The 143,105-nt window shown below is 40.2% G+C and overlaps 11 protein-coding genes and 1 long non-coding RNA gene across 25 annotated transcripts in view; 8 read left to right on the forward strand and 4 right to left on the reverse strand.

Moving 5' to 3' along the window:
* Positions 1 to 206: 206 nt before the first annotated feature.
* On the reverse strand, positions 207 to 2,478 carry LOC120562840 (fibroblast growth factor-binding protein 1-like). Of its 3 annotated transcripts, none has more exons than XM_039806767.1 (2): positions 2,308 to 2,478; positions 207 to 1,742 (listed from the first exon to the last, which is right to left on the reverse strand). In XM_039806767.1, the coding sequence occupies exon 2, from the start codon at positions 1,715 to 1,717 to the stop codon at positions 1,025 to 1,027; it is 693 nt and encodes a 230-aa protein (XP_039662701.1). In that variant the 5' UTR covers positions 1,718 to 1,742; positions 2,308 to 2,478; the 3' UTR covers positions 207 to 1,024. The 3 variants fall into 3 exon arrangements, with proteins under 3 accessions (XP_039662701.1, XP_039662694.1, XP_039662709.1); XM_039806760.1 differs by lacking the exon at positions 2,308 to 2,478 and adding an exon at positions 2,070 to 2,128; XM_039806775.1 differs by lacking the exon at positions 2,308 to 2,478 and adding an exon at positions 1,994 to 2,004.
* A 3,700-nt stretch (positions 2,479 to 6,178) lies between these two features.
* Positions 6,179 to 7,746, reverse strand: fgfbp2b (fibroblast growth factor binding protein 2b). The gene is made up of 2 exons (XM_039804722.1): positions 6,828 to 7,746; positions 6,179 to 6,541 (listed from the first exon to the last, which is right to left on the reverse strand). Exon 1 carries the CDS (start codon positions 7,687 to 7,689, stop codon positions 6,847 to 6,849), a length of 843 nt encoding a protein of 280 aa, XP_039660656.1. The 5' UTR covers positions 7,690 to 7,746; the 3' UTR covers positions 6,179 to 6,541; positions 6,828 to 6,846.
* A 4,068-nt stretch (positions 7,747 to 11,814) lies between these two features.
* Positions 11,815 to 42,197, reverse strand: prom1b (prominin 1 b). Of its 8 annotated transcripts, XM_039807423.1 has the most exons (30): positions 41,564 to 42,197; positions 30,485 to 30,546; positions 30,203 to 30,229; positions 29,915 to 30,120; positions 27,131 to 27,251; positions 26,975 to 27,038; positions 25,855 to 25,944; positions 25,416 to 25,439; positions 24,914 to 25,131; positions 24,713 to 24,787; positions 24,492 to 24,555; positions 24,197 to 24,205; positions 23,882 to 24,041; positions 23,102 to 23,254; positions 22,050 to 22,173; positions 21,777 to 21,880; positions 21,429 to 21,513; positions 21,002 to 21,148; positions 20,242 to 20,313; positions 19,718 to 19,810; positions 19,319 to 19,336; positions 19,103 to 19,156; positions 18,930 to 19,010; positions 18,437 to 18,505; positions 17,672 to 17,761; positions 16,288 to 16,403; positions 15,688 to 15,753; positions 15,326 to 15,417; positions 13,744 to 13,778; positions 11,815 to 13,658 (listed from the first exon to the last, which is right to left on the reverse strand). In XM_039807423.1, exons 1-28 carry the CDS (start codon positions 41,832 to 41,834, stop codon positions 15,348 to 15,350), a joined length of 2,733 nt encoding a protein of 910 aa, XP_039663357.1. In that variant the 5' UTR covers positions 41,835 to 42,197; the 3' UTR covers positions 11,815 to 13,658; positions 13,744 to 13,778; positions 15,326 to 15,347. The 8 variants fall into 8 exon arrangements, with proteins under 8 accessions (XP_039663357.1, XP_039663367.1, XP_039663384.1 ...); XM_039807433.1 differs by lacking the exon at positions 19,319 to 19,336; XM_039807450.1 differs by lacking the exon at positions 15,688 to 15,753 and having other exon boundaries at positions 41,564 to 42,196.
* Positions 42,198 to 44,865: 2,668 nt separating this feature from the next.
* On the reverse strand, positions 44,866 to 56,670 carry tapt1b (transmembrane anterior posterior transformation 1b). The gene is made up of 14 exons (XM_039807496.1): positions 56,387 to 56,670; positions 54,897 to 55,027; positions 54,682 to 54,800; positions 53,273 to 53,435; positions 53,030 to 53,165; positions 52,356 to 52,453; positions 52,207 to 52,276; positions 51,957 to 52,037; positions 51,667 to 51,776; positions 50,024 to 50,083; positions 48,748 to 48,816; positions 48,574 to 48,650; positions 48,162 to 48,334; positions 44,866 to 47,330 (listed from the first exon to the last, which is right to left on the reverse strand). The coding sequence occupies exons 1-14, from the start codon at positions 56,562 to 56,564 to the stop codon at positions 47,077 to 47,079; spliced, it is 1,719 nt and encodes a 572-aa protein (XP_039663430.1). The 5' UTR covers positions 56,565 to 56,670; the 3' UTR covers positions 44,866 to 47,076.
* An 833-nt stretch (positions 56,671 to 57,503) lies between these two features.
* clrn2 (clarin 2) lies at positions 57,504 to 60,403 on the forward strand. The gene is made up of 3 exons (XM_039807516.1): positions 57,504 to 57,989; positions 59,127 to 59,306; positions 59,622 to 60,403. Exons 1-3 carry the CDS (start codon positions 57,737 to 57,739, stop codon positions 59,888 to 59,890), a joined length of 702 nt encoding a protein of 233 aa, XP_039663450.1. The 5' UTR covers positions 57,504 to 57,736; the 3' UTR covers positions 59,891 to 60,403.
* Positions 60,404 to 60,784: 381 nt separating this feature from the next.
* Positions 60,785 to 68,891, forward strand: lap3 (leucine aminopeptidase 3). The gene is made up of 13 exons (XM_039807504.1): positions 60,785 to 60,992; positions 62,413 to 62,519; positions 63,137 to 63,191; positions 63,276 to 63,381; positions 63,569 to 63,728; positions 63,879 to 64,043; positions 64,796 to 64,954; positions 65,058 to 65,182; positions 65,318 to 65,406; positions 65,482 to 65,584; positions 67,628 to 67,707; positions 67,797 to 67,909; positions 68,330 to 68,891. Exons 1-13 carry the CDS (start codon positions 60,894 to 60,896, stop codon positions 68,514 to 68,516), a joined length of 1,548 nt encoding a protein of 515 aa, XP_039663438.1. The 5' UTR covers positions 60,785 to 60,893; the 3' UTR covers positions 68,517 to 68,891.
* A 588-nt stretch (positions 68,892 to 69,479) lies between these two features.
* On the forward strand, positions 69,480 to 72,593 carry med28 (mediator complex subunit 28). The gene is made up of 4 exons (XM_039807526.1): positions 69,480 to 69,683; positions 71,346 to 71,412; positions 71,517 to 71,629; positions 71,961 to 72,593. Exons 1-4 carry the CDS (start codon positions 69,525 to 69,527, stop codon positions 72,162 to 72,164), a joined length of 543 nt encoding a protein of 180 aa, XP_039663460.1. The 5' UTR covers positions 69,480 to 69,524; the 3' UTR covers positions 72,165 to 72,593.
* A 1,589-nt stretch (positions 72,594 to 74,182) lies between these two features.
* klhl2 (kelch-like family member 2) lies at positions 74,183 to 87,474 on the forward strand. The gene is made up of 15 exons (XM_039807539.1): positions 74,183 to 74,705; positions 76,334 to 76,453; positions 76,584 to 76,690; positions 76,820 to 76,941; positions 78,347 to 78,509; positions 78,703 to 78,812; positions 78,915 to 79,031; positions 81,282 to 81,431; positions 81,541 to 81,658; positions 83,251 to 83,448; positions 83,659 to 83,760; positions 84,425 to 84,553; positions 85,978 to 86,118; positions 86,208 to 86,351; positions 86,910 to 87,474. Exons 1-15 carry the CDS (start codon positions 74,638 to 74,640, stop codon positions 86,936 to 86,938), a joined length of 1,818 nt encoding a protein of 605 aa, XP_039663473.1. The 5' UTR covers positions 74,183 to 74,637; the 3' UTR covers positions 86,939 to 87,474.
* A 2,650-nt stretch (positions 87,475 to 90,124) lies between these two features.
* msmo1 (methylsterol monooxygenase 1) lies at positions 90,125 to 96,711 on the forward strand. Its single transcript, XM_039817033.1, has 6 exons — positions 90,125 to 90,205; positions 91,803 to 92,096; positions 92,295 to 92,443; positions 94,071 to 94,197; positions 94,390 to 94,544; positions 95,971 to 96,711. The coding sequence occupies exons 2-6, from the start codon at positions 91,842 to 91,844 to the stop codon at positions 96,158 to 96,160; spliced, it is 876 nt and encodes a 291-aa protein (XP_039672967.1). The 5' UTR covers positions 90,125 to 90,205; positions 91,803 to 91,841; the 3' UTR covers positions 96,161 to 96,711.
* Positions 96,712 to 99,057: 2,346 nt separating this feature from the next.
* Positions 99,058 to 118,445, forward strand: cpe (carboxypeptidase E). The gene is made up of 9 exons (XM_039809775.1): positions 99,058 to 99,465; positions 110,805 to 111,001; positions 111,107 to 111,274; positions 111,991 to 112,108; positions 113,369 to 113,551; positions 114,402 to 114,541; positions 115,308 to 115,407; positions 115,928 to 116,046; positions 117,161 to 118,445. Exons 1-9 carry the CDS (start codon positions 99,225 to 99,227, stop codon positions 117,257 to 117,259), a joined length of 1,365 nt encoding a protein of 454 aa, XP_039665709.1. The 5' UTR covers positions 99,058 to 99,224; the 3' UTR covers positions 117,260 to 118,445.
* A 955-nt stretch (positions 118,446 to 119,400) lies between these two features.
* On the forward strand, positions 119,401 to 131,223 carry LOC120571389. Its single transcript, XR_005641225.1, has 3 exons — positions 119,401 to 119,510; positions 125,029 to 125,067; positions 131,132 to 131,223. It is a non-coding gene; the product is annotated as an uncharacterized LOC120571389 (long non-coding RNA).
* The window catches only part of tll1 (tolloid-like 1), a 52,647-nt gene continuing 40,759 nt past the window's right edge, over positions 131,218 to 143,105 (forward strand). The window contains exons 1-2 of one of the 5 annotated variants that reach the window (XM_039820240.1): positions 131,218 to 131,440; positions 133,042 to 133,525. In XM_039820240.1, coding sequence (XP_039676174.1) covers positions 133,345 to 133,525 — 181 coding nt within the window. In that variant the 5' untranslated portion in view covers positions 131,218 to 131,440; positions 133,042 to 133,344. Of the gene's footprint in view, positions 131,441 to 131,843; positions 131,938 to 132,859; positions 133,526 to 143,105 lie in introns of those variants that run through there. The other 4 variants (XM_039819917.1, XM_039820171.1, XM_039820094.1 and 1 more) reach the window with 4 other exon arrangements.

Genomic DNA, 143,105 nt, shown 5'->3' on the forward strand with positions numbered 1-143,105 from the left:
ATGTTTAAAACAAGTTGATTTGTAGTGGATGGAAATGTTTTAAGACAATAAGATATTCATGACTGAATAAGAGAAGAAAAACTGATAAAATGGGTATTTTAAAGCTTATTTTCACTATCCACATGTTCAAACAGTGTTCATACATCCCTCTGTTTCTCCCAAATACAAGTTATGTTTCATATTCTTCAAGGCAACAGGACACATTGTATAAATAGAAAATATTTATTTGTGGTGCATAAATACAGTGGGGTTTAAAGCATTCAGGTCAAATAGAACAATACCACACTGTACAAATACTCTATTACAAATAATAATAATAAAACAATTCTCAAAATCCAAGATTCAACTCTTTGAAAGCACTTCAAGGCAACATTAATTTGTGGTTGGTTTCCATGTTTGTATCTGTGTTTAGTGGTCATAAATGTAAATTTGAAAGGTGCTTGGAGTGATGATGTGGGTTTATTAAAAAGTCGAAAAGCCAGGAAAAAATATCCAAAAGATTTCAAGTGTCAAAGTAAAAGTATTCACTATACAGGATGGTCACTTTTGGAAGGTTATGTTACTCTATGTCAACTTTTTGGATTATTATTACACATTGATGTGTGAGCAGCTTTTTGATGGTGTAAGTTGATCAAGGTGGAGACAACAGTGGATTGTCTACAATAAATCATATTTTATCAGCTTATCACATGTTTTGGATCAACATTTAAATCTGAAAAGTAAGTACAACTGTCAGATAAATGTAGAAATACCTAAGTTAAGTAGGCCTGCAAGTGCTTCAATGTTGTACTTAAGACAGGTAGTTACTTTCCACCACTGGTGATACATGACTTGATATTTATAATATCCACTTCTGCGTGAGTAGCCATATAGCTACTGGTGTTTGTGGTAGCCTATAGTTGAAAATACCACAGCTCACTTCTGTAAAATGCACACTGTGGAGAGAAAATCTGACTGTTACTGATTAAAAATGAAAGATTTTAAATCCTGTATCCAGTCTGATCGTGTCCACATAGTTCTGAAGCTAACAGTCGTCACTTTGCAACATGGTTAGAAAGAAATTGCACACACTGGCCCACGAGCCGCTGCAATTCTCCTCAGCCGTTTTCCGGTGGTTCGCGCGCCCTGAGCAGGCTGTCGGTCCGGACGGAGCCGCAGCGGTGGAGATGGAGCGAGATGGCGGCGGCTGGGGAGTCTCCGGTTCTCCGGACTGAGCGGAGGCTACGGAGGACCTGTCCAGCTTGAAGTGCGCATCCCGGGGCGCGCTCTTACACATGCCAGCCCTCACCAGCGCCCGGTCGTCCTTGCACACTTTGCCTTGCAGTCTTTTGAACGCGCGGGCCACCTGTTTCCAGAAGCCCTTGGGGTCGGTCTGGTATTCCGGGCAGCTCTGAGGTTTGGCGTTGTATTTACACTGCAGATCGCTGGCTTCGCCTTTGATGCGCGCCTTCCGGTCCTCGCATTTTACCGACAGCCGAACCGTGTCCCCGACGTCTTTTGCCTCCCACATGCACTGCATCTGGTCCTTGATGGAGAACTTGCCCCGGCCGCGTGTTGCAGGCTTGTTCCCGCCGCCCCTCTGCGCTCTGCCGGGGGGGGCTGGGGTCACGCTCTTGTCCGCTCCTCGGTTCTTATTGCGCGCACCGGAGGACAGAGAGACCTGCTGTCCAAGGAAGGCCAACAGCAACCAGGGAGCGAAAGTCTTCAGCAGCAACATATCTTCTTTTAGCAGACAATGATATCTGAAAGGACAAAATAGGTCAGAACCTCTGTGATGGAAATAATCAGGTCATCGCGTAATTAAAAAAACGAGTTAGGCTATAGGCTGAGAAAACATTCATTCGTATTTCGTACGTATTTTTTTCCAAAGACGTAAACCAACACTTATATTGTGAATTAACAGTAAACAAAGATGTTTTTACGCCAATATATGAACTCAATTACGCATATAAAAAGGTGCAACTAGACTGGCCTGCAGTAAATTCAAAGACACCTGTGGGACGTAACGAGGCCGCAGGCTACTACAGTCTACTATACATACAGACGGTACATACAAGAAAGTCACATACATCGACTATAAGCTACCGAGAATAACGAGTGCTGCTGTGCGTAAAGCTGTTTCATGTGGCTCTCTGTGGCCTCGCACATGGCTTTCATACACAGATGCTGCGGCACGCCCACCACTCCCGCCCAACAAACACACACACACACACACACACACACACACACACACACACACACACACACACACACACACACACACACACACACACACACACACACACACACGTTTGCGCGCGTACGCACCTCCATTGAGAAAAATCATCTTGGCAGTCGTTTCTGTGGGAAGAGGCTGAATGTGTTTTGTTCTGACCTGACGTGTCCTAACTGAACTCCCGCCTTTAACAGAGAGATTAGCTGAAGATCAAAGAGATTAGAATGAAAACCCACACTGATGTTGGATCTGCGTGTCTGCACAGAGTGGATTTGCCTGGTGACCACATCATAACTCCACTTTACACACGCACATTCTTGGAGGCTCGTCTCCGACTTTCCACCAATCCGCTGCTGCACTCAACCATGAGGAGATCCTCTCTTTTTGACGTAACACGTGGTTTGACTTGTGTCAGCAAAGCAATGGACAAAAAGACCTGTGATAACAATACAACCTGCTAATGTAAGATACAGTGTCAAGTGATAAAGTGTCAAACTCATAATGCACACTGTTATATGCGTTTCCTTTTTATGTGCATTTACTGTGTCATACCTACACGGAAAACATACTGTGCTAGAGGGAGAATTGTTTAGATTTTTGTAATTTATACAAATAGTTTTTTCATGAATTCTTCCAGCTAAAGTCAAACAGAAAACAAAGTGAAGAGGTGTAGGCCTAAATACTTTGTAAGTCCAAGTGTATGTTTATTGTATTTCACTTTATTTCTTTGTTTGATTTGTTTTTATTTACTTTATTTACTTCCAACTTTATTTACTTCCAAGTTTGTGACGTAATTTAAGTTACATACATAAATGTTAACGTAAGATAAGTAGGCTATACGGAAACATTCAATGTTGACTTTTGGTTTCACACACATTATTAGAACTGGAGAGAATCAAACACTGAAAGTAAAGGTAAAATAGATCAAATAATATGGTTAAATTCAAGGCCTTACAGTCTAGAATATGGTTACTGTTTGAGGCACATCTTAATGCTGACATTGACCCCATTGTCGATTCTAACTTCCTTTGTTCTGTCTTAAACACTGCTATCTATCAAACAGTAACACATTTACCAGATGTCAACTCCCTCTCTCCCAATAAACTCTCAGTTGATTCCTCCGTCCTCCTTTGATATCTAAACAAAGCTAAACAAAGCAACACAAGCCACAATATGTAGATATTAGATATTAGTCTTAAAGGTGCTGTAGGTAGGATTGCGAAGATTCAGGACTTAGCCACATTTTTTTAACATCAACAACTTCTCAGTCCCTCCCTCTTTTCTGCTAAAACCCAAAACGGTCTCCTAAGCCCCTCACCCCACAAGGGAGAATGAATGTGTGTGCATGAGCAGTGACTGACACGCAGATAGACACCCCTGGCCATGATTGGTGCATCTGAACAGGGAGCGATGGATTTTTGCAAATCGCACTACAGGCTGTAGGTGGAGCTGGATTTTTTTTTTTTTATTACCGGCTTCATGCAGTTCTACTGGAACATAGGGTCAGTTTCTATGGGGTTCCATTTGTGCCAAAATTAAGTCGACATGCTACCTGTCTATGCAATATGACAGAAAGTTAGTTTTATAAGTCTTACCTACTGCACCTTTAAGATTGTTCGTAGTTGTTCAACATGGAATAGAAGGAACTGTACACTAACTTATACATCCATAACTTAGCATTTTATTTATACTTTTGATCATTTTTTGATGCTGTGAAGTTGACCTACATATCCGATTACAGCACACCACTGTTTCCACAGGTATAAGTTAATGAGTCAGACCCACCCTGTCATCATGTTTCATTCCTGTAATGACGCAGCTGCTGCAGGTGGGAACCAAACATCATGGTAACAAGGAAGGAGCCATGTAAAGGTTCATATGGGCACAAGTCCAATAATGTCACAAGTTACAGTAGTTTGTTTATCACAGAGTCACTGTGTCAGAAGCAGTAGTGGTAGTAGTAGATTTACTGTAAGTAAACAGTGGCAGGATTTAGTTTGTGTGTGTGTGTGTGTGTGTGTGTGTGTGTGTGTGTGTGTGTGTGTGTGTGTGTGTGTGTGTGTGTGTGTGTGTGTGTGTGTAGGCTACATGTAGCTCTCCCTATTACGACACCCGAGCTACTCCGACTGGTGTCCTCTCTGCACTCATCAGCACCATCTTGTGGTTGTTCGAGTTCCAGCAGCCTCCTCACCATGACTGAATAACAGTACATTTACTCAAGTATCTGTAATACAATGAGGTACTTGTACTTTACTTGAGTTATTTTTTTTACCTCCACTACTTTCCAGAAGAAAAAAAATGTAGGCTACTTTTTACATTTATCTGGCAGCTTTAGTTAATACGGTAGGCTAGCTACTTTTCAGATTAGGATTTTACACTAAGAAACATGATACATTTTTAATTTATTTTTTTAATATACGACACATTTGCTAAAGATTAAACCAGTGATTCCTAACGTTTTTGGCTTGTGGCCCCTTACAAAAAAAGCAGTGTCTGGGTGTTGTCCTTTGTCATGTTTCAGAGGTCAATGAGTTGTTAGCATTTCCCCTCAAAACTTCTCAGATGGTTTCATTTAAACTGTTCAAGGACTATATACATAATCTAATATTGCACAAATAAGCAAATATTGGAGAAAAGTCCCAAAAACATGAAAAGGAGGTTTGTTTTTTTCTTCTTTTCCTGCTCCAATAATCCTCTCATTTATCTTTGGAAGGGGCTCGATCCTTAGGTTTGTACCCACTGAAGTACATTACCTAACGATACATAAAGTAGTTCAAACTGGCTTCACCTCAATTAGCAAAAACAGTAAAATGCAGCCTCTACAATGATAGGCTACATCAGGATTATCAATAATGTCTACTTTTCTGCAGAACAAGTACTTTTACTTTAGGTATGTTTTACTGCTAATACTCCAGTAGCCTACTTTTATTCGACCATGAATCGTCCTCCCGGGTCAAAACTGAAAATCACTTTTTCTAAAGTTTTTGTCTCTTTTTGGCTTTGACGTTTAACGCTTCTTTTCACTACCATGTATAAACATTTCTATTACCAACTAATTACTAGATTTACACTTATTTTTGGAATTCATGGTCAATAAACCTCACTTATAGAGAATGATACCTTATTCTTGAGTTAAAAAGCCGAAATAATGACATTTTTAGACTAATATTAAAGGAAGGATAATCACAGAATGGCATGTGTCAACGTTCAGTCGAGTTACTGTTTTGAAAAAATTTCAATTTCTTTTCAAATGCTAAAACACTGAACAAAACACACAAAATTCAATGAAAGTAGAGATTTTTGTTGTACTTGCAAAGCGCGTTGTATGGACTCATCCGTGTTTTTTTGGGTAATCCAAATTAGGTAGTTAAAAAAGAACCCCGTATTTCTGATATAGACATTTAGACAACGGGACAACACAAGGGTTAACAGGAGATTGAATGCAGGACTTTTACTTGTAATAAAGTATTTTTACAATGTTGTATTTTTGTCATTTAAGTTAAGGATCTGAGTACGCTGTCCACCACTAAAATGTGTGAGTTTGAACAACAACACACTCTTAAGGGGTTGAATTACTGAAGAAGGAGCAACACTTCACTGTGATGAGTGAGTGTGATTTGCAGCCCCCATCTTCATCCACTATGTGTGTGTTTGTGTTAACAGCGCCGGTGCTGCAGCCCCATGCACGTGTTTCCTCTCACACAGACGTCCTCTGTTCCTGCACACAGTACCTCTTAAGACTTAATTCATCAGCTCATACAAAGAAGTGTTTAGCTCTGCTCAGACGCCCTCTGTGTTATCTTTACTGCAGTCTGTTGTCTGTCCCTTAACAACTCCCTTCGCCAGGCTGCAGACATGTTGTTACAGCCGGCGATGAAGAGAAACAAGGACTCCTTTGAATGAATGAATGAATGAGTGCGAAAACTTGTAGCAGAAAACAAAAAACTGAGCGACACAGAAGAATAGAGGTCTCCACTCTGACTTTATTCTCTTTACCTTCACATGTTGTTGGAACATTTATGTGACATGAGGAGGGAATTTTACATCATTTACAAACAGAATCACATGCCTGCCATATTTTACCTTTTGCCTTGCTGTGTGTTTTACAGAGAAAAAAAAAAATTCATGTCCATTACATGACTGCACAAGCAGTCATCCCCTAACCATACACAGGTGTAGGTCGAGTGTTTTTGGCTCAGCCCGTAAGATGCTGCAAGCGCTGGTAGTCAGACCTCACAAGGTGGCGAAATCACTTCAGAGGATCCCACACAGATCCTGGAGAGGTCGAAGATAGTCGAGAAGAGTTCTGACGCTTATGTTTCCAACCTGAAACAACAGAAAAATTTGGATTTGTGATTCATTTGAGATATATTCTCTTGAGATAAAGTGCTCCATAAACTATGCTGAGTGTATAAAGCGAGACTACTGAGTGTACGACTGACATTTTCCAAATCACTACTGATTTGCAGTGGTTCCCAGTTTAATTCATCCACACCAAAACAACCACAAAGCTTTGTCTTTCTCACACTTTTAATTCTAACTTCTCCAGCCTACCTCTTACTAAACTTTATCTTAACTTTGCTTTCCTTCATCTTTATTTCTTTTAACTCACCTGTGTCTGCAGTATCGCCTCAGTTTTGGAACCAGCTGATGAAGTAGGAGCAGACGCCGTGGAAGCTCTTCCAGCAGTACTCAGAGGCGATGCGGGAGGCTTTGGAGTCAGTCAGCTCTGTGGGACGAATAGTGGTCTTCCCAGGCTTGGGGGTGGCTTTCTTGATCTGGGGGCCCTTGCCTGGCTGGGGCTTGACTGGCTGCTGCTGGGGCTTGACAGGTTTAGGAGTGGTGACAGGCTTGTTCTGGGCCGGCACCACTGGTTTGCGCGGCTCCTGGACAGGCTTGGAGGGCTTAGGGGTGGTGGTCTTGGGCCAGGAGGCCAGGAAGGTCATCTGGGCCTCATCGGGGTATTTCTTGCACATCGTTGGGCGGTAGACTTTGGGTCCCTGGCAGGCGTGGCTCAGCTTCCTCATGTCCCACATCATCTGGGTGAAGTAGTGGCGAGGGTTGAGGTTGTAGGCGCGGCACAGGTTGGGTTTGCCCTGGAAGTCACAGTAGTAGGAGCGTCCTTGGGTCTGGCCCTGGCTGGGTCCTTTGCAGGAGACACGCAGGCGAGTATAGTCCCCGGCTCCAGACACTACCATGGTACAGGAGTCTTTGGTCTTGGTGCTGAATTTGATGGCCTCATCCCAGACGCTGCGTTGCTGCTGCTGCTGCTGCTGCTGCTGCTGCTGCCTGTTGACGCTGCTGCTATTGTTGCTCTGAGCGTTTGACACACAAACAGCTGCTGCCAGAAACAGCAGCGCCACTCTCATCCTGGCTCTCATGACGGCGTTAGGTGTGCTAGTGGATGAAGGTATGGGATGAAGTGTACGTATGTTTCCCCACAGAAGATCAAGGCGTGCAAGGGTGGAACGCATCGGAGTGAGACTTTATAAGGCTGAAGCTCACAAAGAAGGTATTATTCAGGTGAGCTGAAGGACTCAAACTCCTCCTCCAGCACTGACCCCCTGTATTCCTCTCTTACACACACACACACACACACACACACACACACACACACACACACACACACACACACACACACACACACACACACACACACACACACACACACACGCCACATGAAGCTTGTGCTGTATGTTCAAAACTGAAAAAAGTGATGGATGAGATGGATGAGGAGGGGGAGAACCTAAACCCAGGGAGGAGGAAGAGGGGTGAGGGGAAGCAGGTCAACAGGTCTATGGGAGCAGAGAGGGGGAAGGAGAGAAAGACGGCTGAAGGACAGTACACACATGGAGCCAAATGTTGTGAAAAAGAGTGGCGAGTGCTTATATAAAGAAACATAAGCGGTTCTTTGACTATTGATGATTGGGAGAGGGGGAGGAGAGGACTGAGGGTCCGGTGCCAAATCGCAGCCTGAAGTTATTTGCTGAGGGTTTAAAGTTGATGTGTGACGCTGTAATAATAAAAACCTCATCATGTTCATCTTAAGATGCAGTTTCCCTTTTTGTAGAGACTTTGTTGCTGCACTGCAAACCGAGGTACACACACAGTTAGATGATGAGATCTTTATCTTAAATTTTTACACACCGATGCTGCGCAGCCAAACAGTGCTTTATTTCACCTTCTGTTTCACGCTTTCAAAGGTGCCATAACTACATTTACTCAAGTACTGCACTAGAGTTCAATTTTGAAGTACTTCCACTTTACTTGGAGTTTCGCCATTTTCTGCTAATTTATACTTATACGCCACTCGATTTCAGAGGAAAATATTTTTTACTCCACTACTTTTATCAGACAGCTTTAGTTACTAGTTACTTTTCAGATTAACATTAAAAACATGATACACTTAATAAAATGAAATATCACATATCAGATGTATGAGTTGTTTGGTTCCACCACAGAGAGATTTCAGTAATCTCTTCAGTCTAAAAAGGTCTTCAGCATTTACTCATTTGAGCTAGATTAAGACCCCTTGTGTTTTTTGTCGAGCCCTGACATTTAGCTAGCAATCATCAGGGCTTATGGGAAATGGTGTTTGTTAAAGTCTGCTAAAAACATACTGTAAATATCGAACAAATAACAAAAAGCTACTATCCTTATTCAAACATACTGTTGAGAAAGGCTCAGTTCCAAGCGTGTATTTTTAGTTACAGTGTATCCACAGCTTACAACTGGAACATATTGAAAAGTTCTCTTACAGTAAGAAGCTCTTCCAGATTCCCCTACCATCAGTTTCAGAAGAGCTCCAACCCTTAATGATGAACGAGTGAGGATTCATCTTCCCCCTGTACAATGTAAACATGGTGGGTAACCACCAGAGGAAGCCACAAGTGGACATTGCAATCATTGTGGTAATATGACTAATACCAACTATTTTACTGATATGACATCAGGTCGTAAGTATAATATGAAGTCAATTATAAATTGCAATACCTCATCTGTGGTTTACAGACTTGAGTGTCCATGTGGGCCAAACATAAACATGCTTAAAAATACCCATATTATGCTTATTTTCAGGTTCTTAATTGTATTTTGAGGTTGTACCAGAATAGGTTTATATGGTTTAATTTTCAAAAAAACACCATATTTTTGTTGTGCTGCAGCTCCTCTTTTCACCCTGTGTGTTCAGGTCTCTGTTTTAGCTACAGAGTGAGACATCTTACTTCTGTATCATCTTTGTTGGCACTCGTACATACGCAGTAGCTAGGTAAGGATCATAATCAGCTGTTTCCATAGACAGTAAAAGAAAGGCTGTTTCTCCAACTTCGGACAGTACAAGGCAGGATTAGCCAGGAGACTTCTAAACGATGGCGCACTTCCAACTTTGCGTGGAATAACTGCAGAACAGGGAATTGTAAGTAGTTCTTTTGTAGATTATGGTGAACTTGTGTGTGTTGTAGCAGTGTTTTGCCATTGAGGATGAGGTAGCATGCTAGCGGTTCGCCACCTCGTCTCGGCTACTGACGTAGAAAGCCCTGCAGATTTTGAACAGCTCACCCGGAGACTGAAGGCGGAAGACAATCAGAAATCCGTATCTCACTCAAAACAGCATGGATGTTTGTTTTTTTCCAAGTTTGTATGCGTGTGGAAGCACCAGAGACACAAAATAACACCCCAAATCCCAGAAAAAGTGTTTTTTTCATAACATGGGCACTTTAAGAACTAGCAACCCCCAATACCCCATGGCTCTACATTACAAAGAGGCTGACCGAGGTAGTTGCAATTCATTAAAGATATCAGACATAGGCCATATAGATATGACTCAAAAAGGGGTGGAGACAGATTAATAAAGCTCTTGGTTTGGATTTCTACATTGAAAGCTATGCAATACCCTGGTTTGAATGACGAACTTGACTTCTGTAACAGTCTCTTGTTGTTTTTTAGGCATCGGGGCCCTTTCAAAAACACCATGCACCGTTTGGCCTGTGTGTCCTTTAAACTTAAATATTAAAATGCATGATGTTTTGTATATATTTTTCTACTTGTTTGTTGCTACTTTGCCCTTACATTTTGTTAGACTTTTGATGTGTGGTTTCCTCTGCTGAACATGGTCTGTTATGTATTGTAGTGTTCTACACACTTAAAGATTATGGGGTTTAAAGATGTTCTGTATTTATTTTTCTACTTGTTTATTGCTATTTTGCCCTTTGGTCTGTCATGTGACTTTACCTGTTTACACTAATCATGTGACTACTTGCCAACAACTAAGAGACAGCCCAAAGGCGACCATTTTGTACTTCCCCTGATGAAGGCCTTATTTGCTGAAACGTGGCATGTTTTTATAACTTAATAACCAAGAGATATTAAAGTCTTTTTAATCATTACCCTCTTAAGTGCCTCAGATTCCTTCAACCTTTCTAAACCAGGATTTCCCTACACCAAAGAGCACAAGAGGGACACCTTCTTTACATCCGAGCAGCACTCCATGCAGACTGTGTTGGGACTGGCTATATAATGACCTTGCAAAACCTAGACCTACATAGTCTTGTTTAAAGGTTCTTAAAGCTAAAGAAAGAGTTTGATGAGAAGATTGATTCCATGCACATATATGAGGAAACAAAAAACTGTACTGTACTGTAAAACTGTAATCCTAGTGGGAAATTGCTTTGTTACAAATCACAAAATGAAATGAAATAAAGAAGAAACAAAATACAATGAAAAGCCAAATATTATACACTGAAATCTCAGAATATAGAGGGAGCTCCATAGTGAATATATACTAGATGAATGCTGTTTAATGGCAGAGCCAAGTATCAATCCATCGACCAAACAGGTATTAAGTCCAAAGCCAGGCATGACTGCACTCTCCAGTGAGTTTCAACTTATGAAACTAAATAGAAGAACAGGCACTGCCTTTGACGAGGCCTATTCCATGTGTACCAGCTGGCTTGGACATACAGTGGAGCGGAAGCAGAGAGCGTATGTATAGTCTGCTGCTGCTGTGTACAAAGTCACACACGTGCGTGTACAAATGCACACATGCCCTCAGTACATTCAGGAAGTTCTGTTTTTATAGCCATCAATCTGGTGGGGAAGAAAAAAACAGTTCCTCTGTAAGAGACACCGGGAATGCAAAGTAAACAAGTGAAGTATGTGTGTGCACGAACCAGATGTTTCCCTAAATTCAATTAGTGCAGTCCTCTTCTGATAGGATGCAACTGTGTCACGCCACCTCAGTCCCCAGAAACAGACCCGAACCTTCTCAGCTGCCTTGTGCATGTGTGTTCAGCTCTGCATGTGTGTACATGAATGTTCTCTGCGTTCCCCAGTGTTCTGTGTGCTTTGGCAGACAGGCTGTGGCTTTTTAGGGGCGTAGATGTCTAACCCATCTGTACATTTGCTCTACTTATATCATCAAGTGTTTTTCTTTTTCATTGCTAGCTTTGGCTCAGAGGTTACGTATCGTATAAAAGCACACCTAAAAGATAATTTATGACCTTCAAAAGAACAATACTAACAGTTTCTTCAGTAGGTGATATAACAGCAGATACTGTATATCTACTTAATATTTCATGTGTTTATGAAAGAAAAACAGAAGACACTTGACTGAAGTTTTTAATTCACAGATTTGCACCCCTCCCCACAAACTGTGTGTGTGTGTGTGTGTGTGTGTGTGTGTGTGTGTGTGTGTGTATTAGCTTTTTGCCTCTTGTAGTAATGGACCATGATAAACTTTGGATTGATCTCTTGATGTCTCAAGGATTTCATTATTTTAGACAGGCAGGAGCCAAACAGAACTGGTAGTTTCCACCTTCAGTGTATAAAGGAATTGTTCAACATTTTGGGGAATACATTTTTTTTTTCTTCGCTTTCTTGCTGAGAGTTAGCTGAGAAGAACAATTACACTCTCATGTCTGTATGCTAACCATGACAGCTACAGTTAATTATTATGAATTCCACTGCTTTTCTTGGCAAGCCACGCCCATCTTAGCAGCGACATGGTTAGGCAGATGGTTGAGGTTAGGCATTCATTTTGAGTGGTTAGGGTCAGGATAGCTCATAGGTCAGGGAATATGACCTGAAAAAAATGGGGTTTCTGGAAACGGGAAAACAGTTCAATTCAATTTTATTGATGGTGTCAAATTCAAAGTTATCTCAGGACACTTTACAGATAGAGTAGGTCTAGACTTTACTCTATAATTTACAGAGACCCAACCATTTCCCCAAGTGCATGAATTTAGTGTGACAGCGGCAACAGGAACCTCAAACAGCACCTGGCTCTAGGTGGACGGCCATTTGCCTCGCCAGTTAGCCTGGCTCTGACCAAAGGAAACAAAATACCAGCACCTCTGAAGCTCAATAATTAACATGTTTTATCTTGTTTGTTTAATCTGTACAAAAAAACAAAGTGTAAAAAAGACTAAGTAATCCGGCCAAGAAATAGTCCGGTGCATAACCCCCCCGTAAATTATTATTTTCTCTATGGATGGCAATAATGAATTCTCTGAAATTTTGTACAGACATGTATGGTCTTGACAACTATTGGATTGTAATGAAATTGACTACAGATATTTACTGTGTCCAGAGGGTGAATTGTAATAATGTTGGAGATCCCTGACATTTCATCCAGTGACATCATCAGGTCAAAACTTTGTCCAATACTTTGGTTTATGACCAAATACTTTGTTTATTGCTAATTAGCAAATGTTAGCATGTATAAGATGATGAACCTGGTAAACATTATTCCTACTAAACATCAACATGTGAGCATTGTCTTTGTAAGCTTGTTAGCATGCTGACGTTAGCATTTAGCTCAAAGCACAACTGCTAGCATGGCTGTAGACTTGCGACACTTCGTTACTGTCTTGCATGCAAAACTAAGCCAACAGGCTGGTATTTAACAAAAAGACACAAGAGTGGTATCTTCTCCTCTAACTCTCAACAAGATGCAAACCTGTTGAGCCAAAATGATGCAAGCTACATTACAAATATTGACAGATAAAATAAAGAAAATAGCTACTTCTATTAAAACCTACTTAAGTGTTATAAAACAAACATTAACAAAAATATATAAAACTTTCAAAAGTTTTGAAAGCGTAAAAAATGTACACTTGTGTCACCATGGTAAAACTGATAACGTAAGTACAAACAAATTTATTTTCTACAGGTTAAACTAGTTATGCAGGAACATTGCTTGGATACATTAGTTGATCATGTACAGTGACCGTAACACTAGAAGGACTGTTGTGGTACTGCTCTGACTAGTACGCATGTGCATGAGAGATAAATTACAGTTGGCTGGCATCTGAGGTCCTTGTCAAATGGCTTGAAGGGGTTCTGGGGAGTGAGACGCCCTCCCCACACAGTCCCTGATGGTTGTTGTTCTTCCCTTTGGTCCATTGATTACATGATCTGAATGGGAAAGCTGGAAAGTCCAGTGATCCTAGAAAAGAGGGAGGCCATGTCAGAAATAACCTGGCGTTGTGTTTTCTTTTTTATTATGCCTGAGTAGACAGATGAGCACTTACCACGAGGAAAATATCAGTTCCAGCCCTCTTGTCCGCTGTGGAAAAAAAGAAAATCAAATTATTTTCAGAAAAGTCCAAATGAAAACACAGTAGTAGGAAACTATTTTTTATCCTGACTTAAAAACTGTCACTGCCTTTACTGTGATAATACTGTAGAAGAATATAGCAACAAATACAAATTCCAGATGTAAAAATATATATGTCATGTTTCTGTTGCTTATTGGTTAAGTGTATGATGCATTTTTGGTTACAAAAGATAACACCGTATCATGCAATATTATACCATGTCATACACCTCCAAACCAAATCATACCATTCAAGTTCCCATAGTGTTTAAATTGTGACAAGGCAAATATAAACTATAGGAATAGAAATTGACTTTGGTGTGAAAATCTTCAGATCTACAAGGTCAATGGAGAAAAAATAAATTTCTAAATCAAAAAAGGCACAAGATGGTATCATCTATACAGTAATTGTCTTTGCAAAACTTTATAGTCGGAGAATCCATCAAGAAGTAATGTTAAAGGATAACTGATGTGATCAGTTGCAAAAATGTGTATCAGCCCTTACTTGACTCCATCTAATGACACCTCATCTTAAAGTGCTCACATTATTGCTCATTTTCAGGTTCATAATTTGTATTTAGAGGTTGTACCAGAATAGGTTTACATGGTTTAATTGTTAAAAAGCATCATATTTTTGTTGTACTGCACACTGCTGCAGCTCCTCTTTTCACCCTGTGTGTTGAGCTCTCGGTTTTAGCTACAGAGTGAGGCATCTCACTTCTGTTCTATCTTTGTTGGGAGTCGCACATGCGCAGTAGCTAGGTAAGCACAGCCAATCAGAAGCAGAGTATGAGGGCGTGTCACGCTAGCAGCTAGGAGAGCATTATAAGCATTATGTGTGTTACAAAGTGACGCACGTTCGTCACTTAAGTAAAGGCTGGACTACAACAGAGCTGTTTGGAGCAGTTTGTGAACAGTGTTTTCTGTTGGAGATGGTAAGTCCCTTTGGGGTGGACTTTGGGCTTTTTCACTTTGTAAACCTATAACATGCACAAAAAAAGATATATAACACTATAAAGGAAAGGGAAAAAGCCACACAGTATATATAATACATAATACATAATATGAGCACTTTAAAAAAAATTTAATAAAGGACTAGGTATGTATTCATGATATCTTTGTGTGCATGTTTTTTACAGCCCACATAACAGTATGTCAAGCACACAAGTTAACACTGTGTTACCACAAAATGCAAAACCCCAAAAATCTGTCATATCTACACACAATTTGGATACAGGACACATGCCAGCGTCAGGTGTAAAAGGGATCTTCAGCTTGAACCAACTCCATCAGGGGAAAACTTTCCTTGTTGAGTCCTGATGTTTGAATGGACATCGTCGGTTAAAAGAGACAACGAGGATGGATGGAAGGATGAAGAAGACAAGAAAAACAGAAAGTCTCCGAGGTGAAATCAGACTGATGGAGATTAAATGGCTGTTGGTTCTCAGATGGTTGTAGATGTTGGTTATCGTTGTTAGATGAGGGTTAGCGGAAAAGTTGTAACTGACTATCAGTACCTCATCGACGAGTTGCTTTGGCTCACCAGTCGGAGTAGCTCGGGGGAGCAGAGGCCCGAGGGAACCGGGTCAGAGTGTCGGAATAGGGAGAGCTGCCCCACACACACACACACACACACACACACACACACACACACACACACACACACACACACACACACACACACACACACACACACACACACAGACACACACACACACACACACACACACACACACACACACACACACACGGGGAATTCTTTATAAACCTAACATCCATGGAGAAATGTAGCAAATGTTGCGCTGTCTGCAGACTCTGAAAAACATCCCTCCACCAATTAACACCGTGGCATGCATGCAAGCAGAAACACTGCTCGTACCTGACCACAGCGAGGTCTCCGTGGATATCACACATGTGTTCACCATGATTACCTGTATTACCCACACTGCAACACAAGAGCGAGGGCGGACAGGTGAGAAAGAGAATGGGAAGACTCCGCTGAAAGCAACACGGACGGCGTGATCTTCAGAGTCAAAGTCGAAAGAGAGGAGGAAGACGCAGGAGAAGATGAGGAAATGAGGATCCATACAAAAAGAGGAAGACCATGCTCGTGATTTCTGATGAACAAAAAAAAAGTAAGAAAGATGTGGAGAGATCCAAAGTCGAAGAATCCCATACCAAACAGGGAGTGTGCACGTGGAAGAGGACAGAAAGGATGCATGAATAGCGGGCAAACATCAAAGTGCAACGAGCCACGGGTAAGAGGAGCTGGAGAGAGAGCGGATATAACAGGAGGAGAAAGTATGAGGAGAATCAAAGGCCATGAAAAGGAATAATGACAGAGAGAAGGAAAGAAGATGATTAATTAATTTTGTTTTGATCGACAGAAAAGATTCAGAAAAACTACGAGCAAAACTAACAACATTTCTGTCTGTGGCTATACAGTATGTAAACAATGTGTATGTGTGTTTGGACTCACTCTTCAAAGACGTCCTCTGTGTCCATCCTTCGGTAATACTTGGCCAGTTTGACGGAGAAGATGATACTGGGGATCAGAAGGATACAGCAGCCGCCCAGACCAAACCAGAATGTGTTCTGAAAAACACAGGTTTACATGTAGTCTTTCAGTTAACCTTTGATCCATTCCTGTAACACTCAATTAAATACTAATACCTCTAAAAATAGATTTTTAATGCTAAAATAAGTAGTCCATTGACTGAGTAGTCGGTGAAGTAATTCATTTAAAAATGCTGCTCTGCGCTGCTCAAATACAGTGATAGAAAGAGTTTTCTGATCCTATAATAACAGGGTATTGTACTTGATGTATCAGAAGTAAGTACTCATGCAGCAGAATGGATCCTTCTAGAGTAATATATTAGTATATATTATAGGGTTATTTGTAATGATACATTTTACTCAGCCTTTTAATGTTATAGCTACACGAGGTTCATAAATCGTTGGGTAGTTTGATCTATCACTGCACAATCATTTATGAACCACATTTTGTATGTCAAATCTGTAAAGGAATTAGTAGTAACTACAGTTTACACATTCAGTAAGAAAGTACCATATTTGCCTCAGAAATGTAGTGAAGTATAAAAAAGTACAAAATGGTAAAGGTTCTATTTTTCTCCATTTTATATGACAGTCATTTAAATATCTTTTGGTTTTGGACTGTTTGGATGTCTCCATTTTTCTAAAGACTTAGAAGAGTAACAATATAATGGACAGATTCATTGATAATTATATCTGCAGCTGCAGCCCTGCAGATTTCACATGATGGCACATGGATGCACAAGAAATGTACACATTACGACCTTTTTATATACAGTCTATGATTATGAGGCACAAATAGGACAGAACATATAAATATAAACATGTGTGAATGCACACGCATGCAGCACACACAGCACAGTGGCTGCAGGCATTGCTGGAGCACTGATATATTAAAAAAAGTCACTGTTTATACTGACCACAGGCTGTGGCTTGTTTGTGCTTTCATGAAACTCTCACAAACTCACACACGATATATGGCTGAAATGTAAATATAACATTTTACAACCCCTTGGGGTCGGAGTGAAAACAGTGAAGAATCTATGTGTATTTAACTCCCCACCCCCCTCAAAAAAACCGGGGGGGGGGTTGTGTGTGGGTGTTGTTTTTTTTCTCCCCCCCCCCCCCTCTTCCCACCAAAAACCCCCAAACCCAGCTGTTTATATTTCTAGTTGAAATCCAAATACACATGGGGGAACATGTATTGTACATACAGCTGTGAAATGAATCAGTGTACCTTTGCAGCCTGCCACACACACACACAAACAATAACACACAATAACACACACACACACACACGCACGCCTTACCACTGAATCAACTATGAAGCTGCACGCTACTATCTCCATACTGTCCACAATGTTACTGATGGGTTTACACTGGGCCACCTCTGCAGTCAACTGTAAGGGAAAAATACACAAAAAAAACCAAAGAAAAGATTAGAGTGTATGTATGATTGATGTCAGAAATTAAAACAATAACTTGATGAGTATGGTGTAGCAGTGGAAAGATGATTTCTCCTCAAACTTCTTATTAGACTTCAAATTTAAATCAAAGTGGCTTTTTGAACTGTTGAAATAATCTGGTACCAATCGAGACTTTTAAAAACGTCTGTAATGCACTGAAACCTGAACATCCTGTTGACTCTAAAGAGGGTTTTACTGTTCATTGTTGAAGTCTAAATCCAACACTACATGAAAATGTTTCCTTTTTCAGTTGAGTGTTTTGCCCCTTACAATTACACTCTTCTCTTCTGCTGACACACATTTTCTGAAAATCAGCTTAAGAAAATACTAATTTCAGCGCATTTCCATCCACAACTGTTAATGCAAATATTAGGAGTTGGATCATCAAGATAAGCAAGAGGTGGAGAACGAGCAATGAGATTATGTCATCAAAAGAGAACCAGTCGAACCCCAAATAGTGGGGATAAAACTGTAGAAAACATCATGTAAATCATGTAATTGAAAATGTGCATAAAAACAGGTGGATGGAAAAGGCATCCAATGTCTGTACTGTAAATCATAATCTTTTAAAAAGGAGACATCATGACTAAAAAGTGGTAGTATACTCACCGAGTTTTTAACCCATTCTGTGTACTGTTTGAAGTAACCCTCCAAGCTCTGTGTGTAGCCCTTCGTTTCCTAGACACCAACAGAGAGGAAAACACGTCAACAAGTGTGTGACTGCAGTCGGTTGGGGGTTGAGGGTGTGGATTCCTAAGTAAGGATTTGTAAGGTAAAGTAAAATACTGACTCATTTAATACAGTCCAGCAAGAGTACCTTAAAGTTGCTATTGTAGTGCTATTAATCAAGCTTGGATTGTAATAAAATAAGTTGCTGTTGTTAAGTGTGTTTATTTCAAATATCTGGTTTAAATCACAGAGAATGGAGCTGAGGAATTGATCAAAATTTGTTTTTAGATGAATACGCCATCTAATATTATCTGATTGACCAGTCTGAAGCAACAAATGGTGCAAGAAATAAAAGGAAGATGATGTATCCACATTTGCACATATCCCTCATATAATACTGTTTGTTGTAATTTTGTATTTCTTTTTATTATACCCGTTTCACCACATGGGAGGCGTTATGAGTGATGAGGTACTCTGCTGCATCGATGGCACTCAGGATATTCGTGACCTTGACCTAAGAGAGAGAGAGAGAAGAGAGAGAGATTAATTTGAATAACAGAATGACAGCATAACAGTACTACTGTAGCGTTTTGTCTGTTTCCTCACCGGCAGGTCGTTTGACATTCTCTGCAGTTGTTTGATACTCTGGCTCAGTGTACTCTGTGTGAGGAGACAAAAACCCCAATTGGTACCGAACAAAGCATGACTGTGTGTCTGAATTATTCATAAAACAAATATCACGTCACATTAACATTAAGAACACTGCTACCACAAACATGACAAAGACCACTGTTATATTGCAACGTATCAACAGTGGCTTACCCGCGCTCTGACATATTTCTGTGACCATTTAACGGACAGAAAAAAAGAGAGAAAACAAGTAAAGTTGAGGAGAGCAGCTAATTAAGACAAATGTTGACTAATATGTTTTTGGGATCTGATTATTTAAGTTCTTTAAATGGGATTTTTATGGTATATATTTTGATATCTTTTTATGTAGTTTGCCAGAAATGAGAAATAGGAGGCATTGTTTTTGTCACATATCTGCAATTTTAAAAGCCATAATACAAAATGCTCCAAGAAGCTGCACAAGATTGTTACTGCTACTAAGAAGCTGAGTCACTTAATAAACTGTATGTTCATTTACTTTGTCAGTAGAAGAAAGGTGTTTTTTGGACATATATACGAGGATCTGTGTGCATAAATGGGAGAGATGATTACCATTGCTTGCAGCATGGGAACCACCTGATCTCTGTGAATCTGCCTGATACTGCTGGCGTGTCCTTTCAGTGCGTTCTCCAGAGCACCACGTGGCTATAAAAACACACACACACACACGTTTGTTGCAGTTAAATCTTTAGGATATATAGGTACTAAATATTAACTCAATGATTTATAATTTGTTTCTTCCTTCCTTAGAACTACATGCACACACTAATCCTTCTGTGGTACTTTATGTCCCATGTGCCTTTAAATGGCACACTTCCTGTACTATGTACTATGCATGTACCATTCATGTGAGTGTATATGTGTGCTCAGGGTGAATGGGCTGCTTGTTCACACAAACTGAGCACAAAGCGAAATCATTTTCTGGAGAAGCTAGTCCAACTGTATATTTGGTATGTTTGTTTAAGAATATTTTTTATCTCATTCCTACAGTCTACAACATGTTAATTTTGCATTTGAATGATGAAAGCAATTAAGCTGTTGCTGTAATTTGTTGGTACGATGATGATGAGACTCACCAGTTGGTCGGCCTGAGCCTCCAGGTCAGTGGAGAAGGACAGGAGATCCACAAGAGTGACTCCCTTGTTTACCTAAAGCAACAAAACAAAGACATTCACTCATAGAGCAGAGGTCATATAGTTTTTAAGATTCCCTCAATTTGCACAGCTTTCAGTTTTCAGTTTAAGGTTTATTTAGGTGTCAGTCTGGATTTGGTGGAAATGCAAAGTTTCCCCAAAATGAATGAACTTTTTTTCATTATTATTAACAAAAATGAGAGCTGAAAACATTTAGTTTGTATGTATCCTTTTTACAAGTGAATATGATGAGAAGATAATATTTTTGTCTAAAATATTATTTCAAATTTAAATTTCATATTGCAACAGTTATACTTATGTTTAGTTTATTATAATAACCTTGACACATATGAACGACAATCACATACAAAGAGAACCACACTATGACTGTTTATCACCGGTGTGGAAAGCATATTATTAACCTGAAGGTCTAGCCAAATAAAGTCTCAAACCATAAATAAATGCTTTACCTTGTGTGGACCTGCTTTTAGTTCCCATATGGGAGAAAAAAAAGGTATTGCGCGCACACACACACACACACACACACACACACACACACACACACACACACACACACACACACACACACACACACACACACACACACACACACACACACACACACACACACACACACACACACACACACACACACACACACACACACACACACACACACACACACACACACACACACACACACCTCAGCCAGGTAGGCTTCATAGTCGATCTCTCCGACTCCAGAGTTGGCGAAGTTCATGAGGTTGTCTCTGCCGGCCTGCTCCAGCAGCATGATGTCCTGCAGGTCCACCTGCACACTCTCAAACACTTTGGCCAGATCCTTGTTGTACTGTTGTAAAACACACACATATAAACTATATAAGTTACCATTCATCTTGCCCCACCAAGATTTTTCTTTTAAAGATTATTTTTTGGGGCATTTTCGGCCTTTATTTTAACAGGACAGCTGAAGACATGAAAGGAGAGAGAGAGGGAGGAATGACATGCAGCAAAGTGCTGCAAGTCGGAGTTAAACCCGGGCCCACTGCGTCGAGGAGTAAACCTCTACATATGGGCACCCAGTAACAGATTTTTTATCAGCATTTCCTACACAGTAAATTGTTACTAACCACAGTTCTGTTGAGGAAGGAGTTAATGTTGAACATGGTCTCCAGCTGCAGAGAATGGTACAAGCCGTTGTTTTCATGGCAGTCCCTACGAGACAAATACAGTATGGTCACACACTGAAACTGCTCCAGTGTAAATGTATGTGTATTTGTGTGGCTCATTATTTGAGTTTTTTTATTGTGGGAATTCATTAGTGTTTATTTTGAGCATAAAAAGGTAATTTGCAGCAGAAAAAAAAAAGTTTACACATTTTTAGATGTGCAAATACATAAAGGTAAGTCCAGGTGAAAAAAAAAAAAGTTAAAAAAACCAATGACCTATATGTACAATATTAGTTGTTGGTATGTTACCTGTACAAGCTTCCCAAAGTCAAGTCAATGTTCGGATTCTGAAACAGCATCCCAGGAAGGAAGTTCTTCTTGGCGGGATGAACAAGGAATGGTGTATCTATGATCTACACACACAGACACATACACAGGTATTTTCATCAGCAAAGAGCCACAGTGTTGTCCGTTATGTAACACGATCCCGCTCAGATAAAACTCCAAGATAAAGACAGAGGGAGGCAGAGAGCAGAGTTAAAATAAGATGATTCAGGGAGGAGGAGAGTTTGTTTTCAGCACCTTGAATAGCTGTCGATTAGCCAGCGGTTCACAAATCAACTTCTCAACGTTGCCACCAACAACAAACAAGGTGGTCACGATGGCCATCAGCACCCACGCGAAGATAAAAGAGAAGCCCACCCCACTGAAAGAGCAAGAAACAGAGTGTGTGAAACATAATCACACAGAGACATCAGCAGGAACCTGCTAAGAACAACTTTTTACTGGCAAACTGCACTATTCAGCAAGGGCAATGCATCTAAGTGTGTATGAAACTAAACTATGGTATGGATTTTATCCATTTAGTCCATTGACACAGACTATAACGTGTCTCTACTACATCTCAGATGATTTTCATTAATTACAATCTATAAATAACGTTCTAGTACAATGAGATGAAACAAATGTTCAACCCTACAAACATCTACCTGTTGTCACTTGAAATTAGCTGAGCGTCAACTTGACAGTTCAAATAAAGTTTTACCAAACTATTCAAATGTTACCTCTTTAATTGTTTGCCCTTATTGTCTTTATAATCTAAAAGATATATTTTATCTTGTGTTACTTTATGGATTTGACAAACTCCTGCTCAAGCCTCGTCTCCAACGGTCTTATAATTCCCTCATTATCTATCTTTATGTACATATGCTACAGTAATAAACCTTTCTCATAGCAGACATTTTGACTTGTAAGAGTAGGAAAAACACAGGTGTATCTAAAATCATTGGTTATGGCTTTGTTTCATTCAGGTGTACCAGAAATGCATAGCAGTGTATGCACAATAGCAGGACCCTGGAACTGGTCCACTTGGATTGTAGCCGATATCATTGTTATAATTTACACCTGTATCATGAGTCAAAATGTCTGCTTTGAAAAGGTCTAGGATGTGTCTGAAAAAGCACTTCCTATTTACTATATAGTGGACTATATTTACTGTCTGCCACTTTATTTAAATGTGGCTATTTAGCATCCATTATATAGAGAGTAATAAATGAGTAAAAGAGGGAGTGATATCAGGCACAGCTTTACTCTCTTTTCAGTTTGAGCGTTAATCTGTTGTCTTGGTAACATACGCCATTAGCAGGTTGCCGCCGGTGTTTGATAGGCAGCCTCGTGTTGTTGGTGTAGCTTGCTTGTCGTAGCCGCAGGCACCGCACAGCAGTCCGAGAGTGTTGAAGGCTAGGACCAGGACGACCATGCAGAGCGCTGCCACACACCCGATCCACCTGCGCCAGAAACGCATACACACACTTACAGTTGTTGTTTGTGAGGACACTGTATTGTATTGACCATACTATGTAACCATAACCTTGTCATAATTCTAACATTAAACCTGCAATAATGTTGGGGGCAATGGAAACAACTTGGGAGCACAACATTGACATATCATTGTACATTGTAGACAACATTCTAGTACTTGTTAGCAACTGATTGCTTATTTACACATACACAAAGCAACATTATCATTCATTTGGAGTTGTGTTTCTGGTCGGTAAATGTCCAATATTCACTGGCTGAAAACAGATGCCTGCTACTGCCCAAAACAACTTTATAAAAGCGGTAAGATTGAACCAAAGTGGGCCAAACAGCAATGAGCTAACACTTGCTATAAAGCTCCATAAAGCCGAAGGGAGCTGTAGATTCGGGTGATAAATATATTTAAAATATTATTAAAATATTGATCATAGACACTTTAAACCTAAATCAAGTCTTAACCCTAAAATAAAGAGTTAACCTTGTGAAGGCCAAATTCTTGTCCCTTCAGATGGGAAGTTTGTCCCACCTATTGTGACAGATTTTTGTTCCCACGACCTGATAAATAAATGTACACAAACGAACACATATGCACAAACCTGTAGAAATCCAATTGGTCAACCTGTGGGTAATAGGACTCAATGTTTTTCTGTCCTTGGTTGAGGAAATTAGTGAAATTGACCAGAGACGCTTCCACTGGGAACATCTTGGAGAAGCTGTTGATCTCTGTGCCAACCTTATCCAGCATACCTTTTACTCCTACACACAAACAATAAAGACAAACAAGAAATCAGAACGCAACATGAATATGTGGTGTTTTTTCTATATCAATTAGAAGGCTTGTGAACTCAGAGGTGACAACATAGAGAAAGGGGGTTCTAACAGAAAGTGAAAAGAGACAAACAAGGACTTACGAGGTAGAGCTGTGGTTTCATCGTTCACAAGTACGCAGGGTGAAGGTGAGAGAAGGAAAAATATAAAAGTGAAAGACTACAGTCAGACTTAATCTCATATAATTTGTAAAGAAGGGAAAACAGCTATTTGTTAGGCAAACTAAATACACATGCATATAGTAGCACACACACACACACACACACACACACACACACACACACACACACACACACACACACACACACACACACACACACACACACACACACACACACACACACACACACACACACACACACACACACACTTGTGTACCTGAGACAATGTTTTTAGTTTGTTCATGAACCAGTTTTGGCGTATCATTAAAGGATGAGTAACCCTGGTGGCGGAAAGTAAGAGAGAAAAGAGGATTTAGAAAAAGATTTTAGAGAAGAACATTTTTGAACCAGGATTTGTTTCGTAAGAATATGATGGGTGAAAAAGAAAAGTGACAACATAACCAGTAGGATGATGAGGAGCTGGAGACAGAGACTAACCTTTTGTACAATGTTGCTGAGGTCTGTTTTCAGGACAGTATTGATATTGGCCAAAGCATGACTGACATCTGGCAGCTGACAGACAGAAAGAGAAAAAACAGGGAAGATTAGTTAAAATATGTCAATTAAAATCCCAGTTTCCATTATTTTCAGGTTCTGATTGTCATCTCATGTGTCAGACAATGTTTAGTTTCTCGGTACCTCGGAGAAGTCAGCGTTGATTCCCAGCTGGGATAGCGTGGAGCGGATGGTGTTGCAGGTGTGGGACACAGCTCCATTAGTGCAAGCAGGGTCTGATAAGGTGTTGGACAGAGAGGCACGCTCCCCTGACAGACTGGCCTGAAGTTTCGCCGTCCCCTCCTGAAGAACCTCCAAGGAGGAGCTGACGTTCTCTAGGGCCTCTTTGGTCTCCCGCATGGCTTCAGGAGAGAGAAGGAGAATAAAATGGAATAAAAAGTTAGCATTTTCATTTTACTTTTACTACAATATTCCACAATAGTGTGTTGTTTTATATTGTCAAATTGGTAAAGCCTTATACGATGTATATTAATATACATTCACAATTCACGCAACCACCACAGAACTACGCAAATTATAACAATAACACTGAATACACCGACCACAGATCAACAATCCACAAAGGAAAACCACATTAGAAGACGTTTAACAGGGTACAACAGTGCTTCAGATCAGCTCGGATTACCTTTGATGGCATTCTCAACTTTTGCTTTAGATAAAAGGAAATGTGAGGAAATCAAAGAGGAAAAAGGAAAGTTAAAAAATGGTGAGAATATTCCCTTAAAAAGGCACAATGGGATTCTGCAGTAATAAAACCACAAGAGAGCATACTGAGTGTAATAAGAAATCAGTATAAGTGTGGCAACAATTCACAAAAATAATGATTAGATACAACAATTTCAGTTCAGTTCAAGTTTTGAGGTTTTGCGAGCATCTTACGTAACATACAAAACATGAACAGCATTTTACATTTAAAAAAAAATTGTTAATGGCTGATGAAGCTTATCCTTGAATTGAGGAGATACTGTTTACTTAGCACTGCATTGTGATAAATGTACTACGTCTCAACTGTTTGAACTGAACAGCAGGTCGTATTAAAGGCTAATACAGAGTGTGTGTGTTACCTCCTGCCATACGCAGCGCAGTGTCCAGCGAGGGAACCACCTCTTTCTCCAGCTGACTGTGGATCCTCCCACCCAGCAGAGGTCCAATGTCTGTCGGGAAACACATCAGACGGTTTTATGACAACACTAGTTGTACTGCATATTACTACTGTAGGTAAACACAGCGAGCTACAGGCAAACAACGTGAGAGACATTAAAGTGATGGTTCGGAGTAATTTCACCCTAGGGTCCTTTGCACCATGACCTCGAGCCAAACACCCCCCCCACCCAGAAGCTTTTTTCACCTGGGTCTAACATTGGGAGAGTTAGCGTAGAGTAGCGTTATCAGCAGAATAGCTTAGCGCAGAGGCTAATGGACCCACGTTTGTTTCGTAAATGACCCCACTAATAATGCCCAAAATGATACCAAACGTCTACACTAGTACAAATAGGTTATGTACTCATAAAACGATGGATTGGAAAGTTTGTAAGTAGACCAGAAGTTTATGAACACTTGCCTGCTCTCTTCTGCTCTCTGTTGCTGCTGCTACCTGCAGTTAGACGAGTGCTTAGGGCCGTCTACAAATTACTACACCGAAAAGAGATACAACAAAAATATTTATTAATTTAATGATTAAATAAGGTAATGTCTCCAAACTTACCTCAATTATTACTTGTCTCCTGCTAGTTATACTACAGCACTTACTTAAAAAAAAAAGTTAAATAAAAAAATATTTTTGTTGCATCTCTTTTCGGTGTTGTAATTTGTAGACGGCCCTAAGCACTCGTCTTAGAGCAGCAACAACAGCAGAGAGCAGAAGCCAGCAGGCAAGTGTTATTTACATACACTTCTGGTGTACTTACAAACTTTCCAATCCATCGTTTTATGAGTACATAACTTATATGTACTAGTGTAGATGTTTGGTATCATTTCGGGCATTATTAGTGGGGTCAAAAATGGGTCCATTAGCCCCTGGCTTAAGCTATTCAGTTTACTATACGCTTTTTACGCTACTTTTTCTAAACCCAGTGAAAAAGGCTGGGGTGTGTTTGGCTTGAGGTCAGTCAAAACTAAAGGCTAAAATTACCGAACCATCACTTTAAACAAATACTTTATGTGAACAGTCTGTGGTCAACTTACTGTCGAGGTCTGACAGGACTTTGTTCTTTGCTGTGGTGTACTGGGCTGTCAGGTATTGAACTTGCTGCAACAGAAAACACACATATACATTCACCAACTTACTAGATTTTTTTGTAATGTGTCTTTAACATGGCACATGTGTGTGTGAGGGCATACCGCAGGTGTGTTGTTAGCAAATGTCTTCAGGTCTCTCATATTGGTGTTGATGAGCCGCCGAGTGCTCTTAATCTGGGTGGTGACATTATGGTTCGCAGCATAGGCAATGAGTACTCCCAAACTGAAAAAAGAAAACACAAACACACACACACACACACACACACACACACACACACACACACACACACACACACACACACACACACACACACACACACACACACACACACACACACACACACACACACACACACACACACAAACACACACACACACACACACACACGTAAAGCAAAGAAAGCAGCAGTATTCACCAGCAGAGGGCAGCATGGTTACATTAAGATGCATTTCTGCAGCATGAGCTTCAAAAGTCACTCATTAAGAAATCACAGAGACATGTGAGACAAGTGACAGGCCTGCAAAGTCTCATCTCATTATCAGCTACATATCACTCTTTATGTACAGTATATAACTCTGTTTTCTTCACATTCAAGGTTTTTGATCCCACACGTGTCAACAAGACTTTCTGATAAACAAAAACTTTGTCCAGATTGTTGCCAGTTCTACATGATGTACAGTCAATGAATGTACACAATGTTTGAGCCTCTTTCTTGCTTCATCTCCCTTCTCTGCCAGCTTAAAATGACTTTGTAAAGCATTTACCTGATGATTGGTAAAGATTTAACAAAGAAAACGAGTGATGATAATGACTTTAACCCGGGTTTACCTCAAGTTTGTCCAAGAAATTATGTATATTTAGTGTTGTTATATACTGTAGCAACTTACTATAGTGAAGTAAGAAAGCAGGATGGATGGAAAATGCTGTGACAAAACAATGGACAGTGATGAAGTCTACGAAGGTGCTGAGCTGATGATATGCAAACTTTCAGCTGTGTATTTGTTAATTATTGCAGTGGCATTTTGTGTTATTCCTGAACTTATACTCAAATAGTTACATATTTTTTATACCTTTTTAAAAAGGTATATAATTTGAGCAGAAAGCAAAGATTTGACTGAATGTCATTTGAAAGAGAAAAAGAAAGAATCTTCTGTGTAAGATATTATAAAAGAATCATAATAACAAAACCGGATCAGATAATATTGCCACATCTCCATATGGCCACAAAGTGCTTTATGTACTCACTGTATATGTGTGTGTGTGTGTGTGTGTGTGTGTGTGTGTGTGCGTGCGTGTGCGCGTGAGCATGCATGTTTGTGATGTGAAAGCACTCATTCAGACAGAGAGGCCTCTCACATGCAGCCAAGTGATATCAGTAACAACTAACTGTCCTGCACAGTTTGGATCGTATTTCTCCGACTGTGCACCTGTCTTTTACACTGCAGGTATGATCCAGTCTGTGTGTGAGCAGATGTTGTGAAAAGGAAACTCCAAAGATTTTACACATCTAAGTGTGCTTACAGGTCTTGTGGAGTACTACTCCATATGGAGCCACCATATGTGGCTCCAACGGGAGCTCTGTGAAATCTGATAACTTGCCTCAGTTGTGGCGGAAGACTAAATAAAAAGAAATTGAGGTGAAGTTAGAAAGAGCGGAGGTTACCAGACCTCTGTAGCCCGCTCTTCATCTCTGCGGCTCGAGGCTACATTATCCGCTACTAGCATAACACACCTGAAACACCCAAAACTATTAGCGGTCACGTTGCATTATGGGTAACGTACCAGGTTTTGACAAGGAAGAAGAATGTGTGAATTAAAAATGCATATCTGATTCGGCTGCATCACTTTGAAAACTCTTTTAAAGGTCCCATGGCATGAAACATTTAACATTAATATGCGTTCCCCCAGCCTGCCTATGGTCCTGCAGTGGCTAGAAATGGCGATAGGTGTAAACCGAGCCCTGGGTATCCTGCTCTGCCTTTGAGAAAATGAAAGCTCAGATGGGCCAATCTGGAATCTTGCTCTTTATGAGGTCATAAGGAGCAAGGTTACCTCCCCTTTCTCTGCTTTGCCCGGCTTTAGTGGCTGTAACTCTGCACCAAGGCTGAATTTCGGGAAAGAGACTTCAGATACAGTATTAGTGGACCACTAAGGTCTATATAAAAGCATCCAAAGAGCACCATGTCATGGGACCTTTAACAACCCACATGGAAACACACATAAACATGCAAAAAGTGCAACAAAATGGTTTGCACACCCCTTGACTTTTGCATAATTTGTTGCGCAACAAAATCATTTTACAATCAAATTATGCTTACTATTGATCTAGTATCACTGAGTAATCAGAAGTTTCTGTTATTTTTATGAAGCTCATTGTAGTGACTTTTTAGTCAGTTTCAGTGTTCTTTGCCTTTAATACAGTGATGGCAGGAAAATGAGAGAGAGATGCAACACAGGTCTCTGGCCAGACACCAACTGGGGATGTTGTGGTTCATAGTTGACATATTAACCTCAAAGCCTCGGGGTGCTAAGTAATAATCAATTTTAGCATGTTAGGGTCGATTCAAATATAGAAAACATGTTTGTACAGGTTGCTTTTGGATCTGCAACTTTAAGTTTAAGAAGACATGCTTCCCTTTCTGTTGTATATTGGGAAATATATACATGTCGAGGTACAGTATATATTTAAATACTTTTTTCCAGTATTCAGCACGGTATTTCCAAAATCAACAACTCATTAGAATGCAGTAATCAAGTATGCACACAGGGTGAAAAGAGTCACGCTAATAATACCTTCATTTATCTCATGAAAAGAACAAAGTAATCCTCCTAGTGACGATAAATAACATGCCGATGAAGACTGGAAAGAAGATGCAACGACTCACGTGATGAAGATGGAGGTGGCGACGAGCGAGGCAGTGTAGAAACCTCTCTGACAGTCGGCGTTCTTTCTCTGTCTCTGGTGCATCTCCCCGCCGCAGTTCTCACAGCATCGACACACACAGAAACACATCCCTATGATGGGGATGAGGACCACGAACGTGATACCGATGGTCGCACATGTGAGGAATCCGACCTCGTAGTAGATCCACTGCAGGAGGAGAGGATTCATACAATCGGCATTCCCTCTCACGTAGTCATTTTTGTATGTAAACATTATGTTATGAGTTTACCTGTAGTAACAGGACCACATTATCTGGCTATGACCCCATAGCACGTGCACACAGACGCATGCAGAAAAACAGGCACATGTGCACACACACAGACACAACGCCGTAGCAAGAGGAAAGAAAGACAAACAGAACAAGGTCAGTGTGTCAGCCAAGAGATTAGGAGGCAGCAGAATATCAATTTTTAAAGAGGGTTGTAAATCAAGTGTCAAGATAGGAAAATTATTTTAAAGTTAAAATTACTGCAAACAAGTTACAATCAATTATCACGTAAATCAAACGTACCTTTCTCCATTCTTCTATTTTGATTCCTCCCATGTTTTGTTGAATGACTTTAACAATCATATCTGAAGAAAATAGAACAGATAGGTAAGTACACAAGTTGCTCAATCGCAGAAATAGTCCCAACAGAATTTTAATCCCAACACTGTTTTACAGTTAGTATACGGTTTGTACGTGACTCATCTGCCAATTTCGCAGACAATCACATACACTTCCGGTATAACATTTGACAAGCTACGCTGGGGTGAAAAATCCATTTATCTGTTCATGAGCAGACAACAGATTATGAGGATTCATATTTTAATTTCCGAGGACAGTATTGCGAATGTATTTCCTCATATATCTAACAGCTGTGTGTTTTTGTGGAAGCTATTTGAACCATGTAGTTTCTGTAGTTCAGTCCAGCTGTCTGTGTGTTTATATAGGTCAGCCAACACTAAGCCTACCTGGATTGTGACTCACCCAGACTGTTACTCAGCACGTAAACACAGATTCTTTCACTCACACACACACACTCTCTCACACACACACACACACACACACACACACACACACACACACACACACACACACACACACACACACACACACACACACACACACACACACACACACACACACACAGTCAAATGTATTTGGGGGGGGGGGACTTTTAACCCCACTGTCTAAAAAATTGGGGCATTTACAAAGTTTTGGGGGCTCTTTTAAAAAAATTTAATGTATAATGAGCCCAGATTAAAATGCATACAGTATCACCACCTCGTGCCAATATGAGTATATAAAAAGCATAACGTTGCTATTTATATGCATTTTGCATTTATATGAACAGTGAAGTCATGTGAAAAAATTAGGACACCCATGCTAAATTTGGCTAAAAAGAGGAATAAAAAAAATCATCTTTTGGAAATTGATCTTAATGCCTTAATTTAAAAAATTAGGAAAAATACAACCTTTAAGGACACCAATTATCTTTGTGAATGAATAATGTATCGTAAATAAATAAATGTTCTTCCTTAAAATACAGGGGGCATAAGTAAGTACACCCCTATGTTAAATTCCCATAGAGGCAGGCAGATTTTTATTTTTAAAGGCCAGTTATTCCTCTTTTTAGTCAACTTTAGCATCGGTGTCCTAACTTTTTCACATGACTTTTCATGACAAAAACATCGCTGTTTTTGGGACTGTATTCTAGAGATGGAAATGAAAATAAATAAAGTGAATGAATATATAAAATGATGGCTATAAAACGATGGCTTAATGTAGTATCAGGATATTGGCATAAAATGGTAAACATACATACATACACACATATACATATACACACACACATACATATATATATATATATATACATATATATATATATATATATACATATATATATATATATATATATACACACATTTATATACACACATATACACATATATACATATATATACACATATACATATATATATATATATATATATATATACACACATATATATATACACAAATATATATACTGACAAAGCACACCTGTGAAGTGAAAACCATTTCAGGTGACTACCTCATGAAGCTCATTGAGAGAACACCAAGGGTTTGCAGAGTTATCAAAAAAAGCAAAGGGTGGCTACTTTGAAGAATCTAAAATATAAAATATTTCACACTTTTTTGTTAAGTACATAATTCCATATGTGTTCATTCATAGTTTTGATGCCTTCAGTGAGAATCTACAATGTAAATAGTCATGAAAATAAAGGAAATGCATTGAACGAGAAGGTGTGTCCAAACTTTTGGCCTGTACTGTATATATATATATATATATATATAAAAATCAAAATCTTGGGGGAACTTTATTATTTTATATCATTATTGAGATATGAAAGGACCTATATTGGGAAAGATTTTCGCCATATCGCCCAGCCCTAATACACAGTGTACCAAACAGGGAGTGTTTAATGAGAATTTTATGCGTTTTCTTTTGTTGAATGATTGGCTGCAAAGCAACTTTCTCTAACTCATGTGAGGTTTTAAGTCTGTGCTTTAAAAGTAAAAATGTCTGTGAATAAGCCTTTCTGGTGAGTAAAAGGAGCTGAGATTTTGGATGTCTTTTGAGAGCCTATGGATAATCCTCTCAACACCATCCTCATCTCCTGCTGGGAGGTGGCTGTCTTACTTTTCTCAGAACTGTTTATAAAACGGGTTCACCTGCAGGAAACCTGACTGTCATTTGGGGTGGAGACATCTCCCTCTTTTAACTCTGCAAATGCAGCATATGAGCACATCTGAGTCATGTAGATGCCACCTGTTGTTGCTCAGGTACTTAGTTAGCATAAGCCACGAGGGCAGTTAAGCTTCGACAGCTTAGTTCAGTGACCCAATATAAGAGGTAGCTACTGTAAACGAAAGGAAGACGGGAGGGATAAATGACCATCAGAGTTAGACCTAAAAGGATAAACAGACCATCGCCCAATTTGAACTAACTTTCCTGCTGCAATAGTCAGGATGAGGAACTGATTTCGTACCAACACACGCATATGTTTTGTGGTATTTTCATGTTTTCAGTGACTGTTGCGAAGGGCTACCTTTGATAAACCAACCTTTTTTACTACAGTAATATTGTCGCTAATGAATATTCTATGTGTGTGTCTCTTCACCTTTTCATAATAAAAAGGCCTTTAAAAAAGACCCCAGTTGGATCTATTGGTGTTTTACTTAATTAAGTTAAACAAGGTGACGCAAACATTGGATCCACAACAGAACAAACACACACAGGTTCATTCAGGACACCCTAACGCTGAAAATGTCAACAGCAAACCATCAAACACTGCTGCTAGTTAGCTGTTGTGATATATAAGGCCAAACCTACAACCCTCTTACTGTAGAGTGTAAATATAGACTCGCACAATCCCCTACGCTGACCTGCTTTGAGAGATTACTGGAAGGTGTGGACCAAGCCTTATGCCACCTGACAATCAGCTCTACTTTTTACATTAAAGCCCTGATTTAAAGTAAAATAACCGTCTCAGCACCACACACACAAAACACAGAAGGCATTTTGCATTAGCTTGACAGCATCCCCCGCCCATCCCCGCCATATTTAATTTCAGAAATGTATTAGCCAACTTGTTTGCTTTTATGGCGCAACTACAGAAAAACGTTGCATTTGAAATTATTCAAGCTTTTATATTTTTTTAAGAGAAAGCAAGTATTAAGTAGAAGTGATGACAATAGCTCACAAACCATGTTGGTCAGTCTCTGCTCCCTGGACAGTGGAGCTGACTTTAACACTTTGAACTCTTTTTTTGGAGGAAGCACGTTAAATTCCAGTTAACCTACTGGAGAAATGTACATTTCAGATTACATTCAATGATTTAAAAAAAAAATAGAAGACAGTCATGGGAATAAGGTGACCATGGCGAAGCTACTGGTAGAGAAAAGTGCCAAGCAGTGGCTGTCAGTGGCGCTCTTTGGGTCATCATCACCCCTTAAAATGAAGCAATGTCTACTTGTGACCCCTCATAACAGGTTGCACATGTTTACAGTATGATCTGTGAGCAGTTTAACCAGAGTGTAATTTTCACATCTGAGATTGTAAAAGTGTTTTGTTTGAGGGATTTTTGAGACCTGCAGAGGTAGAACTATCCCCTATGTGACAAGAAAAGAGAGAGAAAAGCCCCAAAAAATTATATACAAACAATATTTGTCCCAGAAACATGTCTCCACTACTTAATAGTTAACACGAAACAGCGTATGAACGGACATTGTCTTGATTGAAATGGTTTTGAAACAAGTTTAACACTAAGGGGGTGACGAAATGAGATTGTAGCTCTAAAATGTAAAATATGTAGCACTTTAAATACTACTAACTGTATGGTATGGTTTTACACAGTATTACCAAAGAACTTACTTCTATGCTTTGGTATTACACAAGGCTATGAGTACAGTATATGTATTTTCAGGGCACTAGGAGCTAAATAAAGGAACACAGCCCACTGTGAGCAGGAGTAAAACAACTAAGAGGATTACGTTGTATTTTTCCCTGTTTGCACTAGAAACTTCATAAGGGGCTTCAATACAAGAAATCATATTTCATGTTCAGATAAAGAGACTGACTGCAACAATTATTTTCATTATCGATTAATCTGCCCATCATTTCCTTGATTACTGGTAATTGAGTGATTGTTGGTCTTTAAATTATCAGAAAACAGTGAAAACCGAAATATATATATTTATTACAGGGCTCCAGACTAACTTTTTTCACTAGGAGCACAGTGGCCCCCAACTGAAAACTTTAGGGGCGCAACCAGAAAATTTAGGGGCACACCGTAAATCAACATGCTAACCAAATATTCACATTTCTACTAATTTCCACTGTATTACTAATAAATACTTTGATAATAGATGCAGAAATTACAATGTGCTGTTTCAAATTCAGTGTCACTTTTGAAGATGCAACATAGAAGGCACCATTGCTGTCATGACAGTACACAAAATATAAAAAAAATATACCAGCTCTAGTCTACAATTACAATGAATTCAACTTAAAAGTAAACATGCATTGTTTAGTCTATTACCCTTAGGATTGGATACCTTTCGCATCTGAACCAATATCGGTACCGATACCTGAAATTCTGTTTTCGGTACTTTCCCTCTGTAATTACAAAACAATTATTTCAGTTGTAAAAATAATTCCAAACCTATTTATCCTATGTACTTAGAACATTATGTTATTAGAATATGTTACACACTAAAGAAATTAAACAAAAATAAAAATCCTACAACACATTAAATTGAATAATTATTCATTTCTTACTCACTGTAACTTGTATTTGTATATTATTCTTTCTTCTAGTTTTATTTTCATCATTACCGTTTCTAACTGCTCTTTAATGTTTCATGTAAAGCACTTTGAATTGCCTTGTTGCTGAAAGGTGCTGTAGAAATAAAGTTGCCTTGCCTTCAAACCTCAGCCTGTCAGTCAGTCACCAGGGCATAGAAACCACTGTGCCTGCTGATGTCTCACAGGAAGTGTAACGTCAACAGCACCGCGACCGCTTTCGGCTCGCCATTAATATCATATCGCAGCAAACGCTGTCTGCATGAAGTTCTTAAAAACTGTAACCACACTTGCAACCACTTTATCGGCATTGCCGTGACTTCAACAAAACTGCAGAGCCGACGTAGTTTGCATCGTCTGCACCTTTGCGTGTGTGCGAGTGTGTGTCAGAGCTCCGCTCTCTGTCAACTTTCAGAGAGGACCTGAGTTTACGCGGTCAGGTAGCCTACCGACAGTAGTAAACTAACTAACACATACATACATACATACATATATATAGTTTACTACTGTATCATAAGTCTAAGAATATCAGCAAATAGGCCTATGTGAGAGGCAGGAAGCAGCGAATATTTCTTATTTTTGCTAAAAGAAATTACTTAAACAATTAATTGAGCTTCAAAATTGTTGCCCATCAATGATCAGTTAATCGGTGTGTCTCTTGTTTCAGCTCAACAGGATTAGGATATATTTATTTAGGAACCCCATTAGCTGATGCAGAACATCATCACTCTTCCTGGGGTCCAAACCAAACATAAAAACATGACTACAACAGATTAGACGTTTGAAGACAAAACAACCAAATGATATTAAAATCAAGAAAGTAACTAACAATATTTGTCTCGCAAACATATTACTACCATATACATATTCTTATTCATATTAATATACACTAAATTCAGAAGCACTGAATATACATAGAACATAAAATCTTAAAACCTACTCCTATACATAAATCATAAAATATGAAATAAAAAAAGTACAAAATGTACTGGCCTAGAGCTATTAGGTGTTGCTTCACTTGTTTTTTAAAGCTTGCTTTATGTGTGCTTTAGCAATCTGAGCTGGAACTGAGTTCCATGCAAACGCTCGATACAATACTGTGCGTTGCTTTGATTGCATTGGGAGATACCCAAAGTACATGCTGTCCAGTCTACTATCAAGAAAAACACATTGAAAGCTCTGTGTTTGCAAATAGTTATATAAAGTGCATGGAAGATGAAAGGTAGCTGCATGTAGATGCAGATGTGCAGTGCTACACATAAGCTCAGTGCTCTTCCTCTGGTTTGTTTGGGCAGCTCTAAAGCATCAATACATGATACACTGGATTTTTTGGAGAGAGTACTTCCTCCCTTGTCTTAAATATCCTTAGCAGATAACTAATTTGAGTGTGATCGGATTTAAGATATGTGCTTCTTGATAAACAACCTGTTTTCAACCAATCACAGTAATTAAGGCAAACAGACAAATACCGGGACTATGACCCACTTTCAGTAGCTGTGTGTATGTGTGCACATTTGTGTGAGTACGTGTGTGCGTGTGTGTGTGTGTGTGTGTGTGTGTGTGTGTGTGTGTGTGTGTGTGTGTGTGTGTGTGTGTGTGTGTGTCAATGCCATCTGTAGCAGAGGTAGCTGTGCAGTGTTAGCATTAGCCCTGTGGATGCTAATCCTCTAATCTACCCTGTGTCTATATCAGAGGGATAAGACACTGCCTCTTCACACAGTGAAAGAGTCTAAAATGCTTCTTCATCATAAAAACAACTGTCACACAGATTTGAAAAAGAGGGATGAGCGAATCAGGAGAAGGAAAAGCCAGAGCCGGTCATGAACCAGTGATGACCCCTTTAGCAGTAATTCACACTCAGATACAAGCTGCTCTACTGGAAACCTGAAACAATAACTACATTATATAATATTAATATAACAGGGATTTGTGGAGATTTTGCCACATACTTGTTGTGAGACTGTTCAACCTTAGACAATCCAATTGATTCGACAAGACTGATCAATCAACTACATTTCCTCAGTATACCTAACACTGATTTGCGTTTCTCTATCTTAACCTCAGGTCAACCTCAGCCCTGACCCCAACTCAGTCACCTCTGCAACAGCTACTTAGAACCTAACTCAGGCCCATATTACCTCAACCATGGGCAGCAGCAAGAAAACATTTGATGGGGCGACAGAATTCAATGAAAGACTAGTATCAACATAAGATATACTGTACCACCAAGGAAAATATCCGCGTATTATACTGAAGTATACTGTATATGTAGAGTCCGGATCGGGCCGAATAGAGTCCGGATCGGGCCGAATTTTTCTGTCCAAGGCCGGCCCGCGTCCGACAGAGCCGTGACCAAACCCGGCCCGAGCCCAACAGGTATTAAGAAATTTGTGTCCGAGCCCGACCCGAGCCCGACACAGTTAAAATCTCATTTTTTTCCTCATACTAATGACACATGTAGGCTACGTTTGTTTGTGTGGAAAGCCCACTTTTGTTAAGCAACTGTAGGAAGGCATTCGGAAATGTCAACAGATGAGCGCATCAGCGCACACGGGGCAACAAGCGCACGTTAATAAGCTGTTGCCTTATCGCGCTGATGTAACCGAGCCCGACCCGACCCCGACCATAATTTCTAAATATCTGTCCGAACCTGGCCCGGCTCGTTGGGTACCGTCGGGACCCGTTGGCCTCGGGTCGGGTATCCATGCCTTAATGTATAGCACATAAACAGATTTTTTTTTCAGTTTCAGTGGAGAACCATTTGCAGAGAAACAACCCTTGTCAGTGAAACCACAGTAATGGTAATATTTCTTTGATCAGTACTAGTGATAGACCGATTTTATCGGCCGGCCGATATATCGGGCCGATATTTGCGTTTTTACGTGTATCGGCAACGGCCGATACGCGGCTGCTGCGTTCGCCGATAGTTTTTTTCCCGGCATTATTTACAGACAGGCGTCCACAGGCAGCTCTGTGTTGCTGGAGACGCGGCACCCATCCATATGATGCGCATTGCACACCTAATTTGGGTGATATGAATGTAAGATGATTGCAGAAGTGACACTGATCTGTGTTTTTGTTTATTATTTTTAAAGAAATGGCAGAGCAGATTCTGAAAACAAATCCAGTGTGGCAGGGTTTACATTTTTATGATGTAAATTGAGGGAGCAAAAGCAGTATCGGCTCCAAATATCGGCTCAAGAAAATCGGCAGCCGTATCGGTCATCGGCTAAGGCTGATGAAAAACAGAATCGGTATCGACACTAAAAAATCCATATTGGTCGATCCCTAATCAGTACATTGTGTTTATGCTGCAATGCTCCAACTTCATGTTCAGTAGCCCTTTTGTAGCTTTTTTGTAAAGTTTAATGTAGTAAGTTTGCCTGCTACAAATAACTAGAATTGTTTAGCAAGATTTAGGGAAGTCAGAGAGAAAACTATGTAGGTGTGGTCATATAAATTGTGTTTATTTGAGTAAAGACCTCTCTATATTAGACAGAACAACGTTTTAGAACAGTTGTAGCAGTGTATTACATTACCTTCAGTTCTTACCTACAATATGTCCGAAACCTGTTTCCCATGGAGGTTGATGCTATGTTGTATTGTGCTGTTTTTCTAATGCTACAGGACTTAGGTTAATTCTATGGTTGTATTTTTTCAACCTAACCTTCACAGGATGTAAAACTATGTGAACCAAACCCAAATTACTATTGTCCATAATTCATATACAGACAGTATATTACATTTAAAATGTTAACAAATCCTAGTAAGACTAATATAAATATTTTTCTAAAAGACTACACTATACACCAAGTCATAGCAGTGAGTTAATAACTATTACGACCAGTACTGTTCTACAGGCAACTTAGTGTAAGCACACTAACATGAGTAAACAGCTTGTGTTATCTCATAAGGCTGGAAAAGAAAGTACATTTGTCTACTACGTGTAATTCTCATAAAAAGGTATGCTCCGTATACAGGGAAGAGAAAGAAAACAATGTGACCCTGGATACATGTTTGGGGTACTTTGTAATTTGTTTACAGTGGTAAAAAGCTATTTTGATTTGCAACCAAATACTTTATTCAGAGTATATTAATTCAGTCTCTTATTTGTGCCAAAGGCTGTACTATACAGCATGATGACATTCTGTAAATACTATCAGGCTTTGTTTAAAACTGTTTTATCTGTCTTAACAAACATCTTCAAGCTGTTCGAGTAACATGCCCAAATACTACTACTAATAATCACAACAATACCTTTTAAGTTTTTGGATTCACAGACAAATGGTTAATAAGGAACGTTTTGTTGAGTTTTTTAGGTAACAAAGTTTATTAATGGTCATCTGAACCGGACCAACCGATTGCCTTGCATAAATGCTGTAAACAGTGTAATAAGGAACCTGGAGGTATGTGTGTGTGTTTGATGTGTGTGAGCAACATGCATGATTTTGCATAAATATGATATGTGATGTGGTAGTGTGTGACATGACATCCAGGTGGTCTCTACCTATGTGTGCGTGTGACTGTCATCCATACTGGAAAGTCCCTGGCAGTAGCAGCATATGGTCCAGTAGATTAAGGTATTATGCAGTGATGCAGGTGACTGAGAAAGCCTCTTCTAATCGCTGATCTGCTAATTGATTACCCAGCCAGCGGCACTAACCCTGGACACCAAAATGGCAGCAACTTAAAACCTTCAATCCTATTGCATGTCATCCTCCAACGTGACCACTCATAGTTATACAGAAAACAAACACACTGCTTTGAGTAGGGTTGTAGCCTACAGGGTGCAAAATTAACTTTTTCGTCCACCAGCCAAATGGCTAATGTTCAAATTTTACCAGCCACGCAATAGATTACCATTGTTTTGTTTTTATTTGGCTGGTGAGTGAAGCTAATACCAGACACTCGCATATTTTACCAGCATTTGGATGGTGCTTATTTTGTACCCTGGTTGTAGCTCTATATATCCGTCACTGGATTGTACAGGTAGATTGTACTACACCAGGCAACCAAGAGAGCAACATTCACTATGTATATCGATCAAGTGACAGACCTGATCACCTTTTAATCACCTCAATAATGTTAAAGCACAGGCCCCCAAGAGGATCATTAATGAGCTGTGACAGCTATTGATCCCATTAATCTTGTAACATTGAGTTATGCGCTCAACAAGCACACATCATCAATGCATGCAGTCCCCTGTGCACTTGCTCTTCTGGCCCAGTAGCATTTTAGTGTGAGTGTTTTTTAAAAGTTATGCTTTGAGTCAGCCATTATATGGTACAGATTTACACTCAGAGAGAGAAAACAGATACAGCAGAAGTGTGCAAATAATTCATGCCACAGCGGTGTCTTTGATGTTTTCCATGTTTTATGGACTTTGTTGTTTAGTTTGTGACGTAAAACAGGTCAGTCAGAGACCTTTGCTAGAAAGATAGCTTGGGCAGTGGTTTCAGATCAGTTGTTACCTCTCATTACTGGTTATGGCTTGGTAGGTCTATGTTTCATTTGAAGGATTTTTGAGACCTAAATATGTGTAAATATCCAGTATTTTACAAACAAGCTATAAGTAAGAGGAACAAGTCAGAAGAAAAAAAAATGTTTTGACAGTAATTTGTATATATTTTTGGAATTGCATCCCCTATTTGCAGTGTGATGGACCTCTAAATACAGATCAAACATGTTTTTTGTCCATTCATACTTTATATTGCCATGTTTAATTTGTAATATTTGGAAAACACTGGACAGATGTCATTATACAGTAACATGATCATATTGTAACATAGATACACCTGTTGTGTGTTTTTTGATCAATTTGTAATTTATAACATGCACTTTCATTTGTGCCGAAACACCTTTTTGCCATTTATTTTATTATTTTATTTTACTCCTACTATTTACTGTATACTATGTAGCCTATACATTTCTTATCCTGTGTATAGTGAGCATCTGTGGCAAAAAAAAAAGTATGACCCGATCTAAATTATTTGGGGTCACACATTCGGTTTGTCGGCCAATAAAAAACATTTGCAGTGACAATAAAGGTCAATAATTGATGAGTCACATAATTGAGTGTAACAGGCATTGAATGATTTGGTGGTAGTTTAAGCTTTGTGTTTAGCCACAATTACAAGTAGGCTATCCAGAAGAAAAATTAAAGCCCTGACAGCTGTCCTCATGTGAAAGGAATAAGAAACAAGAGTGAAGACAGAAGGGCATGGATGGGGATGAGGAGGGGTGAAGGATAATCTCACCTTTGGGAAAGGGGTTTGGTTGAATAGCGTAGAGAAACGCGTGGACCATGTGGAAGAGGATCCCTATGGGCCCCGGCTCGTAGTAAGCGTGGGTATCATAAACCGCCGCCGGTACAAACCCAAAATCCAACGGCTCCACCGGTGGAGGGGACCGCTGTCGGGGGGGGTCCGCCCGGGCCTTAGCCGGGGTCCCGTCACTCTCATCCGCCTGCTGCTCGCCGCTTGTGGCTCCCCAGCAGAGCAGCAGGACGAGCCAACTTGTCCACAACATGGTTCAGAAAAGTCTAGTTTCGTACAAAAAAGAAAAAGTCAAACTCCAAGCCCCGGTCGTATTACAGCGTAGCGGGGGATGGAGAGGGGAGACGGGGTGGTGACTTGAGAGGAGGACACCTGTCCGCCTCGGTGGTTTATCCCTGCAGCTCACAAACAACAGTCCGAAAGAAAGAAAACTTTTAGACTTAGCATCCAACGGTCGAGGTTCGAGCAGCCGTTAGCTCCTGGTTTCACGGTACGGACGCATCGTAGACATTTTCCCGGAGACCTTCGACGACTCAAGAGGACCAATAGCCGAGGATGAGCTCGTTATCTCGGCGTCCTCATTCTCACCGGTCGGCTGCGAGTAGCCTAATCCCGCGTGCACTCAAGCTTCTGTGGCGCGCGCATCACGCGCGACACCGCGGGGTCCGTCACCTGTCATCTGTTAGCTCCAATGGTGGAAAGCAAATAGGCTACATTTACTCAAGTAATGTAGTACTTGTAGTTTACTTGAGTGTTTCCATTTTTCGGTTACTTGATACTTTTACTCCACCACATGTAATAGGCCTACATATATAGTTAATTTCCAGATTCAGATTAAGAATACAATATAGGACTATTTATAGGGGGTAATTCACAAATTACCCAGCGATATATAAAATTATAATTAGAAATACAAAAATAAAAATAAAAATAATGTAAAATTAGTACTTTCTGATTACATTTTGATGGTAATACTTTTACTTCAGTAAAATTGTAAATGTGTGATTTACTTGCAACAGAGTATTTTTAAACGACTGTTAATGTATAAACAGTCATAGTCACCAGATTAAGTCACTGTACATCAATATACACCTCTATCGTTCATTTCATGATTTCTACATAATATTGTTGATCACATTTTTTCGTTTTTAATTTTGTCACTATATTGACTCCAGTGATAACACGCATTTGTAAAAAGTGCCTGCCTGCTGGGCTGCCTGTAATGTTTATGCAGCTAAGAATTGAAGTGTGTTTGCAATTTTTACACTCACCTATACAGCAGTAGAGGTCAGATAGCATTATGGTTTCTAATGAGAGAATTGAACTAGAAGATAACCTCAGCGGGTCTCTGAATGAATGTGAGGCCAGTCAATGACTCTACTGTGGTCACTGAGCAGCTGACCTTCAGCTCTGAAGTTGAATAGATAGACAGTTAAGGCTAGTCAAGTTTTGGCAAACACACAAGGTTTGAGTTCAAAAAAGGGAAAACCCAAAGTTCATAGCCTGGTTAGGTCTTTGATATATCAGCGCTCTCCTTCATCCTCTGTCACCTCCTTGCATGGCTCACAGTCACTTTACATGACACTACACTGGTTAAATGTATATGTGAAGTATGTTGACATAACCAAGAAAACACAAGTAATGTATCCAGAGGCAAATTATTTATCAGAGTTGGAACCTTGAAATAAAAGTCCCTGAGTGTGAATGACTGTGATGACAGACCCCCTCCAAATGGCAATTCAGGGGGAACAGTGGACTGCAGTGTTTGCCCTGTGAATAGAGCCTGCAGTGACTCCTGAAACACCCGCCACTGTTCCCGTTCTCTCATACCACCACCCCGACCCCTCCACACACACACACGAAAGGGATACAAAACAAAATCTGGTTTTATTCTCCTTCTACCACGTAGGAGATGAGTTACATACTGTAGATGGGTTGTACATATAAACAATGAAATATCCGATTCATACGTCTTTAGGTAGTGAGATCCATCCATGCACTGCAAATGATCTATTTCTCTCTGACACTGACACACACACACACACACACACACACACACACACACACACACACACACACACACACACACACACACACACACACACACACACACACACACACACACACACACACACACACACACACACACACACACACACACACACACACACACACACACACACACACACACACACACACACCTGTCATGATCCACACTCTTCATCCTTTGTTCACAAGACTGCAATTATTGAGTTTATTGACTGTCCTCCAATAGTAAGGTTGGACTTAAAGGGATAGTTTGGATATTTTGAAGTGGGGGGTTGTATGAGGTAGGCTACTTATCCATAGTCAGTGGATATGGAGGGTCGGCACGCCCCTAGTCTCGCGTTGCAAGACCTTACCCCACAGTGCTGTGGAGGAGGGTCTGCCAAGTACACACAGCATTGCGGGATGGGAGAAAAAAAGTGCTCTGGTTCAATGGCATTTCTTTAAACCAATCACAATCGTCTTGAGCGGCGCTATGGGCCATACGGCACAAAGGCCCCTGCAAAATAGCCTCAGGATGGAAGGAACTGAAACATGTACATTCAAAGGTTGTTTTAGTCGTACAACAGAAAACTCAGATTGGACAGATAGTCTAGCTAGCTGTCTGGATTTACCCTGCAGAGATCTGAGGAGCAGTTAACCATAGTCCTCAGAAATCCACCGGAGTTTAAAATGCCAACACAAAGGAAGCTGCAGGTAATGGACATCCAGCGGAATTTTCGACAGCACCGGAGCAATCCCAGAAGTGGAACGTCGTGTATGTAGACTAGCACGCCCCTAGTTTTGAGAAAGAGACCAGAGTACCAACACAAAAGCAAAGCAACGTACTGCTGTGGACCGGGGCAGCAGCAAAACATATTTTAGCCACCTAAAAGAAATGTCCCACCTGAAGAAAACAATATCAGTTTAAATGCACGCTATATTTAAAATATTTTCATTGCTTTACCTTTGCCATCAGGTAGCCCTTTCCTTTGGCACATTTTTTTAACCCTAGAACTTCTGTATTCTTACAAAGAAGTGCAACGCAGATGTGGAGATCAGCTGTTTGGGTCAGACTTTCAGCGGTTTATGGAAGAGGCAACAAATACAAGAAAAATAAAAACAAGTGATTATGTCAGTACTGATGAAATGCTGTTTAACTGTGGAGACAAGAGGATAACTTAATGAGCCAGAGTATACAGGAGTACTTTTTGCAGAGGGAGACTGAACGGTCAAAAGAGAGAGAGGGGAAACTTCTGTGGAAAGGAAAGGCTGTTTAATGGCAAGGTAAAGCAGCGAAAATATAGTGTACACTTAAACAGATAGTTTTTTTTTTTTTTTTAGGTGGCTAAAATACATTTTTGCTGCTGGCCCAGTCCACAGCAGTACATTAGCTTCCTTGACAGTACTCCTGCCTGCTTCTCATAACTGGGGGCGTGCAGACCGCTTTTACTGTAGGTAATACACTGACTACGGATAAGCCTACAACCCCATTTCAAAATATCTATGTCTATGCCTTTAACCCTAGTTTGTGCCTCTCATGTAATCTTTTTTTCTGAACAATGAATTTCAGGGAACCTTTAAAAAAATAAAAAAAAATAAAAAAATAAAAAGTGAAAGACACTGTGTGGGATTGTTTGCCATCTATTTAATCTATTTTCAAAATTGCAACTATAAATCCTAGTCTATTAATTTATGATCTTCCTAATCCTTTTGCTTGATTCAATAAAAATAACAAATAATAAATGTATAAAAACTTAAAATAACATAGTTACAGTAAACAATATAGACAAATTGTATATCTATTTCCCAACTAATTTTGGTTCACAAAGCAAATCCAGCAACTTTAACAGAGTTGCAACTTGGAGAAACAAGTTAAAGTCTTGATTATTAGAAGATTGTTAGAAGAGTTTTGAAAAACAGAATGTGTTTATGAGCACTGTGGCTTGAATCTAATGAAATGGGGGTATTGACATGAGAGGCAAAACTTGGGGCTAGGTTGGACTTTCAACTTGGACATGCAACTCCTGGCACTTCAGAGATCCATGATCCACTTAATTTGTCAAAAACTGCCTTAAGCTTTTATAGCATCTAAAAGACTGTTGGGTACACAAGCATTTGGAAAGAGTTTCTTCCATTAACCAAAGCCAGCAGCAGATGACCACAGCAAACAATGCCAGCAACCTTTGTCAAACAACTGCTCTCTGGCAAATGACAAATTGCTGGATTCACACAGTGCTGCTCATATGATCCTTCTTCATTCTTGTTATTGACAGGTGATTAACACTCATCAGCCTTCAGGTATCCTCGAACATTTCACCTGCATACATGAAATCTCAATAATTTTCATCACTGTCAAGATAATGGGAAAGAATTGCAAAACATGTTAGCTTGACGGTGGTATGCCAGTGTCACAAACTATGAATTTGAAACAAGACCAAGAACACAATGGTGTTACACCAGGACGTGATTATCTGTAGGCTACATGCTTGAATGATGAGTGTACACATGAAGCATATTGGAAAAAATATAAAACTTAAAAATGAAATATCTTCCAAACTTGTCGGGCTTGGAATCCACTTCAAAATAAATAATTCTATCTTTACAAACAGGCACCATCTTATCTCAGTGCTTCAAAGTAACAAGATCAATACAAACTGCACGATACTAAAACCTCCAAACTATCCGTGTCCAATAGGTAAAGTCACCTCTGTGACCAAAGACATTGCACATATGATTGTACTTAGTGTCAGTGCTGCCATGTCTGACAGCTATGGACATCTGGGCTCATCACAGTAGCTCACTTTAACCAGGTCTTTTGAAAATGTGTGTTGGTGGGTAGTGTGTGTCTGCAGAGCAATTTTAAGATTTCAACAATGTGTTTATTATAACAATGTGCGATTGTGAGTCTTACTCCTGCAGGTCGATTTTAGAAAAAAATCTATATTCTAATATTCTTAATAAAAACTTCATTTCAAATATTCTAATCAAAATCAAATTTGTTTTTAAAAAGCTTTGTTCTTTCTAAAAACAACTCTGCGCTGTACATATAGTTGTGCTTTTGAACACGTACTTGCACAGTCCAGCTGTCATGTTCCACAGCCACCCACGTTGTACTATTTCACATGTGCAGATTTTGTTTCTCTCTTCGTGCTCTGCTCCAGCTCTGCATGCCAGTTTTGAACCATCATCATCATCATCATCATCAAGCATGTGTGCAGATTGCCATGGCAACCGAGACTCATCCTCAAAGCCGACCTGGTTCATGAGGCATCGACGAGGCCTCTGATGCTTGAAGTAACAGCGTTATGCCTTTGCTGGTTTTGTCAGTAATAAATAAATAAATACTCCTGGGGTCAGGTGCACAAAACTGTGTCCGGTCTGAGCATGCTCCATGACCCGCGTATGATCCCTGAAACTTGCTGTTTTTCAGCAAGCAGGACACACTGACTTGTTGTTTTATGCGACATTCAGTCTATTCTGTTGCCACAGATGGTGAAACGGTCTATTTCCAGCAAATCTTTCTTGGGCGTTCTGTGTTCAAGTCTGTCCCCTTCCAGTCCTGTGTCGGCGTTAATGATTTTGTCATCGTCTTCCTCGTCGGGCGTGGTCAGGAATGTGTCCGAGTCGCTCTTGGGGAGTATTGGGTCAGAGGTCTCTGCCACGTTGGGGGGCGGAGGATTGTCTGCTGCCAGTGATATTCCTCCTCTGTCAGTTGCGGGTTCTATTAGAGAGCGAGTGGCAAAGTTTATTGGACAGTAAGCGTAACACAACTGGCAGTTTACTCAACCCCCTTTACCAAAGAGCAAATGTACAATCATAGCTTAGCAACTGTAACTAGGCACGGCAGGTCTGGAAAGCTTAGAATTTCTCTTTACCGTGTGCATGTGACATTTAGCCTTCACATAGTTTGGAGGCTGGTAACCGAGCATCACTTCTAAGGCCAAGAGGCACATCATTAACTAACTAAATTAGTGTAATGTCATTCACGACTAGCACATCCACTGTGTAGTATCTTTTGTACCAAAGTCAGTTCTAGATGTTACTATATCAGAGTAGGGCAATGTTAACTGCTCTGTCCTGTTACATTTTGGGAGATTCACACTCCAGCAACATGAAAGCTTTTCTCTTGTTAACGTTAAAATGTAATAATAAATACAAACAGCTAAGCATCCAAACAAACGGTGTAAGACCACCTTTACAGGTTTCTTGATTTGAAATGAGTCAGCTGGAAACATTAAAGTCATTCAGAGACAGAGCTTTTTAACAAACGTATGGTGCTATAGTTAGTTTAATCAGCTTGCCAACTACAGCCGATAGAATCTGTCAGTTACAGTTGTCATTTCGACAAAATCGACCAATCGAAGATCAAGGATCCAATGTTTTGAATTTAAAGTGGTAAATCTGCCGCTGTTATCATTGTAAACTGCATATGTAACGTGTGAGAATAGAAAGTTTAACAGGCATAGCAGCAGTAACTAACAAAGATAGGATTTAACAAATGCTGTATTTAGCCATTTAGGAATAGAGAGGTAGACAAACTGGTTATTATTACCTTGCTGTGGTGAAGTGTGAAAGTGTTTGGTGCGGTGAGCTCTCGAGTTTGCACGGCTGGAGACAACAGAGGGAGGAGGGTCCGAGAGCTTTTCTTCCATGTTGGCCTCTTTGACGAACACACAGGACGTCCCAAGCAGAACGATACTGTTGAGCACCTTCAGAGTGATCATCCTGCTCACAACACACAACACACACACACACACACACACACACACACACACACACACACACACACACACACACACACACACACACACACACACACACACACACACACACACACACACACACACAAAACGTGGATATGTAAAAAAGGGTCAACATTAACAACTAAACACACACATTAAGAAACACTAGTAACACTGCAAATGTGTGTTCAAAACTCAGAAAAAAAAACAATTGACGTTTACCCCAGGTAAAACAGCAGCACACACATAAAGGAGAGCGAACCCTGGATCTTCACTGAGCTGGTCACGACTCTGATCAACTGAAAAAAGAAACACACACATAATCAGAATGTGTATAAGTGTTTATACAGTCAATATACACAATATTAACAGATATTACTATAAACAGTGACTGACCAGCAGAGCTAAAGGAAGGGGGATGAAGCCCATTCTTCTGGATACTGAGTCACTGTAGTCTGTGTAAGCCTGGAGACATTTTAGACATTTTACAACGCATCAACAGCAATCAACATTATTATTCCTACCCAACCAATGCATTAGTCATTCCATAACAACACGAATATTCTGTTTGGCATTCAGTCTTTAACAAGTATATATATATATATATATATCTTTTTATTTATTTATTTTTTATTTACTGGATCAGACAAACACAGACAGACATTCTTGTCTGGTTAGTTTATCTATAAACTATGTTGTCTGAGAGAGCTCAACATAGTGCAACTTAAAGGTGCTCTAAGCGATGTCACGCGTTTTTTAGGCTACAACATTTTTTGTCACGTACAGCAAACATCTCCTCACTATCCGCAAGCTGCCTGTCCCCTGAACACACTTTAAAAAAACGGCAACAAAAACAAACTGTGCCAAACTGCACCACCAAAAATAAACAAACAGTCTTCCAGCATTCCAGCCAATAACCGACAAGAAGGTTTTGGGGGTGGGGGTTGGGGGGGTTAGTGCGCAGATGCACGGAAGGGAGGGAAAGGGGACAGGATGAGGAGGAGGGAGGGGCGAGCTAGCCTCGTTTTGTTTGAAAATACTGTGAACTTCAACAAGAAGTGCAGTCACCCAACATCGCTTAGAGCACCTTTAAGAAATCACAAGAAAATCGAAGAAACAAGCACAGGTGTTTTGTCCACATTTTCTTAGATTGCAGTGCATTGAGCTGCCTGCCACAATGAAAACCGGTTTTACAATTACATTTCTCAAAAATGTACAAAGTCACAATGATATACAGTATACGGATATTACAATATAGGTTAAAGGAACTGTATTATCCCAGAGGGGCAATTAGATTTACAGCCAGCAGTACCACACACCAGACAAGCAAATGAATGATAGAAGATTTTATCCATAACGCTCACCCGTAGTTAAAGTTTTTCAAACTTTTATGACCTGACTTAATTTGACCTGAGCAATTAGCAATGTGATTGTTATCAAGTGAATTTAAATATGAAATATTATGTACTGTATTTCAGGAGTGGCCAGGGGTTATGTAAGATTGACAATATACAGTATTACACATTATATACACATTATTATGACTAAATACAGTGTATAACACAAGTATAAATACACCCCTTTTCTGTGTCCATGTGTGCGTAACAAGAGACCCAAAATGTGATCCTGATCTCAAGTTTGAGAAATGTGAGATATATTTCATTTCACTCACATTTTTCTGTCGACTGCTGACAAGGTCAAAGGCAAGGCTGGCTCTGTATTCGCCGTATACCTGGAAAATGACAGTAACACAGCATTAGTCAGCCAAAGTATAAACATCAAAATATCAAACAAATATAGTTACTGACTATCTGGTATCTGAGTTGTATGTATCAGTTTTGTGCAAGTGTAAAGTGAAGGTAAAGTGGCAGTAGTGGCCTTTTGAATAAACCAGAGTAAAAAGACAAAAACAAAAATGTGCACACACATGGATTAAATGTGGACGAGCATGGATGCTCGAGCGCATCGCTTACTACGTGTGAGCGAGGTTTGTGTGATTAGGTTTAACACTTTGGAGACAAAGGGGTTAATCCCTTCCTGTGGAGTTGGTTTCCATTACATAACCACAGTTACAACTCCTTGAATGTAATCAAATAGGAAGAGAACACATGAAGGAAGGAAATGGGATGAAACCAAAGTTGTGATTAAACAAGAGAAAATGGCTCCGCTGACAGATATTTCCCCTCTGATACTAAAGTGTATCTGGTGTGAGTGTGTAGGTGTATGAGACAGTGAGAAACAGGGAGAAACAGGGAGAAAAAGAGAGAAAGGACCACCAGTTTGTAAAACAAAAAAAACACAGAAAAGAGCAAAGTCTGTGGAGCTTAAAGATTCTTTCACCTTTAAAAAAAATAAAAAGAAGTAGGTGAACAACATAATCTTAACTCAAGGTTCACTTACTAACTTTTTCCTGAGTTTTCGACTGCATCTCACCATCTTTGTCAGTGGATGGAGTTTCGAACAACAACACCCAAAACGGATCTGTGTCATTGTTAGGTATCACTGCTAGCTATTAAACCCCTGCCGCTGATTGCCACAGTTTGTGTCAAGAATCACACTTTTTTGTTTGAGTGTGTGACTATTACTTTACAGAGACATCATTATCTCTAATGTCCATCGAAAATAAACATCAATAAATCTGATTAGATTCATAAGAAAAGATGCTCCTTAAACTTCAGAACTTTTCCAAGAATCATCATGTCTTTAAGTTTTCTTCTGTATAAAAGTAATCCAGTGATAGTTGTCTGTTCATCCATGAGTACAACGCAAAGAGGAACTGCTAATAGCTAATTCAGCATACTTTTAATGGTGCAAATTAGCCAAAATGTAAACAAACACAGGCTAAAGAAAACAGGGCTCAAGTTAACCCACCGCTGACTAACGGAATCCATGGTAACATTGTACTTCCCGTTTACATGCCGCAAAGGATTATTAGGACCTATTTTCCTAAAACTATAGTCCAACTCACATGCAAACTGATGGAATTCCTGAATATCCCAACTTGTTCTGTAAATGACAATACATGTATGCCTGGCTAACATGTGTAGTGACTCTGCTAAAAGCCTGTAAATACAAAATGGAATTAAAGCCCATTACCTGAGCAAACTCCATCCGCCTATGAGGACTGGATGACGTTAAAAATACGGTTTAAAAAACTAGAAAAAGCTAGTAAATGGACCTGGAATTAGATTATTTTGCCAAATTTAAATGTGTTTTTTGGACTGTCTTTAAAACAACATTGCTCCTTTGGCTGTCACACTTAACCAAAACCTAATGGTTGAACTGTGAAAGTACTTTATGCAAAATGGGACTCACATCAGCACTGATGTCATTGAATTTGGTGATGAAGGCGTGCTTCACAACATCCACGGCAACCTCTGAGGCTATCACCATGACTACATCAGGAAACAGCACCCACAAGTGGTCTGAAGACAAACATTAAAAAGTGATTAGTGTCACTAGTCAATATAATATTAGTTACAACAGTCAGTGACAGTGCTGAGTCACAATAAGAGGACCCGATGATGTACCTGAGCAGTGTGATCTACATTATTCAGCCCTATAGATATCAGACATTATTATCTGTGCAGCACTGCTTTAGTTACCAGGGTTCCATGAGAACTGCTCCATGTTTCTCAGACAGACGATGAGCAGGAGAATGTAGTTGGTGAACCTCTCTTTTATGTCTGTGGGAAATAAACAAATCAATCCAGGATTAACCTACTTTGTGCTCACTGCTGCTGAGCTCAATTCCATAAATTTACCTTGTACCAAATCACCAAGTTCATAAGGCTGAGTTACAAAATATCCACAGTCCACTTATCTTGATTGTTTTAGGTATCATTGACCACTTACCACTGTTTGACATCTGGAAAAGGTTGTTCTTTTCAAACTTCTTGAACACACTTCCTTTGATCTCCACAAACTGCAAAAAACAAAATGTACATATTATGGCTGAACTCATTCTGCGCGCACTTTAATTGAGTTAAATGTGTCATACTCACGTTGTTTGACATCATGATGGTGAGCAGGGACTTGTTGTGGGAGTTGAAGGCTACGTTGAGAGTGGTTGCCTGAACCATGATGAGGATGGCATGGAGAACTAGATACAGACATGCTGAGGAAAGAAATTCACTGAGGACTACAGTAAAGAATATCATGCTCTGTGTTCATTCTGATGTAAGCCCACTAATACGCACATCCTACTAGTCTTAAGTAAAGCTATGTGAGGTAACTTGCAACTAATGATTATTTCATTATTGATAAATCCGCGGATTATATTCAGTTAATTGATTCATTGTTTTGTCAATAAAATGCCCCAAAATAGTGGAAAATGCCTCTCAAAGCCAAATATGACATCTTCAAATTGCTTCTGTTGTCCGACCATTAGTCTAAAACTAAAAGTTGACCATCACAGATGACAAAAAAACAGTACTCAAACAGTTACAGCTACCCATCATACATAGATTAGAGATATTTTCGCTGCAGAAATATGTCCGAGCCTCCCGGACGGGTGAACTAGGACTCAGTAGCCTACTTGTCAATTAACGGTAAAAGATTGGTTAACGAGGGTCAGCTATTTGTCAGAAAAATGATCAAAATTAGCATTAATGTATGCATGTAGAAAAATGCATTGTCACTGTCAACAACAATCACAGGTCCTTCTCAGTGAGGATACAGACGTAGAGCACAGCCATGAGGAAGTGAGGAATCACGCCTATGTGCGCTCTCTTCTTCTCCTTGGGTTCTGTGGCTGTCCAGTACAGAGCATCCAGGATGTCCTGGCCAAATGATGAGAACAGGCGGTCCGCCACCTGGCAACACAACAGGGGAAGGAGGCAGGGAGGCAATGAGTTGGTGGCTCACTGTACAGTACAATCAGAGTTATCAACCATTTTTGTGCTGCATAATCTGGGTGTACCTCTAACATGTTGTATATGATGTACAGTTTGATGACAGACTGTCCTCTGATGAGGTGGTACATCATGGAGTAATCCACGTAGCTCATCATAGAGTAACACAGCACCATAATGAAGCCTTTCAGCACATCACACACCTGGGCCGGCTGGAGCAGGCGGGAGCCACTAAAACACACACACACACACACAGAAGAAATGTTCACAGAAGGCAGTCACAAGAAGAGAAAGAAAAACAGGTTATCCGTTTGGTCTGAAAAAGTCAGAAAAAGCTCTAGTGCCCTCTAGAGGTTAAGAACAACGTTGCACTGATTGTTTCTGTTACAAATGTGGACGTTGCCATGTGAAGATATTCACCAAATCAGAGATTAGTCAGTTTGTTCCCAGGCTGTAACTAACGATTATGTTCTTATTTAATTTAAAAAAAAACTAACTGATAAATAAAATCAGTCAATGAAATGCGAGAGGATACAAAAACAAATTCTCAATTTCCCTGAGCACAATATTGCATCTTCAAATTGCTTTTATCCTACAAAGATCCAACATCCAAAAGGTATTCAATTTACAGTGTGACAATTATACATGTTTGCTTTAGAAATGACTTGAATAATCTTGACTCAATCTATTATCAACATTGTTAATAAATGTTCTATTGATTAACAAACTCTTAATTAGCTAATCATTTCAGCACTAGTTTGTACAGCTGTACAAATGCAGTCAGAGAGAGGGAACACTTTCCTTTAGAGCTAAAACATTCAGTCGATGAACAGAAAATTAATCTGCAACTTCTCTGATAATGTCTTAATCAGTTAAGCAAACATTTGATGGTTCCAGTTTCTCACATGCAAAGATTTGCTGCTTTTTCTTGTCATACATATAGTAAACTCAATATCTTTACATGAGATTTGTCAGTCAGCCAAACCAAGCAAAGGGCATTTTTCACTATTTTCTGATGTTTCATAGACCAAATAATTTGATTAGTAGGCACAATAACTGATGATAAAAATAATAAAAATAATTGTTAGCTGTAGCCCTAGATTAACACTTTATCACTTATACTGCATAGTGGATGGAGATATTAATATCCACACACACACACACACACACACACACACACACACACACACACACACACACACACACACACACACACACACACACACACACACACACACACACACACACACACACACATTAATTAATTATGGAAACTAATACTACAGCTAACAAAATTAGGTCTTTGTAAAAACTGTATCAGAGGCGTGTTGATTCAAACATATGAGAACTTTTCAGGCTTATTCAAAACTTGTATAGCGCAAAAGCTTTTAATTTTAGTCAAATATTAATGTGGCCAATGACTGATTAAGGAAATGTTTTTACATTTGCATCCCTAATACCTGAGTGTATACTTTACCTGAGGCCACAGCATGGCAGCGTGATGAGTCGCAAAAGGGCCAGAATCACCCTGAGAGGCAGCAGAGTGAACACATAGAGAAAGGCATCCAGGCAGAGGAAGAAGCCAAATGTCATCAACTAAAGAGAGAGAATGAAAGACAGACAGAGGGGAGGAATATTTATTTATTTTTGACTTTACATTTTTTCACCACAGGGAATTGTTTGTGCGTTTACCTTCTCGAGCTCCTTGGGGATGCGTAGGCAGGTGTAGACCCTTTCTCTGCGCTCTGTGTATTTGGCCTCATTGTGTTCCAGGAAGTAGCCTCTGGTCAGCTCAGTAGTTATAAATCTGACCAGAGACAGGTCTAGAGCCAGAAATGGACAGAAGAAAAAGCATTAAACGCATACACATAGATGCTTACAGCCTTTTAAGGGAAATTCACCTGCCAATGATGTTTCACACCTCAGTTGAACATCTCATTCCAAAACCATAAATCTGCTGCTATAACTGCCTTCGCTGTTCTGGGAAGGTTTTCAAAAGAATTTTAGATCCTGGCTACAGGAATTTTCTCTCAGGCTTAGTCAGGCTGAGTACTGATGTTGGGTGATAAATCCTAGCTCACAATTGGGGTTGAAGTTCATCCCTTAAGGTGTTGGATGGGGGTTGAGGTCAGGGCTCTGTGCAGGCCAGTCAGGTTCTTCTCCACCAAACTGGGAAAACCATTTCTTCATGGGCTTCGCTTTATGCACAGCAGCATTGTTGGATTAAAACAGCAAAGGGCCTTCCTCAATCTGTTGCCACCAAGTTGAAAGCATACTGTTGTCTGAAATACATTTAATCCAACAGCATTAAGATTTCACCTAAAGGCATACTGCACCTATTTTGTATATTAGTCAATGTATTAGTCAGGGAGAGTACAAGTCAGGCTGTACAGTTGTATAGTGTTTTCTTTTGTGGTTCCATATGAGGTTGGGCTTGGATTCAAAATGTTTAAGCATGCATTATAATATGAAGGCCAGGGAGTTTGAAAGATGTGGGCATTTACCAAGGAAGGTGTATACATTTTATGAGTAACACCTGTGGTTTAAATACATTAACAAGTCAACGTGTTTGCTGGGAAAGGCCTTTTTAAATAAGTGTCTTCCAACTTTATGGAAGTGCATTACTAAATCATTGGAGTGCTTTGATTGGAATTAGAATGGCTAGTCAAAACCATGAAAAACAGCTCCAGTCCAAAAGTACACAGGGGTGTCCACACTTTTGGTTGGATACAGTATGCATACACTCAGCAGCCCTTCTGAATGCGCATGCGCAAAGAGGCACGTCTTGATAGAAAAGCCAACTGGCCTATATTTAGACTCCTTCATGATAACATGCAGCAGTGCTGTCTCGGTCACCGTCGGAGTATAATTTGGATGCATATAACATAAGTTAGCCACCTAACGTTACTTTAATTCAGCTCAAGAAACAGTAGCTGCTGTGTTAGCTTCATCCTGAGATCAAGTGCCAACTCAGAGCAGCGCCCAAAGCTGCACAGAATTAGTAGCTAACTGATAGGAATTGTAACTGCGTGACCAAGCAACACACATAATCACGCATACAGTGCATTGATGTTATCTAACCAAACACTGGTTTGCCAGTTAAATAGAAAAACAATCACTTCAGCAGCTAGCTCCGTTAGCGCTGTCAAACTGTGGGCTGTAATAGCGAGGCAAGCTCTCACCTGACAGGTTGCGTTTCTTGCCCTTACTGTCGCCATTTTTATCGTTGAACGCCAACGTCTCCGTGACTCCGTCCTTCTCGTTGGTCTTCTCTGTTTTAGCTGACTTGTTGTCCCTCTCCCTGTCCTCCTTCTCCTTCTCCTGCTCCTCTCCCAGACCTGACGACAGCGAGTCCGCCATCTTCGCCAAACGGTCTCATCTGCTGCCTGGGAGACTGGCATCTGCGTCACGCACTCTGGCGTCATCACGCCCTATAGTTCTACCGAATCACCGGCAGATGTCGCCAAAATCCTCTTGATTACATTTCACACCTTAGTTCAGTTGATTGATTAAATTAGCCTATGTATTATTACTGATTAATTTTTTTCCCCCTTCAAACATCTTTGTTGACAAAAACATCGTCTTACATATCAGAATAAGGTTCAAAATGAATACAATAAATATTCAGCCAAAATAGCCTATCAAATGGCAACAAATACAACAATAATAAAGTAAAAAAAAAAAAATAGCCATACATTATAACTAATAATGAACTAAATCAATCAAAATTAAGTGCTACAGAGACCTAATGTTGTTTAACAGTACAATGTTCATGTTTTTCAGACACTAGACCTTTTTAAAACTTTTTTTCCCATTCTTTTTACTGATTGTAATAAGATTATTTAGGGAAGTGTCACGGCGAGATTTTTTTCTAGTGGACTATTGCGTTACCTCGCAATATGTTTTGCGTTCTCTGGCAATATTGTGCTTTCCCTCGCAATATGTTTTGCATTCTCTCGCAATATTTTGCGTTCCCTCGCAGTATGTTTTGCGAGGTAGGCTAGCCTAATGCAAAAGTAGTCCCCACATAGACCTTAATGAATGAAGAAAGAAAAAAAAGATGAGTGATGTATAAAGGCCACAAAGGCTAATCTAAACTCTACCCCCTCTGTGTTTAATGCTCTGATCTGACCTTTAGAGTCTGAGTTACAATTGATCATATCTGTCACTCTGTCACCATGCTTAAATGATTTTATGGTCTCCAATCGTGATACATTTCCATCTCAAAAGGCCACGCTGCAAAGGTTAAGTCATCCCCTGAATAAAGAGGAGAGGGTGAGAGAGGGAGGGAGCAGGATAGAGTTTCTCCCGGTAACGGATCTCTTTGACAGCCATAGATTCGGTTTCGCCTCCTCTGTGACTAACACTTCAGTACATGCGACATTTTACGGAGAGAAACAGCTATCTAACCGATTATGATTCATTTTTTATTTTTTCAAACTATAGAATAAACTCATGGTGATCGCCGAGTGTGCCTCGCGGTCGCTGCGCGGCGTCGTGTTACCTTCCTCGGGACACCATGGGCTCGTAAGATGCCTTCGCTGTGGAAACGGATAACGTTCTCGGTGGCTTCGGTGCTCTGCGTCGGCTCGGTGGCGCTCCTGGTCGTGGCCCTGTCCACAGAGCGGTGGGTCACCGGACGGATCCTGTGTAAAACCGGGGCTGAGATTGTGAACGCGTCCCATCCGGAGATGGAGCAGTTCATTGGGGACATTTACTACGGCTTGTTCCAGGGAGGAAAGACCAAGAAGTGCGGGCTCGGCAACAGACGCTCCAAAATATACAGTAAGATCAAATGCAGCCTGTAAGCTCTCTGGGCATTCATTAGAAGACTAGGTAAACTATAGCTACCCAAAGTGTTCAGTATTAAACTAATAAACAATCATTAGCCTATACAAAGATAGGCTATTATTTCTTGAATATGAAAAATACAGATCAAATATTTAGCCTTATATCATGCAATTGTGAAATAATGCAGTAAAAAAGTTAAAATTAAGGTCTATTGTTAATTTAGATCCCCATTACCTGCTGCATCAGCAGCAATAGCTATAGCTACTAGGTCTACATGAGTGTATTTAACAGTGGAAATGGCACATATAACATCCATGCAGATAGCTCAATGTGGTATTATCACCTCTAGTACTCAACAAAGTAAACGTTCACCCTCTAATCAATAGCTTACACCATCAGGATTACGAGCAAAAGAAGTCCTGGAGATCACAGAGCTTCCAAAATATATCAGGATGTATTTGGGGGAATTTCACAAAACAATGATATTTTATGAAATAGAGCAGCAATAAAACAAAACACAGTTTTGTGTTGGTTAAATGTAAACGTAAGTTTATAGAATATGATACGGTCAGAAAGTAGAATAAAATTATTCTTTCCAACCTCAAAGCTACTTAAGGAAAAACAGTGTTTTGGCACAAATACACACCTGTTGCTTAGGGTATAAATGAGTTGCCATGAGTTCATTAGATTTCTTCTGTTTATAATAATTATTATATCTCTATATTTTCTATACACTGTCTTTTAAATACTTTTTGGTCATTTTTGCTTGATATAAACTCCATATAAACAATAAAGGCATGACAATTAAAACTTGCCACATGCTCTCATTTTCTATGAGAGTAAGAAACACACATCACAGGACACATACTGCCACCGCATTGGAATGCAAACACAGAGACATGCTAGTTAGTCATTAAGTTAATTTATTGACTTAAATATCATAATACAAACATATCAAATAACTTAACATTTTTACATCAAAGCATTAGTTCCAAACACTTTTTTAGGCAAGTATAGGCTGCAACATAACTCGTCTTCTATGCTGTTTCCTGGATCTCACGAGTCTTGAGCCATTCAAACCAGCTCACATGGCTGACAATGTGTGTTTTTCTCTGTTTCTTCTCTCTGCAGTTTTCCCAAAGCTTGTGCGGAAGTTGAACGGCGGCCTTCACATGATGGTGATCCTCTTCCTGCTGGTGGCTGTGGGGTTTGCACTGGTCAGTCTGTCTTTCTGCATTTACAACGCACGCAAGGTTCCCTACCAGAGCATCAAAGGGCACAAAGGACTCTACCTATGGAACTTCATTGCTGGTATGTGAGGCAACTTTGTCTTTACTCATTCCCTCAAAATATTGCTCAAATGTTGATTTTCTTGTTGTTGCCTGCTTCACATTTCCACCCTCATTTTTTCCCATTTGTGCTTCTGTCCACTATGTAACTCACCCAGTTAACACCCCTTTCTGTCTCATCACCAATTTCTTCTTATTGTTATTTTAATTTCAGTGCATTTTCTATCACACCTCTTTGTTTTATTCTTACGTGTTTTGTCTTTATCTCCCTTCCTCATGCTTTTGAGCATTACCGGTACTTCACCTCTCTATTTCCCTTGCCTGACCTTTCTTCCAGCTTTCTTCGGAGCCCTGGGCATGCTGTGTTTCCTGGCAGCAGTGAGGCACCACAGTCTGACTGAGCGGGTGGCTAATCATCAGGAGAACCTCTTTGTGCTGGTTGTCCTGGATAACAGCCTGGACTGGTCCTTCTGGTTGGGTGTAGGCAGCATTGCCACTCACTTTGCTGTCTGTGGAGTGGTTGCCATGAGCCGGATAAAACTGCCCAAATCGGAGATCAAGAAACCTGAAGAACCAACCATCGCCGCTCTGGACCTACTCTACTGAAGGACCAACCAAGGAGCATTTACATCACTGATGGTTGACTGGAGCCAACCACAGTGACTGACAGCAGAGTGAAACCAACACTGTGCCAGTGCCCCTTAAGTCTTAATACTGTAACCTACATGAGTGCAAAGAGTCCTGCATCCCAAACTTGTCCTTTGCCTTTTTTTTTTTACAGTAATTATTCTTGATCCCTGATAGAAAGTGCAGCTATGCATGAATAAAGGGGAGTTATGGGCTTATGTGATAAATGTAAACTAAACTTCCATAAACAGAAAGAGACTTACGATTATCTTTTGATTTTTATTCACTTTAACTTGGTCATATGAACATCCTCACATCTTAAACAAAAAAGTCAGCAGTATGAACGTGAAAATAGGAACTGTGAAAAATGTCACTTTGGCCATCATTAAAGGTTTTTTATTACATGTGTTGGATCGGTTATAATCATACTAACAACCTTGTGACAAACAAACATTTAAAGTTAACAATTAAAAAATAGTTGGAGTAAGCCTACAGCACGTGTTTCTTCTTTTTGTGTGTGTTTTATTTTTGTAATTATCTTCCTATGATCTGAACCTTTGTATGTAACTCTTTCATTTGCTCTCTACAGTGAAATAATATCCCTGTCATAAACCCAGTGAGGATCTCCTTATAGTAGCCTATAAATCTACTGTATGATTTCAGTAAAAAAAAAGTGAAACTTTAGTCTCTTTGAAGGATTCATTGTCTCGCTAAACAGTGTGCAAAATATTTATAAGTAGATTTAAATTATGTGACCTATGTGACACAACGTCAGCTGCTGCTGATTCAAAGCCTGCAGTTTCTCGCTGCTGCCGCCAGGTGGCGACAAAGACGTACCATTCTCGCTTGGTGACGTGTGAAAACCGCGACGCTGTCAGGTCGATTTGCATTGGCTGCCTCTTCCACATGTTTGCGACATGGTTTGCGACCTCTAAAATCTCTGAGTTAATAGGTTGTATCGCGGTTTCTATATGTACAACAGATGACAATGCTTCTTCTGAGGAGAACCGTGCAGACGGCGGTGCGGACAAAACACTGCAGGTCATTTTCTGCGTCACAGACTCACCTGAACGAGAGAAAAGTAAGTAGCCGTTAGCTGTCAAACATTAGCTGACAGCTTACATCACTGACTCACACAGGACTCATCCACTGTTCACACTTACACGGAACTGTAGCTATATCAGAGGTTTTAACCCTTTCTGTGTGTGTGTGTGTGTGTGTGTGTGTGTGTGTGTGTGTGTGTGTGTGTGTGTGTGTGTGTGTGTGTGTGTGTGTGTGTGTGTGTGTGAGAGAGAGAGAGTGAGAGTGAGAAAGAGCATCAGTGTGTGGGTGTTTGTCTTTGGGTGTCAAAAACGGTATGTACTAGTTACTTCCATTTATCAGCCTCACAAAGACATGTATTCGCTTCAAATATGGATGTATTTTACATTTTCGAAATAACCAGGAGTTTGAAACTTAAGGCAAGACAATCAGTTAATCTATCAACCAAAGTCACAGGAGAACAACTTCGTTCAAATTCTGCTTCACCCTGTTTTGTTCTGACTCCATACTGCCAGTTGACTGCTCCCTGAAGATCTTAGATTACACGTGGAATTTAGGTTTTGCCCAGAAGAAATGTTACAATAGCATTTTGTCAGAATTGTGAAGTTTCAAATATGATAGCTCGTTACAGAACAGTAACATAGCTAGTCTGTGTATTCTGTGAGGTTTGTGTTAAAACTGACAAGAGCTGTGAGCTTACAACAGCCTCACTCATAACTAATCATTAATTAAAGAGCTGCAACTCAAAGAAACCTTTACTCCACTTTTACTCTAATCAAACCATTTCACTAACCTTTATGACTTTGTAGGGCACAATGGTCAACACCTTGAATGTTAGTAGTTCACTAAAGCATCGTAACCAATAAATAACACAGACAACCTATTTCATCATTAAGTAGAATGGGACACTCCCAAACTTTGATGCTCACATGTTGATTGGATTTAGGGTTGCACGATATTGACAAAATGTGATATTGCGATATCGATTAGGAATATTGCGATATCGATATTAATTTTGATATTTTTAAACATACTGTATGTAAAATTACAAAAGTTAGGGGAAAACGCATCAAAATAGATTCATAACAAATACAACACAAGGTTTATTTCAACTGACTGTCATATTGGACTGGTACAACATGAATACATAAATAAACGGGCTCTAAATCGAACACAACTAAGCCACACAGCCAACGCAGCACTCCACAAAATATTGCATACTTAGACACTTTCAATATAATATTGCGCAACGTGATATTGCGATAACGATATTGAGTCGATATATCATGCACCCCTAATTGGATTGCCATAATAACACACAAGGAGGAGTTACAAGTAAGCGCAATGGCTCATTTTGCTTATAGGGACCAGAGTTATTCTGTTGTGATAAGATAGGGAGATAGACCAACTGGTTCATGGGGCGGATGGGGTTCCTTACTGTGTTTTATGTGTGTCTGCAGGGTCTGGTGCTGGGAGTGTTTGAGAAGGAGGGCGGCCTTCATCTGACAGAAGCAGCCGCAGGTTTTGACCAAACTCTGTCTGGGAAACTCTCTGAATTGCTGAAAATGTGAGTCTGTGATAACTGTGAGCTGTCCATATATTTATTTTTATGTGATGCCAGCAATATACGCATAGACTAATGCAGTTATACAACAGTCCTGGAATCAATCCTCCCTTCATTAAAGTCATTTTGGGTCTAATGTTGTAATATTAGTAGTTTAACCTCTTTGATAAAAAATTGGGTGGGAAGGCTTTTAGAAGCTGAACTGAATTTGAATCAACACCTCTCAACCAAACATTAAACTTGTGTTCGTTCATGGAAATGGTTATATAAAATAATCTTCTCTCAAGGTCCACTTACTCTTTTTTTTCTTAAGCTTTTGACCATATCAAAAGGTCTCCATTAGCAGATGAAGTTTACTCATTTGTTTTGGAGCTGTAGATGTTCAAAATGATTCCAAAGTCCTTCTTTTGGAAAGTTTAAACAAAATAAAACATTATAGCCTACCTGAACATATGATTTAGTGCAGGGCTGTTGTATTAGAATGTGTTAGTTTTAGCTGTGCGAGACAAAAGTCTGTTTATTAATGAACCGTTTACAGATTAACTAGCCAGAGGTGAATGACATAACGCATAGTTGGTTAACAAACTGTTAATAAACTGGTTTTGTTATGTCCTCTCCAGCTCTGGACCGGCTCTCAAGACGGGCAAAAGCAGAATATTTTATGGAATCCACAAGGTAACAAGGTGTGACGCTCGATCAAGAAAACCCCTGTATCTTGACGAAATGTCAGTGTTTAAATCTTCGCTGTGTCTTCTACAGGACTTCCCGTGTGTGGCAGTAGTCGGGCTGGGTAAGCCCAGTGCAGGTGTGTGTGGGTCAGAGAACTGGGACACCAGCAAGGAGAACATCAGACAGGCAGTGTCAGGTAAGACACACAACTTTGGTTGTCTTAGTGCTGGCAGCTACATGCAGGGGATGTACTGGAGTTTGAACCTGATATCTGTGTATTTGTCTGTGTATTTGTGTGTGTGTGTGTGTGTGTGTGTGTGTGTGTGTGTGTGTGTGTGTGTGTGTCTGTGTGTGTGTCTGTGTGTGTGTCTGTGTGTGTTCAGCTGGCTGCCGCTTGCTTCAGGACCTGGAGGTGAAGCACGTGGAGGTGGACGGCTGCGGTGATGCCCAGTCAGCAGCAGAAGGTGCCGCTCTTGGTTTGTTCCAGTATGACCAACTCAAATCTAAGAAGAAGACCAAAGTAACCACACAGCTTTATAGAAGGTAGACTAACAGATGGGCTGTAGCGCAAAGCTGGGGCAAACTCCTTTTTATAGGTAGAAATTGGCGCTTGAGTTCATACATGATGCATCATAGATGTATGCAGCATCATGCTAATGTATATACTGTATGTCTGTGTATATTTGTTCTCAGTGCTGACTCGGTCGGTTGGCAGAAAGGAGTCGTGTACGCAGAAGGCCAAAACCTTGCACGGCTACTCATGGAAGCTCCCGCCAATCACATCACTCCTACTGCTTTCGCCAACACCATCGAAGAGAAACTAGCGCTGCATGCTGAACGAGTCACAATAAACAAGAGGTTTGTGCATCATTCATCATTGCGACAAAGCAACAAATGCACATGGGATCTACAGTATTTTGATTTGACGCATTATAAAAGGGGATTTTAGACGTGTACTCTTTCTAGACGAGTTTTGAAGGCATCTTGTGATAACTGTAAATGTATCCCAACTGCTTTTTGTAGTGTTGCCAGATATTGAATAACATTTGACTGCATGTTCTGGGGAAACTTTTTGCTTAGTGGGAAGATAAATATTGGATCATATTGGTATGTTATTTTTTATTTTTTAAATTTTGGTTTCAATTTATCCTCTATAATATAATCAAGGAGCATTTTGGCATCTACTTAACAGTATTCTGAAAGCTTTGGTCATGTATTGGGCTGGAAACTGTCAATCTGAAGGTGGAACCATTTTTTAAAAGATTAATCGATTAGTCAGTGGACAGAAAAATGAATAAGCTTCTATTTTGATAATTGCTTAATTTTTTTATCTCCTAGTTCCAGCTTCTCAATTGTGAGGATTTACTGCTCTATGACATGGCAATATGAATGTCTTTGGATTGTGGATGTTTGGTCGGATACAACAACCTGATGATAAACCTAAAAAAAAAAAAATAGAAATTGAATAATTATATGGACAACGCTTATAAAAAGTTCAAAATATTCTATCATTTTAAATAAGGTCTGGTCTTATTATCTATTGTTTTCTGAACTATGAAGAGCAGATAAAGGAAAAGAGTTCTTGTCTAAGAGTTCATGTGTTTCTATAGATCTCAGGCTTGGATAGAGGAGCAACAGATGGGAGCGTTTCTAAGTGTGTCTAAAGGCTCAGAGGAGCCCCCTGTCTTCCTGGAGCTACATTACAACGGTTCTCCTGACAGCAAGCAGGCCCCGCTGCTCTTAGTGGGCAAGGGCATCACCTTTGACAGGTAAACCATAATAATACACACTCCTGCTCACTACCTCCTCATATAAAAATGTCAACTATGCTCACATTAACGGCGTTTTGTCATTCCCTCTGTTTGCCCATAGTGGTGGTATTTCTCTGAAGCCGTCTCCTTCTATGGATGCAATGAGAGCCGATATGGGAGGAGCTGCCACTGTGTGTGCGTCGATCGTCACAGCAGCAGCTCTGAAACTACCCGTCAACATTATTGGTAAGCATTTCTTTGTACTTTTTTTATAACTTTGAATCACTGTGCATTACTTATTTTTGATAAATTGAAACATATAATGTTTAAGTGAAAACAAGTATCTTAACCTGTGGGTTTCCACTGGTTACAATAAATCAGGTCTGGCTCCTCTGTGTGAGAACATGCCCAGTGGAAAGGCTACTAAACCAGGTGATGTTGTCACGGCCAGAAATGGAAAAACAATCCAGGTGGGTGGACCAAACAGTAACGTGTGTGTGTGTGTGTGTGTTGTGCAGATAAACAGGTTGTATTGCTCTGTACAGGTTGATAATACAGATGCAGAAGGCCGACTGGTTCTCGCCGACGCACTGTGTTACGGACACACCTTCAACCCTAGAGCCATCGTCAATGTTGCTACGCTAACAGGTGTGATTTTTCAATTCATTTATTTTACACAGTGACGTTGGCAGCAAAAAACAACTGATGTTTCATGTTTACATCATCATTTACATACTTTTTTTAACAGGCGTGACAGCGACGCTGGTAATGTTTTAACCTTATGAGTCTGTGTGTGTGTCATCATGACAAAATGTAGTCCTGAAAAAACCTACTGTAGCTACCAGACTCTGGTACATTTCATTTGTACAGAGAGTCTGGCCACTCTCCATCCATTGACAAGTGTAAACTTCCTTTACTCTGTTGAAGTTTAAACTATTGGATCTGCCCAGAGCCACACTGGATCTGCCATAACCAATTGCTAACGTTTTGGTCGTGACGTCGGCTTAGCATCGCTAGCGTTCGCATGAGCTAACTCCTTCACCGCTAATGGAGCGAGCTGGAAAATCAAACTTTTCCCACCCCGCCGCCGTTACCGAACTACAACTCAAACTGTCGCACGACCTCAACGTCATTGTTCTCAGCCACTCCCTCTGTTCGCTGATTGGACCGTTAAAGATTTGGCCGGAGAAAATCCGCGAATATACCGCAAACCCAGACAGAGTACTTAAGGAAAAAGAAAATTGAGCGGAAGAACGTAGGAGGGCGGAGCCAGGCTGCAAAATTACGAATCCCACTATGGCCACGCCAAGACCCGCCCTACGAAGCAGCTTGATTGGTTAGGGTTAGGCATTTCACCTCGAGTGGTTAAGGTTAGGGTTAGGGGATTGGTCAGGGGATAGGACCTGTACGTGTAAGCATGGACGCCTGGCCAATAGTAGTGTGTAAATGCTATTGAAGGGCGGGTCTTGGCGTGGCCATAGTGGGATTCGTAATATCGCAGCCAGGCTATACTGTAGCGGGATCTACCACAGAGTTTTGAGTAGTAGATTTTGTCACCACGATAGTGTTGCAACCGTGCAAGATGCATTCACGAAACTTTGCAGGTTTGTAGTTGAGATCAAAAAAAAAAATGGGGGCGGCGGAAGTAGGGGGGTAGGATTAGGGAAGGGGCCCCCCCAACTTTAGGCCCATGGCCTGATTTGGCGTCGCGGCTAGTGAGATCCCAACTCTGGTTGCTGTCAATTCAGTTTTTGTTGCGGACCCACTATCACACTCTGACCGCCTGAAAAGCTAGTTCTCAAGGAAGAAACTGTCAAGGAAGTGATCTGTATATTATACAAAATCATTCCGTAACTAACCATCAAAAAACACACCAGAGAAGATTAGGCCTGTAACAATGATTGCATAATTGTAATATGAAAATAATAATAGTGGTTTCTTTGTTTAACTGCACTTAAATGCTAACATTAGCTCAGGTCTTAAGCTTATGACTGGTAATTGCTGATTTTGTTTAGATATGCCATTTGTAATTATATAAGTGATTATTGGTCAGACTATATATTTTTATTATTATTTCAATTGTTAGTTGTTGGCACTTGAGCCTATACATGTTCATAGCAACAGAAATGACAAGGGGGGGGATACAGTTAGTAAAACTGTTTTATGATAATAAAGAGGCATTGTTTAGTTCATAGGCTGTGTACTTGTGTTATTACATTATCTGGGTCACATGACAGTGATATAACCAAAAGATGTATCCTGGAATTGATTTAAAACTTTAATTTGTTTAAAAAAAGTAATAAATAAATACATATTTTTTTTAAATTTGACTGAAAGAGACAAAATATATTGTTAATCGCAATTATTTCGGAGACAATTAATTGTACAGCAAAATTTTGAATTGTTAAAGCTCTAGAGAAGATACATTAACGCATACAGTAAGGTTCAGGAAAGTGCTGCATGATTTGCATGTGGTCCCCATGTAGCACTTATGATGCAGGATGACGGTAACCAAAACTAAAAGTTGCCTGTCCATACGAGGTCATGTTTGCCAGTTGGTTTGTTGGTAAAGAGTTGGTGTGACTACAGGTGTGAAAGTGCAAGCTTAGGCTGATAATGTTACATGATTAAATTAAAAATGTGCTAATTATAATTGGTAAATATTAAAATCTGTCTTTTTCTGTCTCCCAGGTGCGATGGATGTAGCTCTTGGCTCAGCAGCAACTGGAGTGTTTACAAACTCTGACTGGCTCTGGGAGCAGCTGCACAAGGTCCTGTGAATGCACAATAAACACACTCACAACATCTCAGTCCATTAGATCCTGTGTTGACTAGTGTGTGTATGTGTGTGTGTGTGTAGGCTAGTGTTGTGACAGGTGACAGAGTGTGGCGGATGCCTCTGTTCCAGCACTACACCAGACAGGTGACTGACAGCCAGCTGGCTGACCTCAACAACATCGGCAAGTACAGCCGGTACGTATCTCACTACACTCTGCTTCAGGCATCAGAGCAGTACAGGGCCTTGTTCTTCGTACATTGATAATAAAATTATGCAGATTAGAATGACAACTATTTGACTCAAATCTTTTTTGGGGGGTTCTTCAAAATTGGTTTTAATATCATCTGATCAAGGTTTCAACTCTCTACTCTGCACTCTTATTTCAAAATAAGAGTGCAGTTACTCAAGATAACTTCATCCAGGCTTTAACAAATCCATCCTCAGACCGTTTTTAAAGAACCACGTTAGCGGGATGAGAATAAACAGGATTATTTTAGCCTGATAACCGTATGTTAGCCTGAATGAGTTAAGCCACAGTTGAAGAACAGGACCCAAGAGTATACTCATGGATTATTTACCTGAATCTGTCTGTTGTGTGTTGATTACCTTTCTAGTTCTGGCGGTGCATGCACAGCAGCTGCATTCCTGAGAGAGTTTGTCACCGCTCCTCATTGGGCCCATCTGGACATCGCAGGTGTGATGAGTAACAAAGATGAAGTCCCCTACCTGAGAAAAGGCATGTCTGGAAGACCAACACGTACGCTGGTGGAGTTTGCTGCAGGATTGGCCCACGATGGCTGAGAGATGACACAAAGATCAGAACAAAGACAAGACTAACTGTGAGCTTCTTCCCTGGCAAGATTCAACAGTGATCTCTCAGCAATGGCCTAGTTTCGCAGTCTGTGCACAAATGAACAGTATCATATCCATGTAAGAGCTCTAAACATGTTGGCAGGGATTCACGGCTGTATTTTTTAAAAACAAATCTGAAGTCTTCGATTTTTACATACAGCTATTGCATCAATCTAAGAGGCCACAATGTAAAGCAGGTTCAGTGTCTCCCCACACTGTTCAGATTTCAGCTAAAAACACCTGAAGCTCTGTAGTAACTACATAGCTCACATAATGTATATGTTGTATAAAATAAACCCTACAATTAGTTATGTGTGTGAAATATTTGTTATCTATGGCTCTTTTGTTGATAACCCTAAGGTACATTGCTTGGCCCAAGGTATGTGGGCACCAAAACATTACACAAACCTTATTTCAAAACAATGGGCATTAATGCACTGCTATCGCAGCATACATTCTTCTGAGAAGCCTTCACCACCAGATTTTGGAAATTGGCTGCAGAGATTTGCCACAAGAGCATTAGTGATGCTGAATCCTGAAATTGGGAGTTCATCCCAGCTGGCATTTATCCCAAATGCCAGTCAAGTTCTTCTACATTAAACTTTAAAAAACATTTCTTTCATGGACCTTTCATTGTGTGAGGCATTGGCATGTGGAAAACAGTCCCCTGTCACTAAGTTGGAAGCACACTATTGTCTAAAATGGTTTTGAATGATGGAAAAACAAAATACAGAAAATTGAGAAGAGGAAAAAAAACTATTTGTGTAAAATATGTTTTTTGTCTTATTCCCATCAAGATTACTCTTAACTGAAGCTAGCCACACCATTTAAAACAACCCCAGACCAACGTAAAATATAAAGAATAGGGTTGTTGTTCGCATACTTTTGGCCAAAGCGACCGTACTCAGAAACATCCTTCTATGTGCGCATGTGCAGACCGGGTAGACTGAAAACATAATGGCAACGTCCATGAGCGGGATGTTCTCCGGTCAGCAGCCGCCCGTTGCACATCCCGTCGGGGGTCCCGGTGGACCGGGTCAGCCAGGCTTCCCCGGTACTGCTACCAGGGCCCCGGGAAACAACACGTTGGTGGATGAACTGGAGGCTTCCTTCGAGGTAGGAGGCTAATGTGCTAGCTTCCGTTAGCTGTGTGTGCTAACTGTTGTTAGCTAGTTTAGCTAGCTAGCTAGGTGAGGTTTAATGTTTAATTCCCTGGTGTTGCTAAGATACTAGCTACAGTCTCACATGAGAGGGCTATGAAAATACATATTGTATCACGATTTAAAAGTAAATCATGCATAGATAGCTTTGGTCTGTAGACGCTAAAATAAATGAGCTAGCAAACGTTAATGCTAATCTTAACGTTACCTTCAGACCGACTTCAAAGCTTCACATGATCCCAGGCATCGTAACCTTTAACCCGACCGCTCCGGCTCTCTACTCCAGCCACTTTTACCAACACTTAAAAAAAAAAAAATAACTCAGTTGTTGACGGCTGACAAGAAACTTTCAAATTGAATCCTTTCTTCCGTTGTGCAACTTTATTTCCTAAACCCAAACAACTACATAACATAACATCATAACAGCACAGCTGTATCTTTGGTTCACTTTTCTCGGGATGCTACAGCCAAGACTACAACTCTTTCATGTCCCACTAGTTTAATTAGTTACTTTGGGAATCACACATACGGCCACATGTTTACATTGGTTTATTTGTATTCAAGGGCTGTTTCTATGCTAAACCTAGGCACTCTAGTGATAAATAGTGTGCCTTCAGATTTATGTGATAACAGTTTGGGGTAGACAATTCAAGTTATGTCATTCCACCAAGATAATCCACTTCGTATCAGTGCTGGTTTCTATGTAGTCCTGTATACATCTATAAATATAATATGTATTATCAAGTAATAAAACAACAGGCCTTTTTCAAAGCAGACATTTCGACTTTCATAGTAGGAAAAGCACAGATGTTACTAATAACACGTTAACAATGGCTCTGGTCTATTAAAGTGTCCCAGTAAGTCATGATAGTGTGACTGTACGCCAGCAGCAACAATACCAGGTTCCTGAAACCAAGGCACCATGAAACTGAAAGCCGCTCCTGAACATAGTCATTTTGGCTGCTGGGATTTCCAGGAGATGTGGATCCCACCTCTGTGAGGCTTTTGCCCCTGTGCTCAAAATGAAATCCGTAAAGAAATGGTTTTCCCAGTTTGGTGTAGAAGAACTTGACTAGCCTGCACAGAGCGCTGGTTCGCAACCACATCCAACGCCTTTTGGAATAAACTTCAACCCCAACTGTGAGCCAAGCTTTATCACCCAATGTCAGTTCTCAACCTCCAATATAGTGTAATGTTCAGAGGTAAACATACTTTTAGCCAAGTAACCTTATGTCTTGAATTTTCAAATAAAGTACATTAATATGTAGCTTGATTGTTTAGACCAGGTAAAACTTTGTATCTCAGAATAATTACATCTCCACTATCCCACAAACCATAGAAAAAGCGGTGTCCATCAAGGGGAAACCGATCCTTCTATGGGAAAAAAAAATAAAACCAAAAAACAAAAAAAAAAAAAAAAAAAAAAAAAAAAAAAAAAAAAAAAAAAAAGTAATACAGTATTTGACAAGGCCTTTTTAAAAAAAAGGGTGGGTGTTTTTTTTTTTTTATAAAAAAAAAAAAAAAAAAAAAAAAAAAAAAAAAAATAAAAAAAAAAAAAAAAAAGGAATAAAATTAAAACAAAAAAAAAAAAAATGTTCTCTATGTGTTTATTCTTCAGGCATGTTTTGCATCTCTGGTAAGCCAAGACTACGTTAATGGAACCGACCAGGAGGAGATTCGGACTGGTGAGTAAAGCCTCAGATGATTTGTTTGTTTGTAGTAGTTTTACTTTATCTGAAATTATAATCTGTATATTGATGTGTATATCTTATTTGTCTGTTGTTTGCAGGTGTTGACCAGTGCATACAGAAGTTCCTGGATGTAGCTCGACAGACAGAGTGCTTCTTCTTACAGAAAAGGCTTCAGCTGTCTGTGCAGAAACCAGAGCAGGTGGTGAAAGAGGTAAATTATTAGACTGACTTGCATTTTTGTTTAACTTGACAGTTTTGAAGTGGTTCTCTCCACCTTCCATCCACTTTGTTTCCTCCATTTTTCTATGATTAATGTACTTGTACTTTTGATCCCCAAATTATCTATGTAAGCTGTAAACACAAACTCTTTTAAACTCTTAAAAAATGATCTGTCGTATCCAGGCTTAACTATCATTGTGTTTGTTTCTTAGACCTCAATTTCTGAAATGCTGTCAGTGTTTACATTTTATTCATTTCTCTCCATTTGTTAATGCGCCTTCTCACTTCTCACATACATTTTTTTTTTTTTCTTCTCACTTCAGGATGTGTCCGAGTTACGTAATGAGCTACAGAGGAAAGAATTGCTCGTTCAGAAACACTTGTCCAAACTGCACCACTGGCAACAAGTGCTCGAGGATGTGAGCGTTCAGCACCGTAAACCCTCAGACCTTCCACCTCCTGGACCGCTGGCCTTTTTGGAGCAGGCCTCTGCGAGTCTGCCCCCTGCCCCTTTAAAACCTAATTAACACACCAAAGGTGCGGTCACATTAGTCTTCTGTTAGATTAAACTGTTCCACACCCAGAATGTGATGTTGAACTCTGACCTGCAAGTTATCTGCAGCCGCCTGGGAAACACATGTCTGCATTCATCGATCATACAGACTTGATTTGAAGTGGAAGGGAGATGGAGAGAATATTTACAGGACTGAAGTGTAATGTGACTGTACCTAAACACTAAAGAAGAAAACACACACCACGTACGTCGTGTGATGCCTGCTTTCGGGTGTCAACCTGTGAGAAAACAGAAGAACAATTGCCCAGCTGTGGGGAAATCACGACATAGTTTTATTTCAACTTTCAGCCTTTTGATTTATGTAAATATTTCTGTTGCCGACTTTTTTTTTTTACTGTAAAAATAAAATGTCTAGTATTTTGACTCTGGACCAAAGTCTTAATTATGTTTTTCTCATTACACAGTGCATCATTTTTTGCATTTGAAAACAGAATTTAACACCAACTTTACACAAGAATATAAGTTTACTATTCATGGAGAGTTGTACTCAACATACACAGCTGTATAATAGGGGTGTGCAAAAAAATCGATTCACATTCGTATTGCGATTCAAGCTCTACCGATTCAAAATCGATTCATAGAATTTCAAAAATCGATTCATATTTTTTTGTCTACTGCAATCACATGGGAAAAGTAACTACATTTACATACTGTGAATCATTTTTTTAATCAAGAATCGTTTTTGAATTGAAAATCGATTTTGAATCGAATCTTGTGCCTAAAAATCAATATCAAATCGTGACATTTTCTGAATTGTGCACCCTATTGTATAATGTCTTTTATGGCTCTGGAAGAACTTTGTTAAGTCTGACAAAAAAAGCCTGGAGTTTCAAAGACATGGGCTTTTACCAAGCAGAGAGGATCTAACAAAGATGATATAGAGTTATGGGCATTATGGGATCCATTATTCTTGGAGCATTACTCAGGACTCAAAGTCAAGATCCCGGCTTCTGCTGCTTCAATCCTGACCATTCTTTGTTTTAATCTGCCGCTCAAACGGTCTTCAAATTTAGTGGAAATGCAATACTAAATCAGTGGAGTACTCCTTTAATCACCAAAGCTTGTCCTTAAGGGAGTAAGTAGCTGGCATTGTATTACTTGCACATTGCTATAACTATGATGCATAATTTCTAATATCAACACATTTATATTGTAAATAAAAATCAAAGTGGAGTCTTGTCGTGGGTAAAAAATAACCGTGCTGACAGAAGAAATGTCTTCAGATCAGCCATGACTAAGCCTCCTGACAGCCTGTTGTCTCTGATGCATTCAGCATCTTCACACCATAACAGACTTGTTCTCCGCAGCTTCACAGCTATGGCCTGTCCATTGACGGGACAGCCAGACTCAAATCTTCACAGATGGACTCTGGGGACAAAGCTTCTTGGGAAACAGGGGTCTGTGGTCTTGACATGATAAACAGGGGGACCGTGGATTTATTATTGCCTTTCCAGAACTGAACTCAGTACAGAACTCTAGGGTTTTTCTTCTTTTTATACATTCTCTTATTAAGATAATGTCTTCTTAACTGAATCAGCTGTAGTTGTGAAAACCCTTGTTATGCATCTTCTGGCAATCTATGCAATCTTTATCTTACACTGATAAAACTAGCATGAAAATACAAATACTCATGGTAAGTCATAATTAAGAGATAGTAAATCAAATCACTGAGTTAGTCAAAGTGACGAAATATTAAAATGGTGTCTTGTCTAAATTATATTCTCAGCTTTTATTTTTAAATAGTTATTTATCTTTTGCGCACAAGATAATTATCTAACTTAGTTATCTTGTTCCCACAAAATAAGTTGTGCGCACAAGATAAAACATATAACATACCATATGGGACTGTGACTTTAAAATAATCAGATACCGAGTCAAACATTTGGACTCACAAACACATTTCAATATATTTTTTTAAAACTTTTATTTATTCACTATTATGATGAGCCTCCTCCCCGGTCAGTCTTCCACAGCTAGAGGGAGACAGTGCTTTCTTGTGGGACGCCTTGGCTGCTCGGAGGACCGTCTTTGCCGACATGTCCTTGTTTGTGCGTTTTTAATCAGCGGTTGGAAAATAACAGGTAGCCTTGTCCGTCCGCCTCACGCGCCCGTATACACCCAGGAGGCAAGAGAGGCAAAAAATAAAATCACAATAAACCATTTGACGCTGCTGGTCGTCTCCTTTCCTGCGTGTGGTTTTTCTTTTCTGGGCTGCCGACAGAAGAAGCAGTCCGCAGGGTACAACAGCCGGGTTGAATCGCAACGTGTTTGTTACTGAGAGTCCCCGCAGTCGGGCTGTGTGTATTCATATGAAACAGGCTGGTTTAATGGGGCTGCCGTCAGCCCGTCTCACCGCCTCTGGACCGCTGCTCGCCGCGATTCACGCTTGAATTTAGACCCATTAAAGACGACATTGTGGATATGGAATGGTGCATGCCGCTGGGCCAAGTTTTCAGCCTCTGAAAAACACCGGAATCATGGACAGTCATCCGCTGTAAGTGCAAAAAAAACAACCGATTGTGTGTTAGTGTGTGTGTTGACGTTTCTCAGCGGCTGCTTGACTGATGGTGCCGCATTGAGAGAGACAGCGGGCAGCCGGTGTGGCTGCTTACTGACCGGGGGTGGGGGGGAACCGGACCGGTCACTGATACCCGGGGACTGATACCGAGCCTGTCCGCAGCAGGCTGTGGGGGATCTGTGGTTGTGTTATAACTGTTATGATTTGTTGGGTGTTATGTTTTTGTTTATGGCAGAGGTTGATGTGCGTTAACTGCTATGTAGCCATGTGTGTGTGGGTGTGTGACAGAATACAAGGGCCATGTGATTTTGGCATGAGCAGCATGATTATATTTGTGTTTGATGTTTTATTATGAAAGGGAGAGGCCATAGCGTGTGCTGAGCAGCGGTAGAAAGTACATTTACAATTGTGAGCTACTTATAGGCCACTTTACTTGAGTAATTTATATCTTTTAGAAGCAAATATTGTGGGCTACTTTTTTTTTTTTTTACTGCTGTAGTTTCTAGTTTCAGAGATTTTACATACAAAACATGACATGCTTATAAAATACAATGCCACCAAGTAGCTTCCAACCCTTTTGTCTTCTGACCCCCTATGTTGGAAACCACTAGACCACTCCACCTCTAGCAGCTACAGTAGCCTACAACAGTAAATGCTACTTGAGGCGTCAGTTTTAAAAATGTATAATGTAGTATTGCATCACTCATGGGGGTCATTTTTCTGCACAATGAGTACTTTTACTTTGATACTTAAAGTACATTTTTGCTGGAAAATTGTCTATTTTGACTCAAGTAGGATTTGAAATGAAGGACTTTAACTTGTAATGGAGTCTTTTTACATTAAGGTATTATATTACATATCTTGTAAAGGATCAGATAAATATAATTAATAAAATACAATTATACAGATTTAGAAAGAATGGTTTATCATTTACCCCTTTTCACTGTGTGTAAATTAGTATAGGTAATTTGATTAATTATTTGTTACAACTCGTAATACAAATTAACTATGATCTATTATTACTCTTATATTAATGCTGCATACTTAAAGCATTATTAGATATAATTGGGTTTTCTTGGCTCGACAGGTGAAACTAACATTTTGGAAAATGCAAATCCACCTAAACTTTACATATACACTGCTCAGAGGCTGGGAGCTGGGTGGTCGGGTGTCAATAGGGGCCAGTTTATTAGGTAGTCCTAGCTCAAACTAATGCACTCTAATACAACAGCCCTGCCATAATAATGCTCAGTTTTAGTTGAGAGGTGTTGATTCACCTTTTATAATCATTTCACAGGATGCAGTTTATGGTGCTACCATGTTCTACATGGAATTCAATTTGTGGTGCTGCTCACAGCATTGAAAAATAACATTTAAAACATATTACTAACATCAACTGATGACAGACAAACTTTAGAGATAGATGACGATTTAAACACGTCATTTCGCTTGTTGTAAGTGGACATCATATATGAAAGATAATACACTCCAAAATGTCCTGCTGAGGAAAATAACGATAGCTATATTGGCTTGACTGTGTGTAAAAGAAAGCAACAGTCTGATGTCTGCCCTCAGTAATGGGCTGTCTTTAATGTCTCTCTCAGGTGCACCAGACTCTGTCCACACGCTCTGGACAAAGAAGATGGCGTCGAGAGGCAAGGTCCTGTCACTCTCAACCCTCGGCACATGAGGAAGGCGTTCAAAGTCATGAACGAGCTGCGCAGGTGATGCTCGCTCTCTCTCTCTCTCTCTCTCTCTCTCTCTCTCTCTCTCTCTCTCTCCAGTCATCCTCTGGGTTCCACCTGTTAAACTTTAACTGTAACCTCTCTCCATCTCTTACATATGCCCATACAGCCAGAGCTTGTTGTGTGATGTGACCATAGTGGCGGAAGATGTAGAGCTCGCTGCTCACAGAGTGGTCCTGGCTGCTGGGAGCCCCTACTTCCATGCTATGTTCACAGGTGAGGACTCGCTTCCATCCATCCAGGCTGGATATCTGGCACCCTGTGTTTCAGTGGCCATTTTTGTTGTTGTTATTTAGTTATGTCCTGTGTGGTAATGGTTGTCTTACACGTGTGTACCACCAACAGGTGAGATGGCAGAGAGCCGGGCGAAAAGAGTGAGGATAAAGGAGATGGACGGTTGGACTCTGGGGCTGCTGGTCGACTACATTTACACAGCAGAGATACAGGTCACAGAGGATAACGTGCAGGTAAACACACATTTAAACTAACATATATGTAGGGCTGCTCCCTCTTAGTCGATTAGTCGACTAATCGGTCGTTTTGGTCTTAGTCAACTTAGATTTCTTTAGTCGATTAGTCATGTTTTATGCTTTTTTCATGCTGAATGACTTATTTCCAAGAAACGTACAAGCACATCTCTGGTAAACACAAGAATTAAAGTGGTGCTTTTGCACGACTCTTTGCGGAGAAACTCAGATTTACAGATCTGTCGATTAAATTAACTAACCGATTAGTCGATACAATTGAATGAGTGTTAGTCGACTAAGAATCGGTCAGCGGAAATACAGCCTCTCTCAAACATTTCAATTCCAAATTTCGAAGGAAATATTGCATATATTGCACTGCATTTGTTTGTTTTTTTTTGGTTTTTTTTTTTTTTATTTTTTTTAAAAAAAAAAAAAAAAAAAAAAAAAAAAAAAAAAAAAAAAAAAAAAAAAAAAAAAAAAAAAAAAAAAAAAAAAAAAAAAAAAAAACACACACACACAACACATGCTTTTTTCAGAGCCCTATCAAATTAAACTTCCTTTTTTCCCATAACTGATAACCAAACCCATTGGTTTGCGCTTTCTGATTCATCCCTATCTGTTCTTTCTCCTGTCACAACAGACAGTTTGAACAGAAATTACGTCCCATTGATAAAATAATAATAAATAATAAAAGTACTAATATAACAATAAGGTACAGTGTGGATCATAACATATTAACAGGGTATTTGTTTCACTTGATCATGTGTTAAGCACATCTAAGCTGATTTTTAAACTCCCGCCTTGCCTACAGGGACATTCTCTCTTTTTGAAAAGTGTAATTAAACTAACTAAAAGGAGTACTGTTATTTACAGTTTAGTTTGGAAACACAGACTTTGTACTGTAACACACACATATGCGGGTTATTTTGGGAGACTGAACCTGTGATGAACTGACATAAAGATTGTGTCTCTACACACCAGGCCAACCTGTCACCTCTTTAATTTAATTAATCTGCATTATATAGTCGGGCTGGGCAATATATCAATATTATACCGATATTGTGATATGAGACTAGATATCATCTTAGATTTTGGATATCGTAATATGACATAAGTGGTGTCTTTACAGACTGCATTACAGTGAAGTGATGTAAGTTTCTGAACATAACAGACTGTTAGCTGTTCTAATATTTTACTTTACCCACTTAGTCATTATATCCACATTACTGATTATTTTTTTTTATCACAAATCTCATTGTCTAAATGTTTTGTGAAAGCACCAATTGTCAACCTTGCAATATCAATAACGAGGTATTTGTTCAAAAATATTTGATTTTTATTCATATTGCCCAGCCCTATTATATAGTACTTCATGCTATATTGTGTGTGTGTGTGTGTTTGACAGGCATTGCTGCCTGCCGCTGGCCTGCTCCAGCTCAACGAGGTGAAAAAGGCTTGTTGTGAGTTCCTGAGCTCTCAGCTTCATCCATCCAACTGTCTCGGGATACGAGCCTTCGCTGACCTACACGCCTGCTCTCAGCTCCTCACACAGGCAAACACCTATGCAGGTTTGTGTGTGTGTGTGAACAGCTCTTATTGCTGTTCTAAAATGGGTTTGTGTGTGTCCTGGAGGATGTGGGACGGTGGATGAGACAGAATGAGATCAGGTTTATTTAATGACTATGTTGAGAGATCAATAAAAAGCTGTATTTATCTGCAGTCACGGGGTAGTTTTTTTTCATTTGATGCTTTTGCTGACAGAGCAACATTTCTCTGAGGTGGTTGGGAGTGAAGAGTTCCTCAATTTGGGCATGGAGCAAGTGTCCAGCCTGATCGCCAGCGACAAGCTCACCATCCCCACAGAGGAGAAGGTATACGCACATTCACTCTGCTCAATATCCGCAGGTAGGACAGCACGACCAAATGTTTGGACCTGATGTGCTTAAAGTGTCTCTGTGTTCTTTATTGTGTAGGTGTTTGAGGCGGTGATAGCTTGGGTCAACCACGATAAAGATGTCCGGCAGGAGCACTTGGCTCACCTGATGGAACATGTTCGCCTGCCGCTTCTCTCCAGAGAATACCTGGTGCAGGTATGAGTGTCTGCCTCTGCATGCTCTTTTACGTACAGTAAAAGTCTGTGTTAGCTTATTTGACAGAAGTCTATATGCATTTGCCTGTTATTTCTTACAATTTCATAAACAAAAATGTTGATTACGCTTGAGTGAGTGAAACCCCAATCAACAAAACTGCTTAAAAAAAATAATATTAATATTGAAATACCACTGTTAAAATCACCAGGAGAGTGTCCGGGTTGGCTCAGTGGGTAGAGCAGGCGCACATATACTTGGAGGTTTATGCCTCGAAGATTTCCTGCATGTCTTCCCCCTCTCTCTCTGTCCTATCAAATAAAGGTGGAAAAGCCCAAAAAATAATCTTTAAAAAAAGAATTATAATAATCACCAGGAGAGTCCGACACAGCCTGACTCTGGAAGGTAAACTGAGATTAGCGCTCCTATTCAAGTATTTTCTGCTTGTTTTTACAGTTGTTTGGTAAATTGCTATTAAACACAGTCGGAGAGGATTTGAAGTGATATTTTTTCTCTCCATTCTTATCATTTTGGCACATGTGATTTTCCTTTGGTGCTGGCTGAAACCTCTTTGGGGGGGCACCAACAATTCCTATGTGTATGAAAACCCCTGGACTTAGCTTATCTGTTGTTTAGGACTGGTCAAAGCTAAACCAGAACTCGCAGGAGTTTAAAACGAGCTGCGCGCTAAACTGGACTGTTGTTTCTACTTGTTCACATTTCCATGTTGTTGTTTAAAGAATCATTACCAGTGAATGTGATTAGACCGTGTGCATGTTATGCGGCGTGCGCAATTATTAAGATGCTCAACCTTCTCTGTCCCAGGATAGTGTTGACAATACATGAGAATATTGCCAGGTATTGATGACTTTCACTGTTTTACTGCTGCTCTGATACAGTTCAGGAAAGATTGGTCCAAATGTTAAAGCAGGCGTTAAAGTGACCTTCCAACATGGTTCCCCAAGATTCAAAGATTTATTCGTCACATACATAATGATACTGCCGTTTGACATCAAATGCTTGGTTACCTTCTCCATATGCCATAGTAATATGTATTATTCAAATGCACTAGTATTGACCTTTATAAAATGACTATTAACTATTAAAGCAAAAGAGAAAAAGCAAGGGTATGTACAGCGCAGTAAGTAGGAGAATGTAAAAAAGTAATACAAAATATAAATGAGGATCAATATTGGACATGGGAATGCAGGACAAAATGTAAATATGGGCATTTTAAAGTATAACAATGTAGAGGTAAAGCATAACATGCAATATATATATTATATATAAACGATAATATAATATATATATATATAACATGATATATATATATATATATATATATATATATATATATATATATATATATATATATATATATATCCACTGAGTGGATTTTGCAGTTGTTTCCCTCTCGCAGACAAGAATGATCTGAAGGTGTGTTGTTGACTGATTTGCTCTCATTGCTAACAAAACAACTGCGGGATACTTACATCTTTAGCTGCATGTAAAAAGACTCCATTAAAGGTCCCATGGCATGAAAAAATGACTTTATGAGTTTTTTTTTAACATTAATATGCGTTCCCCCAGCCTGCCTATGGTCCCCCAGTGGCTAGAAATGGTGATAGGTGTAAACCGAGCCCTGGGTATCCTGCTCTGCCTTTGAGAAAATGAAAGCTCAGATGGGCCGATCTGGAACCTTCTCCTTATGAGGTCATAAGGAGCAAGATCACCTCCCCTTTCTCTGCTTTACCCGCCCAGAGAATTTGGCCCACCCATGTTAGAGTGACATCATGGCTTTCAAATGAGCAAAGTGGCAATTGGTCAAGGCCAAGGTTTTTTAAAAGAAAGGCAATGGTGTTGTTCGTGAGCAGCTAATGTTTCTGATGTTCGATTATTTTACATTAGTCTTAAAGGTTGGACAAAGTTGGACAGTGTAGTATTTAATCCAATTAAGTAAAAACATGTCACCCTCCCCCCATTTCTACAAACTCTCTAACTAAGCAGAACATTTAATATCTTTGGATTATTAACGTTCAGGTCAAATATAAAGACACATTTGTTACAAAACATTAGATCTGTCGGTATCAGTACTAGTGTGGATTTTGGATTAATATTATGGGTCTTCCTTTGATTGCAGTTAGTATGATTGTAGTTATTTCTGTGTCTCAGCTGCTGCGTCTCAACATAATGCAGCACTTTGTAAATCCAGTTGGCTGATTGGCTCCTCTCTACCTGTTTTGGTTATGTTAGCGGGTGGAGGAGGAGTCTCTGATTAAGAATAGCAGTGCGTGTAAAGACTACCTGATCGAGGCCATGAAGTACCACTTGCTGCCAGCTGACCAGAGAGCTCTGATGAAAACCGCACGCACACGCATGAGGACTCCGGCCTGCTGTCCTAAGGTATTTACACGACCTCCGCTAAGTTTCTCCTCTCTTAGATAATAAGAAAGAAACAATTGTTGACGTGCAATCCTTCATGTAATGACTCTGCCCATTCTGTCCTGTGTAGGTGATGGTTGTGGTTGGAGGCCAGGCTCCTAAGGCCATCCGCAGTGTGGAATGTTATGACTTTGAGGAGCAGCGATGGTACCAGGTGGCTGAGCTCCCGACCAGGAGGTGCAGAGCAGGTAGGAAACCCTCAACAACAACAGCATAAACTACATCACAGTTAAGGGGATGGATCCTCTAAAGAACGCTGCTCCATGAAAACACCTGAAGGCCACACTAAATTGTCACCTACTCCCAAAATCACCAAACTAATGTTTCATTCAAGGTGGTTCTCATCGACTTGCAAATTTTAAGTCAATAAAATGACCGGGACTTTGCCCTTAAACAGCCACTAAAGTGTAAATGCTGCTGGTAAACTGGACAGGTTGCATCCATGATACATTACCAGTGTTATTATTAGCAGATTGTGTACAAGGTTAATATTTAATATACTGTATCCATATAGCTTCAATTAATATGTGATTAATAACATATTTAGTTTGCTGATGAGAGCAGTGTTGTTCAGGCCTTCTAGTGGGGTTTCCATCAGTGTAGTTCAAATGTATAGTTTCTGGTGACTGAAGTCCTCAACACAATTAGGTTTTACATAATCTAATAAAGGAAAAAAAGTGACACTTTAGTTAAAACTCGTACTTTTCACACATCCCTTGTGGACACGAGGGACACAAAATATATACAATGCAATCTTCTGTACAAGATTATTAAATGGGGACCCTTTGGATAACAAAACATTGACCACAAAACTAACCTTACAGTTACAGTATATATTATTTATAATATATATTATATAATATTTGATTATATATGATTAGGTTTCACCTGAACACTATTTTACTAAATTCACACTGGTTATTTTGTCCAAAGTCCGATAAAAGAAGGCTGTATGTCTTTACAGTGTATGAAAAGGGAGGAGGCCTTGTCGACCCATTATGATGTATTCAGTTTAGAAATACAGACACAGCTACAGGCGCAGGTAACTTCTGTCTTTAAGATGCTCTCTGGTCAGGTCTTGGCTATCGTGACTTTGAGAGTCTATCCATCTGCGATCAAAATCCATTTTCTAATCTAAGACATTCTTGTTTGGCTTTTTAAGTATTGCACATATTTAAAGGTGATCTGGGTAAACAGCATCACTCTTTTACCATGCCCCCTGGTGGCATGTTTCTGACTCTGTTCCACCACATACGCCCACAGATAGGCCTCACTGTGAAGCTGCATGGAGGGAAACAAGTTTGGTAATTTGTTACAAGGTTGCAACATCAGCAGAAACACACACTACTAAAAAAAACTACGCTGAAAACCATATAGGTAAGCGTAAAGCTGCCATGGGCACAGCTCTGTCCTCAACGTTACACACTTACTGCAGGCCCATTTGAACAAAAGGGAAAACTAATTAAGGATTCTCTCACACTTGATGCGATTTTGACTCAAGGATTATTTAAAATGTGATGGGAAAGTACAGCATGTTAATCTTTTGACACAGAATTCACATTGATGTGTGCCATTTACAAAAAAAAGAAGATATGATAAGACACAAGAAAGTGTGACCTCGACCAAGTATACACCCCCCCCCCCCACCACACACACACACACTTTATGACATTTCCACTCTGAGGCTGCTTCAACATTCAGCCTCGCGAGACCAGGCTGTTTGAGTGTGTGTCTTTTAGTAGATATTTGTGTTGACCTTTTCTGCCTTGTTGCCTTTTAGGTGTGGTGTACGTGGGTGGGTGTGTGTACGCAGTTGGTGGTTTCAACGGTTCTTTGCGCGTGCGGACCGTCGACTGTTACGACCCGGTGATGGACCGCTGGACGAGCATGAGCAGCATGCAAGATCGTCGATCGACGCTCGGGGCCGCTGTGCTCAACGGACTCCTGTACGCTGTGGGGGGCTTTGACGGCAGCACAGGTACACCTGTGTGACTGTGACATTAACATGTTTTTTTAAATTGCCGTGATCAGTGAGACGGAAAGAGTTCAAGACACTGAATCCCTACAGGCTGTTAGTGTAACAACAGGAAATTATTTAATATGTGGTTGTTCATGGTGTTTTTGATGCATGTGTGTGTGTGTGTGTGTGTGTGTGTGTGTGTGTGTGTGTGTGTGTGTGTGTTTGCAGGTCTGTCGACAATCGAGGCATACAACGCGAAGACAAACGAGTGGTTCCACGTGTTACCCATGAGTACCCGGCGAAGCAGTGTGGGAGTGGGTGTTGTCAATGGTGAATACTATTCCCAGTTCAGTTTTACAGTGTTTAGGAATAGATCAAAATAACAGAAGCACTTCATAAACCATAAAATAGACCTGCAATGAATATGTGTTTTTTTTTCAAAGCACATAAATTGTTTTTATTTTGAAACTTTCAGAGGTGTTGAAGACAGAGTTTGTAGAGACAGGAACTGGCTTAAAGCTTGATACAACAATGCATCATTGCACTTTAAAAAACAGGAAAATAGCATTATCAAAATTATTACAAGTAGACCCTTAATAATAAAGAACACTTAATCAAAGCAAGCAAGCAAACTTTATTAAACTAACAACTTTACAGAGCTACTTCACAGAAAGAAGGGAAGGGGAAAGAGACAGAGAAATAATTATATAACCCAAGTCAAAGTTATAAAGTTGAAAGAAAAAGCCTAGTAATTAAATAGCAAAATGCTAAAAATAAAATACCAAAACATTTTGGGTCAATTACCTTAAAACCTTTCAATGTTTTGAGTTTTGCAAACTTTTATATTTCCTGCATCGCTACCATATTGTATTTGAATGTGTTTCTATTATTTTGTCCACCACTGTGCCACCCCTTATTCCGAGTTGCATGTATTTCTTGTGTGTGCGTGTGCGTGTGCGTGTGCGTGTGCGTGTGTGTGTGTGTGTGTTTTCAGGGATCCTGTATGCAGTTGGAGGTTATGATGGTGCGACCAGGCAATGTCTGAGTACAGTAGAAGCTTACAACTCTAAAAGCAACACGTGGAGCTACATCTCAGAGATGGGCACGCGACGCAGTGGAGCAGGTCAGTGTGTGTTTGTGTGTGTGGCTCAGTTTTTAGAAAGGTAATTTAACTGACCGTTCAGTTCAAGTTCAATACTTTATTGCCATGTCAACACAGTTGATTGGAATTTGTCTTGGTGCCAATCAGGTTAAAAAAAAGGCAATACATGCACAGGTACATACAGTACATAACAGACAATCACATAGACAATCATTCAAACCAGTAAAAAGCTGTAAAGACCTTGGGCCCTATCTTGCACCCAGCGCAATTGCCTTTGTACACCGACAAGCGGAGGACTTTTCCCTCCACAGACTCACGTCGGTAAATTAGGGAATGAACTTGCACTCACGGGGGCGGTTCAGCAAAAAGAGGAGGCGTGTTCAGGCGCAAACATTCCCTGGTGCTATTTTTCAGTTTCAGAAAACAATTCCATCACAGACCAGGAAAAACCTGGTCTAAAGTCAGTGGCGCCTTATTCAGATGCTATTTTAAGGGCGCATGCTTGGCCTTAATGTAGAGTGTGTGCACACTGCGCATACACTTTGCTTCCCTCATCCACACGGACCCAGCAGTTCCCATTTTTGCAAACCATACATAAATACAAGGAAAAATATGACCTTGTTTTACACAACATTTCCATGAATCATGGATGGATAAATGAGGAAATATTAGAGGACTTAAGGAGATGTGATGTTGAACTGCATGTGCCGATGCCACTTGACCCAAATGCCCCAGCAGCAGCACGGGAGAGGAGAGACAGAAGAGCTGCATCGTCTATAGTGAGGTAATCCACTCCTGGCGTGCGCCCATGGATGTATTAAGAGCGTGCGCCTAGCAAATCCGTCCGTCATAATAGCAATCTGCCATGGAACAAGCGCGCCTGCTTTTAAAGGGAATGTGAGATAACGCTCTGATTGGTTTATTGCATGTTACGACCAAACCACACCTATGAGTAATGTAGCTACTTCAGACCAACCCATTTTGGATTTGCGTCGGGCTCAAGCGTCATTTATCCCGCCGGTATAATAGCAACAGCGCCCGAGATCCGCCCACAAAGCTACTTGCGTTTTGTGTTTGATACTTACGTTTCAGATCGTTAAAATAGGGCCCCTTGTGATATTGCAACTTCCCATAAAGTGTCTTGTGCAGTCTATAAAGTGCATTTGAATAAGGTGCATTTAGTATAGATTTACTCTGCAAGGTGCCTGAGCATTAAGGAGCCTAATAGTGGTGGGGTAAGTACTGTTACAAAAGCGGGATGTTTTGCCCCTGAGACTCTAGCACTTCCTGCGCTTTATGGCTGGTCCGCATGGCTACAATTTTGGATCAGACAAACCATTCTCACAGACGTATCCATCAACGCAACAATACATAATTGCTATGCAAGGGAAATTCATGATGAGACCGAAACGGGGACCAGATCTTGTGTCCGATGTCTTCCTCAGGTGTCGGTGTGTTAAAAGGTTTACTGTACGCTGTGGGGGGTCATGACGGTCCGTTGGTGAGGAAGAGCTGTGAAGTTTATGATCCGGCCTCAAACACCTGGCGGCAGGTAGCTGACATGAACATGTGTCGACGCAACGCAGGTAAAGCAGCAAGTCAGTCCACCAGATATCTTCAGGTGTGAGGTGTTAGACGTCCATTCATCTTCATTGCGTGCGTTTGTGTTTTTCAGGTGTGTGCGCTGTAAACAACGTACTGTATGTGGTGGGAGGAGACGACGGCAGCTGCAATTTGGCCTCTGTGGAGTTCTACAATCCAAACTCGGACAAGTGGACACTACTGCAGTCCTGCATGAGCACAGGACGCAGCTATGCAGGTGTGTAGGCTACATGTGGACATCCATGTTGAAAACTTATGCCAGGTCTAACTTAACAGTTTGTAGCTGAACTACAGTGAGAGATAACTTTTGAAAAAAGGTTGAGCTTTGAAGTTGGGGCGTAGTTCAGTATTAATATTTTGTATCAGCTTTTAGGAGAATCATAACATAATGATGTGATAAAGTTGTGTCTGCTTTTACTGAATTCTGTTATACAGGTAGATACCGGCACATCACTTTTGTCACTTTAACTAGTGCTTGTCACTTTTTTAACACCTCATTTCTGCCCGGTAATCAATAAAGTGCTATCTTATCTTAAAAAAGACAATATATCAAGAAAAAATGATGTGTAGTGCATTGCTAGTATTACAACTATTTTTGCTTTTAACAGTACTAGCAACAGAAACTATAGTGGACACAAAAACCTTTTGCTTTGATTTATTTCCATTCTTTTTACATTTATACTAGACATTTTCAACATGTGCTATGTATAAAAAATCATATAAAGTATGGCGATAGCGGTGCACCATCTTATTCTTTTGTTGTTTTTAACCACAGGTGTGACTGTGATTGACAAGCCCTTATGACCGCTCTTGACACCTGCCGCTGATTTGGAGCAGAATGTATTCTCCCGCTGAATGCTGATCTTGGATCTGTCTATGATGCCTATGCTCCATTGTTGGGCAGCATTAGCACAGGCACTGACGAAGATGAAGAAAATGACAAGAAGTTTTGTGCTTGAGGATGATGATGAAGATTTTTTTGCACTTACCTGAAAGGGGGAGCTGTAACAAACGAGGGGATCGAAACCCGTGTTTAAATCCCCTCCCGGCAGGACTGCCGCTAGCGACTGGACAAACCAGTTTGAAGCACCACTGCACCACTGCAGTGTCATTGAAACGCTACTGATATGAAGCTACTATAACTGCTAGTTACTTTAACATTAGTAATGTTAACATGAACCAGCTCTGAGAGAGACCACTGATCTAATCTATGGGAGAGGAGCAGAGAAGGACCTGAAATCTTTGTTTCTCCTTCGTTTTTATCTTTAAAGTGTGTGTGTGTGTGTGTGTGTGTGTGTGTGTGTGTGTGTGTGTGTGTGTGTGTGTGTGTGTGTGTGTGTGTTGTGTGTTGGTGTGTGGCGCGTGTGCGTGCGCGGCGCGTCGTCTTGTGCGTCGCGCTCTTGTCGCTACGTTTAAAGGTGCACCTCTGCTTGCACATGTGAGCATTTGTGTTTGCGTGCATCGGAGTCTCTGTGTGGTGACGCCTGGTCTGACGCGGTAAAAACGCACTCTGTCTGACCTTTTTACAGTGTTGCAGTGTGGCTGTTCAAGAGTGCCTGTATGTCAAATTACACCCTGCTTTCCCTCTTCTTCCCCTTTGTTGTGCCTCGAGGACTGTTACTGGACAGAGCACAGCTGGACTTCGGTAGCAGTTCCGCGGTACATTCGAGAGCTGACTCTAGATCGGTGATGATGGGTCGGTTGCGTTAGCCCGCATGAATTCAGAACAGCGACGTGAGAAGCAGCTGCAGAAAATGTACATTTCTTCTACTAAAAAAAAACAAAAACAGACTTTGACTGGAGCATTACTCTTCTGGTAAAGGAGAAGAGTCATTCATGTTGCCAAAAAACAGTGACAGACAGAGGGAGGAGCTGTTTGAGATGAAAAACAGTTGGATGTATCAGTGCTTTACTGTCACCCGGCAGCCATCTTTGCTGTGGTTGTAACCACTACTGACAACAACAGCCTGAACTCACTGCATGGTCCCCAAACTCTAACCTACTATCTTTCAACAGTACCCTCTTCCTCCTTGGTGTAGCAACCTTATTAACTAATGCACACCCTGACGTACTATGAATGTGCCAATTTTAAAATATCTCTTCATTTCTGTATCTCTTTGCTACTTTACTAATCTGTTCTCTCTTTCTGGAAAGTGACCAAAACCTACTCTTGATTTTCTGTTACTTCAGTCTCTTGAAAAAACTGCTATAATATTTACTGGTATCGCTGTTTTCTTGTCAGTGTATTGAGGAATGTCATGTAGGCTAATGACTTTGAAAATGTTTCATTACTTGTTTTATATTCTCATTAATAAATAGGCTTCTTGTATTCAAAGCTGTGAAATGACATAATCTGTTTTTAAAACTTTGCCAAATCAGTAAAACGTTGAAATGGAATATGCTGTGTGTGTGGTATTTTAATAATTCTACGGTGATTCATTCATTACAATTTCATCAGTCACCATTAGTGTCGGGTAAAGCTGGCATCATTTCTCTACATACAATTCTGCCTGTATTTAGACAACCTTTAATATTTGGGAACTTTTGCGGTGATGGAAAATGACTAATTACATTTACCCAAGTACTGTTCATAAGTACATTTTTGAGGTACTTGTACTTTACTTGACTACTTCCATTGTAGGCTACTCTATACTTCTACTTTACAACATTTATTTGACCGCTATAATTACTTAGCAAATTACGATTTTACATGCAACACTCCCTGCGATGATCTTATAAAAATGATTAACCTACCTAAAATGAGTTCCATCTCTATTAAAATGCTGCTTACATGTAAATGTATCAGTAATTATATTATACTATGTAATAATAGGTCACTGACAGATACAATTCTGCAGCATAAAGATTACTTGGATGACGTGTCAAATTCAAGGCCCGCGGGCCAAATCTGGCCCCCTCGTAGATTTTGATCCGGCCCGCATATCAATTTATGTTCACAAAACATTTCAGCCCACCTAAGTTTTTTTTGGCTTTTTCAAAGTTTTTGTCACTTTTTTCGAGCTTTTCTGTTGCTGATTAAATCATTATTAAATCTCGATGATTTTGGCACTTTCTGTGATGGTTTTGCGCGTTTCTTTCTATGATGGCTACCAAACTTCTTTGCTGACTTTTTTAGGGCTTTATGTTGACTGTCAGCTGTATGTGAGAATACTATATGAGACATGCAGTCATAAGGTCAAAGATATTTGACTTTTTCGATGAAATAAAAGCATGTCAATAAACTCTACATGTCTGGCCCTTGATGTGATTCTCATTTCCAATGTGGCCCTTAGTGAAATTGAGTTTGACACCCCTGAATACCTCACTCCTACATAAGTATTTGAATATTTTGAATAAGGGACGTTTACCTATAATGCAGTAATTATACTTGCGGTACTGCTACAGTACTGAACTAAATTAAGAATTTGAATACTTAATATTGTAGTAGTAGTATTGTAGAGTAAGGTATCTTTCAAAATATTGTTTTGGTAATTGGGTAGCACTAGTATAGAAAACATTCAAATAATACTCAGTCGTACATAGATAGAATTAAATGTTAAATATGACAAGAATTGAAATACACCAATGATGCGTTCAATGTAGATACCTTTCAGAAAAAAAACAGTAAACCGGGTTAAAAAAGGGGTAAGAAAACATAACATCAGCTGAGTGGTGCTTTAATTGCATGTTATGTTGTTGTTTTTTTCACTTTTACGGCAGTTTTTGTTGTTGTCTGAAAGCCTCTACAACATTTCCAAAGTTCCACATCGTAATATAAATTTAAGACGGAAGGCACACACACGTATGACTCAAAGTTCTCCGGACCACCCCATCTCTTCCATACAGTCCATTCAACACTGCGGAGGTTATGAAAGCCGAGCTCGCCTCTGATAGGCCATTGCTGTAGAAACATTCAGTCTCACTATCATCGCTCCATCCCGCGGGCCAATCAGCGAGGCCGCCCGGCCCTTCGACGTCTCCTCTCGGCCAATCAGATTGTTCGATATGACTACTTCACCCGGCCGGCCGCCTCCTGCTCAGGTAGACAGGACCTAACGTTCCAGCTGAAAGGTGAGTGTTTACTGTCGTTGTTAGCTGCAAATCCATTATTTTTAGCTGAAGTACATCTCTTGTAGGCTATATGTAGCGAAGAATAGAGACTGTGTTCTCGGGCTTCGAGTTCGGACATAAATAACAATATGTCGGGCTGCTTTGTAATCTGAAACATATCAGTCGTTCAGCAATAATCATGAATTAGTCAGTGTCCCAGTATTAGTGATATTGGATGGATGTGACGAAGTGTTTGGTAGCTGGGAGCGTTTCTCTGCTAGTTACATTGAGGTGATTCTGCATGTTTCTGTGTAGAATTATTGATTCAAATAGTATGTATTGTTGCCATGATTGTTGCCCTAATTGCTGGTATTAGGCAACAGTATTACCTCATAGTCGACTAGCTACCATTATTGTTGCTTTAAAAAAGAAGAAAAAAACATTGACGCCTGCACAGTGGTGGAATGTAACTAAGTGGCCAACATTTACTCAAGCACTGTACTTTACATACAATCCACTTTACTTATAGTATTATTATATTATAGTATTTCCATTTTATATTTATAATACAGTAATACAATACCGGTTTATGACTGTGACATGGGGCATTCTGCTTAATGAGTACTTTTAACTTTATTGTGAAGCTAATCAAATAGTATGTTCACACTGTAGTTTTGCCACTTTGACTCAAGTAAAAGATCAGAACACTTCTTCCATCACTGCATCTGTAAAACGTTAATTTGTGGTAATATATGCAGCACAGCACCATCCTTTTTTTTCCATTGTGAAGCTATAATCATATTATATAAATGTACACTGTGATCTAAAATGAGTTCAAGTTCTGTGAGTTTAGTAGTTGTATGTATTTCAGTGGCGGAGGGTTACATTTACTCAAATTATTTTATAAACAACTGTAGTTACTTGGCAGATTCGTATTTAACATTCAAAACCTGTTATCCATTTATAAAATATGATGTATATTATGTACTAGCATTAAATAAAGTAGTCTCCACATCGACTAGCTGCGACATAAAAAATATTCTGTTTACATGTTAATGCACAAATAATAATCCAATAATGTCATATATATCACTGTCAAAGGGGTCATTTTGCAAGTACTTTTGACTTTTGATATTTTAAGTATATTTGCTGATAGTGTTTTTGCATGGTTTTATAACTACTTTTACTTAATAAAGTATCAGAGTCTGTCTTACATTACAGTCTATAAGTAAGTGTTTCTGCATACTTGTAAATAGTATTTATTGTTTAAAATAGTATTTAGTTCACTAAATGCAGTTTGCTGGTAATTAATGTAATTTTTATAACAACTAAGGACCAGACGGGTTGAAATGTGATGAGATTCAGTCAAATTATGGCAGTGACGTTCCTTTGCAGACTTTGATTATTTCTTGTTTTTCCTTTATGGTTCCTTTGCTATATTTAATCCAATGGACCGTTCTCCTCGCAACTTCTCGTCTTCATATTGTCATTGTTTTTATTGATAAGACAAACTTGCAGTGCACCGACATGGTTGAGAATATGATCTGTCCACCTGTAGCTGTAACGCTACGTCCCCGTCTGAGAGTTGTACATGTAACGCTGTGTTCCTGTTTCCCAGTCTTCTCTCCTGACCTGCAGTCACCTTGCGTTGTCCATCATGGCGGTGAACGGCACGTCAGACATCTTGAGCTCTGCCTACCTGGCGGTGGAGTACGTAGATGCGGTGTTGCCAGAAAACCCCTTCCAGCCCTCCCTGAAACACGCCTGGGGCTACATGCTGGATAACTACACCAAGTTCCAGATTGCCACTTGGGGGTCGCTCATTGTCCACGAGTTCATCTACTTCCTGTTCTGCCTGCCTGGCTTCCTCTGGCAGTTCATGCCCTTCATGCAGAAATACAAGATCCAACAGGTGTGTGTGGGGTTTTTGGTTGTTAAAATTGTATTTTCAGAATCCAAGATGACTTTCCTCATTAAATACCTTCTGTATGTGTGTGTGTGTGTGTGTGTGTGTGTGTGTGTGTGTGTGTGTGTGTGTGTGTGTGTGTGTGTGTGTGTGTGTGTGTGTGTGTGTGTGTGTGTGTGTGTGTGTGTGTGTGTGTGCGTGCAGGACAAGCCAGAGACCTGGGAGAAACAGTGGAGATGTTTCAAGATGCTGCTGTTCAACCATTTCTGTATCCAGCTGCCGTTAATCTGTGGGACTTACTACTTCACTGAATTCTTTAACATCCCTTACGACTGGGACTCCATGCCACGCTGGTCAGTTGACGTACCATAAAACCAACATGGCATCATGACTTTGCGTAAACATACACGCCACTTTCCTAAAGCCAAATGGCGTGTTATCTGTACGCATTTTGAGCTATCCACGTGTATGTCTACGCTGTATACAGCGGATGTAAACATACCGCGAGAACCTGCCGTACTATCGTGAGAACAATGTCACAAAAAAAAGAAGAAAAAAAAAGGTTGGGTTTAGGAAAAGAATATTGGGAAAGGCTTTAGTAACACAAAAAAACCCAGACAAAAACCCGACGGTGACCAACATCACACGCTTAGGAAAACAATAAATGGTTGGGTTTTAGGTCATTGGGGAAGGCTTAAAAAAAAGAAAAAAAAAAAAAGTTGGAAAACACCAACCTCCCTCCACGGACTTACGTCATTTCATACTACTCGCTACGGTGAAAAGTCACACGTAATGTAGTTCAATGACGGCCGAACGGCGTTAATAAACACGCTAAAAAACAATTATGCGTCTTGATAACACGCCGAAATGGCATACGAGTTGGCGTGTCATACATACGCCACTTAATGAGATCAGTCTGCATAAAACACACCTGAACGTGTCGTATTCAAAGTGCCCTAGATATAAAGTATTTATACAACTGCTACACGCCCATTTGAAAACATAAAAAACAGTTAAAGGGTCAATGCGTGCCTTTGCTAACTATGATTATGGTAATGTCACTGTGACAGTTTTAGACAGAAAGTGTAGCTCTGCATAGCCTTAAAATGAATGACACAGAGCTCTCCTGCAGCAATCATTTCTAAACAGTTCCTAAAAGGCTATTATCAGTTACGCTACACATGTTCCCCATGATACCTTCATCAATCTGTTTCAGACTAGAAGATATGTACATATAAATCTGCTTTACTGTACAAGAAACAAAAGAACATTTTTAATTTTTTAAAATCTTTTTAAGGTTAGTAGACTTGACAATAAATGTAAAAGTGCCATTGTTTCATATATTATATAGATGCTGATAGATGAAGTCAACCCATTTTGTTTAAATAAATGCACAGGGCTGGGAAATATGGTTGAAATTAATAGAGCGATATACAGAATATTTTTGCAATATCAATGTATTGAAATATGAGAAATGGAGATAAAATCACATGCAGTATAAAATGGTCAAATGGAGGTTCTAAGCAATTGTCTCTGTTTTACTAGTTTTGTTAGTTTTACATTACAATTTGCTTGTAATCATTATTTGAACAATATAATTTACAAAAAAAAGATAATAATAATAATTAAAAATTTATGTAGCAACTTTCACACACCAAATGCAGCTTAAAGCGCTATACAAGCAAAACAAAAAAAGCGGAGAATTTAATTTGGACATCTCTTCTTGCCCAAACATACAGGATGTGTAAGAATGATCATGTATGTTTTTGCGTCTTTTTGCAACTCACCTTGCATTATCTGGTCAAAAGTCATCTGTTGTGTGATGAAAAAGATATTTTTAATTGAATCGATTAAGAGTTTTTTCTAGACATGGCTTTTTGTTATATGCCTTCCGCTTGCGCTGGGCTCCATCGTTGAACTGTGTTGGTTGGGATTACTCAGTGTGCTTTTCCTCTCTCTTCTGGTCTCCTCCTCCTCCAGGCCCTACGTTCTGGCTCAGTGCTTGGGCTGTGCTGTTGTTGAAGACACCTGGCACTACTTCCTCCATCGCCTGCTGCATCACCGCAGGATCTACAAATACATCCACAAAGTCCACCACGAGTTCACCGTGAGTAAAACACACAAGCGATAAGATGAATAAACACAAACACAACACTCTCTGGTTAATCTTTCTTTTACCGAAGAGTTACTTATTAAACATGCCCTCGCTGTCACACATGTGAAATAGTGGCAACGCACGCACACAAACACATGCATGCATGCTGTATGTCTTCATCACAGTGTCTCCGCTGTCCCTCAGGCTCCGTTCGGCATGCAGGCAGAATACGCCCATCCTGCTGAGACGCTCATCCTGGGAGCTGGTTTCTTCATCGGCATCATGATCTTCTGTAACCACGTGTTCTTCCTGTGGGCCTGGGTGTCCTTCCGCCTGCTGGAGACCATCGACGTCCACAGGTAGGACACTCTCCCTGTGCCATTTAGTTTTGGTTGCTTCTCTTTTCTTTCACCTCTCACAAACAGAGCTATGTTAGACTACGTTTATTACTATGACTCAAGAGAGCAAACATTGACTTTAATTAAGCATTGGAGAAAAACAGAGCAGCCGTTACATCACTGATTACAATACACAGTGAGACGATAGTTGCATGAGAAACTGCACGTCTCTCTCATCGTGTTAACTCTGTCAGTAGTGTGTGAGGTCGACCACTAGAGGGCCACAGAGAACACCAGCTGTTACTGTCATATTATCAGGTCACATGGAACTCCGTTCTCTGGAGATACATTAATATGTTGCTCTTATTTTGGGATTAAAAAAAAAACCCCACAAACAACACCCCCCCCCCCTTCCCCCCCCCCCCCCCCCCCCCCCCCCCCCCCCCCCCTCTTTTTTCCCTTCTCCCCCCCCCCAAATTAATACTGTATCTGAAGTTTCTTTTATATAGCGTAGTGGCTCCTAATACTGTATCTGAAGTCTCTTTTATATAGGCCTTAGTGGTCCCCTAATACTGTATCTGAAGTCTCTTTTATATAGACCTTAGTGGTCCCCTAATACTGTATCTGAAGTCTCTTTTATATAGACCTTAGTGGTCCCCTATAGTATACTGTATCTGAAGTTTAATTATCTTTTTTTATATAGACCTTAGTGGTCCCCTAATACTGTATCTGAAGTCTCTTTTATATAGACCTTAGTGGTCCCCTAATACTGTATCTGAAGTCTCTTTTTATATAGACCTTAGTGGTCCCCTAATACTGTATCTGAAGTCTCTTTTTATATAGACCTTAGTGGTCCCCTAATACTGTATCTGAAGTCTCTTTTATATAGACCTTAGTGGTCCCCTAATACTGTATCTGAAGTCTCTTTTATATAGACCTTAGTGGTCCCCTAATACTGTATCTGAAGTCTCTTTTATATAGACCTTAGTGGTCCCCTAATACTGTATCTGAAGTCTCTTTTATATAGACCTTAGCGGTCCCCTAATACTGTATCTGAAGTCTCTTTTATATAGACCTTAGTGGTCCCCTAATACTGTATCTGAGGTGGAGGGTGGGAGTGTGACCTCATTTTCATGCCATGGGACCTTTAATTTACACCATTTTCTTGCCTTTTTTAATAAAACAATACTTGTGACACAAGTCTGCATCTTCATCCTCACATAGCCAACAGTGCAGCAGTGTTTAATTGGACTAAGTCCCCAATTATTAGTGTTTGTGGGAACAAGCGCAGTGCAGTAGAAAACTAGCCATCTCTTGATATCCAAGCATTTGTCTTGTTGGAAGGATGTTTTTCATCGAAAATACTGAATCGGTGTTTTCTATGAATGAATTGCCGACAGACTTTAATTTCCTTTTTTTTTCTTTTCCTTTTCTTGCTCCCTCTCAGCGGTTACGACATCCCTCTGAACCCACTCCACCTGATCCCGTTCTACGCCGGCACCCGTTTCCACGACTTTCACCACATGAACTTCGTCGGGAACTACGCGTCCACCTTCACCTGGTGGGACAAGCTGCTGAAGACGGACAACCAGTACAACAGCTACATGCAGAAACAGGGAGACAAGAAGGAGCAGTAAACGGCTCTGTGCCTCTGTTCATACACTCCCCTGGATTGTCAGGAAGGAGAAGGAGGCAGCGAGTTGGACAGACACACCACCAGTGCTGCCTTTCCTCACACACTAAAGGTGTACTGATTCTGAACCGGACTGCATGTTGACTTCAGTCCGTCTTCTGTGCCTTTTTTTTTGCAATAGAAGTAATTCTGTCTGCTTCTGTCAACAGCTGCTGGCTGAATAAAAACCATCAACATCCTCATTTTGATTTGTTGCTTTGCTTGGTCATTGAATGAAAAAAAAAAAAAGGGTGTACCGTATGACTTTCTTGTGAAATGCTTCCGTATACCTCTGAATGTCTGAGCACTTTAGCGCTTCCTCTTGAGTTCCACTGAGTCAGGGTGACATTGTGTTTTAGCTGCAGCCCAGTGGGAACTGTCTAAACTCAAGTCGGCCATGTTTGATGCAAACCCGTGTACACTTTTTAACGAAAAGGGATCGGCTCATATGGCTCTTCCAGGTTGTTTAAGCATATTTGATTTAAGACTGTACAAATAAATAAATAAATGCTCTTTGGTTGTGTTAAGAAGTCTTTTTTTGACAGAATTTGACAATGTCAAACTTCATGCCCATCACATCTTGATAAATGTGCCACTTTATTAATAAGATATTGTTCATTATTGACACATAAACAGTTCTATACTGATCGAGATCACTGATAGTTTAGATGCTTCTGTCTAAGATTAACATCACAGATCTGAATCTTCTCTGAGTGTTTTTCTCGGTAGACACTGTAGGTTGACGGAGGAAGTGGGTGATTTCGCGAGTGTACAATACAGGCCAAAAGTTTGGACACACCTTCTCATTCAATGTGTTTCCTTTTTATTTTCATGACTATTTACATTGTAGATTCTCACTGAAGGCATCAAAACTATGAATGAACACATGGAATTATGTACTTAACAAAAAAGTGTGAAATAACTGAAAACATGTCTTATATTTTAGATTCCTCAAAGTAGCCACCCTTTGCTTTTTTATTAATAAGGGGAAAAATCCCACTAATTAACCCTGACAAAGCACACCTGTGAAGTGAAAACCATTTCAGGTGACTACCTCATGAAGCTCATTGAGAGAACACCAAGGGTTTGCAGCGCTATCAAAAAAAGCAAAGGGTGGCTACTTTGAGGAATCTAAAATATAAGACATGTTTTCAGTTATTTCACACTTTTTTGTTAAGTACATAATTCCATATGTGTTCATTCATAGTTTTGATGCCTTCAGTGAGAATCTACAATGTAAATGGTCATGAAAATAAAGAAACACATTGAATGAGAAGGTGTCTCCAAACTTTTGGCCTGTACTGTATTTATTCTGTGGGTTTTCTCTCATCTCCTCTGTGCTGCACCGTGGACACACCCCTACTGGCGCGTCAAGTCAGCCAGCAGCAGCAGGTACCAAACCGGAAGGGAGGCAGTTTTACATTAAGGACCAAAACTTTAAAAGTTCATAAACAATAGTAAATCAATGGATAACATGGTCCAACACACTCTGAAATACATCCAAAAATTATTAATCAATCGAATTAATCAAATGAATTACTTTGTTATGTGTTTAACACACTTTATTTTCTGTTGTGAGATTTGTTTCCAGCAGCATACTGACTTGGGGATTCATTTTTCATGAGTTGTATTTACTTTCCTACTCTGTCATAGACAAACACTTGAACAGGAATACTTGCAGTAGGGTTGCAACTGACAATGATTTTCATTATCATTAAATCTGTTGATTATTTTTTGCGAGTCTGTTAATGACCTAATGACAGGTTTACACACCCATGCTAAAGTTGACTAAAAAGAGGAATAAAAAAACATCTCTTGGAAATTGATCTTAATGCCTTAATTACATTTTTTTGGAAAAATCCAACCTTTAAGGACACAAATTGTCATTGTGAATGAATAATGTATCGTAAATAAATAAATGTTCTTCCTTAAAATACAGGGGGAATAAGTATAGATACCCCTACGTTAAATTCCAATAGAGGCAGGCAGATTTTTTTTTTGAAAGGCCAGTTATTTCATGGATCCAGGATACTATGCATCCTGATAAAGTTCCCTTGGCCTTTGGAATTAAAATAGCCCCACATCATCACATACCCTTCACCATACCTAGAGATTTGCATGGGGTACTTTCCATAAGATCATCTCTCAATGCAAATCAAACCAGCTATTAGGCTAACTGAAATAAAACCATGTCAATGGTCATTTGGATTTATTCCTGCTGCTTTTCACAATAACACAACTTCTTGCAAGTCTATTTTGTTTCATTTGAGCATTTTTTTTTTCTTCAAAATCTCCTTTTAAAAAGTCTGCTGCATGTTTTCCCCAATGACCATTTTATTTCATAACAGTCTTTGTCTGTCAGTCAAGAACAACAGAGCAGATTATGAAATACAACTGACTTCCAATAAACTCTACAATTGTGACAGAAGCAGGAATAAATAACATTGCGTCTAAATAACAATAAAATGAGTTTTAACAATTAATTGGATTATTTTACATTCCATGAATATGTATTTTGTCTTCTTATTTCATAATGTCTTATATTATTATTATTATTATTATTAATATTATTATAATATCATTTTTGTATCTGTGCTAGATATATAACCTGCTTTTACTAGTTGGATTTGCACCTAAGTGTTAACCAGTTTATATCTTTGACACTTATTTATTTTTCATATGTTATGTTTTATATTTGTACTTACATTAAATATATATATATATTTCCATTTATCTTAAAAATTAAAAAATAAACACTTTCTGCTAGCTTATCTTGGGTCGAAAAATAAAAAGTCTTATTTTGAAAATTGTGACCGGATGTAAGAGTCTTCTGTCGGGCTTGCCGCTGGAGGGAGTCTGCGCTCAGGTACAGCAGCGCATCACACACAGACTGCCAGAGAGAGAGAGAGATCAGCAGAGGGAGAAGTATTCATAGCCTGAAGCGAGGCTGCAGCACAGAGATAAGGCTTGGGACCAAGGTACACGCAGGTAGACACACGCAGGGCTTAAGGAAAACAGGACACGTCAAAATGAAACATTTGACTTGGCTAGTTTTATTCGGGGCCGCAGTGGTCGCCGTGGTCAGCGCAGCCGGTACCGAGGCTGAGATCTCCTTCGAGTACCACCGCTATGAGGAGCTGCGGAAGGCGCTGGTGTCGGTGTGGCTGCAGTGCCCGACCATCACCCGCATCTACACCATCGGGGAGAGCTTCGAGGGCCGCGAACTGCTGGTGCTGGAGATGACCGACAACCCCGGGACGCACGAGCCTGGTCAGTTTTTACGCATCCAAAAAAGTCGGCCACATAATGCGGTGAATGTGCACACCCCATCCCGCTCCCTTTGTTCCTTCATTGTAGGAGCCCATCACCACACGCTGTGATTAACACAAACACACCACGCACTACTGCGCATAGCTGATGCTCTTATTTTAAGTGAGGGGTTTAGGCTATTATGCAGAAAGGAGCAGTGTGGCGAGATGTGTGCCGAAATGACAGCTAGAGGAGGAGCGCAGGTGTGTCGTGCCCGCGCGTTAATAACGCTGAGCGCAGCCTGCTGCATCACTTCAGAGGAATCTAGATAGATTGTGAGGATCAGCCACCCAAAGCCGCCATTTTGCTGGTTGATAAAGATCCCTTCGTGTTTATCCCCGAGTCGTGATGCTGAGGGGAAAACATCCCAAAGGCAGTGGGGGTCATGCCACGGCTCATTTGGCTGCGTTTTGAATCAACGTCCCTTCCGATCAAAAGCACAAGTATCAGCAGTGTTGGCTGCAACATATCAGAGAAAATAGTTCATGCATTATAGCATTTCAAAGAGGAAGCATTTGATTGAATATTAAATGAATGTCCTGATAGGGTTAGAACAGGCTGTGATGGTTCCTTAGTGGAGCCGAGTTATGTCATGGCATCCCAATATCTCCACCACACTCCTTCAGGGCTGGACATGCAGGCTGGAAGAAACCATAGAAGAAGATATTTAAAGAGCAGTTTACACACCAACTGCAAATGTGGGCCACACTGTTGTTTGTTAGATACAATGCACACATGTCTTCTTTTTCTAAAGTCACCCCTAAATAGAAGAACCATCCACATTATGTGTATTGCTATTTAAAGGTCCATTTAGGACATCCCTTTGAAATAAATATGATGGTTTCAGAATATTGGCCATAAAACAGCTGAAGTAGATGACATATTTTAAAAGTCAATGAAGGACGGGCCCTAAATGATCTCGAGCTGTTTGTGTGATGGAAACAAACAGTGGGAGCCAAATTCTCTGAAATGTTCCTTTACTTCTTCGTGTTTGTGTCTGGTTTCAGTCTGGCATTAAATAACACTATATGGTATGATTCCGTTTTCTCCACCTTGATAAAGGCTGTTGGACTGTGAAATCACCGGGCACAATGACGTAAACAGGTCCAGGACTTTATCGTTCAATCCCTGACGAAGTCTGACATCTCGGACTTTATAAGTACATTACAATGTTACTAATAAACCAAACCAAACAACCAGTGCCCCACCCAAATAAACTTGTGCTCAAAGTGTTAAATAAAAAGGTACACTCTGTGCTCCTGATAGTGAGAGGACACTGCGTTGACACCTAATAGAGCAATAATGCAACCTGAATGGATTAGTCTGTAGTGCATTTAACCTTAATGAATGTCTGGGTACGGATCAGTGATTCCTGTCCAACGCTCTAAACAGGAGATTGAACTGTTAGATACAGCAGGAAGTGATTCATTTCATCCAATTAACCTTGAAACAGAACCCTCAAAAGAAAAAAAAAACATTGCCTGTAATTACGGTATATGTGGTTTACGGTCTAGTTTGTGGTGTTTCAACTGTATGTCTCATGCTGCATTTTTGTGTTAAGGTGTATTTTCCTTCTCTGGGTGTGTTTGTGTGGTCTTAACCGTGCACCGCAGGTTGTGTGTATTTAGCTGCTTGCATGGTCACAGAGTCTAATGGCCGTATGTGCGTACTAAATAAGCCCGTAATAGTCTGGCGGGCGTGCGCAGGCATGAGTCACAGTAGCGATGTGGAGACCTTATTAATACCAGATGACTTTCCAAGCCGCTGCTGCACTAACAGGGGCAGCACCTCTCCCCCTCCCCCCTCCAATCCTCTCCTCTCCTCTCCTTCCACCTCTGCTGAGCATAACAGAGCAAGAATAAGGGGGGAGAAACAGCAAGGAAACAGAGAAGAAGAGCTCCAGAGACTGACATGGCAAAGGACAGCAAAGGAAGAAGAAGATCATGGTTTCAGTGTCAGTGGTTGAAGAGATAGTGATGAGTGTGTGTGTGTGTGTGTGTGTGTGTGTGTGTGTGTGTGTGTGTGTGTGTGTGTGTGTGTGTGTGTGTGTGTGTGTGTGTGTGTGTGTGTGAAATCTGCAAAGACCTGAAACATTTTTAAGCTTCCCATTTTAGGTAACCCTACCAATATTTCATCTGACCCCGCAACGTATTGAAACTCCAAGGTGGAGTCGAAATAGCAGTTGCCGAGGCAACAGATCGGCTTAGTGCACTGAGCTGACTGGCAGCTCGTGGTTGGTTGGCTTGCCGGCTCCGAAGGACGCCAGTCCTGAGCTCATGCATCTGTCAGTAAGCAGCCATCTGTCAAACACTGCGGCACAGGAAGTGCCTATGGCCAACAGTGTTAACACACCGGTTACTTATTCATATAGGCCTACAGTGAGTACAGTGGACAGTATGACCAGTGGTGGGAAGTATACGCCTAACTCAAGTTACTCAAGTGCTGTTCTTAAATCATCTATAACATATATACCTATAATCACATTTTTTGTCATATTGGCAATGGATCACATGACTACTTGTATGTGAAAGGGGACACTTATACTGCAGTTCCCCTTAGCTCTACGGTGCTTGATAGTCTTTATTTTAGTTTTTATGGCCTGCCAGTAGCCTACTGTTTAGGTTTACTCTCACCGCTCTCATCACAATGTTTCTATCTGCATCAGGTAACTGTTTTCAGCTAGAAATCTCTAGCTAGTAGTGCAGCTACCAGCACCTAACAAAACTGAAGTGTAAACTTTCCATTTTACAGGCGGTTATGTGGTGGACTACTTGGCCCACCACAGTAACTTCCTGGAGTCTCAGCTTGTTGCCAGGCAACTGCTCAGTGACAAGAAATCATCCATCACATAACCCCCCCATATTATAGCGAATTGTCATTTTCACACTTCTGTACAGATTAAACAAACTGAAAATATAATGTGTTTGTCAGTGAGCTTTAGAGGTGCTGGTTGGCTTTTTTTTGTTACCTTTGGATGGAGCCATGCTCACTGTTTGCCCCTGTTTCATGTCTTTGTGCTAAGCTAAGCTAACCAGCTGCTAGCTTCATATTTAGCGTGCAGACTAGCATGCCACACTTTTGCTTTAATTTCTTGACACTTACTCGAGAATGTCTGGTATATGTGACTTTATACAAATTTTACATTTAAAACACATGATGAGCTTGAACATTTGAATGTCTTATTGCTGATATACACTACCCAACAGTATTCAAAGAAACTACAAAAAATTCAACAATATAATAGTGTAAACATATTAATAGAACTCTAACAGGGGCCGTTCTAAATCATGTTTACTTTTTTTACTTTAAACGTACAATATGTAACTTTCTCTGCGCTAGGGGTCTCTCAACCAAAACAATGGATTGTAAACACAGACGTTTAGACGCTAAACAGACGTTTAGACATTAGCTGCTGGCTAATGATTAGCTAATGATTAGCCAGCAGCTAAAACCACACTATCACAGTATATTTCACATGCCAATGTCACCTTTTGGATTTTACTCAACATGCTGAGAGACGGCTGTGGGTGGGGATTGCAGGGGGAATCTCCAGGACGGCGAGGATGTTCGTTTGCCGTTGTCAGCAGCAGGAGAACATCTCCCAGCTGTATTACTGTGTTGCAATGTGGCATGTAATTAATCACAAAATGATGCCTTTTGGCAGAAAAAGCAGTGTTACCAGTATTTTTTTCTGTGACATTGTATGATTTACAATTACTCTCGCACGTAGCATCTGGGTGCCCGTGTTTTGACGGAAGTTACGAGTAACTAGATGGTGAAAGGTTATATGACGCCACTGACGGGCGACTAAATGAAACGTGACGTGTCTGAAAATAAAATAACAGATTTCTTTGGGTTTGCCATTTGATGGAAACATTTGGGATAGTGCAACTACACAACTCAAAAAAATATATAACATAGGTAATCGTCGTTTTTAGACATTTTAATGCAGAAAAGTTACATATTGTACCTTTAAGTCCATTTTGATGATAGTAATTACTATGTATGTTTACCTTAGTAAGATTTTGAATGCAGGACTTTTATGTTTTAATGTGATATTGCTACTTTGAATACTTCTTACGCTACTAAACATGGGTGTTTTCTCATTAGAAGGAGGTGTTTTACTTCTGGCAGCTGGGTCATATTTAAGTGTAGGCCTACAAGAGCTGAAAAGGGGGGCTTCTCTCCAGTGAAATGGGCTCTGGCTAATTTCTTTTGACTCTCATGTCTGGAACTATTCAGAAGGCTTCAAGTAGGATGAGAAATCCTATCTTGTAATGGGTTTGGTTTTGTCTGAAGGTGAAAAAAAATCATGTCAGTAGGTCTATGAGGGACTGCTTCATCCAGTATGCTGTAGAGACCATCTCATGTGGGGGAGACGCTGGACTGTTTTATCAGATGACGGAGGAAGTATGTAATCCCCAGTGAGCACGCGCACAGATGCTCAGTCAAACGTGTATAGCAGCCAGACACACTGCGGGATCTGGTCATATCAAATGACATATTGAATATAAAGTGAGACACAGGCAGACATTGGTTTAATATTACACATTACAATAGAGAACAGAGTATACACCCAGTGCACTGTTTGGACATTTTAGCTGTGAGGAGCCTCCTCAAGTAGAGATAGCAAAAACAGCTGAGAGGAAGGACGAGCCGGTGAAAAGAGACAAAAAAGAAAGGAATGGTAATTGAGAAACCGGGAAATGTGTGTAAGGGTGACGAGGGAGAAGAAAAGGGATGGGCAAAAGAATGTAGAGGGAATAAGGGAGAGCCAGGAACGGAAAGAAGATGAGAGAAAGGCCAAGGCACCAGTCAGAGGTCATTTATTATACATCAGACACTAACATGCATCCTCCTCCTCCTCTCTGCCTTCACTATGCGCAGACTAGTACCTTTCTCATTTGTGTTGCTTTCTGTTTCTTGCTTTTTCCTGCACATATTTTCATTTTCTTTCTTTTTCCACCATTCCTTTTATATTTTGTTTTTGTGTGGTTTGCATGCTTCATACTGTATGGTGCATCTCAACATTCATTCTGTGATGTCACTTCATGTCATGTTGTGAATTGGCCATACAAGCAGCAGACAGCCTGTCCCTCCTCCTTTCACTCGCCTCAGTAGGTTTTCTTCTACAGGGTTTCTTCTATTCGTCTTTCTCAAAAAGCTGAAACATGTTGATTGGGTTTTCCATTTTGTAAGCATTTTATAACCGTGTTGGCATTTTACCTCACACATAACATCAGTTATTTACAAGGCTTTGAAGGTATACCAGTTGCTGGGGCTCATGGGATAGATTGTCGGTGGATGCTAACAAAATGGTAGTTGTTTTATCTCTTTTTTTCGATTGCTTAAGCACTTTTTTGAAAACAGGGACCGGTTTTCCATTAGCACAACCACACACCCAATTAGCAGAACATTTCAGATCCTTTGGAAAATGAAACACTCTTGCAAAAATTATACACTAATTTATAAAAAACATACTTTGTTACCATATGAAACACACACGTTTCATATGTCTTAATTCTGTTTGAACCAGCTACACACTGCTGTTGCTGACCTAAAACACTTCAAGCAATTCTACTTCTCAGTGATTAGAGTACTGTATATGAAGTACACAGAGAAAGTGCAAATATACAAGTTCAGCAAACACTACACAAGACCAATGCTGCAGAATGAGGAAAATATAATTTATATCTCTCCACATACCCAAATCAGTCAACATGTCAACATGGAGAATCACAACAAAACATGTCCCAGTTTTCATGCTACAGTACTACAGTAGTGCACATACCACTGTTAGCTCAGCAAACAACAGACACACATAAACTACTGTATCCCGTACAGGTTACAATTACAGTAAAAGATCTGAAAAAACTGAAAAACTGAAAATACAGTACAGAAAATACTAGACTTACCTGCTGCATTTTTATAGTGCTTAAACCTGAATGGCATGTCTACAATTACAGTTTTTTCCAATTGCTAACACACTAAAATGACATGCATAGCACAGTTATTTAAACTGACACACCGAGAGCAAAACCTCTTCTCAAGTCTCCAAAAGTCTAAACACATTTTCTGCTTTACACACATTTTGCAATTCAAAATGGCACTTTCTAAATGCACTGAACACGGTTCTCTGCGTGAGACACAACAATCTGACATAAAGTCACGTTTGCCATTTCAAAACACTGCCATTTATAATGACACTACATGACCTAACTGGCTCAATGGTTACAGTCATTGTTACCACTTCAATCAGGAAGTACTATGATGCCTCTTTTTTTTCTATATATTTTTTCTGCAATTTGTTTTTGTGAGCATATTTTTGTTCAGTCCAATATAAATATATCTGCTGTGCATATGTTGCACTGACATGTTTGGTGGAAAAAAAAAAAAGTTTCAAGAGCATGTGTGTGTATCTGCAAATATGTCTGTGCATGTGAACAATCTAAAGAATTTTCTATAAGTTGAACTATTTTAGTATTATGGCAAAGCATACTAAAGATAAGAGCGCTTTTCATTATGCCCAACAGTGTGTAGTTGGTTAGACAAGAATCTAATATGAATGAAGTGTGTGCCATTTGGTGCAAAAGTTTGATTTTGATAATGCTATATGTAGTTTTGGTTGCAGTGCTTCATTTTGCAGGATATATGAGGTATTTTGCAGTTTGGGTGTGTGGTTTTGTGAATTATGTTAAGTCTTTTGATAAAACCAGCCTAGTTTGCAAAATTGTGTTTTAGCAATTGGAAAAAAAAAACTGTAAGCAATCTTGTGTGTTTGTGTACCTGATGGCTGTGTGTGACTGGCTCCTAGGTGTGGTCATTTGACAGTCAGTGCTTTGGAATTGCAAGGAAGTGACATCATGATATACTTCTGTGTCTAATGCATACAAGTGTGTTTACTGTTTTGCAAATCACTGTGTGTGTGTTGTTTCGCAAAAAGTGTGAGGCTGACATTGTGCTTATAATGGTGCACATCTGGGCCGATGTTTTGCTCCTTGAGTGTAAGGTTTTGATAATTGTGTAATACGTTCGATTTCAGTGTGTAAGCAATCATCAAAAACTGTAAATGAAGAATTGTTGAAATTGTACTGCTATCTCTACACCAGTTAATGTAGAATATGGACCTCAAATTTATAAACATTAGAGCTGGAACAATTAATGGATTAAGGCAAGACACTACAGGTGAATAGGGTAACGTTTTTAACTAACAGATATCACCATGAAACTTTACCAGTTGATTACTCACATGAATAGGAGAAAAATATGTATTGCAAGTTTTCTATAATTTTATGTTTAAATATGCTAATCAGGATATATATATAATTAAATATGCGCTAATTTGCATCTATTTTGACGTGACGAATTTGACCATTGAAAAAAACTAGGTTCAAAATTATTTTTGCATTTTGTTGATATACTCAATGGAAAGACTTAACCAGAGGGGATTATGAATATCTCCTTTTGTTACCTAGTAAATCACAAAATATTTTGTGTTAGAAGTTGTGTTGCATATTTACTAAGCCTGCAAATAATGATCATTTTTTATAGATTGATTAATCTACTGATTATTTTCTGATTAATAATTGATTAATTGTTTGGTGTATGAAATAGTTTAGTGTAAAGTCATAAAAATTGTTTTTAAATGCCTACGGTTATGCCTTTAAATGTTTGGGTTTTTCCGACAGAGATTCAGTTGACAATTACGGGATTGTCAAAAAAGTTGCCCCTTAGTCATTTGTCAATTGACCGATTAATGTGCAAAATATTTTGTTAGTTCTGTGCCGTTTGACATATATCCGTGTAACATCCGATGTCAGAGCTGGCAGTCATTCCGAGCTAACAAACTGCTTGTATACATGAGTGTGTGTGTGTACACGAGCACGAGACAGGCAGACAGACAGACGCAGAGTGAGAGAGTGTTTACTCACCCTCCGGGATGATTTGTCTCCCTAAGCACCTGCCGTGTCAGGGTTGCCACGACGACTGAGAGCACTCTAATGTGGCGCTTCCCTAATGACGTTGCAGCAGCAGTCATTATTACGTGGTCACCTAGGAGACCATATTGATCACCTGCCAGAAGCTTTTGATGACTCCGGACAAAGCGTAAGATGATGCAGATGTATGACGTCATCGACGTGCGGAGAGTGGACAGTTTATGTGAGGAGCTGTGCCCCGTCACGCTTTCACACACATTCTGTAGATCTCCACCGCTCCCTCATATGTTTTCACACGTGAAATGTATAAAAAGCACGGAAAAGGAGCGGTTGCCTGCACACTGAATATCGCAAGCTCGCAAATACGAAGTTCTTCAAATTCTTCTTCAAGCAAACATACATGTGTACAAAAAGCAGGACATCTATAGGCTACTAAAGCGGAAACAATGAATCAGCGGAAACAATGAATCATTCTCCAGCTTCTGAAATGTGAAGATTTGCTATTTTTCTCTGTTTTATATATTATTGCAAACTGAATATATTTGGGTTTTGGACTGTCGGACGGTTGGACAAAACAAGACTTTATAAGACAACACATTGAGCTCTGGGAAACTGTGTAAACTGCTATTTTCTCAATTTACTTACATTTTATGGACGAAATAAGTCCAGTTGTTAGTTGCAACCAAAAAAATGACAGCTCCACCTACAATTTGGACAACATAACCCCGTCAAATATTCGCCCAAAGAAGATCCTTGAAGGTCAGAATGCTGCATCCTTGAATCCTTGGAAGCTTGCAATAATTAGTGTGCGGACTACCCCTCCTTGGCCTTTGTACGCTGCAGTTTTCCTGTGCCTGTAGCCAATTTGGGTTGAAGGTGTGCCCACTGTCCATCTTTTTTGTTTTAAATGTACAAACACTACTACTTGTGTGCATTAACCGCATATGAAATGTTTTACATGTAATGAGTTCATCTGTGAACTTTGTTTCTGTTTCTGAAACGCAAATGGGGAAATTGTTGTCACATCAAAAGTGAACCGTCCAAAAACCACATGTGCCGATATGAGAGGTTAGAAAATGTCAAATGGAGTTTCTCATGTAGCAGAAATCATGTGCACTATTTCTTTTCCTTTTGAGTGTGAGGATATGTTTGCGCACAAGAGAATAAAAGCTCAGCGAGGTACAGGCAGTTTGACACAGACGAGGGATGAATTGAGAAAAAAGGGAGAAGACGACACATTCGGCTCCAGAAGGGAAATTACATTTTGATTTGTACCCCCTACACAGAGATGCATCATGGTTGCCTTTCTGCAAAAACAAACCCTCTGGTCAAAAATGTGTGCGTTTATGTGTGTAAAAAGAGTAAACAGAGCTGTTAAATAATCGTGAGTTAGCAAAAACTGTTAAATTAATGATATTAATACAAAAGGAAGTATGCATGTGTTGGAGAAAGGAAAGGTCTCCAGATACTGAGCATCTGTGTAATAGCTTGAATCATAGTAATTCATTTTGGCAGAGTCCAACTTCAAAGTGTTTGTGTGTGTGTGTGTGTGTGTGTGTGTCTGCATGCGTGCGTGTGTTTGACAGCTCTGTAAGGCCTCTGACGCCTGTAAAAACCATACACCAACGTCAGAACAGAAAGAGTTAATTGTAGTCTTGAAATCATTAGAGCAACCAGATTCAAGTGTTTAAAAATAAACTGACTACCAGATGTGTGCTGGGTGTGTGTGTGTGTGTGTGTGTGTGTGTGTGTGTGTGTGTGTGTGTGTGTGTGTGTGTGTATAGCCACTGGGATACATCAAACACTCAAAGAAAAACGCTAAAATGGATCAAAAACATGCAAATGGGAAAATATTGACACACATGTGCACTTGCATCTTAAAAGCACAATTTTTTTATGCAGGCAACACATTTAATTTAATGATTTGAAAAGTTTAAATAGGCGAAAAAGAAAATTGTTAAATCAGAGTAAATGTAAAAAAACAACAATGTAAACACACACAAAAAGCCCCTCAATAAAAACTGGACCCCTGCTGCAATTTGGCTTCAAAAACACCAACAGACACACACACACACACCCTCTCCATCTGCTGCTCTTAGGTTACATTTCCTAACTTGTAACTGATCTGAACAAAAGACATTTTTTTCATTCCTCAGCGCTTGGAAAATGTTCTTTATTCTCGTATACAGCCACAAAAAGCCACTATTCTCTGGTTTGTAGTTAATCAAAAGAGTGTGCACTGTACATTGTAGCTCATACTTAGTCATCCTCTTGTTATAGGGCTTTAGCTCCTTAGTAGAAGTTCCCTCATGCTAATGTGCATGTGTTTGCATTGGCATACATAAAGAGAAGTAACGGCTAATTAGTTTATCAAACAGATGGTTAGCACCCTGGTCATTAAAACACGGTTTGACTGAGCACGCTTTACGTAATAAATAGCTCTCAAATATAAAACCAATGTCTACTATGAGAAACAAAAGCAAAGAAGGTAAAGGGTCTGTAATATTCGTATGCCAGCACATTCAGAAAGCATCAGCAGAAGTGGTGTAAGATTGAAATGATGAGTTGATTAATCGACAACAATTCCGATATTCATTGAAAAGTAATTTACCAAGAAAAAAAAAAAGACCAATAATCTCTGACTCCAGCGTTGCAAATGTAAGTATTTGCTGCTTTTTCCTGTTTTATATCTCATCTCGACTCACTGATTACAAGCCACAAACAGCAGGAGGTTTAAATGTCGCAGAAAATCCCTAATTTTATAACATCCTGTCCTGGAGTCAAACTCTTTGTGATGTAGTCGAATCTGACCCCAGACCTGTCACTCCAGCTAGATTCAGGCAGAATAATCTGTGACAGCGTCACTCAATAAGTGAGTCACTGTCTCTTGGTCATTATTGTCCAAATGCAGTTCTGGACTGGAGTTTAAATCTGTTTAACCTTTCAGCTGAGTCAGTGTGTTTGTCACAGCTAGAGTGTGAGGATCCAGTGTTGTAGTCTAATGGTGTGTGTGTGTGTGTGTGTGTGTGTGTGTGTGTGTGTGTGTGTGTGTGTCCAGGGTCACCTCCCTAACAAATGACAATGCTTATCAGTGGCCTTCTCTTGTGTCTATTGTGATGTTGTTGTGATATTTCCAATTGTGATTGTGATTACGTGTCACATTTGTGTTATGTAAAGTTAAGTATGAATTGGTTCCAGCTGGTAAAAAGGTGCATTCATTTTGTTAACATGCTCATAACATTTGTCTCATTCCAATTTAGTTCAGCCTTTTTGCTCTGAGCTGTAAAGACGCTGTACAGAATGTAGAATTAAAGCTCTGTCTGTGTCCCACTAAAAGAGCAAATGTCTTTTTCCTCCCCGCAGGTGAGCCTGAGTTTAAGTACATCGCCAACATGCACGGCAATGAGGCTGTGGGCAGAGAGCTGCTCATCTACCTGGCTCAGTACCTGTGCAACCAGTACCAGCAAGGCAACGAGACCATCATCGACCTCGTCCACAACACCCGCATCCACTTCATGCCCTCCATGAACCCAGACGGCTTCGAGAAGGCCGCTTCACAGGTGATGAACACGGCAAGACAGAAACACACTGCGTAAAAAAAGACACTGTCTCACTCGCCTTCGCTCCTATGTATGTTTAAACATCATCCCCTGTTTCCTGATCAGCCTGGAGAGATTAAGGACTGGTTTGTCGGCCGCAGTAACGCACAGGGGGTGGATCTGAACCGTAACTTCCCTGATCTGGACCGAATCATCTACATCAACGAGCGGGAGGGTGGAGCCAATAACCACCTGCTGCAGAACATGAAGAAGGCTGTGGATGAAAACACCAAGGTACGCAACCAGACACACATATGCAGACAGTATAAGTGATTGAAGGACAAAGTCGCTTGTAGTGATGAACATACAGAGAATTATCACCTAAATCTGCAGCTCCCCTTGACTTTTTATTGTTTAGCTGCCTGGCCTGTAACATAAGCTGTTTTGGTTCACTCTCACCGCTCTCATAGTGTCGTTTTCGACTGCAGCAGACAACTGTTTTCAGTGAAAAAGCAAAAAAAAACAAATCCAGTACACTACCTGCTTAGCACCAAACAGCAGACAGAGACAGTTAGTAACTAGTGGAGCATTTAGCAGCTAAAATAGCCAGATATTTCCCTCCAAGACCAAAAACTGAGCTGAAAGCATAGGCTAAAAGAGATAATAAGTGATGACATGTCAGTGTTGTGTTGTTTCTGCTGCCCCCAAGTGGCCCCAAAAAAAAAAGGTACCTGCAAAAATGATTGCAGGTACTACAGAACATTTTCTAGGAACATGTCAACCAGTGCAACAGTGTGATGTGTTTTCGTTAACAATAGAACTCTATGGCGCAGGTGATGTAGGATCAATAAGAAAAATATAGAATATCACAAGACTTATCTTTTAATGCTTTATAAGACATCTATTGTGTGTAGGTTGGAAGTGTGGATATTTTACATCAAGAAATGCCTCTTTGACTTGTTTGTAGGTGCAGTATGTATTTTAAAGTATTAGTAATTTTGCCTTTGCAGCTGGCTCCAGAGACCAAGGCAGTGATCCACTGGATCATGGATATCCCCTTCGTCCTCTCAGCTAACCTGCATGGAGGAGATGTGGTGGCCAACTACCCATATGATGAAACCCGCACTGGTACGTAAACACATATGCGGACGCACAATCTCAAACACATCCCTTGTTTTTCTGTTTGGGTTGTTAAATTGTGTAAAACATGTTTCCACTGATTTAATGAGACAAATAGTTGACCTATAAATGAAACAACAAACATTTTATTAGTTTTTACTTCAGAATGGCGTAATTGTAATTTAAATCAGATGGAAATTGTTTCCTTCCAAGGCTTCCTGGGCATTATTGCTCAAAGTATACAAAATGTGTTTGCGCAGGCACCCATTTAATGTGTTGCAGATGCAGGTGTTCAATGAACTGTAAAAACTACTGAAAATCTGGCTACTGAAACCCTGGCCTGCTGTAGGGTGTCCAGTAAGAACTTGAACCAGAGATGTCTGACTTTGAGATCCAGGAAGATTTATTTATGACTCGAAACATGAAGTTAGTGTTACATGTGAAGTCTGAAATATAAGCAAAATAATAATGCACTTTAATAAGCATTTGACTTACTATGAACATTATTTACTAAAAACTAAATGTTATAGCCACCAGCATATAACAGGAAACAATACTAAGAATTATATTCATTTCTCAGTAATAATTAACATAAATGTAACATATTGCTCAGTAAGACAAACTGAGAATAAGCCACATGTATTACAGCACACATATCTATAATGGAGCAAACAGTGTAATACACCTTTAATAGCTAAGCACGTGGCTCCACAGCGCTAGTCTGTTTACTGGCGATTGCACCTTGCTAGCAAATTGTCCTAACACAACTTGAATATCAACACGTGGCTGCACAAATAATATTAAACAATCTGCACATCTATCAGCTATGCAATAAGAAACACAGCAACAGCAATATTATCAAGGCGATAATATATCTGTCTCCAAATAAATGTCACGTCGTAACAGGGACAAAACTTATCCACATAGTAGCTGAACACTTATTGGAATATATGAATATTTTAACATTTACACAGATGACGAGGCAGTAAAACCCATGACAGAATAGTTTTAACTTACGTTCTGGGCTAAACACACATCACTTCAAGGCTGAACGGGAAAGAAAAGATAGAGAAAAGTCCGTTTTACAGCTGCTGCGGTCTGTGCCCTTCTCCTGTCTGAGCGCGAGTGATTGGCAGCAGATCAAAGCGATGACTCTCGTCACTGATTGGTCGATCATCTCAGGAGAGAGAGCAAGTGTTACTATGGACTTTTTGACAAATAAATCACAGGCGCTGTCTAAACATTGTGCCCTCTCGTTCCTCTTCTAAGGCTCTACCCATGAGTACAGTTCCAGTCCAGATGATGTGATGTTCAAGTCTCTGGCAAGGGCCTACTCCATATACAACCCAGTCATGTCTGACCCTAACCGAGCTCCCTGCCGTAAGAACGATGATGACTCCAGCTTCAAAGATGGCATCACTAACGGAGGGGCCTGGTACAGCGTGCCAGGAGGTAAGAGACCAACGCCAAAACATGTGTGTGTAGTGTGGTCATTTGTAGGTAAAGAGACGACTAGGATTACAGGCTAAAACTGGGCTAGATTTGGTTGAGGCTGATATTAAAATTGATATGATCGATTATTGATTTGAGAGTTAGTGTACATATACTCGGACAATATGGGGTGCTCTGGGTTGCCAAGGGATTTAAGACCCTGACAATGCAATCGCGACATCCTCTGTTTGAATCTGTCTGGGGACCCTTGTTGCCTGTCACCCCCATCCCTTTCTCTTTGCTTGATTTCCTGTTAACTCTCTACCGTACTCTATCTACAAATCAATTTACATGAACACATGAACATCTTTGATAAGGATCCTGTTTCATACAAAAGAAGATATGCATTTATGGGGACGTTTTACAATCGAAAAATAAGTATGCCAGTGCTCTCTAGGGTACAGGTTAAGCAATGGCAACACACTTCCAAATGACCACAAACTTTTTTTTGGCATTTCTGTTCTGCAAAATCTTACTTATCATCCAGCATTTGCAACAATACAGATATATTGGTGTATATAAGCGCAAATCAGCTGCTGGTGTATTGGACTGGCCAGGCTCTATTTAAAATGTTATTGAAAAAAACAGTCATATGTAACTAACGTGTCTAAAGTACTTTTTAACTAAATCTAGCCCATTATAACCCTACAAGCTGACTGAAAATCACAAAACCAGACTTACTGGACTTTTATTTCAATTAGAAATGTTCACCACTGTCCTAGGCAACAGCTCTACTTCATGCCACTTTCTCTCTTTAATACCAGTATCGCTCTCTTTCTCCTCCTTTTTTTTCTTAACTGACCCATTATAGGAATGCAGGATTTCAACTACCTCAGCAGCAATTGTTTTGAGATCACTCTGGAGCTCAGCTGTGACAAGTTCCCCAATGAGGACACACTCAAGTCCTACTGGGAGCAGAACCGCAACTCACTGATCAACTACATCGAGCAGGTAGGCAATACCACCAGGACTATAAATATGTCTTGAACATGTCTAGTTTGAATGGTAAATGGAATGTAGTTTTGAATCTGGCTTTAATAATTCTTTGAGGTCATTCCAAATTAACATTTGAAACAGCAATGACTCAAAATCTAAATAATGATGCTCTAGCTCAAGGTTCTTTATTAGTCTTGTGCATAACAATAACAGAAGTAGTCATTGGCAATGGAAATCTTAGGCCTCAGGCACCTACAACAATGCTCATTACTTTAAATAATTATAAAAAAAAGCAAAATCTGAATCTAAGAAAAAAAGTGAAAGTTAAGATATACCTTAGGGCTAAAATATAACAACTTGTGAGTGTGACTATTCCAACAAAAAAAAAACTCAAGATGCATTTTCTGATTTGACACCTATGGTCAAATCAGTCACTTTATGGTCAAGATATGATTATGTTAAGGTTGGGGGAAGATTACCTAAAAGAAACCAGCGTTGAGAGTTGGTAGGTGTCAAAGTCACAACAATCCACCCTTACCTTAGATAACATAACACCACTTGCAAACATTGGTTGTGGTGAAAGTTGCTGTAGTTCTCTCTCTATTCCCAGGATCCACATTTATTTTTACAGTTGGGTAAAGGATCTAAAATGTCTTTGTCATTTTTTGTTTCTCTTTTGTTTTTTCTCTCTTTCCTTGAACCAAGCCTTGATTATGCCTTTGTGTGTGTGTGTGTGTGTGTGTGTGTGTGTGTGTGTGTGTGTGTGTGTGTGTGTATGTAGGTTCACCGGGGTGTAAAGGGCTTTGTGCGTGACCTCCAGGGAAACCCCATTTCCAATGCCAGCATTTCTGTGGAGGGCATTGACCATGACATCACCACAGGTATCAGCATCCTGACAACCATACCCCATCGACATGAGCTGTGATGGGATGTGAGAAACGTAGTCTTGCATTGCCAGACCTATCTCCATAGCGCTGTGTAAGCACTGCAGTATGATGTGGCTAGACCACCTATCTATTCTGGGATAGGGTAAGGAAAACACTCTGGCTTGTTTGTATTTCTTTAAACCAATCGCACCTCTCTAAGTGCCGACAGAGATAGCGAGAGGGAGGAACATCTGGCGCTTGAGAGATAAGCGGATGTCAGGCTTTATCCCAGCAATGTACATCCATTGAGCCAGACTATGAGAAATGTCATGGTAAGATCTTATAGTGCCATACGGTGGACATGGCTGGTACTGCACCACCTTTTTCAGCAGCTGATTTTTATTTTTATTTTTTATTTTCATCATACTACCTTGATAGTAACAGGAACTCAAAACACTTTATGTTGTAAGGATCTGTTGGATGTTCCGTTTGTTTCTTACTTACATGTATTAATGAGAAAATGTGTATTTTGTAGCCAAAGATGGAGACTATTGGCGCCTCCTGGCTCCAGGAAACTACAAAGTAGCAGCCTCTGCCCCAGGATACCTGACTGTGATCAAGAAGGTGGCTGTTCCCTACAGCCCTGCAGCCAGGGTAAGACTCACAGACAAATTAACCCAACACAATCTGCCTCACATTCACTGTGTGCTCATTTCATGTTTCCACAAGGGTAGTTTACATCCTGTACAAATAGCCTTTTTATTTCAGTCTGAGGCAAACTGCAGATTTATTGTAAATATCCTAATATTAGAGCGTTTGAGTAAGAACTCAGTATAATGAATGAGGAATATTTAAGCAATTGACTAATATTTGGAAAACTTTAACTTGATCACTATATTCAGGCACCTCCAGCTTAAAATATACTGTATATTTGACTGATGCTTGGACTGTCGAAATCATTTTTACAAATGCACAAATGGCAAATAAAGCCTTTGAAAACCTGCAAGTAAGTGTCTAGTTAGGATCTGATGCCTCACTTACATCTTGTTCATTATAAACAGTTTATATCCGGACAGGGTTTATCTACTGAAAAGCACCCAAGAAGAACAGAATAAAATTTGATCCTTTGAAGGTTCTCAACCTTTTTGGCTTGTGACTGTTCGAAAACAAATCGATACATATTTAAGAACACTTCATTTCATAACCCTATATTGTCAACAAATCCCACGAAAAGACCAAACGTATAATGAATGTATCCTGCTAATAAGTATTATCTATGTAGCTAAAATGTTATATAGCTTATTCCTAGACCTCATTGTTGTACAAAACTATTAAAACCACATCAGCGAGCCACACATTTGCACTGGGTACAACTTTGTGTATTTTTTTTCGGAAATACTCACTAGAGCAACACATGTGTATTACTGTACTTATTTGTGACCCGTATTAAAGAGTTATGTCTTAGGAATGACTTTAGTTTGGTGCTGAGAGCCACACATGTATTGAGCATTGAGAGACAGACTAACACATTGGTGGCTTTGGTCTTTTCATGGGATTTGGTAATAATTAGAAAAATATAGAATAAGAACAGCCTTATTATTCAAGCCCTCCAGGATGAGTCTTGGTTTGTTTACGTCTGAAAAATTGAAAACAAGTCTGTCTTTGGTGGGAAATTAAGCTCTATAAAAAGTTCAAAAAAGGTGACTCTACTGCATTTTTAACTTCTTCACGTCTTCTCTGTCTCCATGTCGCTCTCTCTCTGTCTCAGGTGGACTTTGAGCTGGAGTCTCTGATGGAGAGAAAGGAGGAGGAGCGGGAGGAGCTGATGGACTGGTGGAAGATGATGTCGGAGACACTGAACTTCTAAAGCGCTTGTCTTGCTAATAATCGGACCGTCCGCACATCGATGTAATATATTCAACATTCTGTGTGCCCGTCCACTCTAAAAAAAGAATATATTGTCTCTTTATTTGTTTTGTTCTCTTTCGATCATTATTTTAATTGATTATTACTGTTTATTAATGGTTTGCCTCATACTCCTGTAAGATATCCTGCAGATAGAAACATATACTGACGGACACAGGAGGAATTTACAGGTAGTTTGAGGGCAGTGAGATCGGTGTTGATTTCTGTGGTATTGTGTTCTTTATCGTACACGTGATTTGGTAACCATGGCACCCATCTATATAACCAATGAGTGACTGTGTAATTATGTGTGTAAAAGAGCTTTTTACATCATTACCACATGGCTCTGTCCAAAATAATTCATACTTTTTTTCCTGTTTTAATTTTCTCTGTTTCTCCAGTAAATATACAACACAAAAAACACCCTTTCAATTCCAAGTAATTCAACTTGCGAACACACACACACACACACACACACACACACACACACACACACACACACACACACACACACACACACACACACACACACACACACACACACACACACACACACACACACACACACACACGCACGCACACGCACACTGTTTCTTTCCCTGTAATATAAAAAATACAATTCTATGGTTTTAAAATATGGGACATTAACACTGTAAAATCACTGCAAACATATTGCAAACAATCTACACAGACAAGCCCATTTCTCTGTATGTTATTGATGTTGAGATTTTTTTTTCTAAACTGACAGCAGCACAGCTTTGATTTTAGCACAAGATGAATGGTTATAATAGCCTATGTACTGTATTTATGAACTATAGGTATAGCAAGAAATGTGTGGTTTTTGTTACTACATAACATCAAAGAAAACAAGGCCATAACACCTATAAATCTGCCCATCTCAATCTATCCAAAGCCATTCCTTTGTATGTTTACTACACAGGAAATACTGTGGTACATGAGGAACTGTGGTACATGTACAAGTTGTTTTTTCAAGAATAAATTAACACTAATCTTGTTTAGCTGATGTATGGATGCAGTTCATTTGGTTCGAGACCGCAGAAAGAATATATTGAATGTATATCTATAGAAAAAGTTACAAATGTAAAGAATGAACTGATCAATAAAACTCCCCTCTTTATGTTGTCAAACTGCAGTCTTGTCGCCTTTGTTTTAGCTCATTCGCGTGAAAGTATTTACGGACAGAAACTGGGATTGTCCTACATGCATTAACTGATGCAATGGACGAATGAGCAGTGTACACTAGTTGGTGGTTAGATCCTGTTAGTCCCTCAGCACTTAAAAACACCTGCTCTTCCCTCACTAGTGCTTATAGGGACTTTAACATTTGTTATGTTAAATTAATCTGAATTTGAGAGAACATTTATTGCTTGCAAGGAAACATATATAATTTAAATGGGTTGAGTTGGTGCCCTCTACAGTTACAGTAATAAGGTATGAAATATTTAGGATCCTTCCTTTAGGTTTATTGCCGTCTTGGGTGTGAATAAAATAACATTTAATCAACCACAAGGAATTTAAAGTAGGCTACCTGGCTTGTAGGAGTGAATTAAAAATGAATTTTTATGAATTAAAAGGGCAGTGGTGGCCTAAAGTTTAAAGAAGCGAGTTTGTGGCCTGGAGGTCGTCGGTTCAATCCCCAAACCGACAGGATAAAATCTGGGTGGAGAAAGAACAGCGCTTTGTCCCTCCCCTCATTACCACCAATGAGGTGCCCTTGGGCAAGGCCCTTAACCCCAATCGCTCCAGTAGAGCTGCTCAGTGGCCAGCAGATCAGACTGTGGTTGTACTGAGCAGCTTCCAGGTATGAATGGGTAACTGTGTGAATGTGACACGTCGTCGTTGCAAATGAGAATTTGTTCTCAATTGACTTACCTGGATAAATTAAGGTTAAATTAAAAGGGATAGGTAATAGTTTTTTTTACATTTCAAATATATGTCCTTAAAAAATGTCTCTAATTAAGATAATATAATATAAGATAAGATAAGATAAGCCTTAATTGATCTCCAGATGGGAATTATGTACGTTCTATTTCTGGACGCTAGGGGGCCAAATAACCACTACACAGGTACACAGCTGTTTGATAAAGTTGTTATGGCTAACACGGCTAACAACAGTCGCCTGCACAACCAACAACAGATGAAGAACAACATTATCGCCCCCCTAAAGTTATGTTTTTGTCCACCTGACAAATGTAAGTCCAATATATTATCCCTCCTTCTTTCAGCTCTGGGTTGGTCTTCACCAACTCCTAAGAAAGATAACTTTATTGTTACGTTAACGTTGACGTTAGCTCTTTTAGATGCTACAACCTTCATCGGCTAGCTAGCTAACTACCGGTAGTTCCTAGCTAAACTTTGATGGTGTTTGGTGCTTGACGGCAGATGACAGGAAGGTTTCTGAGTCAGGAAAATAAAGTCAGAATTTCTGACTTTGTTACTAACAAATTAAATGAAAATAAAGTCAGAATTTCTGACTTTAAAATAAAGTCAGAATTTCTGACTTTATTACTAACAAATTAAATGAAAATAAAGTCAGAATTTCTGACTTTAAAATAAAGTCAGAATGAGAATTTCTGACTTTATTTTCCTGGAAATGGAGATTCAGTCAATCCTTGAGTTAGTACGGGTATCACAAATTACACAACAATTACAGTTCAAGCGTTGTCTGGTGATTTACACTATACGTTAAAACCACATTTTCAGGAGTTGAGTCAAGACTGTATATTGAATTGCAGCTCAGCCTCCTGCATCCTTGTTACTGTAGCTAAATAGGTAAGTTGTGTTTACAGCCCTTGGGCATTTAACGTTACATAATTTATTTGCTGAAAAATAAAATGTCTTCACTGTTTTTGTCTGAAATATCAAATATTTTCTGGAATAATGTATAAAAAAAAGGCCAAAATTCATGTGATTCAAGGAGGTTCAGGCTTTATATATTCATTTAATTTGTTAGTAATTCAGGTTAAAATTTCAGAATAAATGAGCATTGTGTGAGGTTAATTTATGAAAGACTATCAGTTCTTCGAGAGTCAAAGAAAAAGTCAAAGTAAATAATCCTAGTCTTCATACTATAATGACACACTGTCAGAGTGTATCTCTCAGATGACACCTGTAAAAGTGATCTGCAGTCTTCTTTTACAGTGGGGGATTCTCTACATTTGCTTTTTACAGTACAACATGTCTCTATACTGCGAAAGTACTACTTCAATAAACAACTAAATATGTTAATGTTAAATATGAAACTGAATCTAGGTTCAAGTACAGTACAAATGAGGTTAAATGATTATTTGAGAACATTTCTGGAGAAAATGTATTTACAGACCTCCAAGAGCTGTTTGAAGGCCACATTTTTGTTTTTGTGTTAGGATTGAATATAAAACTAGATAAGGTTTGGCTGGGGGTTAATGTTAAGCCTCTAGTTCTGATGAACAAAGTTGCACAATGGTCAAATCTGAGTGACTATGAGTTGACTGTATATGTGAATGCAAGTTTGACTTTAGCTGTGAACCAAGGTGTACAGTTACATATACTGAATTTCTTACTGTCTCCTCCTCCTACACACACACACACACACACACACACACACACACACACACACACACACACACACACACACACACACACACACACACACACACACACACACACACACACACACACACACACACAGCAAGGGTGGCACTTTTAGTCCAACTATGCAGTTGAATCAGCTGTTTTAGCATGAGATGCTAACTCTGCAGATCAATGGCCCCCTCGGTCTATTAGTCATACTGGCCCTATTAGCATCTGCTATTAGCATCTCCTCATCAATACCATTGATCAAGCAGTTCTGGCTTCAGGACAGAGTAGCACACACACACAGAGAGAGAGAGAGAGAGAGAGAGAGAGAGAGAGAGAGAGGATATTAATCTGATCAGACAGTCAACAACAGTCAAATGTCAATAGATGACACAAAACAAGCCAGCATCATGTAGGCCTAACTTTAGTTGGTAAAAAAAAGAAAAATTCACATTTTGGCATTACAGCTGAAAAGATTAGTTGATTAGTCAAATTATATTATCAGTTAATCATTTAAGTCATTTTTCCAAACAAAAATGCCAAACATATTTTTCACTATTTTCTGACATTGTATAGACAAAACTCGAATAATAGAGAAAATCTGCAGATACATTTTTTGTTGCCACCCTAGTCGACATCTTCAGTTTTCATACGCATTAACACTGCACTGTGTTCGGGTTAAACACTCTTGTTGTTGTCTTTTTAAAACTGCATTTTATGAGTTGAGATGATATTTCAGTGAGGTTTTTCTCCCCCAAAATTGTTCAGCATCATTGCACACACGGATGATCTCAGACAAGAAGGATCTTTTGAAAGTAGCCTATACGTCATCTGTAATTAGTTTTTTAATATATCAAAAAAGTGTTTTTGCTGCATAAGCTATCATTTGTCATTTTACACTCTGGCCAGGTGTCCAGTGTGACAGCAGTCCATCTTTCTTTGTCATTACTCTTTTAGTCCTGTAGATGACAGTAGTGTGCTGATGAGCTGACAATCACTGAGAGGAGTTCTACTCAAAGAGCGCACTCGGTCTCTGCAGTCCCTCCTGGAGGGTTCACTGCCTGGTCACGGATTATTATGTGGATTTCAGCACTTGCATCATAGGATGTGGCTGTTGTTAGTTGTGGTGATTGTGGACTCGGTGAATGTTCTTCATTTAAGAGTGGTTTTACCCCTCAGAGTCCTCTGACTCCCAAAAAAAGTGCGTGCAGGCCAATCTTTTCATAACCCTAATCTAACTGGAAAATTCTACTTATTTGTTCAAAAAGTACATATCATCTTTTTTATTTGATATGTAAGAAAAGTTGCACAAAGTGAAGTCACTGAATGACCGTGAGAACACCAAGGACCCCTAAGAACACAAAACAGAACATCTCAACATTCAACTTTTTGGGTAAATGCGCTTATTCCTGAGAGGGGTTAACTTACAAATAATGCCTCAGAACTAGTGTTCTTGAGATTGGGGAAGATGACTGTGATCTTAAAAGGAACCCGCCGACTTATTGGGACTTTAGCTTATTCACAGTAACCCCCAGAGTTAGATAAGTCCATACGTACCCTTCTCATCTCCGTGGTTGTTGTAACTCTGTCTGACGCCCCCAGCGCTAGCCTAGCCTAGCACAGATCCTGGAGGTAACCGGTTCCATCTAGCCTACTGCTCCCAATAAGTGACAAAATAACACCAACATGTTCCTGTTTACATGTTGTGGTTTGTATAGTCACAGCGTGTACAAATAACAAGGTCACATGAGACACAGCCGTCTTCTAACTGTATACATACTGGGAACCATATTCTCAGAAAGGCGAAGCACTGCTACTTCTGTTACTTGGGCGGAGTGATTTGCTAGCAGCACCTGAAGCCCTGTGGTGAGGAGCAGAGAGTTCGCCTGGAGTTCGCTCAGAGTTGGAGTAATAGAGTCAACAATTACTAGATAGTAAAAGCATAGTGACCTTGTTATTTGTACACGCTGTGACTATACAAATCACAACATGTAAACAGGAACATGTTGGCGTTACTTTGTCACTTATTGGGAGCAGTAGGCTAGATGGAACCGGTTACCTCCAGGATCTGTGCTAGGCTAGGCTAGCGCTGGGGGCGTCAGACAGAGTTACAACAACCACGGAGATGAGAAGGGTACGTATGGACTTATCTAACTCTGGGGGTTACTGTGAATAAGCTAAAGTCCCAATAAGTCGGCGGGTGCCTTTAAGATCACAGTCATCTTCCCCAATCTCAAGAACATTAGTTCTGAGGCATTATTTGTAAGTTAACCCCTCTCAGGAATAAGCGCATTTACCCAAAAAGTTGAATGTTGAGATGTTCTGTTTTGTGTTCTTAGGGGTCCTTGGTGTTCTCACGGTCATTCAGTGACTTCACTTTGTGCAACTTTTCTTACATATCAAATAACAAGGTCACTATGCTTTTACTATCTAGTAATTGTTGACTCTATTACTCCAACTCTGAGCGAACTCCAGGCGAACTCTCTGCTCCTCACCACAGGGCTTCAGGTGCTGCTAGCAAATCACTCCGCCCAAGTAACAGAAGTAGCAGTGCTTCGCCTTTCTGAGAATATAGTTCCCAGTATGTATACGGTTAGAAGACGGCTGTGTCTCATGTGACCTTGTTATTTGTACACGCTGTGACTATACAAACCACAACATGTAAACAGGAACATGTTGGCGTTATTTTGTCACTTATTGGGAGCAGTAGGCTAGATGGAACCGGTTACCTCCAGGATCTGTGCTAGGCTAGGCTAGCGCTGGGGGCGTCAGACAGATTTACAACACGCACAGATGTCAGGTGTAGCAGGGAGGAGTAGGGAATGGCGGACCCAAAATGCAGAGAGCAGGCAGGCAGGCAGGAGAATGTTTAAGGTGAAAGGTTTATTCAAACCAAGAGTCCAAAAATCCAACAGAGAACTGACTAACAAAACAAAGGAAAACCAGAAACAGAACTACTGACCAAAACTCACGGACGAGGAGACAGAACTGAACACGGTTGGGAAACTGGAAAACACACAAACAAACAATCATCTGACACTGGACAAGGGGAACACCAAGACTAAATACACAGACTAATGAGATGACACAAGACAGGTGACACAAGGGCTGGGAAACAGGTGAAACACATTAGGCAGGGCAGAGCAATCAACAAAAGGAGGGAAACAAGACAGGAAGTAAATAGTACAAGACAAGACAGAAAACCAGGGACTTCAAAATAAAACAGGAAACAGAGCACAAAACAGACTACCAAAATAAGACTAGACACCAAAACCATAACAACAGAGATGAGAAGGGTATGTATGGACTTATCTAACTCTGGGGGTTTGCGGTGAATAAGCTAAAGTCCCAATAAATCGGCGTGAAACTATTGGATAACATGAAACTATTGGATAACATGAAACTAGTGGATAACATGAAACTATTGGATAACATGAAACTAGTGGATAACATGAAACTAGTGGATAACATGAAACTAGTGGATAACATGAAACTAGTGGATAACATGAAACTAGTGGATAACATGAAACTAGTGGATAACAGACTCTAAATGCCCCTGATTACTTAAACAGCAGAATTACCTTTTTTTAAAGATTATTTTTTGGACTTTTTCCGACCTTTATTTTGACAGGACAGCTGGGTAAGAAAGAGAGGGGGAAGACACGAAGGAAATCGTCACAGGTCGGATTCGAACCCTAGACCTCTGCATCGAGGCATAAACCTCCAAGTATATGTGCGCCTGCTCTACCCACTGAACCAACCTGGCCACTGATGTATTAAAGTGTTGTTAACTACTGAATGTGTTAAATAAATATTACTCAGTCACAATATATGGTATTCTATTTATTTTCAGTACACAGAATTAAGAAGAGACGGAGAATCGTTTATGAAATGTTATAGAGGAAAATGTGACAGTCATGATACTTTATTTACTGTGTTTAGGTAGTACTGCACAGCCCTATGGTATACTTTAACGGTTTTTCCTAGTATAACTAACTAGGAAAAACCGTGCATGGAAGCACATCACTCAGGAAATTAACTCCTTTTACTGTTACGGTTCTGTAAACCTTGCTTGTAAATCTTTGTGTCTGTATGTATGATGGCACTGTAAGGGTCTGAACTGTTGCTGATTATGCCTTCTTTTTCTAACAGGTTTGGAACAGCTGTGAAGAATCTGCTAAACATGACTGAGTGAGTTTGAGTGCTTTAAGAAGTGCTTCATAAAAAAAAGCTTTGAAGCTGATTCAGTCGTACTACAATGTTTGTACAAGCTGGAGAAAGACATCAATTTTAACAGGGTGCCAAAGTTGCTTCTACAGAAATTGTCACACACACACACACACACACACACACACACACACACACACACACACACACACACACACACACACACACACACACACACACACACACACACACACACACGAGTCTAAGGTCTTTGCTGCCTATTTCTATAGTCTTTCTGAAAGGAAGCATATCTGTAGGGAGCAGATGCCGGACACACACACACACACACACACACACACACACACACACACACACACACACACACACACACACACACACACACACACACACATTCACATGCACATACACTCACACAAAATCCCAAGTTCCTGAAGAAGTGCTATGTCAGCAAGGGACTACTGTTTACATTTACACACACACACACACACACACACACAACACACACACACACACACACACACACACACACACACACACACACACACACACACACACACACACACATAAAGGCACACAAACTTACAGCATCTTGGGCTTTCAGAGCAGCAACGTGGTGTGAACAGGAGGATTTAGTCTGTTATTGCTCGCTCAGTACAATTCTTTCTCTCTGTCACTGTTCAATTCACCGAAATCTAACTCAGCACCATTGGTCTTTTATCCAACTATCATCCTCCTTTTGCAGCATTGAAAAAAAGGCGCAGATCAACAAATCATTTTAGTATTTTTCTTCATCAAATGTTTTTTTTGTGTCTAACTAGAAAACCTGCAACTGGGCTGAGATTAGTTCATCTGAGTCCAAGTGAAATTTCCCCACACAATACCTGTTTGTCCTGAATGCTTTTACTGGGTCACGCGCCATACATTTATATTTGTATAGGCACGATCACATTGAATTCTTCAACTTGATCGTCACAAATTCATGCTACGTGTGCAAGTGATGTTTGAATACACTAATGCATACTTTTATATAAAACTTAAATGAAGATTTCACCAAACGTGTGTACTGTGAATTACAGGGAAATCTGTTTTAAATAAACCTAGAATTTTTCATTTGATGTACTGTCGCAGACAAAGAAAGCGTCTGGGATTTGAGTACTTCACACAGTGTACATGTAATATACTTAGCTTTAATTAAACACTTAAAGAATCAGATACACGTGATGTTGTTAAAAGAATAGTTCAACATGTTCGGAATTTTATTTCCCTGAGTGGTCAGTCGTTAGTTAGTTCCCCCCCTACTAAAAGCAGGGGGAAACAGCTAGCCTGGCTTAGTCCAGAGTGAAAAAACATGTCTTGGCGTACAACAGCTGGACACAGTGACCCCGAAATTCCACCAGCAGTGGGTGCGCCACGTTCCGGTTTTGTTCCGTCGTCCACCATGCGTCCTACCACACTGGGAGCATCCGAAGCGTAGCATTTTGCCTGCCTGACTCGAGCTCAAGCCCGAGCCCTTCCACTGTCTGTAGAACGCCTCGCGGTTCACGTCAAAAATAGACCTGCCGCGTAATTTTAACGGAGCGGAGAGCCGCTTCTCTCTCGCTTCTAGGACGTGCTGTGTCGCAGCAAGTGGAATAACAAGCATTGTCTTGAGTGGTGGCTATTGTTGGCGTAATAAAGCACAGACACGCCTGGTGGAATTTAGGGGTGATGGTGCACATCTTCCTGGAGTGTTGTTGTCAAGTGAGGTTGCCAGGTGTGGTACCATCGTGCCTGTACCGATACCTGTACCTGTACCAAACATATCTGGCAACCGTATAGCCAGCCACGCTGCACAAAACTGGATTTCTAAACGTTGTCAAAAAATAGTTAGTTTAGGAGATACTGCCCCTAAAATTGTTTTATGGTTCTTGTTGTGCACATTAAATAAATTGGTAAAGTAGGTAGTTTTGAACTTTGGACTCAGCCAGTCTTTATGCTAAGCTAGGCTAATCACCTCCCACCAGCAGCTCCTATCTTAACCCTTGTGTGGTCCTTCGGGTCCCAGTGACCCGAAGGACCACACAAGGATTATGTACTTCCGTTTACTTTGTTGAGAATTGCTCTCTAAACAAGGGTTAATACAGCACCTTAGTTCTTGTTTGGACAGCATTTTGGTCAGCTTAAACTGTGTTTAAATGTGTTCTAGAAATAAACTTTACTTACTTACTTTACAAGAAACAGGGTTTAGAGAGCAATTCTCAACAAAGTAAAGGGAAGTACATAATCCTTGTGTGGTCCTTCGGGTCACTGGGACCCGAAGGACCACACAAGGGTTAACACACAAACATGAGAGTGGTATCAATCTTCTCATTGAAATCTCTGAAAGAGAGCAGATAGCCTATTTCTCATAAATATTGAACTATTCTTTTGAACTGTGTGAGAATATGCTTTTTCTAACTTTGAAGGTAAGGTGAAATTTAAGGGTAATATGTGGAACACAAGGGTGTAAAAAGGCAAAGGTCTGGCCTACATCATTTTATAATCAGACGTTTATCAAGAGGATATACTACTATATAACTGAAACTGGGAAAATGTTAATTCCATCATCTCTGTCTTCTTTTCCAGTATTCATTTCTCTGTTTTCCATCTTCTCCGCCTTACAGCGGCAGACTTTTTTTTTTAGTCCAACATGCATCCTGCGTTCATTCTTCTTCTCCCCTGTTGTTTAATTCTGGTGGCACGAAGATAAAAGCGATCCGTGTCATCTTTCCAAACGCACAACCAGGATCATGAATGTGAGCCACAAGCTGGCATGTGCACACCCACGCAGTCACGCCCACATGCAAGAAACGCACAAGAGGCAGCGAAGGAAAGACGAAGGTGGAGAATCTGAGCCCCGAGAGGTGCAGAAAAGAGGAAATAAGAACAGGAGAGAGAGAATGGCACGTACAGCTTGGCATTTAAACAGAGGATTTCCTCTGTACCTCGTCTTCCCTCCGCTCTTTCTGTTTACATAAAGAGAGACTACTTCACATAGCTCATATGAGAGTCCAGGAGTGTGTGTGTGTCTTTGTGTGTGTGCTCTCTCCACCAACATAGGACAATAACAGCCTTCATTTATATTAAAAATAAAAGTGTTTCACTGTCTCCATGTGTTTAGTGGAGGTGTTAATCAAAAACTTTCTTTTGAAAAAAAAAAAAAAAATAGCCATATACAGTATATTCCCTTAAAACTTCTCCTAACTTGCTTCAAAGTGAATACTTTGTCATCTTTTTATTTGTTGATTTGGCACCAATCAAATTTAAGATAAAAGTGATAAAGAAGTTAAACCGCCTAGACATTTTTGGAGGTACTTAACAATATCTAAGCATTCTCATCCTCTGTTGTACTCTGCTGTGGTGTCAGCAGACTGTCTTCCTGTAGCGCCTTAGCCAAAAGGTGATGGATGTCTCTGGCCACCTCTTTGCTCCCTCGGGGGGGGAGTTTCATAAAACACTTAAGACACTGTCAGAGTCAGCAGGCCTGAGAGAAAACATAATATTTTCTTTTTTCCTTACCTCTTCAGTCTCCACCTTTTATCAGTTGTCTAATGTTTGAGATGGCATACTTTGTAGACAAAGTTGCTGGTTTGGTTACTTTGTTGTCCCCAAAGTGCAAAATTGGCTTTGGCCTCATCACACAGCATTAAAAACCACACAAGACAAATAATAAGGACAGACATCAAGAACATAGCACCAACAAAAGATTAAAAATAATAATATGTCTTGTACTTCCTTCTATACTTCTGGTATTTAGCTGTATTTTGGCAAAACTGTGTTTTCAACATTAATGCTCCAAGGCTCTGCCCTGCCTCCCTTTTGTGTTTAGAGATATAATGAAAAGGTCACAATTGTTGAAAATACAGTAAGTATTTGGATGGACAGCAGAGAGGAGGATTATGCTGCAGGTGGGTTGTGAGAAGTTTCTGTAGATGTTTAACTGTTCTCTCTGCAGTGAAAATTAGTCATGGTTGGAATCCAACTGACTGAAGTTCAGATAACCGAACTCCATACACATTTTACAAATACATTTTGATTACAATGTTTGATATTCAAGACAGATTTTGGGCTGAGTATATACCTTTTAAAGTTAAATAAGTACAGTGCAAACCGTGTGGAGTTGAGCTACTGCATATAGGATTGATGGGAAAGTGTGCTTGAAGAAAACAAAGCTAATAATAGTGCTCCAATACCTGCATAGCACAGCACTTGGGGGAGTCTCGAGGGGCTGCTGCTCAAATTGAGGGTTCCTTCTGTGTGTGTGTGTGTGTGTGTGTGTGTGTGTGTGTGTGTGTGTGTGTGTGTGTGTGTGTGTGTGTGTGTCGGTGTGGTGTCAGTGTGCTGGGTCAGAATGCTGGCGAGGTACTTTCACAGAGTTTCAGAGACTCACTGATCAATAAATGCTTTAAATAGGGACACAAATACCTGCACACAGCATTAATCTCAATAGCTGGATCCTATTTAAGAAGGAAGCATTTTGCTGAATAAATTGGGTGGATTGCAACCACACAGAGGTACAGTAAGTGGTTGGAGAGGCCCAAACGCCACTCAATGCCTTCCCTGGTGTTAATTAGCAATTGCTCACGAGGGAAATCCAGCGCCGGGCGGCGCACACACACACACACACACACACACACACAAAGTTGTATTGAGGTTTTTCCACACAATAGCCCAAGTTTTGGTTTATTTAGTTTCAGATAACTTTATTATACTCCAGAAGGTAAACTAGTTTGGTCGTCCACGCACTGTGACAAATAACAAAGGAGGCACAAGTCAGACATGGAGCAACAGCACTTATTAAACTGTGTATTTAATACAGTTTAATAAAAGACAGTTAATACATAAAAGACAACTATAAGTGATGCACCTGAAAACGGGACCAAAATGGATTAAACCTTAACACAACCAATACCTCGGGAAACAGGCAAGTATAGCTGACAGTGAGGAGATACTCGCTTAATTTGACTAAACCAGGGATCTTCAACAGGGGGGCCTCCAAATTATTGTTAATTTTGGAAAGTTTTTTTCAGAAATTAAAAAGTCCTAACATGAATCCAACATATTTTAAGCAAATATAAATCCCCACTGCTTACTGGCCTAGGTGGTCACTAAGGCAATCCACAGATGCACTTAATTCTAATGATTCACTTTCCCACATGTATGTATGTTTTAACATTAAAACATGATTTATAAAACAAAGCCAACAAGTATTAGGCTATTTTAATAGCTTAGTATTAGGTATACATCAGCATAAAAGATATGTATAAAGGCTTTAGGCCGCCCTTCACGTTATTGTAGGCCAGTTTATTATGCAACACATTTTATACAGTATATGTAGTAGGGGGTCCCTGCTCCATCTCACTTTCAGTTGAGGGGTCCTTGGCTTAAAAAACGTTGAGGACCCCTGGACTAAACAATTGTATTAAAATCTCATACTCCACTTTTGGGTTTTGAACTCTCCTCCAAAACGTTTACTACTGAATCAGGAGTCATACCAATAAAAAAAAAACAGCCTTTTTAGTAAACTTGCTAATTTTCTTCTTATCATCTTACCCCCAACCTACAACCGCATAAAGCAAGGAACTGGCCATTGGCCACCAAACAGAGTTGTATTATAGGGCACAGACAAAGCCCTTCTATGTGTTGCGAGGGCATGGACAAGCAATGTATTTTGTCGTTTAATTTGGAGGACTTGTTGAGTTGAAATAACCTAATAATCCTCTGAGATATTCTGGGAACATAGTAATGTTAGCATGTTAGCATGCTGCTTTAGTTCAAGAGACACATGGTTGTAGACTTGTTAAAAACACTGCATTCACTTTTTCTCTTATCTATCAATATGGTTGTCCAGATATTTGTATGAAGAAACAATGTCAACCCAGCTGGTTTTTGATTTTTTTGGGGCAAAAATCATGAGTGTGTTGACCTACACTAACTCCCTGTGTGTGTGTGTGTGTGTGTGTGTGTGTGTGTGTGTGTGTGTGTGCGCGCGCGCATGCATGCATGCATTTGTGCGTGCACGCGCGCGTGTGTTCGTACGTACAAGCAGCCTCCAGGGGATTTGTATCCATGCTTCGGGCGTGTGTGGTGGACAGCTTGCGGCTGGATTGATAGAGTGACGTCAGCGCGCCGCTACCTCTCCCCGAGGGCAGGATTAGTCGGGAGCAGCCAGAGACAGCGCTCCGATAATCTCCCGGGAATAAATGGGGGGAGACGGGCACGTTCGAAACTGCCGGTACCGAGTGAAACCGGAGGCCCCCCCGAGACTCCTGAGATTTGGCTCCTGCATTTGAAGCGTGATGGGTCCCTTCGTGACGCCGCAGCAAACCGACGCGTCCCGGGCAGGTAAACGCAGCAGGTAAGCTGTGGAGACGCAGGGTGAACTCGTCTCAGGAGGATTTACCTTGGCAAGGTGTTCACAGGCTGCACTGTCTGTCAACAACTGCTGCTGCTTTATTTTTACCGCTCGTGTGTGCCGTGTGTGTGCGTGGAGGTTGCACTTTGGGGAGATTATGAGGTGGTTGTTGACAACTTGGACAGTTCGTGCAAAATTTAGGGGAAAAGACGCCAAGTTTAACTGGTGCTAAAATTCCTTTTCCTCAATTTTAAAAGCGTCCATGGTTTCACACACACACGCGCGCACACACACACACACACACACACACACACACACACACACACACACACACACACACACACACACACACACACACACACACACACACACACACACACAAACCACACAGAGTTGAGGTCCTTTCAGTGTAGGCCTGCTTGTGGGTACCAGTGATGCAGTGGAGGATCGTGAACCCACTTGAACTCGGTTCATCTGTTGTTGACCGAGCTGCTGGCAAGGTTAGTGTTCTTGACAAATTAGAGACGACATTATAGCAGAATGACATTGATGTAGCTGTACATTTATCTATCTATCTATATATGTATCTATCTATCTATGTGGCTTTGGCACAGCAGAACTTTGCTCGAGCTAATTAGTGTTTTGCTGCATAATGATCACCCTCTGAATGTCATAGGCTATTTCTTTACCACCTCGTCATGCTATTGTACAGGAAAGGCAGTATATCGATCTATAGGCCTACCGCCAGATAGATGGTGTTCAACGTGCGAGGCGCGCCTCTTTTTACGCACAAAGGTTAATTAAGCTTAATTGTTTTTAATTGCAATGAATCTAAGATTAGGTCTTTTTTTTCCATTTCTCTCTTTCAATGTTTAAATGGGGAGATGAGAGGAAGTGTAAGGACAGACTTGTCATGATCATAAAGGTGACCTAGCCTACTCCCTCTAGGCATTTATGGTTTGGTTGTCACCTACTTGGCACCTGCCTCTAAATAACCAGATAACATCCATAATGCACTGGGTCTATGTGGTGATAGATACTAAAGCCCACAGGGCAATTTGTAGCCGCCGTGTTACTTTTACCGCTACCGGTTTTACTGTAAGTTAATTGTATTTAACGGATCCGTGTGAGTAAGGTCCAATACCCTGTAAAGATCAGTGCGCGCTTCCTCCGCTGTCACCGCGACGGGATGAGAGAGAGAGAGAGAGAGGGAGAGAGAGAGAGAGTGAGAGAGAGAGTGTGTGAGAGTGTGCGAGAGTGAGTCTTTGCACATGAGACAAACGAGGACAAAGAAAGTTTTGGTTCTGCCCCACTTGGGTCGAACAGTGCAGGTTTGTGTGTGTGTGTGTGTGTGTGTGTGTGTGTGTGGGCAGTACTCGTGCTCGAGAGAGACAGCAGCACTACCGGATGGGGAGAGAGAGAGAGAGAGAGAGAGAGAGAGACAGTGAGTGAGTGTGAGACAGTCACTACTGGTTGGAAATATTCGAGGCGGATGTTTCTTGTGAGCAGCAGACACACCGCCGTGCGTCTTTGCGCTCAGAGATCATCCACTCACCGCGTCTTTCTTTGTGCCCCCCCCTCCACCCCTCCACCCCTCCCCACAGCAGCCTCACCTGCAAAACCACATCGGAGGACAGCGGAGCTTCTCAGCGGACACTTTGCTGACTGACAGTCCCCGGGACGGACAGACAGATACCTCAGTGTACTTTTACCATGGAGAAGAGCCGGGCAGAGTAACTAACAGCAGCCTACAGTATCCACAAGCAGACTGTCAGAGAGGAGAGCGATCTTCACAATGACCCGTTAAATTCCTGCCGCCGATGCATTCTATGGAGAGCGGATTGAAAATCTCCTAACAGCAGAGGAGACGAGCAGAGAGGCCTTTATTCGTTTATTTCAGTCTTCAGATGGACCGAGTGCCCTCGGCACTGGCCGCTAAGATGCGCTGGATCACGCTGGTGCTTGCCGGCTTGACTTTCTGGGGCAAAGTGACTATTTGTAACTGTTTCGACTACGAGGAGCCAGACTATGATAATTATGAAGAGGAAAGAGCGGAGACCATTGACTACAAAGACCCGTGCAAAGCTGGTGAGTCCTGTTTTAGTTTTTAATCATAAAATAACATTGAAAATGAGTATTTTTACGCGTCTGTTCGCGGTGTTCCAACCCCTCGAGCGCGCTGGCTCCAAAGTGGCACGTGTTATGTGTGTATTAGAGATGACAGCGGGTGTGTGTGTGTGTGTGTGTGTGCGTGCGTGCCCGCACACACTGGTCCAGATGCCCCTTTCCCCCCACTATTTATAACCAAGGGTTATGATCCCTCGCTGGGACGGTCAGAAGGTCCTGATAAGCCCGTGTCCTCCTGAAACGCACGCGCACACATTAAGTGCGTGCATCACCTGTAGGCATAATTTTGGTCCTGATTTTGGCCGAAATGTCGGTGCATATATGGACATGCTGTGCATGCAAGTACGTATCTGTGTGTGTTTGCTTGTGCGCCCAGATGCTAAATCAACCATCAGCAAAGATGAGAAACAGCTGGACTCAATTGTACCAAAACAGACGCTGATGCACTCTCTCTCTCTCTCACTCTCTCTCTCTCTCTCTCTCTCTCTCTCACTCTCACTGTCACTCTCTCGCACACTCTCTCTCTCACTCTCGCTCTCTCTCTCTTACACACACACACACACACACACACACACACACACACACACACACACACACACACACTGATAAAATGTTTGTTGGACCTTTAATGACAGATCGGGAGCTGCAGTGGAACAACAGTGAAACCACATGAGACAGACAGTAGACAGTAGAGAATTAAAAAAGGAGCATTTTGATCATAAATGAATTTTTCGCTTTTGTTGAAACATTTTTGCCACTAATTTTTATCAAGTTCATACATAAAAAATATACGTTTGTCCTCAGTATATTATAGGTCTTTTATAGGTGTGTGTGTGTCATGCGTGGTGTCTTTGTGTGCTCCACCCAAATTAACTCATGTTTTCGACACAAAGCTGGAGATTCACTTAAGATTTTAGCCAGTTCCTGTTTTAAACTAATCTTTCTGTCTTTCTTTTCATTCTTTAACTACATACTGTATGTCCTGTATGTGCAGTATTTGTTGGTGTCCAGTCCATCTACTTCTTGTAGTCTTAATGATATGAATATGTATATTGAATACGATACCTGAGTTTTAGTATATACTGACACGGTGACCAGAGGTGTCAAAAGTATTCCCATTCATTACTCAAGTAGAAGTATAGATACTAGAGTTTGAAAAGACTTCTGTAGAAGTGGAAGTATCAACTCAAGCTTTTTACTCAAGTAAAAGTGTAAAAGTACTGGTTTCAAAACTACTTAAAGTATAAAAGTAAAAGTAATCTAAGGGGAAAAAAATGCCATTAAGGACAAAAGCTTAGCCCACCTCACAGGGGCCTATAGTGCACTACCCCACCTCCACAAAAAAGGAGCACCTTGTTCAATTGTATTTGTCTGTTCTGTATGTTCAAAAATATAAAACAATAAAAAGTTTATCTAAAAAAAAAAAAAAAAAAAGGAGCACAATAAGGCGACATTAAAGAACGGCTTGTGTATTGCTAAGGCCACAGGGTCAAATTTAAGTGATTTATTAAAAATGTAATAACAATAACTTATTTGAGGCTGAGGCTGTTTTTCAGACAACGGCGCGATTTATCTGGATAGGTTTTTTTTGTGTGTTTTTTTGAACGATGACGAGCCGGAATGAAAACAAGCCAAACTGAAATAGGAGTAACGAGGCTATTTTTAAAATGTTAGGAGTAGAAAGTACACATGCGTGAAAATGTAAGGAGTAGAAGTAAAAAGTCTGCTGTAAAATAATTACTCCAGTAAAGTATAGATTTCTACTTAGGTAACAAAGTATTTGTACTTGTTACTTGATACCTCTGACGGTGATACCCCCCCCTCCCCCCCCCATATCATAGATCAGTCCCTAAGTCTTTGCATTAATATTTACATTTCTTTTTCATTTAACAAAATATGCTACAATACACGTAAGCAGTCATATAACTTTGCCTAAAAACATTGTTTAAAATTTCTAAGTGTTGTGATTTCCAGATATAGGAAACATATGATCAAAGAATAAGTCAACAAGACTAAGAACCTAAACAAGCAAGCATTTCAGCTCAATCTCCAGCCCTAAATCTGCCTTCATCTTGCACTTGTTCTTGTGTGTTTTGGTGTTTTGTGTGGCAATCTTCTTTTAACATAAAAAAAAAAATACTCTCTTTACGATCACCACTCTTTCTCTAGACCATGTAACAACGCTCAATGAGTTTTGAGAATTGTTGCATGTTAACCCTCCTACAGTACCAGCATCATTCCTACAGAGCAGCTGGAGGAACCTCTGCTCTTTCTTGCCTTCTGTTTGTTGCAAAAGAGATGTGGTGGTGTTGCATCTTTGTCTGGATTATTGTTTTGGTTACACCCGTCTGACTGAGTATGTGCCGATGTGTTTGTGCGCACAAATGGCCATATGTGTTTTAATGGCACTTTCCTTAATGTTGTCTGTGATGACACGTTGGACTGATAAAAACTCCACCTAGAACACTGAGTGTCCACATGCTGGCCAACACACATTCCTCACATACCAAAAACACAAACCTGACAACCCTGGACACTGGCCAGTGTGTGTGTGTGTGTGTGTGTGTGTGTGTGTGTGTGTGTGTGTGTGTGTGTGTGTGTGTGTGTGTGTGTGTGTGTGTGTGTGTGTGTGTGTGTGTGTGTGTGTGTGTGTGTGTGTGTGTGTGTGTGTGTGCGTGTGTGTGTGTGTGTGTTTGGATTGAAGCCCGGCAGGTTACAGGGAGACAGTCAGTCTACATATGTTAGAGTAACTGAGCGACTCTTGTAGGTTAAAATAACTAAGTGAGAAAACACAAGCAATGTTTTTATTTGCTGGAAAGATCAGTGTACATAAAGAATGTATTCATACATGCTTAGATTTCTCACAGCAATTGCACACATGAGTATCCCGTTTCTCTTAAACCTCTCCATAATTAATATTTTTTTCTGTTCTTCCTATTTAGTGAAAATCATCTGTGCACGTTTTACAGAGTCTTAAAGATACTGTTTTGCCTTCATTAGGTAGTTGACAGTAGAAAGCAACCAATAACGCGGTGGGGGGGGCACATGCAGCAAAGGTCCCTGTCTGGACTTAAACTGGGAACATTACATTTACATGGTATGCATGTTTTGTAAAGATTAAATGTAAATCAAATGTCAGCCTCACTTTATTTATGCTGGAGTGCAGTCCTTGTTTCCACAAACAACCCAGGGCCAGTATGGACATTTTCTGTAGCTACCTAACAGTATGCACATGTATGTGTGACAGATTTCAAAACTTGTATTCTAACACTCCATGTTGCTCCTGTTTCTGTACATAAATTGAGTCTTACATCTCAAGATAACCTTAAATGCTTTGCTTAATTTGAAACATATTCAAATCAAGTGGATATGTTCTCATGGCCTTTAAAGGAACACGCCGACTTATTGGGAATTTAGCTTATTCACCGTAACCCCCAGAGTTAGACAAGTCGATACATACCCTTCTCATCTCCGTGCGTGCTGTAAAGCTGTCTGACGTCTCCAGCGGCATCAGCCCATAACAGAACAGGCAGGTGAATGGTTCCAGTAATCCTACTGCTCCGAATAAGTGACAAAATAACGCCAACATGTTCCTATTTACATGTTGTGATTTGTAGAGTCACAGCGTGTACAAAAAACAACGTAACATGAGATACAGCCATCTTCTAACCGTAAACAAACCGGGAACTATATTCTCAGGCGGAAGAATATAGTACTTGTGCGGAGTTATATGCTCACAGCAAGCCTGTCTGAGAATATAGTTCCCGGTTTGTTTACGGATGGAAGATGGCTGTGTCTCATCAATACGCTATGATTCTATAATAAATAGGACATGTTAGCACTAATCCCTTTGTCACAATTCGAGCAGTAGGCTAGTTGGAACCAGTTACCTGCAGGATCTGTGCTGGGCTAAGCCAATGCTGGAGACATCAGACAGCACGAAATGAAAGGTATTACTAATTCTGAATAAGTAACCTAATAAGTCGGCGTGTTCCTTTAACACCTAGATCAAATCTGTTTGCATCCTTACATGAACTTTTATACATTCGCTTCATCTCAAATATTTTTCATTTTCTGTTCAGTCTGCTGGGCTCACAGGATTTAGCTAACGTTCACTTCACCGTCATCCTCCTTACATTCTCTTATATCATGACAAGCTTAAATTAGGTAATTTTATTTATTTAATATTAATTAGGGCTGTCAAAATAAAAAACACATTAACGAGTTAATACAAATTCTTTCCGCAATGTTCTGTGATTTGACTCCCTAGTTTGGGAAATCAGGAAGCTACAGCAGTAACGTTGTGGTGACAGTGTTACCAACTTAGCGAGTTTTTTGCTAGATTTAGCGACTTTTCAGACCCTCTTACTTATAAATACATTTTCTTTTGTAATTAATTCCCATGCTTGCAGTCCGCAGATCCTTGATTAAACAAAGCACCGTGAGCAGAAATGGATAAAGAAAATGGTCTTTTGAATGGCAAGTTGAGTTTCAAAGCCCTTCCAGATGGTTCTCTCCAAAGAGACTAAAGTTATTTGCATGTACTGTGGATGTGAACTGAGTTACCACCGGTGTACGTCCAGTCTCAAATACCAACCCAGTCTCACGGCAGTTTGTGAAATGGTCACATTATTTATTCTATTGATCTATTGATTCTATTGATATTGTACACGGACACGTTTTTTTCGTGGTGGTCAGCACGTTTTTTAAACTCATGTATTTCAATGGGAAGCATCTTTCGTGATCACAGCACGACTACGGTGGCGAGTAGTATGAAATGCCGAAAATCCGCGCACGGAGGTTGGTTGGGGTGGTGGATGGGTCAAACAACATGGGACTTTCACCCCGGAGACCGGGGATCGTGTCTCACGTGTGACCTTTCCTTTCCCCATTCTTCTTATCCTAAACCCGACCGTCCCGTTGTTGTCCCGCGTCCCCCAGAGACCGCGGATCGTGTCCCGGCGTGTGACGTGTCCTTTCCCCGTTCTTCTTTTCCTAAACCCAACCTCCGTATCGATGCTTCCCATTACGTGCTGACCACCACGAAAAAAACCCGACATAAACGTGTCCGTGTACACGAATCGATAGATAAAAAATAACGTGACCATTTCACGAACTGCCTATAACTCTATACATGATACTGGAAATACAAATCAAACCATTCCCTTACACCAGAGATCTTCAACAGGGGTCTGGGGGGTCCCTAGGGGGTCCTCAGAGTCACTGCAAGGGGGCCTCCAAATTATTATCCAAAAGGTTTTTTCATAAATTAAAATGTCTTAAAATAATTCTAACATATTATTAGCAAATATAAATCACCACTGATGATTGGCTCACTGGCCTATAGGTAAGGTAGTCACTAAGATAGCCATCTACAGATATAGTTAACTAAGATTCTTGTGCCACATCTATGTTTAACATTAAAAGATGATTTATAAAATCATGACAATTATTGTTTTAATAGCTTGGTATTCTATGCAAAAGAGCTATATATAAAAGCTTCAGGTCGCCTACACGTTATTGTAGGCCCAGTTTAATATGCAACTTAATTTCATACAATATACTATGTAGTAGGGGGTCCCTGCTCTGTCTCTCTTTTAGTTAAGGGGTCCTTGGCTTAAAAAACTTTGAAGACCCCTGCCTTACACCATTTAACACTCATCCTTTATTTACATAACCAATTACATTGGTGAGGGAAGAAATATCGATAGTAAACTAAATACACATCAGTGTGTATCTTCCCCAACATCTGCATCTTATTACACACACATACACCTTAACATCTAAACATATACACATATATGCACACACAAAATGAGCACAAATCGAGTTTACACATGGGCATGCATGCATATACGGTACATTTTGTTTTGCACATGCATATCCATCCATTAAATGAAAAAATAAGCAACAAAATAATCGATAATGAAGACAGTTGTTAGTTGCACCCCTAGTGTGGACCCATTTTGTTGTCAGTGTGTAAATAATTGGTGGCTGTGTGTTTCTGTGTGTGTGTGCAGCTTGTAAGAAGTGGAAGCGCAGCTCATTCCATGCCTGACCCTGTGGCATCGGTCTGAGTGGTTGGTATTCCGCCTCCTGTTTTTGCTGGGAAAACACAAGGGGAATATTTGGCTGTCTGCTTATCTCCTCCGAGTCCTGCGCTGGTAGACAGGAGAACACACACTTCCAGGTCTTTGTGAAGTGATTTCCCTACGCGAACACACACGCACATGCACACACTCGATACACACGCACACAAACGCAGAGCTCCCTCCATTCACCCGCGCTTATCTCTTCCTGGTTGTCTGCATCCTGCTACTCAGCTGGAGATGACACACACACGCGCACACACACACGCACACACACACGCGCACACACACACACACACACACACACACACACACACACACACACACACACATACATACACACTCGCACATGTCGTGCCCGAGCTCCTGTGCTCACTTAAGAGTCATTCATGCTTCCTTCCAAATCACTGTTCTCATAAAATGCTCACACAAACGGAGTGAAAGCAAAACAAACCCCGATGTCCAAGTAAAGCTGTGGGTCATTTCTTCAGGAGTGACCCAGGATACCCAACTGCCCGTTCTTCATATACAATAGTGGTTTGTCACAGGAGTGTGCAGCAGTACTGTACAATACATAATGTACATTTTCTCATGGTTGTACATCTCTGAACTCAGTTGTTACAGTACGGGAATCACAACAAGCTGCAACAAGGGTGTTAAACAAAACGAAACCAACATTGCATTATGCTTTTAAAGAACATTTTAAAGAAAATTCAATAGTTGAGAATAGTGGTTTTGTGGTTTTGTTCTCTTCATCATGCACAAACAACAGCAATACATATTACCCCAAATCCTGAAATGAGGAATTCTTCTTGTCTCGTCTCTGCATGGGGATCGGAGAGCCGAGTCAGGTAAAAGAGTTGACAGTGATTTGGTGTTGCGTTTATGAGCATTTAAGTGACATAAATAGGTACATCACAGTTTCCATGTGGAGCTTGAACCAGGACCTTCAACTTGAGAGAAGATCTCCACTCTGCTGCCTACATGAAGTGGTTCACGTTGGCTGAAGCTCATTCTGTTGCTCAGATAAAAGCTGGCTGCAGAGTCTTAGTGGAGTGGGTATAGTTACGGTGCTTATGTTATACATGATATCACTTTTGTGTTGTTGTTGTTTTTTTTACAGGTGTAGGGAAAAAAAAATCACATGTTGGCATTGAGTTGTTTTCAGTAACTCCCAGGGTTACATAAGTGATTTGTATCCAAACATTTTCAGTGTAGTCGCTGTGCTTCCATTGGAGTTGGAGTTGGCATTGATGCCTTTGGTTTGTGTGTGAGAAAACTTTGTACTGCCCCATCTTTGGTTTGTGCAAACTGTGTTTAAAGTATGTTGTAAAAGATTGAATGCACAGGGAGAAGTTTCTTAATTGGAATTGTGGTTCTGTGTTTATTCACCACAAACCAAATCTGTAGGCGTATGCACTGACTTTGTGTGTGACTGTGTTACAGGTCTTCACGATACAAAACAGACCTGTAAAAAAACTTACCTGAAACTGATGTGGGTGTATAAACTGAAATAGTGAGGGAGAATACATCTCAACTGCACTTTCCAGTTTACAATCTCTGTCCCGCCTCAAAAACCCAATGTGATGATTCTGGTGCACCATGTGATCAGAGCTGAGAGCGATTCCACTTGGATCCATTTTGTATTAGACCTACTAAGATACAGACCTGAGACACAGGAGGACTCAGAACCTAGGTCGGGTCTCTGCTACTAGCAACCCAGCAGACCCATAAAACCCTTTTGATCCATATAGATGTTTCTGTGACAGCTCAGAATCCTGAACCTCTGGTTTTTTTTTCTCTCGTCTCTGTACATTCATGAAGTTAAGCTGTACAGCCTCAGGAGAATTGTGAATCTTTTTTTTTAACTCGCATTAACGCATCTTTGCCGCAGTATCAAGGGGCTAAGAGTGAATCTGTCTGTCAACTTATGGCTTTCATTTGGCGTTAGGCTTGCGCTGCCTCAAAAATTTGCTTTGAATTTGGTCTGAACACAACTTAAAGTGCAAAAAGGAAATCAAATGCCTATTTAGATCCCACACTATATGATTGCATGTGTTTTATATAGGGGTTTCCGGCTGTTGTGGGTGAGATCTGGTGTCCATTCGCAAAAGTTGTTGGCTGTGGGATATTTCGTCTGTGGGCTCCAGATGATTAAAAAAAAAAAGAAAAGCAATTGAAGGAAAGCTTCAGAGAAACAACACATACAAGTATTTTGGTCTTTTCGGGATTCAGGTGGCATTTTAGTGACTCCGCAGTCACACGGCCGTTTTGATATAAGTTTTACTAACGCTCCTGTATTCTATCAGTGCATCAAGTGTATCCTAAACAGCTGAATGTGTGTGTGTGCCCGTGCCCACGTATACTGAGAGGGCCTTTTGATTTTTTTCAGTCAGAGAGTGAAGCCCACCATGTCGTGACACTGAGCTGCAGCTACTGTTCACCCCTTCCCCCATTCCTCAGTAGGAAGGAAACTGGCTGCGTTGTGTGTGTGTGTGTGTGTGTGTGTGAGCGAGAGGACGGTCTCAGTCATATTATATTAAACAGGATTTTCCCCGAGCAGAGTGCTCCTGCCACTGAGCTTCCGAAGTCTTCTTCAGGATTCCCGCCTCAGCACAAACTCTGCTGGCCGCGCTGGGAGCCGACTTGTTTGTTTTGGAGCGTCATTGTTCCGGAGCTGCAGAAGCCATGAGTCAGCACCGCCGTCACTCCGCCCACCTGCCACGCATTGCTCAATTATTAAATGTCTGGCTGCTTTTATGTCACCAAGTTTTTCCTGGTGGTATTTATAGCAGCAAAATCATTCGCATACACCCATTGTTAGCTGAGGAAAAGCCAGCTTTTTACAGTCAGACTCTTATTTTCTTTTGTCAGATATTCCATAGTATTGTAAAAACCCAGCTGGGGTCACAGATGCAGCCTCCCTGCACCACACGATGCACAGCTACACGGTCTTACAGTAGCTAGATCCGCAAGGTTGATATTTTAGCTAGAAACAAGCCTAACTGTGTGTATGCCGTATAAATGTGCAAAGACAGTACTGCATGTAGAGTTATCTAGAAGTGCAAAGTCAAGGGCAACTGGATTTTAGGTTTCATCCAAGGTCTCATCCAGGTCTCATCCAAAAGGCTTCTGCAGTTTGTACTGACTGGTTGGGAGTCCCAGGCATTTAACCTTTACATCTTTCGAGTCATTGGGGTCACATGTGGGCCGTTAGTCTACCTGGCTGTCATGTTTGGAGTCGCATGATTCAAGGCAAAGTATCTTCAAGAACATAAAGAGTCCAGTTGCCCTTGACTTAGCGCTCCCAGATAAACCATGACCCCGATGACTGAGATTCTTCACAGATGCATGTACATGTACACAACAACCACACAATGGCTGGAGCAATGTTGGCCACAGTATATCACACTGCTGGACATAATATTGAAAGTCAATGCTGTTGATACTTA

Source organism: Perca fluviatilis, chromosome 1, assembly GCF_010015445.1.
Source record: "Perca fluviatilis chromosome 1, GENO_Pfluv_1.0, whole genome shotgun sequence".
Lineage (NCBI taxonomy): Eukaryota > Metazoa > Chordata > Actinopteri > Perciformes > Percidae > Perca > Perca fluviatilis.

Coding starts and splice junctions, on each gene's coding strand:
- LOC120562840 (XM_039806767.1), bottom strand. CDS start 1,717: ATGTTGCTGCTGAAGACTTTCGCTCCCTGGTTGCTGTTGGCCTTCCTT.
- fgfbp2b (XM_039804722.1), bottom strand. CDS start 7,689: ATGCGTTCCACCCTTGCACGCCTTGATCTTCTGTGGGGAAACATACGT.
- prom1b (XM_039807423.1), bottom strand. CDS start 41,834: ATGTTGTGGACAAGTTGGCTCGTCCTGCTGCTCTGCTGGGGAGCCACA. Junction 27,039..27,130: donor TTGCTAACAACACACCTGCG/GTATGCCCTCAC, acceptor TTTCTGTTGCAG/CAAGTTCAATACCTGACAGC. Junction 19,011..19,102: donor GAATGTCAAACGACCTGCCG/GTGAGGAAACAG, acceptor TCTCTCTCTTAG/GTCAAGGTCACGAATATCCT.
- tapt1b (XM_039807496.1), bottom strand. CDS start 56,564: ATGGCGGACTCGCTGTCGTCAGGTCTGGGAGAGGAGCAGGAGAAGGAG. Junction 53,436..54,681: donor CTGCCATGCTGTGGCCTCAG/GTAAAGTATACA, acceptor TGTGTGTTTTAG/TGGCTCCCGCCTGCTCCAGC. Junction 52,454..53,029: donor CATGGCTGTGCTCTACGTCT/GTATCCTCACTG, acceptor GTCTGTATCTAG/TTCTCCATGCCATCCTCATC.
- clrn2 (XM_039807516.1), top strand. CDS start 57,737: ATGCCTTCGCTGTGGAAACGGATAACGTTCTCGGTGGCTTCGGTGCTC. Junction 57,990..59,126: donor CAGACGCTCCAAAATATACA/GTAAGATCAAAT, acceptor TTCTCTCTGCAG/TTTTCCCAAAGCTTGTGCGG. Junction 59,307..59,621: donor CCTATGGAACTTCATTGCTG/GTATGTGAGGCA, acceptor CCTTTCTTCCAG/CTTTCTTCGGAGCCCTGGGC.
- lap3 (XM_039807504.1), top strand. CDS start 60,894: ATGACAATGCTTCTTCTGAGGAGAACCGTGCAGACGGCGGTGCGGACA. Junction 60,993..62,412: donor CTCACCTGAACGAGAGAAAA/GTAAGTAGCCGT, acceptor GTGTGTCTGCAG/GGTCTGGTGCTGGGAGTGTT. Junction 64,955..65,057: donor AAGGGCATCACCTTTGACAG/GTAAACCATAAT, acceptor GTTTGCCCATAG/TGGTGGTATTTCTCTGAAGC.
- med28 (XM_039807526.1), top strand. CDS start 69,525: ATGGCAACGTCCATGAGCGGGATGTTCTCCGGTCAGCAGCCGCCCGTT. Junction 71,413..71,516: donor CCAGGAGGAGATTCGGACTG/GTGAGTAAAGCC, acceptor TGTTGTTTGCAG/GTGTTGACCAGTGCATACAG. Junction 71,630..71,960: donor CAGAGCAGGTGGTGAAAGAG/GTAAATTATTAG, acceptor TTCTCACTTCAG/GATGTGTCCGAGTTACGTAA.
- klhl2 (XM_039807539.1), top strand. CDS start 74,638: ATGGTGCATGCCGCTGGGCCAAGTTTTCAGCCTCTGAAAAACACCGGA. Junction 81,432..81,540: donor CTCCGGCCTGCTGTCCTAAG/GTATTTACACGA, acceptor TGTCCTGTGTAG/GTGATGGTTGTGGTTGGAGG. Junction 84,554..85,977: donor CACGCGACGCAGTGGAGCAG/GTCAGTGTGTGT, acceptor TGTCTTCCTCAG/GTGTCGGTGTGTTAAAAGGT.
- msmo1 (XM_039817033.1), top strand. CDS start 91,842: ATGGCGGTGAACGGCACGTCAGACATCTTGAGCTCTGCCTACCTGGCG. Junction 92,444..94,070: donor TGGGACTCCATGCCACGCTG/GTCAGTTGACGT, acceptor CTCCTCCTCCAG/GCCCTACGTTCTGGCTCAGT. Junction 94,545..95,970: donor GAGACCATCGACGTCCACAG/GTAGGACACTCT, acceptor GCTCCCTCTCAG/CGGTTACGACATCCCTCTGA.
- cpe (XM_039809775.1), top strand. CDS start 99,225: ATGAAACATTTGACTTGGCTAGTTTTATTCGGGGCCGCAGTGGTCGCC. Junction 99,466..110,804: donor CCCCGGGACGCACGAGCCTG/GTCAGTTTTTAC, acceptor TCCTCCCCGCAG/GTGAGCCTGAGTTTAAGTAC. Junction 111,002..111,106: donor TCGAGAAGGCCGCTTCACAG/GTGATGAACACG, acceptor TTTCCTGATCAG/CCTGGAGAGATTAAGGACTG.